The sequence below is a fragment of the Carcharodon carcharias genome, chromosome 4 (genome assembly GCF_017639515.1).
Source record: "Carcharodon carcharias isolate sCarCar2 chromosome 4, sCarCar2.pri, whole genome shotgun sequence".
NCBI classification, from domain to species: Eukaryota; Metazoa; Chordata; class Chondrichthyes; order Lamniformes; family Lamnidae; genus Carcharodon; species Carcharodon carcharias.
Genome location: NC_054470.1, coordinates 202,298,158 through 202,442,336, shown reverse-complemented (window position 1 = coordinate 202,442,336; position 144,179 = coordinate 202,298,158).

Sequence of the window (144,179 nt, the reverse complement as noted above, 5' to 3'; positions counted from 1 at the left end):
TTTTTAGTCCTTCCTCTCCTTCAGGAGCCCAGCGAGAAACGTTTGGACCCTCCGCCGCGCGTTCCTATCCAACTCAGGAGACTTGAGAGCCTCGCGAGTGGACCAGAACACCAGCGGAAACGAATGCCACCGGTCCAAGGCCAACTGAACCCTGTCTCGGCGACCGCGGTGCCCCGACAAAAAGTCCCAGAGTTCCCTTGGGGGGATGAGCGGGGAGTCAGTGGAGGGCACCAGGGGATCCACCGCCTCGCTTGAGAGCGACTCGGCATAATCCCCAACGCTCACCATCAACACCCCGTCCTCCTCCAGGTCATCGCCTCCAGCTTCCGAGCCCTCCCCCGCATTGAGTACGGGGGCTGAGTCGGAGCTGCCAGCTGGCCCCACCTGTACCTCGATCCCACCCCCAGGATCAAGGCCAGAGGAGTCCTCTCTGGTCTCCTCTAAAGGTTTTGGGTCAGAGGGCAGCGGCAGTTCTGATGCCCGCTCTCCTCCCGGCACCGGGTCGTCCGGGGAGCTCAGGACAAGCTCCTGACCTAAACATGGGACGCCCGGTGTCAAGGTTTGGGAGGGAGTGGGAAGGCCCTCCTTTTCACCGCCACCCAATGACCCATTAACATCTGTAAAAATTTCAAAGCTGCAGTCCCCCCAACGAGCCAGAAGGTACCTCGGGGGTGTTAAGTGCGCTGGAGACGGACACCACCACAAGGGAGGTGCCCTCAGTGACCCCCGAGGGGCCCTGTTCAGGGGACTGCAGCAGACTGGGAGGGGGAACAGTGGTAGGGGTAGGGGATTCAGGTTCCCCCCGAGGGCAGGGTGAGGTTTTACTGGGTGGAGACGCCACCACCTCTTCATCAGGGGAAGGGACACACCCAACTTCTTCAGTTTGGGCATCACCCACCTCCTCCTCCGAAGCGTGACGTCTCTTCCGGGTCAGGCTGGGGGCTAGGGAGACCTCCATTTCCGAGGCCCCCTCCTCCTTGTCCAGCCCTCCCGGACACTCCACCCTCTGGGTTTTTGATGTTTGTTTCCCCGGCTCGGGGTCCCGCGTCTTTTCCCCGCCGGACCCCGGGAGCACGCGCAGGGACGACGCCGTGCCCAGCACTCGGCGCCTTAGCGCCCACGGACCCGGGAGCACACGCGGACACGACGCCGGGGCCGGATGATGTCTTCTCCCCCGAGCCGGTTTTTCCAGGTGTTTGGGGGGTTTTGGGGCATTTCAGGGGCCGCCTCCAAATTTCGGGTCTTCCTCCGTGCCTTCTTATGGCGCCGGGGCTCTCCCCCCCGCCTCACCGGCAGCCGAGATGGCAGTGGCCGCCGGCGTCGCTTCCCCTTGCGGGGAGGGAGATGGAGTGGTGGCGGGGGGAGGAGGGGCGGTGCCAGCCGCGGCCGCTTGTGTGGGGCTCGTGGCCTTGGAGGTGGGGCAGTTCTTTCTCATGTGCCCCACCTCCTTACAGGCATGGCACTGCACTCCCTCCGCGGTCCAGAAGACCCGATAGGCAGTCCCCTCAAAATTAACCGAGAAGGCCCCCTCCAGGCACTCATCCCGGGCCAAGCGGATGAAAACTTGGCGCCGGAAGGAGCACACGTGGCGGAGGACCAAGTCTCTGAGGCCGAGCGGGACTGGCGCAACCCCTGACCTGACCTCCCCCAGCTTATTAAGGTGGGGGAGGAGGAGCCCACATGGTATAAAGGGCGGGACATTTGAAATAACAATCCTCTGGGCGGTGGCCTCAAGGGGATCCACCGCCAGAAAAGTCCCGCCCACAGTGAGCCCCTTCTGCAGGGCGAGGTGCAACGCCCGCTCGGACCTCAAGAAGAATATGGCCCTCCCATACATCTTTGAGGCCGCGACAATGGCCGAGGGGTCAACGACCCCAGCCATAGCCTTTACGCAGGCCTCAATCGTCATCTCAGGGTGAGCATAGCATTTTACCCTGAGGGCCCTGGTGAGGAGACGGAATGGCGACAGGGCAGCGGGAGCAGCAGGAGCTGCAGAAGCAACCACCCCCGCATAGGTCTTTTTTGTAGGCCCTGCCACCGGTGACAAAGCCGCCTCCACATTAGCCCCCGAGGGCCCGGCCACAGGAGATGTTGAACTGGCCTTAGGGCCAGAGCCACGCCCACCCTGGGAAGGATTGGCCATTTTGTTTTTTTTTTAAATTATATATATTTTTTTAATATATATTTCTTGTTTTTTTAAATATACAATGTTCCTCCCTAGGGAGAGTAGTAATAACCTCCCCCTTTTACACAGGAGAGGAGAGGAGGGAGAGGAGTGAAGGACAGGGAGGCACAGGAGGGAAAAGGGAAGAGTCCAGGTGGGTGTCTCCAGTGAAAGGTGGACGTTCAGTGGGGGCCTGATGATCTTCCTGCAGGGGGAGGCGATGTCTTCACCAGCGACCGCTGGCCTTACTGGGAAAGGGTGGGGTGGGGCAGGGGGGAGTAGCAGAAAGGTGGTTTTAACCACACAACCCCCTCTCTTCCTTCCCCAAACCTTCCTGCAGTCTTCTTTCCTCCCCCTACAAAACACAGTCCTTTATTGCCCCCAACTTACACAAACAATAACGTTGGACACCCACCTACGATGTTGTTTTTAGACACAGTCCTGGCCTCCTGGCCTTCCTGTCCTGAAGCAGCAACAGAAGCTGTTCTTCTTCTCTCCCTCTCTCTCCTTTCGCTCCACACGGGCAGGTCCAGCAGCAGCAGCAGCAAACACCCTCGACTGCAGGAGTAGCAGCAGCAGCAGCAGCAAACACCCTCGACTGCAGGAGTAGCAGCAGCAGCAGCAGCAAACACCCTCGACTGCAGGAGTAGCAGCAGCAGCAGCAGCAAACACCCTCGACTGCAGGAGTAGCAGCAGCAGCAGCAAACACCCTCGACTGCAGGAGTAGCAGCAGCAGCAGCAGCAAACACCCTCGACTGCAGGAGTAGCAGCAGCAGCAGCAGCAAACACCCTCGAGTCCAGGTGTAGCAGCAGCAGCAGCAGCAGCAGCAAACACCCTCGACTGCAGGAGTAGCAGCAGCAGCAGCAGCAAACACCCTTGAGTGCCGGAGTAGCAGCAGCAGCAGCAAACACCCTCGAGTCCAGGAGTAGCAGCAGCAGCAGCAGCAAACACCCTCGAGTCCAGGAGTAGCAGCAGCAGCAGCAGCAAACACCCTCGAGTCAGGAGTAGCAGCAGCAGCAGCAGCAAACACCCTCGAGTCCAGGAGTAGCAGCAGCAGCAGCAGCAAACACCCTCGAGTCCAGGAGTAGCAGCAGCAGCAGCAGCAAACACCCTCGAGTCCAGGAGTAGCAGCAGCAGCAGCAGCAAACACCCTCGAGTCCAGGAGTAGCAGCAGCAGCAAACACCCTTGAGTCCAGGAGTAGCAGCAGCAGCAGCAGCAAACACCCTCGAGTCCAGGAGTAGCAGCAGCAGCAGCAGCAAACACCCTCGAGTCCAGGAGTAGCAGCAGCAGCAAACACCCTCGAGTCCAGGAGTAGCAGCAGCAGCAGCAGCAAACACCCTCGAGTCCAGGAGTAGCAGCAGCAGCAGCAGCAAACACCCTCGAGTCCAGGAGTAGCAGCAGCAGCAGCAGCAAACACCCTTGATTGCCGGAGTAGCAGCAGCAGCAGCAAACACCCTCGAGTCCAGGAGTAGCAGCAGCAGCAGCAGCAAACACCCTCGAGTGCAGGAGTAGCAGCAGCAGCAGCAGCAAACACCCTCGAGTGCAGGAGTAGCAGCAGCAGCAGCAAACACCCTCGAGTGCAGGAGTAGCAGCAGCAGCAGCAGCAAACACCCTCGAGTGCAGGAGTAGCAGCAGCAGCAGCAGCAAACACCCTCGAGTGCAGGAATAGCAGCAGCAGCAGCAGCAAACACCCTCGAATCCAGGAGTAGCAGCAGCAGCAGCAAACACCCTCGAGTTCAGGAGTAGCAGCAGCAGCAGCAAAAACCGTCGAGTCCAGGAGTAGCAGCAGCAGCAGCAGCAAATACCCTCAAGTCCAGGAGTAGCAGCAGCAGCAGCAAACACCCTCTAGTCCAGGAGTAGCAGCAGCAGCAGCAAACACCCTCCAGTCCAGGAGTAGCAGCAGCAGCAGCAAACACCCTCGACTGCAGGAGTAGCAGCAGCAGCAGCAAACACCCTCGACTGCAGGAGTAGCAGCAGCAGCAGCAAACACCCTCGACTGCAGGAGTAGCAGCAGCAGCAGCAAACACCCTCGACTGCAGGAGTAGCAGCAGCAGCAGCAAACACCCTCGACTGCAGGAGTAGCAGCAGCAGCAGCAGCAAACACCCTCGACTGCAGGAGTAGCAGCAGCAGCAGCAGCAAACACCCTCGACTGCAGGAGTAGCAGCAGCAGCAGCAGCAAACACCCTCGACTGCAGGAGTAGCAGCAGCAGCAGCAAACACCCTCGACTGCAGGAGTAGCAGCAGCAGCAAACACCCTCGACTGCAGGAGTAGCAGCAGCAGCAAACACCCTCGACTGCAGGAGTAGCAGCAGCAGCAAACACCCTCGACTGCAGGAGTAGCAGCAGCAGCAAACACCCTCGACTGCAGGAGTAGCAGCAGCAGCAGCAAACACCCTCGAGTGCTGCTGCTGCACCTGCAAACACCCTCGAGTGCAGGTCCAGCAGCAGCAGCAGCAGCAAACACCCTCGAGTGCAGGAGCAGCAGCAGCAGCAAACACCCTCGAGTGCAGGAGCAGCAGCAGCAGCAAACACCCTCGAGTGCAGGTCCAGCAGCAGCAGCAAACACCCTCGTTTGCAGGTCCAGCAACAGCAGCAAACACCCTCGAGTGCAGGTCCAGCAACAGCAGCAGCAAACACCCTCGAGTGCATGTCCAGCAGCAGCAAAAACCCTCGAGTGCATGTCCAGCAGCAGCAGCAGCAAACACCCTCGACTGCATGTCCAGCAGCAGCAGCAAACACCCTCGACTGCATGTCCAGCAGCAGCAGCAAACACCCTCGACTGCATGTCCAGCAGCAGCAGCAGCAAACACCCTCGACTGCATGTCCAGCAGCAGCAGCAGCAAACACCCTCGACTGCATGTCCAGCAGCAGCAGCAGCAAACACCCTCGACTGCATGTCCAGCAGCAGCAGCAGCAAACACCCTCGACTGCATGTCCAGCAGCAGCAGCAGCAAACACCCTCGACTGCATGTCCAGCAGCAGCAGCAGCAAACACCCTCGACTGCATGTCCAGCAGCAGCAGCAGCAAACACCCTCGACTGCATGTCCAGCAGCAGCAGCAGCAAACACCCTCGACTGCATGTCCAGCAGCAGCAGCAGCAAACACCCTCGAGTGCAGGTCCAGCAGCAGCAGCAGCAGCAGCAAACACCCTCGAGTGCAGGTCCAGCAGCAGCAGCAGCAGCAGCAAACACCCTCGAGTGCAGGTCCAGCAGCAGCAGCAGCAGCAAACACCCTCGAGTGCAGGTCCAGCAACAGCAGTAAACACCCTCGAGTGCAGGTCCAGCAGCAGCAGCAGCAAACACCCTCGAGTGCAGGTCCAGCAACAGCAGTAAACACCCTCGAGTGCAGGTCCAGCAGCAGCAGCAAACAGCAGAAGCAACAACCCCAAAAGCAGCAGCAGAAACAGTTGAAACACTGAGGAGCAGCAACAGCAACACCACACACCTTCTCTCCTCAGTATCAGGGAACAAACTGAATCCACAATTGCCTCCACGAGATCGTTAAGAAGATGAACTCTTAATAATCTTTTAAATGAAAACCAAATCAACAAAATTGGGATAAATCAGGCACAGCCCCTAATTCAGGTCAGCTGTAAAACCACGGACAAAAATTTAAAGGAACCTTACAAACTTTAAAACAAAATGTGATTAAAGGGGTCAACAAAACACCCCAGTCCCCGCGGTGCCCACCGAGCACGGAAGGCCTCGAGAGTGTCAGCAGACACCGCGTGCTCCCTCTCCAGGGACATCCGGCAGTGAACGTAGCCACGGAAGAGGGACAAACAATCGGGCGGGACTCCCCCGTCGATCGCCCGCTGCCTGGACCTGTTAATGGCCAACTTGGCCAGGCCCAGGAGCAGGTTCACGAGGAGGTCCTCCTCCTTCCCGACCCCCTTCTGCACCGGGTGCCCATAGATCAGGAGCGTGGGGCTGAAGTGCAAACAAAACATCAATAAAAGGTTTTTCAAATAACTAAAAAGGTAGTGCAGCCTACAACACCCTATGTATACATGGTCCACGGACTCCACAAGACCGCGAAAAGGGCACGTGTCCTGAGAGTCCGTGAACCTATGCATCCTCTTATTATAGGGGACTGCTGCATGCAACACCCTCCAACCCAGGTCCCCGATAGAAAGGGGGAGGACACCTCCGTAGAGGGCCTCCCATCGGGGGCCTCCGCCGCCGGACGGCAACAAGGCACGTCAGGGCGTGTCCGGTCGACGGACAAGGGCGAGAAAATGGAAGGTGTGCAGCAGCAGTCCGTACAAAAAGCCCCTCTTTGACGTGCCAAAAGGCACGGAGGGCATGTCCCCGAGGCAGCTCATATTGTGGGGCACCAGCACCCGAGGGAGGGTTCGGGGCTTGGGGCCAATGTGGAATTCCGTCCGAACAGGGGAACGCTCAGACGGAAGACCACCGCGCACTGGGGCCACCTCAAGACACAAAATAACGTCGGGTCCGAGCACGACCGTTCTCAGGTCTTGGATGGCATCGGCTGCGACCTGGACACTCACAGACGCGCGTCGTGCCAACTCCTGTGGGAACATCCAGCCCAGTCCTCCGCCACCCAGCACGTCCCCGATCCTGGTCACCCCTGCGGCCACAGACCTCCTCTCCGCCAACCACTGAAAAGGACGGAGGGGCAAAAATACATTTCCATCTGTTCCTATTCAGATGAAGTTATATAGTTTGCCATTGTGAGATTTGAACTCTTGATAATCTTTTAAATGAAAACCAAATCAACAAAATTGGGATAAATCAGGCACAGCCCCTAATTCAGGTCAGCTGTAAAACCAAGAACAAAGTTTTAAAGGAAACTTACAAACTTTAAATCAAAATGTGATTAAAGGGGTCAACAAAACACCCCAGTCCCCGCGGTGCCCACCGAGCACGGAAGGCCTCGAGAGTGTCAGCAGACACCGCGTGCTCCCTCTCCAGGGACATCCGGCAGTGAACGTAGCCACGGAAGAGGGACAAACAATCGGGCGGGACTCCCCCGTCGATCGCCCGCTGCCTGGACCTGTTAATGGCCAACTTGGCCAGGCCCAGGAGCAGGTTCACGAGGAGGTCCTCCTCCTTCCCGACCCCCTTCTGCACCGGGTGCCCATAGATCAGGAGCGTGGGGCTGAAGTGCAAACAAAACATCAATAAAAGGTTTTTCAAATAACTAAAAAGGTAGTGCAGCCTACAACACCCTATGTATACATGGTCCACGGACTCCACAAGACCGCGAAAAGGGCACGTGTCCTGAGAGTCCGTGAACCTATGCATCCTCTTATTATAGGGGACTGCTGCATGCAACACCCTCCAACCCAGGTCCCCGATAGAAAGGGGGAGGACACCTCCGTAGAGGGCCTCCCATCGGGGGCCTCCGCCGCCGGACGGCAACAAGGCACGTCAGGGCGTGTCCGGTCGACGGACAAGGGCGAGAAAATGGAAGGTGTGCAGCAGCAGTCCGTACAAAAAGCCCCTCTTTGACGTGCCAAAAGGCACGGAGGGCATGTCCCCGAGGCAGCTCATATTGTGGGGCACCAGCACCCGAGGGAGGGTTCGGGGCTTGGGGCCAATGTGGAATTCCGTCCGAACAGGGGAACGCTCAGACGGAAGACCACCGCGCACTGGGGCCACCTCAAGACACAAAATAACGTCGGGTCCGAGCACGACCGTTCTCAGGTCTTGGATGGCATCGGCTGCGACCTGGACACTCACAGACGCGCGTCGTGCCAACTCCTGTGGGAACATCCAGCCCAGTCCTCCGCCACCCAGCACGTCCCCGATCCTGGTCACCCCTGCGGCCACAGACCTCCTCTCCGCCAACCACTGAAAAGGACGGAGGGGCAAAAATACATTTCCATCTGTTCCTATTCAGATGAAGTTATATAGTTTGCCATTGTGAGATTTGAACTCTTGATAATCTTTTAAATGAAAACCAAATCAACAAAATTGGGATAAATCAGGCACAGCCCCTAATTCAGGTCAGCTGTAAAACCAAGAACAAAGTTTTAAAGGAAACTTACAAACTTTAAATCAAAATGTGATTAAAGGGGTCAACAAAACACCCCAGTCCCCGCGGTGCCCACCGAGCACGGAAGGCCTCGAGAGTGCCAGCAGACACCGCGTGCTCCTTCTCCAGGGACATCCGGCAGCGAACGTAGCCGCGGAAGAGGGACAAACAATCAGGCGGGACTCCCCCGTCGATCGCCCGCTGCCTGGACCTGTTAATGGCCAACTTGGCCAGGCCCAGGAGCAGGTTCACGAGGAGGTCCTCCTCCTTCCCGACCCCCTTCCGCACCGGGTGCCCATAGATCAGGAGCGTGGGGCTGAAGTGCAAACAAAACATCAATAAAAGGTTTTTCAAATAACTAAAAAGGGAGTGCAGCCTACAACACCCTATGTATACATGGTCCACGGACTCCACAAGACCGCAAAAAGGGCACGTGTCCTGAGAGTCCGCGAACCAATGCATCCTCTTATTATAAGGGACTGCTGCATGCAACACCCTCCAACCCAGGTCTCCGATAGAAAGGGGGAGGACACCTCCGTAGAGGGCCTCCCATCGAGGGCCTCCGCCGCCGGACGGCAACAAGGCACGCCAGGGCGTGTCCGGTCGACGGACAAGGGCGAGAAAATGGAAGGTGTGCAGCAGCAGTCCATACAAAAAGCCCCTCTTTGCCGTGCCAAAAGGCACAGAGGGCATGTCCCTGAGGCGGCTCATATTGCGGGGCACCAGCACCCGAGGGAGGGTTCGGGGCTTGGGGCCAATGTGGAATTCCGTCCGAACAGGGGAACGCTCAGACGGAAGACCACCGCGCACTGGGGCCACCTCAAGACACAAAATAACGTCGGGTCCGAGCACGACCGTTCTCAGGTCTTGGATGGCATCGGCTGCGACCTGGACACTCACAGACGCGCGTCGTGCCAACTCCTGTGGGAACATCCAGCCCAGTCCTCCGCCACCCAGCACGTCCCCGATCCTGGTCACCCCTGCGGCCACAGACCTCCTCTCCGCCAACCACTGAAAAGGACGGAGGGGCAAAAATACATTTCCATCTGTTCCTATTCAGATGAAGTTATATAGTTTGCCATTGTGAGATTTGAACTCTTGATCTTGTGGTTACAAACCCAGTACCATAACCACTTGGCTATTTAGGCCAAGCATGTTAGGTAATAGCAGTTGCACAACCTGGGCATGGGTGTTGATCACTTGTACATAATGTTCACTATTGTCAATAAACTCCCAAGAATGTCTCCCTGCCTATGACTCCTTGTTCTGATGAGCAGTGTTTGTGTCACTCGGATGTGAAACCTTTCTGCACAAGATAAAGGCAGGTGTCTCAGTCCAGTGCCTCTTCCCTGTGCTCTGTGCGGCCTTCAGACCACAGTGATGGTCTAGCCTCACACTCCCTGGAAACATTACTGATGCCTGCACCTCGACGGTGCTGGTCATTGCGGCCAGAATGTAGTGGGCAGGTATCACAGAGTTCCCTCATTCTCTCTGTGTGCTTTCAGCACCTTAAAGGTGGGGCTGGCCCCATCACACCAGCATCTGTGACCAGTGATGCTGTGCACCAGCTCCTGAAGAGCTGAGGTGCTGAAGGTGGACACAGCATCAGATGTGTCTAAAATTTCATGGTTGCATCTCTGAGATGGCCTTGATCAGGGACCAAAAGTGAGCTGCCCTCGGCCAGACAGGAGTCAGACGTTCTCAGAGGCTATGTGAAGATCTATGGAGTGTCCTCACTGCCTGTTGTTATCATCCTCCACAAATCTGGCAGCTACGAGGGCCTCCCAAGTGTGCCTGCCTTGTCTGGCCAGTACGAGGGCCTCATCCCCATCATCATCACCTCCGAGGACCCCCTCACCCTCATCACTGTTGACGTCCTCCTCATCAGAGGAGATGTGCATTTCCTCCATCTCCCCCTCAGCCAGCTCCTCTCTCTGTTGCAGCGCCAGGTTGTAAAGGGCGCAGCAGACGACGATGATGTGTGACACCCTCTGTGGACTGTATTGCAGGGCTCCACCAGACCGGTCCAGGCACCGGAACCTCATCTTCAACATCCCGATGGTCTGCTCCACCAAGCTGTGAGATGCTGCATGAGCCTCATTAACCCATCGCTCTGCTGCAGTCTGAGGCCCCCACACGGGTGTCATCAGCCACAGTCTCTGTGGGTAGCCCTTGTCCCCAAGGAGCCAACCCTGCAGCCTCTGTGGACCCTGGAAGACTGCAGGGATCTGTGAGTGACTCAGGATGTAGGCATCGTGCACACTTCCTGGAAACCATGCAGAGACCTGCAGGATGTGTTTCTGGTGGTCACAAACCAGCAGCACATTCAGTGAATTGAAGCCCTTGCAGTTGATGAAGTTAACTGAGTGTAGCGATGGAGACCTGAGCACCACATGAGTGCAGTCAATCGCACCCTGCACCTGTGGGAATCCTGAGATCAGAGCGAATCCAATGGCCCTTGTATCCTGGCTGTCCCGGTCCTGGGCAAAATGCAAAAAGTTGTTGCCATGGAGAAGGTGGTATCTATGACCTCATGGGTACATTTGTGGGTGGTGGATTGTGGGATCCCACAGAGGTCACCGGTGGAGCTCTGAAAGGACCCACTGGTGTGGAAATTGATCACCGTGGTCACTTTCACAGCCTCTGGCAGTGGATGCCCTCCATGTCCCCTTGGGGCCAAGTCCTGCAGATGTGACTGACCAGTTCCCTAGACACGCGCAGTTTTCGGTGATACTGGTTCTCGGTCATCTGCAGAATGAAAGACGACATCTATAGACCCTGGGTGTGGCGAGGCGCCGACCAGCGAGGGCTCACTGTGGCTCTTAGACAGTGTGTGCAGGAACCCCAGTCACCACTTCTTCCTGAGGGTGATGTTCCTCCCTCTGCACAGCCAGACACCTCCATCACTCTCTCTCCATCGTCTGCTCCCTGTAAACCATGAGACATACAGCTGGCTCACCAGATTCCATGATCCTGATGTACTCCTCCTGCAGGATGAAAGAGAGAGGTGTGTGGGTTAACATGGGTGTACTAAGAACCTCTCTTGTGTAAGTCTGAAGGCCCCTGAATGCATCCCGGAGAGTGCTGGGCACCACTTGGATGGTCAGTGTTTACTGTGCTGCACGGCTCCCTGAAACCCCACCCACCTCCGCCCCACTCCACCTGACCGATTGGCAGCAGCTTTACCCATTGGACTGCAGGCTGTGCCCTCAGCTCAGACACAGACATTCTCCTAACCCACACTGCAAGGCTGCACTGTTAGCTTGAACCATGGGGGAGACTGGTCCAAACTGGGATGGTGACATTGCAAAGGAGCTGTGAGCACCTCCAGCAGTGACTGCACCATGGCCAGATTTTAGCGAGGAGATTGTACAACGTGTCCAGTCGTGCAACTGTTGTGCAGTCGATTAAAATGCTCATGAGTCTGCAGTCTGTGCTGGGAGGTGTTGGAGGTGAAAAGCTCTGGAACATTTGGTGACACTTTGATGCCTCTGCGCTGCTTGAGTGGACAGAGAAGCTGGAGGCCCAACTCCAATCTTATCAATGTGGCTGTGCCTGAACTGTCTCAGCTACAGAGGAACTGTCACTTTATACAAGGTGTCCCTGATGCATGGTCACTTCTCTCACCCTGAACCCACACCCCGAATGCTTGTGCGTTATATTCACTGGCAGGTCCTTGGCACCTTCTGCCACGAGTTGTCTCAACGACCAGGCTGCCCTTAAACCTGACCCCCCAGCGCCCCTGAGGCTTGAAGTCCCTGTGGTGACCCTGGCGAGTGCTGTACAATGTTACTGTGATCTCACCTCTGAGCTCCCCTCAAAGTGTATCTGCAAAGTTCAGGCCTTTTATGTGCTGTTGTGAAACTCGGCGAGCTCTCTCGCTGATGTGGATCGATTATCCAGTCACGGCAGACAATTCTGCTGGGCTGGCCTGATAATGATTTGCTGATGTATTACAATGAGGTTCCCAACGTCCAATGGTGTCCCAACACCCAGGCGGGCAGGCTGACACCCGCAGGCGCAGAGGCAGGCGGGCAGGCTGGGACCCGCAGGCGCAGAGGCAGGCGGGCAGGCTGGGACCCGCAGGCGCAGAGGCAGGCAGGCAGGCTGGGACCCGCAGGCGCAGAGGCAGGCAGGCAGGCTGGGACCCGCAGGCGCAGAGGCAGGCAGGCAGGCTGGGACCCGCAGGCGCAGAGGCAGGCAGGCAGACTGGGACCCGCAGGCGCAGAGGCAGGCGGGCAGACTGGGACCCGCAGGCGCAGAGGCAGGCGGGCAGACTGGGACCCGCAGGCGCAGAGGCAGGCGGGCAGACTGGGACCCGCAGGCGCAGAGGCAGGCGGGCAGGCTGACACCCGCAGGCGCAGAGGCAGGCGGGCAGGCTGGGACCCGCAGGCGCAGAGGCAGGCGGGCAGGCTGGGACCCGCAGGCGCAGAGGCAGGCGGGCAGGCTGGGACCCGCAGGCGCAGAGGCAGGCGGGCAGGCTGGGACCCGCAGGCGCAGAGGCAGGCGGGCCGGCTGGGACCCGCAGGCGCAGAGGCAGGCGGGCAGGCTGGGACCCGCAGGCGCAGAGGCAGGCGGGCAGGCTGGGACCCGCAGGCGCAGAGGCAGGCGGCAGGCTGGGACCCGCAGGCGCAGAGGCAGGCGGGCAGGCTGGGACCCGCAGGCGCAGAGGCAGGCGGGCAGGCTGGGACCCGCAGGCGCAGAGGCAGGCGGCAGGCTGGGACCCGCAGGCGCAGAGGCAGGCGGGCAGGCTGGGACCCGCAGGCGCAGAGGCAGGCGGGCAGGCTGGGACCCGCAGGCGCAGAGGCAGGCGGCAGGCTGGGACCCGCAGGCGCAGAGGCAGGCGGGCAGGCTGGGACCCGCAGGCGCAGAGGCAGGCGGGCAGGCTGGGACCCGCAGGCGCAGAGGCAGGCGGGCAGACTGGGACCCGCAGGCGCAGAGGCAGGCGGGCAGACTGGGACCCGCAGGCGCAGAGGCAGGCGGGCAGACTGGGACCCGCAGGCGCAGAGGCAGGCGGGCAGACTGGGACCCGCAGGCGCAGAGGCAGGCGGGCAGACTGGGACCCGCAGGCGCAGAGGCAGGCGGGCAGACTGGGACCCGCAGGCGCAGAGGCAGGCGGGCAGACTGGGACCCGCAGGCGCAGAGGCAGGCGGGCAGACTGGGACCCGCAGGCGCAGAGGCAGGCGGCAGACTGGGACCCGCAGGCGCAGAGGCAGGCGGGCAGACTGGGACCCGCAGGCGCAGAGGCAGGCGGGCAGACTGGGACCCGCAGGCGCAGAGGCAGGCGGGCAGACTGGGACCCGCAGGCGCAGAGGCAGGCGGCAGACTGGGACCCGCAGGCGCAGAGGCAGGCAGGCAGACTGGGACCCGCAGGCGCAGAGGCAGGCGGCAGACTGGGACCCGCAGGCGCAGAGGCAGGCGGGCAGACTGGGACCCGCAGGCGCAGAGGCAGGCGGGCAGACTGGGACCCGCAGGCGCAGAGGCAGGCGGGCAGACTGGGACCCGCAGGCGCAGAGGCAGGCGGGCAGACTGGGACCCGCAGGCGCAGAGGCAGGCGGGCAGACTGGGACCCGCAGGCGCAGAGGCAGGCGGGCAGACTGGGACCCGCAGGCGCAGAGGCAGGCGGGCAGACTGGGACCCGCAGGCGCAGAGGCAGGCGGGCAGACTGGGACCCGCAGGCGCAGAGGCAGGCGGGCAGACTGGGACCCGCAGGCGCAGAGGCAGGCGGCAGACTGGGACCCGCAGGCGCAGAGGCAGGCGGGCAGACTGGGACCCGCAGGCGCAGAGGCAGGCGGGCAGACTGGGACCCGCAGGCGCAGAGGCAGGCGGGCAGACTGGGACCCGCAGGCGCAGAGGCAGGCGGGCAGACTGGGACCCGCAGGCGCAGAGGCAGGCGGGCAGACTGGGACCCGCAGGCGCAGAGGCAGGCGGGCAGACTGGGACCCGCAGGCGCAGAGGCAGGCGGGCAGACTGGGACCCGCAGGCGCAGAGGCAGGCGGGCAGACTGGGACCCGCAGGCGCAGAGGCAGGCGGGCAGACTGGGACCCGCAGGCGCAGAGGCAGGCGGGCAGACTGGGACCCGCAGGCGCAGAGGCAGGCGGGCAGACTGGGACCCGCAGGCGCAGAGGCAGGCGGGCAGACTGGGACCCGCAGGCGCAGAGGCAGGCGGCAGACTGGGACCCGCAGGCGCAGAGGCAGGCGGGCAGACTGGGACCCGCAGGCGCAGAGGCAGGCGGGCAGACTGGGACCCGCAGGCGCAGAGGCAGGCGGGCAGACTGGGACCCGCAGGCGCAGAGGCAGGCGGCAGACTGGGACCCGCAGGCGCAGAGGCAGGCAGGCAGACTGGGACCCGCAGGCGCAGAGGCAGGCGGGCAGACTGGGACCCGCAGGCGCAGAGGCAGGCAGGGCAGACTGGGACCCGCAGGCGCAGAGGCAGGCAGGCAGACTGGGACCCGCAGGCGCAGAGGCAGGCAGGCAGACTGGGACCCGCAGGCGCAGAGGCAGGCAGGCAGACTGGGACCCGCAGGCGCAGAGGCAGGCAGGCAGACTGGGACCCGCAGGCGCAGAGGCAGGCAGGCAGACTGGGACCCGCAGGCGCAGAGGCAGGCAGGCAGACTGGGACCCGCAGGCGCAGAGGCAGGCAGGCAGACTGGGACCCGCAGGCGCAGAGGCAGGCAGGCAGACTGGGACCCGCAGGCGCAGAGGCAGGCAGGCAGACTGGGACCCGCAGGCGCAGAGGCAGGCAGGCAGACTGGGACCCGCAGGCGCAGAGGCAGGCAGGCAGACTGGGACCCGCAGGCGCAGAGGCAGGCAGGCAGACTGGGACCCGCAGGCGCAGAGGCAGGCAGGCAGACTGGGACCCGCAGGCGCAGAGGCAGGCAGGCAGACTGGGACCCGCAGGCGCAGAGGCAGGCAGGCAGACTGGGACCCGCAGGCGCAGAGGCAGGCAGGCAGACTGGGACCCGCAGGCGCAGAGGCAGGCAGGCAGACTGGGACCCGCAGGCGCAGAGGCAGGCAGGCAGACTGGGACCCGCAGGCGCAGAGGCAGGCAGGCAGACTGGGACCCGCAGGCGCAGAGGCAGGCAGGCAGACTGGGACCCGCAGGCGCAGAGGCAGGCAGGCAGACTGGGACCCGCAGGCGCAGAGGCAGGCAGGCAGACTGGGACCCGCAGGCGCAGAGGCAGGCAGGCAGACTGGGACCCGCAGGCGCAGAGGCAGGCAGGCAGACTGGGACCCGCAGGCGCAGAGGCAGGCAGGCAGACTGGGACCCGCAGGCGCAGAGGCAGGCAGGCAGACTGGGACCCGCAGGCGCAGAGGCAGGCAGGCAGACTGGGACCCGCAGGCGCAGAGGCAGGCAGGCAGACTGGGACCCGCAGGCGCAGAGGCAGGCAGGCAGACTGGGACCCGCAGGCGCAGAGGCAGGCAGGCAGACTGGGACCCGCAGGCGCAGAGGCAGGCAGGCAGACTGGGACCCGCAGGCGCAGAGGCAGGCAGGCAGACTGGGACCCGCAGGCGCAGAGGCAGGCAGGCAGACTGGGACCCGCAGGCGCAGAGGCAGGCAGGCAGACTGGGACCCGCAGGCGCAGAGGCAGGCAGGCAGACTGGGACCCGCAGGCGCAGAGGCAGGCAGGCAGACTGGGACCCGCAGGCGCAGAGGCAGGCAGGCAGACTGGGACCCGCAGGCGCAGAGGCAGGCAGGCAGACTGGGACCCGCAGGCGCAGAGGCAGGCAGGCAGACTGGGACCCGCAGGCGCAGAGGCAGGCAGGCAGACTGGGACCCGCAGGCGCAGAGGCAGGCAGGCAGACTGGGACCCGCAGGCGCAGAGGCAGGCAGGCAGACTGGGACCCGCAGGCGCAGAGGCAGGCAGGCAGACTGGGACCCGCAGGCGCAGAGGCAGGCAGGCAGACTGGGACCCGCAGGCGCAGAGGCAGGCAGGCAGACTGGGACCCGCAGGCGCAGAGGCAGGCAGGCAGACTGGGACCCGCAGGCGCAGAGGCAGGCAGGCAGACTGGGACCCGCAGGCGCAGAGGCAGGCAGGCAGACTGGGACCCGCAGGCGCAGAGGCAGGCAGGCAGACTGGGACCCGCAGGCGCAGAGGCAGGCAGGCAGACTGGGACCCGCAGGCGCAGAGGCAGGCAGGCAGACTGGGACCCGCAGGCGCAGAGGCAGGCAGGCAGACTGGGACCCGCAGGCGCAGAGGCAGGCAGGCAGACTGGGACCCGCAGGCGCAGAGGCAGGCAGGCAGACTGGGACCCGCAGGCGCAGAGGCAGGCAGGCAGACTGGGACCCGCAGGCGCAGAGGCAGGCAGGCAGACTGGGACCCGCAGGCGCAGAGGCAGGCAGGCAGACTGGGACCCGCAGGCGCAGAGGCAGGCAGGCAGACTGGGACCCGCAGGCGCAGAGGCAGGCAGGCAGACTGGGACCCGCAGGCGCAGAGGCAGGCAGGCAGACTGGGACCCGCAGGCGCAGAGGCAGGCAGGCAGACTGGACCCGCAGGCGCAGAGGCAGGCAGGCAGACTGGGACCCGCAGGCGCAGAGGCAGGCAGGCAGACTGGGACCCGCAGGCGCAGAGGCAGGCAGGCAGACTGGGACCCGCAGGCGCAGAGGCAGGCAGGCAGACTGGGACCCGCAGGCGCAGAGGCAGCAGGCAGACTGGGACCCGCAGGCGCAGAGGCAGGCAGGCAGACTGGGACCCGCAGGCGCAGAGGCAGGCAGCAGACTGGGACCCCGCAGGCGCAGAGGCAGGCAGGCAGACTGGGAACCCGCAGGCGCAGAGGCAGGCAGGCAGACTGGACCCCGCAGGCGCAGAGGCAGGCAGGCAGACTGGGACCCGCAGGCGCAGAGGCAGGCAGGCAGACTGGGACCCGCAGGCGCAGAGGCAGGCAGGCAGACTGGGACCCGCAGGCGCAGAGGCAGGCAGGCAGACTGGGACCCGCAGGCGCAGAGGCAGGCAGGCAGACTGGGACCCGCAGGCGCAGAGGCAGGCAGGCAGACTGGGACCCGCAGGCGCAGAGGCAGGCAGGCAGACTGGGACCCCGCAGGCGCAGAGGCAGGCAGGCAGACTGGGACCCGCAGGCGCAGAGGCAGGCAGGCAGACTGGGACCCGCAGGCGCAGAGGCAGGCAGGCAGACTGGGACCCGCAGGCGCAGAGGCAGGCAGGCAGACTGGGACCCGCAGGCGCAGAGGCAGGCAGGCAGACTGGGACCCGCAGGCGCAGAGGCAGGCAGGCAGACTGGGACCCGCAGGCGCAGAGGCAGGCAGGCAGACTGGGACCCGCAGGCGCAGAGGCAGGCAGGCAGACTGGGACCCGCAGGCGCAGAGGCAGGCAGGCAGACTGGGACCCGCAGGCGCAGAGGCAGGCAGGCAGACTGGGACCCGCAGGCGCAGAGGCAGGCAGGCAGACTGGGACCCGCAGGCGCAGAGGCAGGCAGGCAGACTGGGACCCGCAGGCGCAGAGGCAGGCAGGCAGACTGGGACCCGCAGGCGCAGAGGCAGGCAGGCAGACTGGGACCCGCAGGCGCAGAGGCAGGCAGGCAGACTGGGACCCGCAGGCGCAGAGGCAGGCAGGCAGACTGGGACCCGCAGGCGCAGAGGCAGGCAGGCAGACTGGGACCCGCAGGCGCAGAGGCAGGCAGGCAGACTGGGACCCGCAGGCGCAGAGGCAGGCAGGCAGACTGGGACCCGCAGGCGCAGAGGCAGGCAGGCAGACTGGGACCCGCAGGCGCAGAGGCAGGCAGGCAGACTGGGACCCGCAGGCGCAGAGGCAGGCAGGCAGACTGGGACCCGCAGGCGCAGAGGCAGGCAGGCAGACTGGGACCCGCAGGCGCAGAGGCAGGCAGGCAGACTGGGACCCGCAGGCGCAGAGGCAGGCAGGCAGACTGGGACCCGCAGGCGCAGAGGCAGGCAGGCAGACTGGGACCCGCAGGCGCAGAGGCAGGCAGGCAGACTGGGACCCGCAGGCGCAGAGGCAGGCAGGCAGACTGGGACCCGCAGGCGCAGAGGCAGGCAGGCAGACTGGGACCCGCAGGCGCAGAGGCAGGCAGGCAGACTGGGACCCGCAGGCGCAGAGGCAGGCAGGCAGACTGGGACCCGCAGGCGCAGAGGGCAGGCAGGCAGACTGGGACCCGCAGGCGCAGAGGCAGGCAGGCAGACTGGGACCCGCAGGCGCAGAGGCAGGCAGGCAGACTGGGACCCGCAGGCGCAGAGGCAGGCAGGCAGACTGGGACCCGCAGGCGCAGAGGCAGGCAGGCAGACTGGGACCCGCAGGCGCAGAGGCAGGCAGGCAGACTGGGACCCGCAGGCGCAGAGGCAGGCAGGCAGACTGGGACCCGCAGGCGCAGAGGCAGGCAGGCAGACTGGGACCCGCAGGCGCAGAGGCAGGCAGGCAGACTGGGACCCGCAGGCGCAGAGGCAGGCAGGCAGACTGGGACCCGCAGGCGCAGAGGCAGGCAGGCAGACTGGGACCCGCAGGCGCAGAGGCAGGGCAGGCAGACTGGGACCCGCAGGCGCAGAGGCAGGCAGGCAGACTGGGACCCGCAGGCGCAGAGGCAGGCAGGCAGACTGGGACCCGCAGGCGCAGAGGCAGGCAGGCAGACTGGGACCCGCAGGCGCAGAGGCAGGCAGGCAGACTGGGACCCGCAGGCGCAGAGGCAGGCAGGCAGACTGGGACCCGCAGGCGCAGAGGCAGGCAGGCAGACTGGGACCCGCAGGCGCAGAGGCAGGCAGGCAGACTGGGACCCGCAGGCGCAGAGGCAGGCAGGCAGACTGGGACCCGCAGGCGCAGAGGCAGGCAGGCAGACTGGGACCCGCAGGCGCAGAGGCAGGCAGGCAGACTGGGACCCGCAGGCGCAGAGGCAGGCAGGCAGACTGGGACCCGCAGGCGCAGAGGCAGGCAGGCAGACTGGGACCCGCAGGCGCAGAGGCAGGCAGGCAGACTGGGACCCGCAGGCGCAGAGGCAGGCAGGCAGACTGGGACCCGCAGGCGCAGAGGCAGGCAGGCAGACTGGGACCCGCAGGCGCAGAGGCAGGCAGGCAGACTGGGACCCGCAGGCGCAGAGGCAGGCAGGCAGACTGGGACCCGCAGGCGCAGAGGCAGGCAGGCAGACTGGGACCCCGCAGGCGCAGAGGCAGGCAGGCAGACTGGGACCCGCAGGCGCAGAGGCAGGCAGGCAGACTGGGACCCGCAGGCGCAGAGGCAGGCAGGCAGACTGGGACCCGCAGGCGCAGAGGCAGGCAGGCAGACTGGGACCCGCAGGCGCAGAGGCAGGCAGGCAGACTGGGACCCGCAGGCGCAGAGGCAGGCAGGCAGACTGGGACCCGCAGGCGCAGAGGCAGGCAGGCAGGACTGGGACCCGCAGGCGCAGAGGCAGGCAGGCAGACTGGGACCCGCAGGCGCAGAGGCAGGCAGGCAGACTGGGACCCGCAGGCGCAGAGGCAGGCAGGCAGGACTGGGACCCGCAGGCGCAGAGGCAGGCAGGCAGACTGGGACCCGCAGGCGCAGAGGCAGGCAGGCAGACTGGGACCCGCAGGCGCAGAGGCAGGCAGGCAGACTGGGACCCGCAGGCGCAGAGGCAGGCAGGCAGACTGGGACCCGCAGGCGCAGAGGCAGGCAGGCAGACTGGGACCCGCAGGCGCAGAGGCAGGCAGGGCAGACTGGGACCCGCAGGCGCAGAGGCAGGCAGGCAGACTGGGACCCGCAGGCGCAGAGGCAGGCAGGCAGACTGGGACCCGCAGGCGCAGAGGCAGGCAGGCAGACTGGGACCCGCAGGCGCAGAGGCAGGCAGGCAGACTGGGACCCGCAGGCGCAGAGGCAGGCAGGCAGACTGGGACCCGCAGGCGCAGAGGCAGGCAGGCAGACTGGGACCCGCAGGCGCAGAGGCAGGCAGGCAGACTGGGACCCGCAGGCGCAGAGGCAGGCAGGCAGACTGGGACCCGCAGGCGCAGAGGCAGGCAGGCAGACTGGGACCCGCAGGCGCAGAGGCAGGCAGGCAGACTGGGACCCGCAGGCGCAGAGGCAGGCAGGCAGACTGGGACCCGCAGGCGCAGAGGCAGGCAGGCAGACTGGGACCCGCAGGCGCAGAGGCAGGCAGGCAGACTGGGACCCGCAGGCGCAGAGGCAGGCAGGGCAGACTGGGACCCGCAGGCGCAGAGGCAGGCGGCAGACTGGGACCCGCAGGCGCAGAGGCAGGCAGGCAGACTGGGACCCGCAGGCGCAGAGGCAGGCAGGCAGACTGGGACCCGCAGGCGCAGAGGCAGGCAGGCAGACTGGGACCCGCAGGCGCAGAGGCAGGCAGGCAGACTGGGACCCGCAGGCGCAGAGGCAGGCAGGCAGACTGGGACCCGCAGGCGCAGAGGCAGGCAGGCAGACTGGGACCCGCAGGCGCACCCGCAGGCGCAGAGGCAGGCAGGCAGACTGGGACCCGCCAGGGCGCAGAGGCAGGCAGGCAGACTGGGACCCGCAGGCGCAGAGGCAGGCAGGCAGACTGGGACCCGCAGGCCGCAGAGGCAGGCAGGCAGACTGGGACCCCGCAGGCGCAGAGTGCAGGCAGGGCAGACTGGGACCCGCAGGCGCAGAGGCAGGCAGGCAGACTGGGACCCGCAGGCGCAGAGGCAGGCAGGCAGACTGGGACCCGCAGGCGCAGAGGCAGGCAGGCAGACTGGGACCCGCAGGCGCAGAGGCAGGCAGGCAGACTGGGACCCGCAGGGCAGAGGCAGGCAGGCAGACTGGGACCCGCAGGCGCAGAGGCAGGCAGGCAGATGGGACCCGCAGGCGCAGAGGCAGGCAGGCAGACTGGGACCCCGCAGGCGCAGAGGCAGCAGGCAGACTGGGACCCGCAGGCGCAGAGGCAGGCCGGCAGACTGGGACCCGCAGGCGCAGAGGCAGGCAGGCAGACTGGGACCCGCAGGCGCAGAGGCAGGCAGGCAGACTGGGAACCCGCAGGCGCAGAGGCAGGCAGGCAGACTGGTGACCCGCAGGCGCAGAGGCAGGCAGGCAGACTGGGACCCGCAGGCGCAGAGGCAGGCAGGCAGACTGGGACCCGCAGGCGCAGAGGCAGGCAGGCAGACTGGGACCCGCAGGCGCAGAGGCAGGCAGGCAGACTGGGACCCGCAGGCGCAGAGGCAGGCAGGCAGACTGGGACCCGCAGGCGCAGAGGCAGGCAGGCAGACTGGGACCCGCAGGCGCAGAGGCAGGCAGGCAGACTGGGACCCGCAGGCGCAGAGGCAGGCAGGCAGACTGGGACCCGCAGGCGCAGAGGCAGGCAGGCAGACTGGGACCCGCAGGCGCAGAGGCAGGCAGGCAGACTGGGACCCGCAGGCGCAGAGGCAGGCAGGCAGACTGGGACCCGCAGGCGCAGAGGCAGGCAGGCAGACTGGGACCCGCAGGCGCAGAGGCAGGCAGGCAGACTGGGACCCGCAGGCGCAGAGGCAGGCAGGCAGACTGGGACCCGCAGGCGCAGAGGCAGGCAGGCAGACTGGGACCCGCAGGCGCAGAGGCAGGCAGGCAGACTGGGACCCGCAGGCGCAGAGGCAGGCAGGCAGACTGGGACCCGCAGGCGCAGAGGCAGGCAGGCAGACTGGGACCCGCAGGCGCAGAGGCAGGCAGGCAGACTGGGACCCGCAGGCGCAGAGGCAGGCAGGCAGACTGGGACCCGCAGGCGCAGAGGCAGGCAGGCAGACTGGGACCCGCAGGCGCAGAGGCAGGCAGGCAGACTGGGACCCGCAGGCGCAGAGGCAGGCAGGCAGACTGGGACCCGCAGGCGCAGAGGCAGGCAGGCAGACTGGGACCCGCAGGCGCAGAGGCAGGCAGGCAGACTGGGACCCGCAGGCGCAGAGGCAGGCAGGCAGACTGGGACCCGCAGGCGCAGAGGCAGGCAGGCAGACTGGGACCCGCAGGCGCAGAGGCAGGCAGGCAGACTGGGACCCGCAGGCGCAGAGGCAGGCAGGCAGACTGGGACCCGCAGGCGCAGAGGCAGGCAGGCAGACTGGGACCCGCAGGCGCAGAGGCAGGCAGGCAGACTGGGACCCGCAGGCGCAGAGGCAGGCAGGCAGACTGGGACCCGCAGGCGCAGAGGCAGGCAGGCAGACTGGGACCCGCAGGCGCAGAGGCAGGCAGGCAGACTGGGACCCGCAGGCGCAGAGGCAGGCAGGCAGACTGGGACCCGCAGGCGCAGAGGCAGGCAGGCAGACTGGGACCCGCAGGCGCAGAGGCAGGCAGGCAGACTGGGACCCGCAGGCGCAGAGGCAGGCAGGCAGACTGGGACCCGCAGGCGCAGAGGCAGGCAGGCAGACTGGGACCCGCAGGCGCAGAGGCAGGCAGGCAGACTGGGACCCGCAGGCGCAGAGGCAGGCAGGCAGACTGGGACCCGCAGGCGCAGAGGCAGGCAGGCAGACTGGGACCCGCAGGCGCAGAGGCAGGCAGGCAGACTGGGACCCGCAGGCGCAGAGGCAGGCAGGCAGACTGGGACCCGCAGGCGCAGAGGCAGGCAGGCAGACTGGGACCCGCAGGCGCAGAGGCAGGCATGCAGACTGGAGTACCCGCAGTGCGCAGAGGCACAGGCAGGCAGCCGGGACCCGCAGGCGCAGAGGCCGTGCGGCAGACTGTGTACCCGCAGGCGCAGAGGCCAGGCAGGCCAGACTGGGACTCCGCAGCGGCAGAGGCAGGCAGTCAGACTGGGACCCGCAGGCGCAAGGCAGTGCAGGCAGACAGGGACCCGCAGGCGCAGAGGCGAGGGCAGGCAGACTGGGACCCGCAGTGCGCAGAGGCAGGCAGGCAGACTGGGGGACCCGCAGGCGCAGAGGCAGGCAGGCAGACTGGGACCCGCAGGCGCAGAGGCAGGCAGGCAGACAGGGACCCGCAGGCGCAGAGGCAGGCAGGCAGACTGGGACCCCAGCGCAAGGCAGGCAGGCAGACTTTGACCCCCGCAAGCCAGAGGGCAGGCAAGACATGGACCCGACAACACAGGCAGGCGACTGTCCCACAGACACAGGCAGGCAGACTGGGACCCACAGACGCAGGCAGGCAGACTGGGACCCACAGACACAGGCAGGCAGACTGGGACCCACAGACACAGGCAGGCAGACTGGGACCCACAGACACAGGCAGACAGACTGGGACCCACAGACACAGGCAGACAGACTGGGACCCACAGACACAGGCAGACAGACTGGGACCCACAGACACAGGCAGACAGACTGGGACCCACAGACACAGGCAGACAGACTGGGACCCACAGACACAGGCAGACAGACTGGGACCCACAGACACAGGCAGACAGACTGGGACCCACAGACACAGGCAGACAGACTGGGACCCACAGACACAGGCAGACAGACTGGGACCCACAGACACAGGCAGACAGACTGAGACCCACAGACACAGGCAGACAGACTGAGACACACAGACACAGGCAGACAGGCAGACAAACAGAGACAGTCAGACACAGAGAGGTGAACAACTGAACACACTGTGCAAGGTTGAGGAAGGGATGGGGAATGACTGAGGATTAAAAGGATGGTGGAGGGAGAGGGAGGGATGTTATGAGAGAGGGGATTGGGAGGGGGTTTTAGAAGGGGATTGCTGGGGTGGTGGTGATGTTGGGGGTGTGGGAGAGTCAGTACTGTGGGAGATTATTGAGCCTGATTTGTGCTCTGTCTGCAGGGTCTCTCTTACGATGCAACACTGAGGATCCGGAGACAGAACCTCTCGCACTTGCCCATAACTTACTACAACGACCCGCTCCTCATCCATCAGGGTCACATGCAGTGGGTGTGGGACATGGATGGTCGCAGGTACCTGGACTTCTTTGGGGGAATAGTTACCATCAGCATTGGCCACTGTCACCCGTGAGTAACCAGGCTTTACTGTTTTTCTCTTTAATTATCATTCACTATTGCTTTGTTGTCCAGGGAATGGATTGATATGAAATCTGGATTTCTTTTCTCTACCTTTGCCCTTTGTGAAGATTAACTTGCCTGCGCAACAAACTATCTCCGGTTTAAGTGCAGCCCATTATCTAGTCACTGTTTTGCCAGGCTAATCTTTGATCCCAAGCTATCTGACCCAGATCCATTCTTAGTCCATTAAAGTTGACTTTCCCCCAGTTAATTATTCTTACTCTGTATTGTCCTTTGTCCTTTTCCATAGACAGCCTGAACCGAATGATACAATGATCCCGGTCCCCTAAATGTTCCTCCACTGACACATGGTCTACTTGGCCCACCTCATTCCCAAGCACCAGGTCTAGCAGTGCCTTCGTTCTCATCGGACTGGAAGCATACTGCTGAACACACTCTCGGAACTCTAGCCCCTCTCTGCCCTTTCCACTAATACTATCCCAGTCTATATTCAGATAATAAAGGTCCCCCATTACAAGTGCTCTATAATGTTTGCATCTTTCTGTAATTTGCCTGTAGATTTGCTCCTCTACATCTTTCCCACCAGTTGGTGGTCTATAGACTACACCAAGCTCTGTAATGGCTTTTTGATCCTTTGGGTAGATGATGTGGGGGAGGAGTGAGGATGGGGATAGGGGGAGGTGGTGACGGCCACATGCGGTGTTGGGGGAGTGGGGGATGGTCAGATGGGAGGTTGGGGGATGGGGTGGCTCAGTAATTGGGATTGGGATGGGCACATGGGATGCAGGGGGGGTGGGGGGGTGTTGTAGCTGTACTGGAACAGCTTGGCTAGGGGCACGGCACGTTCTGGAGGACAAGTCTTCAGTACTATTGCCGGAATATTGTCAGGGCCCATAGCCTTTGCAGTATCCAGTGCCTTCAGCTGTTTCTTGATATCATGTGGAGTGAATCGAATTGGCTGAAGACTGGCATCTGTGATGCTGGGGACCTCCAGAGGAGACCGAGATGGGTCATCCACTCGACACTTCTGACTGAAGATTGTAGCAAATGCTTCAGCCTTATCTTTTGCACTGATGTGCTGGGCTCCTCCATCATTGAGGATGGGGATATTTGTGGAGCCTCCTCCTCCAGTGAGTTGTTTAATTGTCCACCACCATTCACAACTGGATGTAGCAGGACTGCAGAGCTTAGATCTGATCTGTTGGTTGTGTGATCGCTTAGCTCTGTCTATCACTTGCTGTTTCTGCTGTTTGGCACACAAGTATTCCTGTGTTATAGCTTCACCAGGTTGACACCTCATTTTTAGGTAAGCCTGGTGCTGCTCCTGTCATGCCCTCCTGCACTCTTCATTGAACCAGGGTTGATCCCCTGGCTTGATGGTAATGGTAGAGTGGGGGATATGCTGGGCCATGAGGTTACAGATTGTGTTCGAGTTCAATTCTGCTGCTGCTGATGGACCACAGCACCTCATGGATGTCGAGTCTGGAGTTGCTAGATCTGTTCAAAATCTATCCCCTTTAGCACAGTGGTAATGCCACATAACATGATGGAGGGTATCCTCAATGTGAAGGTGGGACTTCATCTCCACAATGACTGTGTGGTGGTCACTCCTACTGATACTGTCATGGACAGATGCATCTGCGACAGGCAGGTTGGTGAGGATGAGGTCAAGTATGTTTTTCCTCTTGTTGGTTCCCTCACCATCTGCTGCAGACCCAGTCTAGTAGCTATGTCCTTTAGGACTCGGCCAACTCAGTCTGTAGTGGTGCTACCGAGCCAATCTTGGTGATGGACCTTGAAGTCCCCCACCCAGAGTACATTCTGCACCCTCGCCACCCTCAGTGCTTTCTCCAAGTGGTGTTTAACATGGAGGAAGCACTGATTCATCAGCTGAGGGAGGGCGGTACGTGGTAATCAGCAGGAGGTTTCCTTGTCCATGTTTGACCTGATGCCATGAGACGTCATGGGGTCCGGAGTCGATGTTGAGGACTCCCAGGGTAACTCCCTCCCGACTGTATACCACTGTGTCACCACCTCTGCTGGGCCTGTCCTGCTGATGGGACAGGTCATACCCAGGGATGGTGATGGTGGTGTCTGGGACACTATCTGTAAGGGATATACCCAGGGACATACCCGGGGATGGTGATGATGGTGTCTGGGACATTGTCTGTAAGGTATGATTCCGTGAGGATGACTATGTCAGGCTGTTGCTTGACTAGTCTGTTAGACAGCTCTCCCAGTTTTGGCACTAGCCCCCAGATGTTAGTAAGGAGGGCTTTGCAGGGTTGACAGGGCTGAGATTGTTGTTGTTGTTTCCGGTGCCTGGGTTAATGCCGGGTGGTCCGTCCGGTTTCATTCCCTTTTTGTGACTTTGTTGTGGTTTGATACAACTGAGTGTCTGGCTCGGCCATTTCAGAGTCAATCACATTGCTGTGGGTCTGGAGTCACATGTAGGCCAGACCCCCAGGTAAGGACAGCAGATTTCCTTCCCTAAAGGACATTAGTGACCCGGACGGGTTTTTATAACAATCGACAATGGCTTCATGATCATTATTAGATGCTTAATTCCAGGTTTTTAGACCATAAGACATAGGAGCAGAAATTAGGCCATTCGGCCCATCGAGTCCGCTCCGCCATTCAATCATGGCTGATAGGTTTCTCAACCCCATTCTCTCCCTTTCTCCCCGTAACCTTTGATCCCCTTACCAATCAAGAACCTATCTATCTCGGTCTTAAATACACTCAATGACCTGGCTTCCACAGCCTTCTGTGGCAATGAATTCCATAGATTCACCGCTCTCTGGCTAAAGAAGTTTCTCCTCATCTCTGTTCTAAAAGGTCTTTACTCTGAGGCTGTGGCCTCGGGTTCTCGTCTCTCATACCAATCGAAACATCTTCCCCATGTCCACTCTATCCAGGCCTTTCAGTATTCTGTAAGTTTCAATCAGATCCCCCCTCATCCTTCTAAACTCCATCCAGTATAGACCCAGAGTCCTTTTTTATTGAATTCAAATTCCACCATTCGAACTGGGTCCCCAGAGCATTACCCAGGGTGTCTGGAGCGCTGGTCCAGCGACAATACTACTGCCCCATCACCTACACCTCGGTGGGATGGTGGAGTTGTGGTTGGGGGGAGGCCAGGAAATGAGGTGACGGGCGGAATGGGGTTTGGGGTCGAGAATGGGAAGATAAGGGAGGTGGTGAGGGATGGAATGATGAGGGTCAGGGATGGGATAATGGGGGTGGAGGGGGGGGGGGGGCGTGTGGGGGGAGGGGGGGGGGGGCGTGTGGGGGGAGGGGGGGGGCGTGTGGGGGGAGGGGGGGAGCGTGTGGGGGGAGGGGGGGAGGGGGGAGGGCGGGGGGCGGGGGGGGGGACGGGGGGTGCGCGTTGGGGGACGGGGGGTGCGCGTTGGGGGACGGGGGGTGCGCGTTGGGGGACGGGGGGGGGGGGTGTTGGGGGAGGGGGGGTGTGTTGGGGGAGGGGGGGGTGTGTTGGGGGAGGGGAGGGTGTGTTGGGGGAGGGGAGGGTGTGTTGGGGGAGGGGAGGGTGTGTTGGGGGAGGGGAGGGTGTGTTGGGGGAGGGGAGGGTGTGTTGGGGGAGGGGGGGGTGTGTTGGGGGAGGGGAGGGTGTGTTGGGGGAGGGGAGGTGTGTTCGGGGAGGGGGGGTGTGTTCGGGGAGGGGGGGTGTGTTGGGGGAGGGGGTGTGTGTTGGGGGAGGGGGGGTGTGTTGGGGGAGGGGGGGGTGTTGGGGGAGGGGGGGTGTGTTGGGGGAGGGGGGGGTGTTGGGGGAGGGGGGGGTGTGTTGGGGGAGGGGAGGGTGTGTTGGGGGAGGGGGTGTGTGTTGGGGGAGGGGGGGGGTGTTGGGGGAGGGGAGGGTGTTGGGGGAGGGGAGGGTGTGTTGGGGGAGGGGGGGGGGTGTTGGGGGAGGGGGGGTGTTGGGGGAGGGGGTGTGTTGGGGGAGGGGGGGTGTGTTGGGGGAGGGGAGGGTGTGTTGGGGGAGGGGGGGGGTGTTGGGGGAGGGGGGGGGGTGTTGGGGGAGGGGGGGTGTTGGGGGAGGGGGGGGGTGTTGGGGGAGGGGGGGTGTGTTGGGGGAGGGGGGGGTGTGTTGGGGGAGGGGGGGGGGTGTTGGGGGAGGGGGGGGGTGTTGGGGGAGGGGGGGTGTGTTGGGGGAGGGGGGGGTGTGTTGGGGGAGGGGGGGGTGTGTTGGGGGAGGGGGGGGGGTGTTGGGGGAGGGGGGGGGTGTTGGGGGAGGGGGGGGGGTGTTGGGGGAGGGGGGGGGTGTTGGGGGAGGGGGGGGTGTTGGGGGAGGGGGGGGGTGTTGGGGGAGGGGGGGGTGTTGGGGGAGGGGGGGGGTGTTGGGGGAGGGGGGGGGTGTTGGGGGAGGGGGGGGTGTTGGGGGAGGGGGGGGTGTTGGGGGGGGGGGGGGGGTGTTGGGGGGGGGGGGGGGTGTTGGGGGGGGGGGGGTGTGTTGGGGGGGGGGGGGTGTGTTGGGGGAGGGGTGGGTGTGTTGGGGGAGGGGTGGTGTGTTGGGGGAGGGGGGGTGTGTTGGGGGAGGGGAGGGTGTGTTGGGGGAGGGGGGGTGTGTTGGGGGAGGGGAGGGTGTGTTGGGGGAGGGGAGGGTGTGTTGGGGGAGGGGAGGGTGTGTTGGGGGAGGGGGAGGGTGTGTTGGGGGAGGGGAGGGTGTGTTGGGGAGGGGAGGGTGTGTTGGGGGAGGGGAGGGTGTGTTGGGGGAGGGGAGGGTGTGTTGGGGGAGGGGAGGGTGTGTTGGGGGAGGGGAGGGTGTGTTGGGGGAGGGGAGGGTGTGTTGGGGGAGGGGGGGTGTGTTGGGGGAGGGGAGGGTGTGTTGGGGGAGGGGAGGGTGTGTTGGGGGAGGGGAGGGTGTGTTGGGGGAGGGGAGGGTGTGTTGGGGGAGGGGAGGGTGTGTTGGGGGAGGGGGGGGGTGTTGGGGGAGGGGGTGTGTGTTGGGGGAGGGGGTGTGTGTTGGGGGAGGGGTGTGTGTTGGGGGAGGGGAGGGTGTTGAGCTGACGGAAGTTACTCTTCTTTCTGACAGGAGGGTGACGGCGGTGTCTCGGGAGCAGGTTGGGCGTCTGTGTCACACGACCAATATCTACCTGCAGCCTCCAATCCACCTGTACGTCCAGAAACTCACCTCCCTCCTCCCACCCCCATTACAGGTAGGAACAGGGGCAGGTGCCTCAACCCCACCCCCACACCCACACTCAACCTCACCCCCATCCCCACACTCAACCTCACCCCCATCCCCACACTCAACCTCACCCCCATCCCCACACTCAACCTCACCACCCCACCCACCCTCAACCCCCACCCACCCTCAACCCCCACCCACCCTCAACCCCCACCCTCAACCCCCACCCTCCCTCACACCCAGATCGCCTCATTCCTGTGGATAACCCCTCACTCTCTGACTCCTTTGGCCTATCAGTTACTCCCTCCCTTGTCAACTACAGGACTTAACACAACAGAAACTCACTCCGTGACAGTCTTGCTCTTGTCACAGTTCAGCAGGTTCTCATCATCTCCCTACAAGATTAACACAACACAAACCTGTCCTATTTCAAGACTAACTATGTCTGCTTCTGCTGATTGTTATTCTATGTGGGCAGTGGGATCACACTGTGTGAACTGCCCACTCTCGTGGGTTGTTGAGGATGGAAGTGCCTTATCACAGGCCCCCTCTGTCTTTGCCTCTGTCTTACTCCCCCTGTGTCTTGACATCCATCATTATAATCCCAGATGATTGGTTCATCCCGACATTACCTATGTACCGGGCTCAGGATGGTGTCCAGAACGTTCCCTTATGTAAAGTGTGGGCTCCTGCTCGAAACCCTTCCACTGATTAATGTGGAATCACTGTACTTGATTCAGTAGCTCTACAGCATACGCTCTAGGCTGGCCTTACCCACCATAGTATCCTACCCAGACCTAGTTTTGACCAGTTTAAAACAGCGAGAGGAGAGCAGTATTTTCACAGTTCAAAACAGTGAGAGGAGAGCCGGGATTTTCACAGATTAAAACAGCGAGAGGAGAGCCAGGATTTTCACAGTTTAAAACAGCGAGAGGAGAGCCGGGATTTTCACAGATTAAAACAGCGAGAGGAGAGCCAGGATTTTCACAGTTTAAAACAGCGAGAGGAGAGCAGGATCTTCACAGTGTAAAACAGCGAGAGGAGAGCAGGATCTTCACAGTTTAAAACAGCGAGAGGAGAGCAGGATCTTCACAGTGTAAAACAGCGAGAGGAGAGCAGGATCTTCACAGTGTAAAACAGCGAGAGGAGAGCAGGATCTTCACAGTTTAAAACAGTGAGAGGAGAGCCGGGATTTTCACAGTTTAAAACAGCGAGAGGAGAGCCAGGATTTTCACAGTTTAAAACAGCGAGAGGAGAGCCAGGATTTTCACAGTTTAAAACAGCGAGAGGAGAGCCAGGATTTTCACAGTTTAAAACAGCGAGAGGAGAGCCAGGATTTTCACAGTTTAAAACAGCGAGAGGAGAGCCAGGATTTTCACAGTTTAAAACAGCGAGAGGAGAGCCAGGATTTTCACAGTGTAAAACAGCGAGAGGAGAGCCAGGATTTTCACAGTGTAAAACAGCGAGAGGAGAGCAGGATCTTCACAGTGTAAAACAGCGAGAGGAGAGCAGGATTTTCATAGTTTAAAACAGTGAGAGGAGAGCCGGGATTTTCACAATTTAAAGCAGCGAGAGGAGAGCCAGGATTTTCACAGTTTAAAACAGCGAGAGGAGAGCCAGGAGTTTCACAGTTTAAAACAGCGAGAGGGGAGCCGGGAATTTCACAGTTTAAAACAGCGAGAGGAGAGCCGGGATTTTCACAGTTTAAAACAGTGAGAGGAGAGCAGGATTTTCACAGTGTAAAACAGCGAGAGGAGAGCAGGATCTTCACAGTGTAAAACAGCGAGAGGAGAGCCGGGATTTTCACAGTTTAAAGCAGCGAGAGGAGAGCCGGGAGCTCGGATACAGAGAGCTGACTTGTGTGAGAGGGCTGCAGTTGTAGAGGGCCTCTTCAACCTGTTTCTATCTGTCAGGGCTGATGTGTGATTTCAAAGGAAAACAGGTAGGTGATTTGTGGGTATCTCTTCTGTGTCACTTTTGATTGGCCAAGTGGTTTTAATCAGGAGACATTATTTACAGCTGAAGAGCCCGTTAATCAATTCACTTTTAAAATATTTAACATCCAAATGAATTAGTTAAATAGAATAGATGGCTGGGGAGGTGATGTGTTGCAGCTGTGGTACGTGGGTCTGGAGGATACTGGTGCGATCCAGTGGCCACATCTGTAGGAAGTGTTGACTGCTCAAGGAACTTCAGCTCAGAGTTGATGAGCAGAAGTCCAAGCTGTGGATGCTGTGACATATCGGGGAGGGTGAGAGTTACCTGGACACTGTGTTTCAGGAGATAGTCACACCCCTTAGATTAATTACATCAAATTTGGTCTGTGGTCAGGGACAGGAGGATGTGACTGTGAGTAAGGCAGATATGGGGATCCAGAATTTACCTTTGGAAGAGTCTCAGCCATGCCCTTGCCCAGTAGGTACGAGGTTCTTGCTCCCAGTGTGGGTGGGGGCACAGACTCCACAGGAGGATGAGTGAACTGACCACAGCAACATGGTACAGAGCGCCATTCAAGTGGGGGGAGAAAAGAGAAATGTAGCAATAGGGGATAGTATAGTTAGGGGGATAGATATTGTTCTCTGTAGCAAATACAGAGAGTCCCAAAGGCTGTGTTGCCCACTTGGTGCCAAGGTTAAGGACATCTCTTCTGGGTTGGAGAGAAACTTGGAGTGGGAGGGGGAGGATCCCGTTGTCGTGGTCCATGTAGGTACCAAAGACATAGGTAGGACTATGAAAGAGGTTCTGCTGAGGGACTACGAGCAGCTCCGGGCTAAATTAAAAAGCAGAACCAGAAAGGTAATAATCTCCAGATTACTACCTGAGCCACGTGCAAATTGGTGTAGGTCAATAAGATTAGAGAGGTAAATGTGTAACTCAAAGATTGATGTGGGAGAAATTGGTTCTGATTCATGGGGCACTGGCACCAGCACCGGGGAAGGAGAGAGCTGTTCCACAGGGACAGGCTTCATTTGAACCTTGCTGGGACCAGTGAACAGGGCAAATTGTATAACTAGGACTTTCAACTAATTAGTGGGGGCGATGGTTCAATTGAAGGGAAGTTTAAAACATCAAAAAGAAGTGAGAGAGCAAAGGTGCAGGATAGTGAAGAGGCGAACGATGATCAAAGTGTAACAGGAAGGGGCAGAAAATATAAGCAGAAGAGTACAGCAGAAATTAGAAACAGAATGAGCAACAATGGTAAAAGGCTTAAAGCTCTTATCTGAATGTAGGCAGCATTTGTAACAAGGTAGATGAGAAATAAATGGATATGAGTTGATATTACAGAGACATGGTTGCAGGGTGACCAAGGCTGGGAACTCAGTATTCAAGGGTGTTCAATGTTCTAGAAAAATAGGCGAAAAGGAAAAGGAGGGGCATGTTAGTGGGGTGGTGAAAAAGGCATATGGGACACTTGCCTTTATCAATTGAGGCATAGATTACAAAAGTAGGGAGGTCATGTTGGAGTTGTATAGAACCTTGGTGAGGCCACAGCTGGAGTACTGTGTGCAGTTCTGGTCACCACATTATAGGAAGGATGTGATTGCACTGGAGGGGGTACAGAGGAGATTCACCAGGATGTTGCCTGGATTCTCTGGACTAGCTTCCTCCCTTAACCACGCTTTAACTACCTTTAACTTCTCACAATTATAACCTGACTTCCATTGTCACGAGATGATCACATTTCCTCCCCCTTTTGACAGCAGTGCCGTCTCTTCAGCCATATCAGCTCCTGGGCTCCTGCTGTGCAATCAGCAGACCCCCTTTCTCCTTTAGAGACCCTCCTCACACTCAAACTCCTGACTGCAGATCCACGAGGGTATGGCCTCTGGAGAATGAGCAGCGAGGCAAGTCGCTTCTGTTAATCCACAATCACTTTATTGAATCACCTCGGCCCTCAGGGGGTCTGTATTCAGCAATCACAAAATCCAATTCCATTACCGGGGCTCTGTCCTGTCAGAGACTAACCCCCCTGTTCCTAATGTAATACTTACACTCACCCCTCGGTTGTTCTTCCGATAGCGTTATAGGTCCCTCGGTGGAGTTGACCACACCTTACCGACGTCCTTGACTTGCTCACTGGGGTCCCGACCATAAGACCTAGGAGCAGAAATTAGGCCATTCGGCCCATCGAGTCTGCTCCGCCATTCAATCATGGCTGATAAGTTTCTCAACCCCACTCTCCTGTCTTCTCCCTGTAACCTTTGACCCCTTTACCAATCAAGAACCTACCTATCTCGCTCTTAAATACACCGAAGATTTCTCTTCCCAAGTAAAAGGTTCCTGCTGCTAGCCTGGCCAAATCGTTTCCCAATTCTGGCAACACACCAAACCTTTGGTTCCAATTGGCAGCTCATGAACTAATCCATGATATTCCCTTTCTTTAAAAGGAAGGGGTTTCCTGTGGAAGGCACTGGTCAGCTTCCTGCTGGAATGCCAGTCTTTACAGCCGGGATTCTACGCCATGTGGGAGCTGAGATCCGTCCACTCTCTGCTTCTTGAGGTCAGGCACTTAACCCTCCCCATTCTGAGGGTGGGACACATTTGTTTAGTGTGCCTCACTTCACAATAAAGCGATCTGATTGGCTGCTTCCAGCCAGATGGTCCAACTCCAGCAGACGTCACACAAGGAGTTGACCCACTGCTGTCCTCAGGGGGCTCACGGCCCTGGGGTGGGGGTGGGGGGGTCCCTGCCCGGGGGTGGGTGTTGGGGGTGGGTGGGTGTTGGGGGTGGGTGGTGGGTTCCTGCCCGGGGGTGGGTGTTGGGGGTGGGGGGTGGGTTCCTGCCCGGGGGTGGGTGTTGTGGGGGTGGGTGTTGGGGGTGGGTGTTGGGGGTGGGTGGGTTCCTGCCCGGGGGTGGGTGTTGTGGGGGTGGGTGTTGGGGGTGGGTGTTGGGGGTGGGTGGGTTCCTGCCCGGGGGTGGGTGTTGGGGGTGGGTGTTGGGGGTGGGTGGGTTCCTGCCCGGGGGTGGGTGTTGGGGGTGGGTGGGTTCCTGCCCGGGGGTGGGTGTTTTGGGGGTGGGTGTTGGGGGTGGGTGGGTCCCTGCCCGGGGGTGGGTTCCTGCCCGGGGGTGGGTGTTGTGGGGGTGGGTGTTGTGGGGGTGGGTGTTGTGGGGGTGGGTGTTGGGGGTGGGTGGGTTCCTGCCCGGGGGTGGGTGTTTTGGGGGTGGGTGTTGGGGGTGGGTGGGTTCCTGCCCGGGGGTGGGTGTTTTGGGGGTGGGTGTTGGGGGTGGGTGGTGGGTTCCTGCCCGGGGGTGGGTGTTTTGGGGGTGGGTGTTGGGGGTGGGTGGTGGGTTCCTGCCCGGGGGTGGGTGTTTTGGGGGTGGGTGTTGGGGGTGGGTGGTGGGTTCCTGCCCGGGGGTGGGTGTTTTGGGGGTGGGTGTTGGGGGTGGGTGGTGGGTTCCTGCCCGGGGGTGGGTGTTTTGGGGGTGGGTGTTGGGGGTGGGTGGTGGGTTCCTGCCCGGGGGTGGGTGTTTTGGGGGTGGGTGTTGGGGGTGGGTGGTGGGTTCCTGCCCGGGGGTGGGTGTTTTGGGGGTGGGGTGTTGGGGGTGGGTGGTGGGTTCCTGCCCGGGGGTGGGTGTTTTGGGGGTGGGTGTTGGGGGTGGGTGGTGGGTTCCTGCCCGGGGGTGGGTGTTTTGGGGGTGGGTGTTGGGGGTGGGTGGTGGGTTCCTGCCCGGGGGTGGGTGTTTTTGGGGGTGGGTGTTGGGGGTGGGTGGTGGGTTCCTGCCGGGGGTGGGTGTTTTGGGGGTGGGTGTTGGGGGTGGGTGGTGGGTTCCTGCCCGGGGGTGGGTGTTTTGGGGGTGGGTGTTGGGGGTGGGTGGTGGGTTCCTGCCCGGGGGTGGGTGTTTTGGGGGTGGGTGTTGGGGGTGGGTGGTGGGTTCCTGCCCGGGGGTGGGTGTTTTGGGGGTGGGTGTTGGGGGTGGGTGGTGGGTTCCTGCCCGGGGGTGGGTGTTTTGGGGGTGGGTGTTGGGGGTGGGTGGTGGGTTCCTGCCCGGGGGTGGGTGTTTTGGGGGTGGGTGTTGGGGGTGGGTGGTGGGTTCCTGCCCGGGGGTGGGTGTTTTGGGGGTGGGTGTTGGGGGTGGGTGGTGGGTTCCTGCCCGGGGGTGGGTGTTTTGGGGGTGGGTGTTGGGGGTGGGTGGTGGGTTCCTGCCCGGGGGTGGGTGTTTTGGGGGTGGGTGTTGGGGGTGGGTGGTGGGTTCCTGCCCGGGGGTGGGTGTTTTGGGGGTGGGTGTTGGGGGTGGGTGGTGGGTTCCTGCCCGGGGGTGGGTGTTTTGGGGGTGGGTGTTGGGGGTGGGTGGTGGGTTCCTGCCCGGGGGTGGGTGTTTTGGGGGTGGGTGTTGGGGGTGGGTGGTGGGTTCCTGCCCGGGGGTGGGTGTTTTGGGGGTGGGTGTTGGGGGTGGGTGGTGGGTTCCTGCCCGGGGGTGGGTGTTTTGGGGGTGGGTGTTGGGGGTGGGTGGTGGGTTCCTGCCCGGGGGTGGGTGTTTTGGGGGTGGGTGTTGGGGGTGGGTGGTGGGTTCCTGCCCGGGGGTGGGTGTTTTGGGGGTGGGTGTTGGGGGTGGGTGGTGGGTTCCTGCCCGGGGGTGGGTGTTTTGGGGGTGGGTGTTGGGGGTGGGTGGTGGGTTCCTGCCCGGGGGTGGGTGTTTTGGGGGTGGGTGTTGGGGGTGGGTGGTGGGTTCCTGCCCGGGGGTGGGTGTTTTGGGGGTGGGTGTTGGGGGTGGGTGGTGGGTTCCTGCCCGGGGGTGGGTGTTTTGGGGGTGGGTGTTGGGGGTGGGTGGTGGGTTCCTGCCCGGGGGTGGGTGTTTTGGGGGTGGGTGTTGGGGGTGGGTGGTGGGTTCCTGCCCGGGGGTGGGTGTTTTGGGGGTGGGTGTTGGGGGTGGGTGGTGGGTTCCTGCCCGGGGGTGGGTGTTTTGGGGGTGGGTGTTGGGGGTGGGTGGTGGGTTCCTGCCCGGGGGTGGGTGTTTTGGGGGTGGGTGTTGGGGGTGGGTGGTGGGTTCCTGCCCGGGGGTGGGTGTTTTGGGGGTGGGTGTTGGGGGTGGGTGGTGGGTTCCTGCCCGGGGGTGGGTGTTTTGGGGGTGGGTGTTGGGGGTGGGTGGTGGGTTCCTGCCCGGGGGTGGGTGTTTTGGGGGTGGGTGTTGGGGGTGGGGTGGTGGGTTCCTGCCCGGGGGTGGGTGTTTTGGGGGTGGGTGTTGGGGGTGGGGGGTGGGTTCCTGCCCGGGGGTGGGTGTTTTGGGGGTGGGTGTTGGGGGTGGGGGGTGGGTTCCTGCCCGGGGGTGGGTGTTTTGGGGGTGGGTGTTGGGGGTGGGGGGTGGGTTCCTGCCCGGGGGTGGGTGTTTTGGGGGTGGGTGTTGGGGGTGGGGGGTGGGTTCCTGCCCGGGGGTGGGTGTTTTGGGGGTGGGTGTTGGGGGTGGGGGGTGGGTTCCTGCCCGGGGGTGGGTGTTTTGGGGGTGGGTGTTGGGGGTGGGGGGTGGGTTCCTGCCCGGGGGTGGGTGTTTTGGGGGTGGGTGTTGGGGGTGGGGGGTGGGTTCCTGCCCGGGGGTGGGTGTTTTGGGGGTGGGTGTTGGGGGTGGGGGGTGGGTTCCTGCCCGGGGGTGGGTGTTTTGGGGGTGGGTGTTGGGGGTGGGGGGTGGGTTCCTGCCCGGGGGTGGGTGTTTTGGGGTGGGTGTTGGGGGTGGGGGGTGGGTTCCTGCCCGGGGGTGGGTGTTTTGGGGGTGGGGGGTGGGTCCCTGCCGGGGGTGGGTGTTGGGGGTGGGGGGGGGTCCCTGCCCGGGGGTGGGTGTTGGGGGTGGGGGGTGGGTCCCTGCCCGGGGGTGGGTGTTGGGGGGGTGGGGGGTGGGTCCCTGCCCGGGGGTGGGTGTTGGGGGGGTGGGGGGTGGGTCCCTGCCCGGGGGTGGGTGTTGGGGGGGTGGGGGGTGGGTCCCTGCCCGGGGGTGGGTGTTGGGGGGGTGGGGGGTGGGTCCCTGCCCGGGGGTGGGTGTTGGGGGGGTGGGGGGTGGGTCCCTGCCCCGGGGGTGGGTGTTGGGGGGGTGGGGGGTGGGTCCCTGCCCGGGGGTGGGTGTTGGGGGGGTGGGGGGTGGGTCCCTGCCCGGGGGTGGGTGTTGGGGGGGTGGGGGGTGGGTCCCTGCCCGGGGGTGGGTGTTGGGGGGGTGGGGGGTGGGTCCCTGCCCGGGGGTGGGTGTTGGGGGGGTGGGGGGTGGGTCCCTGCCCGGGGGTGGGTGTTGGGGGGGTGGGGGGTGGGTCCCTGCCGGGGGTGGGTGTTGGGGGGGTGGGGGGTGGGTCCCTGCCCGGGGGTGGGTGTTGGGGGGGTGGGGGGTGGGTCCCTGCCGGGGGTGGGTGTTGGGGGGGTGGGGGGTGGGTCCCTGCCCGGGGGTGGGTGTTGGGGGGGTGGGGGGTGGGTCCCTGCCCGGGGGTGGGTGTTGGGGGGGTGGGGGGTGGGTCCCTGCCGGGGGTGGGTGTTGGGGGGGTGGGGGGTGGGTCCCTGCCCGGGGGTGGGTGTTGGGGGGGTGGGGGGTGGGTCCCTGCCCGGGGGTGGGTGTTGGGGGGGTGGGGGGTGGGTCCCTGCCCGGGGTGGGTGTTGGGGGGGTGGGTGTTGGGGGTGGGTGTTGGGGGGGTGGGTGTTGGGGGGGTGGGTGTTGGGGGGGTGGGTGTTGGGGGGTGGGTGTTGGGGGTGGGTGTTGGGGGGGGTCCCTGCCCGGGGGTGGGTGTTGGGGGTGGGTGTTGGGGGGGGTCCCCTGCCCGGGGGTGGGTGTTGGGGGTGGGTGTTGGGGGGGGTCCCTGCCCGGGGGTGGGTGTTGGGGGTGGGTGTTGGGGGGGTCCCTGCCCGGGGGTGGGTGTTGGGGGTGGGTGTTGGGGGGGGTCCCTGCCCGGGGGTGGGTGTTGGGGGTGGGTGTTGTGGGGGTCCCTGCCCGGGGGTGGGTGTTGGGGGTGGGGGGGGTGGGTCCCTGCCCGGGGGCGGGTGTTGGGGGTGGGGGGGGTGGGTCCCTGCCCGGGGGCGGGTGTTGGGGGGGTGGGGGGTGGGTCCCTGCCCGGGGGGCGGGTGTTGGGGGGGGTGGGGGGTGGGTCCCTGCCCGGGGGCGGGTGTTGGGGGGGGTGGGTCCCTGCCCGGGGGTGGGTGTTGGGGATGGGTGGGGTCCCTGCCCGGGGGTGGGTGTTGGGGATGGGTGTTGGGGGTGGGTGTTGGGGGGGGTCCCTGCCCGGGGGTGGGTGTTGTGGGGGTGGGTGTTGGGGGTGGGTGTTGGGGGGGGTCCCTGCCGGGGGTGGGTGTTGGGGGTGGGGGGGGGTGGGTCCCTGCCCGGGGGCGGGTGTTGGGGGGGTGGGGGGTGGGTCCCTGCCCGGGGGCGGGGTGTTGGGGGGGTGGGGGGTGGGTCCCTGCCCGGGGGCGGGTGTTGGGGGGGGTGGGGGGTGGGTCCCTGCCCGGGGGCGGGTGTTGGGGGGGGTGGGTCCCTGCCCGGGGGTGGGTGTTGGGGGGGGTCCCTGCCCGGGGGGTGGGTGTTGGGGGTGGGTGTTGTGGGGGTCCCTGCCCGGGGGTGGGTGTTGGTGGGTGGGTGTTGTGGGGGTCCCTGCCCGGGGGTGGGTGTTGGTGGGTGGGTGTTGTGGGGGTCCCTGCCCGGGGGTGGGTGTTGGGGGTGGGTGTTGTGGGGGTCCCTGCCGGGGGTGGGTGTGGGGGGGTGGGGGTGGGTCCCTGCCCGGGGGGGGGGTGGGGTGGGTGGGGGGTGTCCCTGCCCGGGGGTGGGTGTTGGGGGTGGGTGGGGGGTTGTCCCTGCCGGGGGTGGGTGTTGGGGGTGGGTGGGGGGTTGTCCCTGCCCGGGGGTGGGTGTTGGGGGTGGGTGGGGGGTGTCCCTGCCCGGGGGTGGGTGTTGGGGGTGGGTGGGGGGTGTCCCTGCCCGGGGGTGGGTGTTGGGGGTGGGTGGGGGGTGTCCCTGCCCGGGGGTGGGTGTTGGGGGTGGGTGGGGGGTGTCCCCTGCCCGGGGGTGGGTGTTGGGGGTGGGTGGGGGGTGTCCCTGCCCGGGGGTGGGTGTTGGGGGTGGGTGGGGGGTGTCCCTGCCCGGGGGTGGGTGTTGGGGGTGGGTGGGGGGTTGTCCCTGCCCGGGGGTGGGTGTTGGGGGTGGGTGGGGGGTGTCCCTGCCCGGGGGTGGGTGTTGGGGGTGGGTGGGGGGTGTCCCTGCCCGGGGGTGGGTGTTGGGGGTGGGTGGGGGGTGTCCCTGCCCGGGGGTGGGTGTTGGGGGTGGGTGGGGGGTGTCCCTGCCCGGGGGTGGGTTGTTGGGGGTGGGTGGGGGGTGTCCCTGCCCGGGGGTGGGTGTTGGGGGTGGGTGGGGGGTGTCCCTGCCCGGGGGTGGGTGTTGGGGGTGGGTGGGGGGTGTCCCTGCCCGGGGGTGGGTGTTGGGGGTGGGTGGGGGGTGTCCCTGCCCGGGGGTGGGTGTTGGGGGTGGGTGGGGGGTGTCCCTGCCCGGGGGTGGGTGTTGGGGGTGGGTGGGGGGTTGTCCTGCCCGGGGGTGGGTGTTGGGGGTGGGTGGGGGGTTGTCCCCTGCCCGGGGGTGGGTGTTGGGGGTGGGTGGGGGGTGTCCCTGCCCGGGGGTGGGTGTTGGGGGTGGGTGGGGGGTGTCCCTGCCCGGGGGTGGGTGTTGGGGGTGGGTGGGGGGTGTCCCTGCCCGGGGGTGGGTGTTGGGGGTGGGTGGGGGGTGTCCCTGCCCGGGGGTGGGTGTTGGGGGTGGGTGGGGGGTGTCCCTGCCCGGGGGTGGGTGTTGGGGGTGGGTGGGGGGTGTCCCTGCCCGGGGGTGGGTGTTGGGGGTGGGTGGGGGGTGTCCCTGCCCGGGGGTGGGTGTTGGGGGTGGGTGGGGGGTGTCCCTGCCCGGGGGTGGGTGTTGGGGGTGGGTGGGGGGTGTCCCTGCCCGGGGGTGGGTGTTGGGGGTGGGTGGGGGGTGTCCCTGCCCGGGGGTGGGTGTTGGGGGTGGGTGGGGGGTGTCCCTGCCCGGGGGTGGGTGTTGGGGGTGGGTGGGGGGTGTCCCTGCCCGGGGGTGGGTGTTGGGGGTGGGTGGGGGGTGTCCCTGCCCGGGGGTGGGTGTTGGGGGTGGGTGGGGGGTGTCCCTGCCCGGGGGTGGGTGTTGGGGGTGGGTGGGGGGTGTCCCTGCCCGGGGGTGGGTGTTGGGGGTGGGTGGGGGGTGTCCCTGCCCGGGGGTGGGTGTTGGGGTGGGTGGGGGGTGTCCCTGCCCGGGGGTGGGTGTTGGGGGTGGGTGGGGGGTGTCCCTGCCCGGGGGTGGGTGTTGGGGGTGGGTGGGGGGTGTCCCTGCCCGGGGGTGGGTGTTGGGGGTGGGTGGGGGGTGTCCCTGCCCGGGGGTGGGTGTTGGGGGTGGGTGGGGGGTGTCCCTGCCCGGGGGTGGGTGTTGGGGGTGGGTGGGGGGTGTCCCTGCCCGGGGGTGGGTGTTGGGGGTGGGTGGGGGGTGTCCCTGCCCGGGGGTGGGTGTTGGGGGTGGGTGGGGGGTGTCCCTGCCCGGGGGTGGGTGTTGGGGGTGGGTGGGGGGTGTCCCCTGCCCGGGGGTGGGTGTTTGGGGTGGGTGGGGGGTGTCCCTGCCCGGGGGTGGGTGTTGGGGGTGGGTGGGGGGTGTCCCTGCCCGGGGGTGGGTGTTGGGGGTGGGTGGGGGGTGTCCCTGCCCGGGGGTGGGTGTTGGGGGTGGGTGGGGGGTGTCCCTGCCCGGGGGTGGGTGTTGGGGGTGGGTGGGGGGTGTCCCTGCCCGGGGGTGGGTGTTGGGGGTGGGTGGGGGGTGTCCCTGCCCGGGGGTGGGTGTTGGGGGTGGGTGGGGGGTGTCCCTGCCCGGGGGTGGGTGTTGGGGGTGGGTGGGGGGTGTCCCTGCCCGGGGGTGGGTGTTGGGGGTGGGTGGGGGGTGTCCCTGCCCGGGGGTGGGTGTTGGGGGTGGGTGGGGGGTGTCCCTGCCCGGGGGTGGGTGTTGGGGGTGGGTGGGGGGTGTCCCTGCCCGGGGGTGGGTGTTGGGGGTGGGTGGGGGGTTGTCCCTGCCCGGGGGGTGGGTGTTGGGGGTTGGGTGGGGGGTTTGTCCCTGCCCGGGGGTGGGTGTTGGGGGTGGGTGGGGGGTTGTCCCTGCCCGGGGGTGGGTGTTGGGGGTGGGTGGGGGGTGTCCTGCCCGGGGGTGGGTGTTGGGGGTGGGTGGGGGGTTGTCCCTGCCCGGGGGTGGGTGTTTGGGGGTGGGTGGGGGGTGTCCCTGCCCGGGGGTGGGTGTTGGGGGTGGGTGGGGGGTTGTCCCTGCCCGGGGGTGGGTGTTGGGGGTGGGTGGGGGGTGTCCCTGCCCGGGGGTGGGTGTTGGGGGTGGGTGGGGGGTGTCCCTGCCCGGGGGTGGGTGTTGGGGGTGGGTGGGGGGTGTCCCTGCCCGGGGGTGGGTGTTGGGGGTGGGTGGGGGGTGTCCCTGCCCGGGGGTGGGTGTTGGGGGTGGGTGGGGGGTGTCCCTGCCCGGGGGTGGGTGTTGGGGGTGGGTGGGGGGTTGTCCCTGCCGGGGGTGGGTGTTGGGGGTGGGTGGGGGGTGTCCCTGCCCGGGGGTGGGTGTTGGGGGTGGGTGGGGGGTGTCCCTGCCCGGGGGTGGGTGTTGGGGGTGGGTGTTGGGGGTGGGTGTGTCCCTGCCCGGGGATGGGTGTTGGGGATGGGTGTTGGGGATGGGTGTTGGGGATGGGTGTTGGGGATGGGTGTTGGGGATGGGTGTTGGGGATGGGTGGGGTCCCTGCCCGGGGGTGGGTGTTGGGGGTGGGGGTGGGTGTGTCCCTGCCCGGGGGTGGGTGTTGGGGGTGGGTGTTGGGGGTGGGGGTGGGTGTGTCCCTGCCCGGGGGTGGGTGTTGGGGGTGGGTGTTGGGGGTGGGTGTGTCCCTGCCCGGGGATGGGTGTTGGGGATGGGTGTTGGGGATGGGTGTTGGGGATGGGTGGGGTCCCTGCCCGGGGGTGGGTGTTGGGGGTGGGGGTGGGTGTGTCCCTGCCCGGGGGTGGGTGTTGGGGGTGGGTGTTGGGGGTGGGTGGGGTCCCTGCCCGGGGGTGGGTGTTGGGGGTGGGTGGGTCCCTGCCCGGGGGTGGGTGTTGGGGGTGGGGGGTGGGGATGGGTGTTGGGGGTGGGTGGGGTCCCTGCCCGGGGGTGGGTGTTGGGGGTGGGGGGTGGGGATGGGTGTTGGGGGTGGGTGGGGTCCCTGCCCGGGGGTGGGTGTTGGGGGTGGGGGGTGGGGATGGGTGTTGGGGGTGGGTGGGTCCCTGCCCGGGGGTGGGTGTTGGGGGCGGGTGGGTCCCTGCCCGGGGGTGGGTGTTGGGGGTGGGTGTTGGGGGTGGGTGGGTCCCTGCCCGGGGGTGGGTGTTGGGGGTGGGTGGGGTCCCTGCCCGGGGGTGGGTGTTGGGGGTGGGTGGGTCTCTGCCCGGGGGTGGGTGTTGGGGGTGGGGGGTGGGGATGGGTGTTGGGGGTGGGTGGGGTCCCTGCCCGGGGGTGGGTGTTGGGGGTGGGGGGTGGGGATGGGTGTTGGGGGTGGGTGGGGTCCCTGCCCGGGGGTGGGTGTTGGGGGTGGGGGGTGGGGATGGGTGTTGGGGGTGGGTGGGTCCCTGCCCGGGGGTGGGTGTTGGGGGCGGGTGGGTCCCTGCCCGGGGGTGGGTGTTGGGGGCGGGTGGGTCCCAGCCCGGGGGTGGGTGTTGGGGGCGGGTGTTGGGGGGGGGTGGGTCCCTGCCCGGGGGTGGGTGTTGGGGGTGGGTGGGTCCCTTCCCGGGGGTGGGTGTTGGGGGTGGGTGGGTCCCTGCCCGGGGGTGGGTGTTGGGGGTGGGTGTTGGGGGTGGGTGGGTCCCTGCCCGGGGGTGGGTGTTGGGGGTGGGTGGGTCCCTGCCCGGGGGTGGGTGTTGGGGGTGGGTGGGTCCCTGCCCGGGGGTGGGTGTTGGGGGTGGGTGGGTCCCTGCCCGGGGGTGGGTGTTGGGGGTGGGTGGGTCCCTGCCCGGGGGTGGGTGTTGGGGGTGGGTGGGTCCCTGCCCGGGGGTGGGTGTTGGGGGTGGGTGGGTCCCTGCCCTGGGGTGGGTGTTGGGGGTGGGTGGGTCCCTGCCCGGGGGTGGGTGTTGGGGGTGGGGGTGTCCCTGCCCGGGGGTGGGTGTTGGGGGTGGGTGGGTCCCTGCCCGGGGGTGGGTGTTGGGGGTGGGTGGGTCCCTGCCCGGGGGTGGGTGTTGGGGGTGGGTGGGTCCCTGCCCGGGGGTGGGTGTGGTCCCTGTCCTGGGGGTGGGTGTTGGGGGTGGGTGTTGGGGGTGGGTGGGTCCCTGCCCGGGGATGGGTGTGGTCCCTGTCCTGGGGGTGGGTGTTGGGGGTGGGGGTGTCCCTGCCCGGGGGTGGGTGTTGGGGGTGGGTGGGTCCCTGCCCGGGGGTGGGTGTTGGGGGTGGGTGTTGGGGGTGGGTGGGTCCCTGCCCGGGGGTGGGTGTTGGGGGTGGGTGTTGGGGGTGGGTGGGTCCCTGCCCGGGGGTGGGTGTTGGGGGTGGGTGGGTCCCTGCCCGGGGATGGGTGTTGGGGGTGGGTGGGTCCCTGCCCGGGGGTGGGTGTTGGGGGTGGGTGTTGGGGGTGGGTGTTGGGGGTGGGTGGGTCCCTGCCCGGGGGTGGGTGTTGGGGGTGGGTGGGTCCCTGCCCGGGGGTGGGTGTTGGGGGTGGGGGACGAGGGGTTTCATGGCCCGGGGGCTGTTGTTCATGGTTCTGTTTCCTGTTTTGCAGGTTGTAATGCTGGTGAACAGTGGCTCTGAGGCCAATGATCTGGCCATGCTCCTGGCCCGGGTTCACACTCACAACCACGACATCATCACTCTCAGGTGACCGCTCGCTTCACCCAACCAGAGTTGCAGCAAGTGTGGGGTAGGGGTGAAGCTGGAGAAGGAGCTCCGGCGGACAGGGGGAAGGGAGACCCTCGGTGCCCCACCCGGTGCCTGGCCCTGCAGTTCCAATCTTTTGTCCATGTTTGGACCAAGTCAGAAAGTGAATTATTTGCCACAGAATTCCCAAACCTTGACCTCTAACCTCTGGTTTGATCCAATGAAGAGTGCAGGAGGGCATGACAGGAGCAGCACCAGACACACCTAAAAATGAGGTGTCAACCTGGTGAAGCTATAACACAGGAATACTTGCCAAACAGCATAAGCAGCAAGTGATAGACAGAGCTAAGCGATCCCAATACCAACAGATCAGATCTAAGCTCTGCAGTCCTGCTACATCCAGTCGTGAATGGTGGCGGACAATTAAACAACTCACTGGAGGAGGAGGCTCCACAAATATCCCCATCCTCAATGATGAAGGAGCCCAGCACATCAGTGCACAAGATAAGGCTGAATCATTAGCTACAATCTTCAGCCAGAAGTGCTGAGTGGATGATCCATCTCGGTCTCCTCCAGAGGTTCCCAGCATCACAGATGTCAGTCTTCAGCCAATTCGATTCACTCCACTTTAGGGAAGGAAATCTTCTGTCCTTACCTGGTCTGGCCTACATGTGACTCCAGACCCACAGCAATGTGGTTGACTCTGAAATGCCCTCTGAAATGACCTAGCAAGCCACTCAGTTGTAACAAACCACCACAAAGTCACAAAAAAAAAAAAGGAATGAAACCGGACTGACCACCGGCATTGACCTAGGCTCCAGAAATGACACTGGCAATCTCAGCCCTGTCAACCCTACAAAGTCTTCCTTAGTAACATCTGGGGGCTAGTGCCAAAATTGGGAGAGCTGTCTCACAGACTAGTCAAGCAATAGCCTGACATGGTTCTTGCTCTACTACAGGGAAATGAGATAGCTGTTTGGTGAGTATCTGGTAAGTGGTAAGGTCTATTCTGTCCCTAAGGTTTAAAATAGTACAATTTGGTGGTAAAGTTAATTGAATATAAAAGAAAGCAACATTAATTAAGTGGTTAATATAATTAAGTAATTATTTAAAACACATTGAGGATGGCAGGACAGGTGATGTGTCAAGGCTGCAGCATGTGGGAGCTCCTGGATAACATTGTGATCCAGGGAAAACACATCAGCAGTAAGTGTTTGTGACTCGAGGAGCTTTGGCTCAGAGTCATTGAGCTGGAGGCTGAGCTGCAGACACTGCGACACATCAGGGTGGGGGAAAATTCCTAGGATACTTTGTACCAGGAGGCAGTCACACCATTTAGGAGATAGGGTCTACTGATTTGGACAGTGGCCAGGGACAGGAGGGTGTGACTGTGAGTGAGGCAGGGAAGGGGACTGTCATGATGTCACAGATGGTGTGTGCCAGGTAGACCAAATCCACAAGGGAAACTTGATTGTGTTACCACAATGGTTTTGCAGCTTGTATTTATTTCGAGATGTGTGCACTGAATTCAGAAGGAACAAGTCCACCAAGATTGTGAAATTTAAAAAAACTAAATCAAAATATTTATTAACAAAAGAAAAGATTTCAAGCACATGCATAAGCCTACAAATTACTACAAGAATAACTCCGAAAATTCCTAATTAACCTGACTCCCAGTTACACCCCCTTTAAAACAACAGTCCAAAAATAGATTTTAGATTTTAAACAGATCCAGCAAATGAACACAATACCCTGGACAGTGGAATTCCAAATGATTTTTCTCCAGCTTCAGTTTTAGTAGACAGCAGACTTAGGCAGGAGTACTGGAGGCTTCATTCAGGCTACTTCACATACTTCTGTTAGATCTCAATGTCTTCTCCTAACACAGCCTCATTCCCCTTTATACCTGTTTCTCTCTTTTGTGATGTTTAAATTCTATTGTCCCATGTGTCTATGAAACTGTATCTTCCTCACAATATAAAAACCTTGTTGCTATTTATTGTCAGTAGCTTTTGGGGAAAATCAACACATTCCTTAGCCTTGCTTATCTGGCTATTTTTAAACAGACTGAGATCCCTTTGAAATCCAAATCTCCCTTTGTCTATCTAAAAAATGCAAATTCCCATCAAGCCTCACATCCTAAGTCAGCATGTCAAGCACCGAGCTTCTTTTGATAGTTAAACTTGTCTACTTGACTCCAAATATAATTAAATCACACACAGACAGACCCAACTACTTACCCCCATAAACCACTACAATAAACCAGAAAAATATTGTGAAAATTATTATACTTTCATGACAGTGACCCGGAGGGCAGGAGTGGAGGAGTGTGAGCATAGAGCTGCCTCAGGGAGATTGAAGCAGTTTTCAGATAAATAAATAAATGGCTCGAAAATGTATTTAAACATGTTCCCTCATGGGACATGTTTTTATATTTAGGAAGAAAAGTAATTAATAAAAGCTTTAGGAAATCTCATCCCGCTCGTGGATGAAGTTTCCGAAAAACCGTCAAGGCCTCCTGGCCTTTTCGCCTGCCCGTCAACATTAGGGTTGGATGGGCAGCGTTCATAAGGACTTTAATTAATTTCTTAATAGGCCCTTAACTTTTGGGAGGGTGCGCAGCCAACTCCGGCACGCGCCCACTGAACAAAATACCGTGATGGTGCACGATGGTGTCAGGACACACGCCCGTTATTGGGCATCATTTTATGCGTTGGTGTGTTAGGCCACTCATGCTGACCAAAAGATTCTGCCCTAAGGGTAAATCAGCAGACAAACTACGAAACAAATAAAAAGACAAAACTAAAGGCTCTGTGTCTTAAATCATGTAGCATTCGAAACAAAACAGATGAACTGATAACGCAAATCGAAATAAATAAATCCAATCTGACAGGCATTACAGAGACATGGTTACAGGATGACATAGATTGGGATCTGAATATTGAAGGGTAGGTGACATTTAGGAAAGACAGGAAGTTAGGAAAAGGTGGAGGGATGGCTCTGTTTATTAATGATGGTATTAGCACAGACAAGAGGGATGACCGAAATTCAGGAAACCAGGAAGTAGAAGCGGTTTGGGTTGAGATGAGGATGATAAAGGGCAGAAGTCACTTGTGGGAGTGGTGTACAGGCTCCTAATTGTAACTACACAGTAGGACAGAGTATAAAAGAAGAGATAATGAGAGCTTGCCAGAAAGATATAGCAATAATCACGGGGGATTTTAATCTACATATAGACTGGAAAAATCAGATGGGCAAAGGTAGCATAGATGAGGAGTTCATAGAATGTTTTTGGGATAGTTTCTTAGAACCACACGTTCTGGAGCCAACCAGAGAGCAGGCTATACTAGACCTGGTATTGAGCAATGAGATAGGATTAATTGATAACCTCCTCATGAAGGTTCCCCTAGGTAGCAGCGATCACAATATGATTGAATTTTACATTCATTTTGAGAGAGAAACGAGTGCGTCCAGGACTAGTATTTTAAACTTAAATAAGGGCAATTATGAGGGCATGAAAGCAGAGCTAGCTAAAGCGAACTGGCAAATGAGGTTAAGGGATAGGTCAACAGAAGTTCAGTGACAGACATTTAAAGGGTATTTCAGAATACACAGAATATACACATTCCAGTGAGAGAAAAATTCCAAGGGGGAGGGTCCACCATCTGTGGTTAACTGAAAAAGTTAAAGACAGTATCAAATTAAAGAAAAAGCATATCATTACACAAAGGTGGGTGGCAGATCAGAAGATTGAAATGAATATAAGTAACAGCAAAGAATGACAAAAAGATTAATAAGGAGGGAAAAATTAGAGTATGAGAGAAAGCCAGCTAGTAATATAAAGAGGGATAGTAAGAGTTTCCATAGATATTTAAGTAAGAAAAGAGTTAACAAAGTGAGCGTTGGTCCTATAGAGAGTGTGTCTGGGTAATTGATAATGGAACGTAGGGAGATGGCGGACAAATTAAACAGGTATTGTGTTTCAATCTTCACTACAGAGAGCACAAGTAACATCCAGAAATAGCTGTAAATCAGGAAATGGGAGGGAGGAACTCGGGAAAATTACAATCACCAAGCAAATTGTTGGGCCATTTTGTCTGGCGAACGCTAACTACGCTTTTGATATTAACACATTAGTTGGTGCTTGAAACAAAACAGGCAGAGAGACCGATTAACTGAACAAACACTGGTGGTTTATTGGAACTAAGAACAGAGCACTAACACCACGTGTCCTTCTTCAATCACCTCCAGTTCTCCACTTAGTAACCAAGAAGCCCACACTGTGTAGCGATTGGGCAATACAGTCACATGGTCAACTAACTACATTCTCTTAAAGGTACAGAGTACTCCACTTTACCACGTCCCTCCCCTTTACATGAAAGTACAGTGAACAAGCTTCACAACATCCCAATTATTTACAGAAATAACTATTTACAGGTCAACTCTCTCAGGAGGCTTCCCCAGACGTGTCGAGTGTCGTAGCTCAATGGCCTCGGCTGGTTTTTCCGAGACTCCCTTCTCAGGAGTCAGCTGTCCACCAGGCTCTTCAGTGGAAGTGGCCAGGCTTGTGTCTTTGACCCTCTCGGGTCGAACAAGCCCCACCGGTATTTCCAACTCGTGTGACATTTCTTCCACCTGCGGCGTAGACTCAAACACAAATGATGAGGGTATTCCTTCTTGTGGGACTGTCTTTCTCCAGAGATGATCCATGTGTCGAATTATTCGGCTGTTTATTGACACATTATAGGAGAGAGGTCCTGTCACTTCACCCAGTTGCCAATTGAGCCGACTTCCAAAGTTCTTTGCGAGAACTGTGTCTCCCACCATGAAATTCCTTTCATGATTATGGCCATCATAGAACCAAAGAAAAGTTACAGCACAGAAGGAGGCCATTCTGCCCATCTTGTCCATGCCAGCTCGAGGATACCCAGGTGCCCTTTCTAATCGCACCTTCCTGCACCCAGCCCATAGCCCTGCAGTTTACAGCACTTTAGGTGCAGATCCAGGTACTTTTTAAAAGAGTTTAAAGTTTCTGCCTCTACCACCAACTTGGGCAGTGAATTCCAGACACCCACTACCCTCTGTGTAAAAAAGTTTTTCTTCATGTTCCCCTTACATCTTCTGCCACTTATCTTGAATCTATGTCCCCTGGTTCTAGAATTCTCCACCAAGGGAAACAATTTTATCCTGTCCACTCTATCTATTCCCCTCATAATTTTGTACACCTCAATCAAGTCACCTCTCAGCCTTCTTTGTTCTAAGGAAAATAACCTCAACCTATCCAATCTCTCCTCATAGCTACACTTTTCTAACCCTGGCAACATTCTTGTAAACCTCCTCTGCACTCTCTCCAGAGTTATTACATCCTTCCTGTAATGTGGTGACCAGAACTGCACACAATACTCCAGTTGTGGCCTCACCAGTGTTTTATACAATTCCAACTTTATATCCTTAGTTTTATATTCTATACCTCTGCCGATGAAGGAGAGCATTCCATATGCCTTCTTTACGAACTTGTCTACTTGAACTGCTGCTTTCAGGGACCTATGTACTTGTACGCCAAGATCTCTCACTTCATCTACCCCTCTTAGTATATTCCCATTTATTGTGTAATCCCTGTAACTGTTTGACCTTCCTAAATGTATGACCTCACACTTCTCTATGTTAAAATCCATCTGCCACTTTACCGCCCACTCCACCAACCCATCTATATCGTTTTGGAGATTATGGCTATCGTCTACACTATCCACTACTCAGCCAATCTTTGTCTCATCTGCAAATTTCCCAATCGTGCCCCCAACGTTCACGTCCAAATCATTAATATATAACACAAACAGCAAGGGTCCCAACACTGAGCCCTGTGAAACACCACTTGAGACAACTTTCCATTCGCAAGGCCATCCATCGACCATTACCCTTTGTTTCCTGTTACAAAGCCAACCTTTTATCCAGTTTGCTGCATTACCCTGAATCCCATGGGCTTTTACTTTGCTGACCAATCTGCCATGTGGGACCTTGTCAAATGTCTTGCTAAAATCCATGTACACAACATCCACTGCACTACCTTCATCAACCCTTCTTGTCACTTCCTCAAAGAATTCAATCAAATTTGTGAGGCAAGACCTTCCTTTAACAAATCGATGCTGACCATCCCTGACTAGTCCATGTCTTTCCACATGACAGTTAATCCTATCTCTCAGGATTGATTCTACTAATTTGCTCACCATCGATGTAAGAATAACTGGCCTATAATTGTCTGGCATTTCCTTTGATCCCTTTTTAAACAATGGAACTACGTTTGCATTTCTCTAGTCCTCCGGCACCTCCCCTGTATCTAGTGAAGATTGGAAAATCATCCTCAGAGCATCTGCTATCTCCTCCCTGAATTCCTTCAGCAGCCTCGGAAACAATCCATCTGGCCCTGGTGACTTATCAACTTTCAAGGATTTCAACCCTTCGAGTACTTCCTCTCTCTTTATGACTATCCCGTCCAATATCTCGCAGTGTTCCTCCTGGACTACTATATCTACATCCTCCCTTTCCTTTGTAAACACGGAGACAAAATATTCATTCAAAACCCTTCCCACAGCCTCTGCATCTACACACGAGTATCCATCTTCATCTCTGATAGGTCCCACTTTTTCCTTAACTAACCTTTTAGCATTAATGTATTGGTAAAACATCTTTGAGTTATCTTTAATTTTACTTGCTAATCTTTCTTCATGACCTCTCTGATTTCCTTATTTTCTTTTTTACTTGGTCCCTGCACTTCCTATATTCATCTAGGCTGTCTGCAGTGCTTAGTTCTTTGTGCCTATTGTATGCTTTCTTTTTCTGTTTGATCTTCCCCTGTATACCTCTAGACAACCAGGGGTGTCTAGATTTGGCAGTACCACTCTTATTTTTGTAGGGGACATGTCCACCTTGTACAATAAGGATCTCGGTTTTTAGTGCTTCCCAGTGGTTTTCTAGTGTTTTATCCTCCAGCAGTGCTGTCCAGTCCACCTCAGCCAAGTCCCTTCTCATTTCTGCAAAATTTGCCTTCCCCCAGTTCAAGACTTTTACTCCTGCCTTATCTCTGTCCTTTTCCACGGTAATGCTAAATCTAACTGAATTGTGATCACTGTCCCCAATATGGTCGCCAACTGTCACTTCACCCACTTGCCCTTCTTCATTCCCCAAGACTGGGTCTAGAATTGCATCTCATCTCATTGGGTTTGTCACTAATTGGTTGAAAAAATTTTCCTGGACACACTGCATGAATTTTTCTCCCTCAGTGCCCTTTGTATTGTTTGAATCTCGTTTGATATTAGGATAGTTGAAGTCTCCTACTATTATTGCCCTCTTGTTCTTACAAGCAGAAAATTGCCTGTGTATTTGTTCTTCTATCTCCCTTTCACTATTTGGGGGTCTGTAGTATACTCCAAGTAGTGTGGCTGCCCCTTTTTTATTTCTAAGCTCAATCCATAAAGCCTCGTTTGTTGACTCATTTAGTATATCATCCCTTCTCATAACTAGAATTGATTCTTTAACCATTAGTGCTAACCCCCCTCCTTTTTTATCTCCTACTCTATTGTGTCTGAAAACTCTATAACCAGAATCACAGAATCACAGTGCAGAAGAGGCCCTTCGGCCCACCGAGTCTGCACCAACACGTGAGAAACACCTGACCTATCTACCTAATCCCATTTACCAGCACTTGGCCCATAGCCTTGAATGTTATGAGGTGCCAAGTGCTCATCCAGGTACATTTTAAAGGATGTGAGGCAACCCGCCTCCACCACCCTCCCAGGCAGTGCATTCCAGACTGTCATCGCCCTCTGGGTAAAAAAGTTTTTCCTCACATCCCCCTAAACCTCCTGCCCCTCACCTTGAACTTATGTCCCCTTGTGACTGACCCTTCAACTAAGGGGAACAGCTACTCCCTATCCACCCTGTCCATGCCCCTCATAATCTTCTACACCTCGATCAGGTCGCCCCTCAGTCTTCTCTGCTCCAACAAAAACAACCCAAGTCTATCCGACCTGTCTTCATAACTTAAATGTTTCATCCCAGGCAACATCCTGGTGAATCTCCTTCTGCACTCCCTCCAGTGCAATCACATCCTTCCCATAATGTGGCGACCAGAACAGGGGTATTTAGCTGCCAGTTTTGTCCCTCCTTTAGCCAGGTCTCCATTATAACAATGACATCCTGCTGCCATGTGTCTACCTGTGCCCTTAACTCATCTACCTTGTTTGTAATACTCCTTGCATTGAAGCTTAACCCCGTCAATTTCCCTTGCTGGGCACTTTGTAAACTTTGCTTCTCCTGTAACTCCATGCTTATCACAACATCCCTAGCTAATGTTCTACCCCCATTTTTCTGATCTGAATCTGACCTATCTGATCCTACTCCTGGGATCCCAACCCCCTGCCACACTGGTTTAAATACTCCCCAACAGAACTAGCAAAAGGCCCCACAAGGACACTGGTCCCAGCTCTGCCTGGGTGCATACTGTCCGGTTTGTACAGGTCCCACCTTCCCCAGAACCGGTCCCAGTGCCTCAAGAATCTGAATCTCTCCCGGCTACACCATCTCTCCAGACACGTGTTCATTTGGTCTATCCTCTTATTCCTGCTCTCGCTAGCACGTGGAACTGGGAGTAATCCTGAGATTACCACATTTGAGTTCCTGCATTTTAATTTATCTCCTAACTCCCTGTACGGAGCTTGCAGGTCCGCATCCCTTAGTTTATCTATGTAGTTGGTATGAATGTGTACCACAACCACTGGCTGTTTACCTTCCCTCCCCAGAATGTCCTGCAGCTGTTCCGTGACATCCTGGACCCTGGCACCAGGGAGTCAACATACCATCCTTGATTCACGTTTGTGGCCACAGAAGTGTCTGTCTGTGCCCCTAACTATTGAATCCCCTATCACTACAGCCCTGCCCCTTGTTTTCCTCCTGTCCCTGTGAGCAGCAGAGCCACCCACGGTGCCATGAACTTGGCTGTTGCTGCTTTCCCCTGAGAGGCCATCTCCCCACCAAGAGTATCCAAAGCGGTATATCTGTTAGAGAGGGGGATGACCACAGGGGACTCCTGCACTACCTTCCTGAGTCTTTTACTGTTCCTGATGGTCACCCTTTCCCTTTCTGCCTGTGTAATCTTCACTAAAAAAGAAATAAGGAGGGAGAAGGTTAAATATGAGGGTAAACTAGCCAGTAATATTAAAGAAGATTGCAAGAGTTTTTAGATATATAAAGGGTAAGAAAGAGGCAAAAGTGGACATTGGGCCGCTGGAAAATGACGCTGGAGAAGTAGTAGTGGGGAACAAAGAAATAGCGGAGGAACTGAATAGGTATTTTGCATCAGTCTTCACGGTGGAAGACACGAATAACATCCCCAACGTTCAAGAGAATCGGGGGGGCAGAGGTGAGTATGGTGGCCATTATCAAGGAGAAGGTGCCAGGAAAACTGAAAGGTCTGAAGGTGGATAAAACACCTGGACCAGATGGATTACACTCCAGAGTTCTGAAGGAGATAGCTGAAGAGATAGTGGAGGCGTTAGTGGTGATCTTTCAGGAATCACTGGAGTCAGGGAGGTTCCCAGAGGGCTGGAAAATCGCTAATGTAACCCCCCTGTTTAAGAAGGGAGTGAGGCAAAAGACAGGAAATTACAGGCCGATTAGCCTGACCTCAGTCGTTGGTAAGATCTTAGAATCCATTATTAAGGATGAGATTTTAGAATACTTGGAAGTGCATGGTAAAATAGGGCAAAGTCAGCATGGTTTCATCAAGGGGAGGTCATGCCTGACAAATCTGTTAGAATTCTTTGAGGAGGTAACGAGTAGGTTAGACAAAGGAGAGCCAATGGATGTTATCTACTTGGACTTCCAGAAGGCCTTTGCCAAGGTGCTGCACAGGAGGCTGCTCAGTAAGATAAGAGCCCATGGTGTTAGAGGCAAGGTACTAGCATGGATAGAAGATTGGCTGTCTGGCAGGAGGCAGAGAGTGGGGATAAGGGGGTCCTTCTCAGGATGGTGGCCGGTGACTAGTGGAGTTCTGCAGGGGTCAGTGTTGGGACCACAACTTTTCACTTTATGCATTAATGATCTAGGTGAAGGAACTGAGAGCATCCTGGCTAAGTTTGCAGATGATACAAAGATAGGTGGAGGGACAGATAGTATTGAGGAGGCAGGGAGGCTGTAGAAGGATTTGGACAGGTTAGGAGAATGGGCAAAGAAGTGGCAGATGGAATACAACGTGGGGAAGTGTGAGGTCATGCACTTTGGTAGGAAGAATAGAGGCATAGACTATTTTCTAAATGGGGAGAGAATTCAGAAATCTGGAGTGCAAAGGGACTTGGGAGTCCTAGTCTAGGATTCTCTTAAGGTTAACTTGCAGGTTGAGTCGGTAGTTAGGAAGGCAAATGCAATGTTGGCATTTATTTCGAGAAGACTAGAATATAAAAGCAGGGATGTGCTGCTGAGGCTTTATAAGGCTCTGGTCAGACCAGACCAATATTTAGAATATTGTGAGCAATTTTGGGCCCTGTATCTCAGGAAGGATGTTCTGGCCCTGGAGAAGGTCCAGAGGAGGTTCACAAGAACGATCCCAGGAATGAAAGGCTTAACATATGAGGAACATTTGAGGACTCTGGGTCTATACTCGATGGAGTTTAGAAGGATGAGGGGGGATCTGATTGAAACTTACAGAATACTGAAAGGCCTGGATAGAGTGGACGTGGGCAAGATGTTTCCATTAGTAGGAGAGACTAGAACCCGAGGGCACAGCCTCAGAGTAAAGGGAAGACCTTTTAGAACAGAGATGAGGAGAAACTTCTCTAGCCAGAGAGCGGTGAATGTATGGAATTCATTGCCACAGAAGACTGTGAAGGCCAGGTCATTGAGTGTATTTAAGACCGAGATGGATAGGTTCTTGATTGGTAAGGGGATCAAAGGTTACGGGGAAAAGGCGGGAAAATGTGGTTGAGAAACTTATCAGCCATGAGTTAATGGTGGAGCAGACTTGACGGGCTGAATGGCCTAATTTCTGCTCCTATGTTTTATGGTCTTACCTGCGGTGTGACCACTTTGCTAAACTTGCTATCCAGAACTTGCTCAACATCGCGAATGCTCCACAATGAGTCCACTCGCAGCTCCAGCTCTGAAGACCGGTTAGCTAGAAGCTGCTTTTGGACACACCATCCATACACATGGTCAGCAGGGACGCTGGAAGCTTCCCTCATTTCCCACATCCTTCAGGAGGAGCATATCACGGGTCTGAGTTCTCCTGCCATGATGTCCCTCTTGATTTAGCTAGTTACTCCTTTAAAAAATAGGCTAGTTTGGAACCTTATTTATGTTAGCTAGGAACCTTGTTTCTTGACTAATTATACTCATTCAGAACTACTCTATACCTTTCTTTTAGCTCCTACCTCAGTATTAAGCAATGAATTACTTTAATAGATTGAAAAAAAAACTCAACAGGATTTACTCACCAATCAGCTGCTTTTTAAAAATCCACTTCAGAAGAGTGTCCCTCGCAGGTCTGATGCACACCTGAAGACACTGCCTCTTCCTCTCTCTCTTTTTTTGGTTTAAGGAGGAGGGAGGGATTGAAACACGACAGCAAAGTAACGTTTGGGGCTATTCCATTCTTTGACAGTGGGTTCTCCTCAATTCCCTCCTGAGTCGCGGTGTCTGTGGTGACTTCTCCCAGAATGCTTCTCAGTCACTTCTCACTACCGCCCTCTGTTGGATGCTCTTCCTCCTGTTGAGAGCAAGGGTCCTCCTCGACACACTACACATACTTAGCAGAAAGGAAGATGGTTGTGGTTGTTGGAGGTCATAGGAGCAGGAATCGGCCATTCAGCCTCTCTAGTCTGCTCCGCCATTCAATATGATCATGGCCGATCTGGATGTGGTCTCAAGTCCACTTTGCTGTCTCCCCTCAATAACCCCAGACTCCCTTCTCGATCAAAAATATGTTTAACTCTGCGCTGAATAAATTCAAGGACCTTCCACTTCCTTCTGGGGAAGAGAATTCCACAGACAAACGACACTTTGGGAGAAAAAGTTTCTCCTCATCTGTTTTAAAAGGGAGCCCTCTTATTTTAAAATGTGTTGCTGAGTTCTAGTCCCCCTGACAAGAGGAAACATCCTCCTGATATCCACCCACAGTAATTGCCCTCAGGATCTCCTATAATCCATCTGCCAATTTTTTGCCCTCTCACTTAACCTGTCTATATCTCTTGACAACTTACTTCTCTCCCTATCTTGGTGTTATCTGCAAATTTAGCCACCATACATTCACTCCCTTCATCCAAATCATTGAGGTCGATTGTAAATAGTTGAGGCCCTTGCACTGGTCCTTGTGATACTCCACTGGTTATAGCTTGCCAACTTAATAAAGACCCATTCATCCCGACTCTCTGCTTGCTGACTAATCCTTTATCTATGCAAATATATTACCTCTACACCATGTGCTCTTCTCTTGTGTAGTAACCTTTGGTTACTACACTTTATCAAATGCCTTTTCGAAATCTAGGTCCACCTACATCTATAGATTCCCCTTTATCCACTTTCAATGTTACTTTGTCAAAAAAACTCTTACGGAATCACAGAATCACAGTGCAGAAGAGGCCCTTCGGCCCATCGAGTCTGCACAAACACGTGAGAAACACCTGACCTACCTACCTAATCCCATTTACCAGCACTTGGCCCATAGCCTTGAATGTTATGAGGTGCCAAGTGCTCATCCAGGTACTTTTTAAAGGATGTGAGGCAACCCACCTCCACCACCCTCCCAGGCAGCGCATTCCAGACCCTCACCACCCTCTGGGTAAAAAAGGTTTTCCTCACATCCCCCCTAAACCTCCTGCCCCTCACCTTGAACTTATGCCCCTTGTGACTGACCCTTCAACTAAGGGGAACAGCTACTCCCTATCCAACCTGTCCATGCCCCTCATAATCTTGTACACCTCCATCAGGTCGCCCCTCAGTCTTCTCTGCTCCAACAAAAACAACCCAAGTCTATCCAACCTCTCTTCATAACTTAAATGTTTCATCCCAGGCAACATCCTGGTGAATCTCCTCTGCACCCCCTCCAGTGCAATCACATCCTTCCTATAATGTGGCGACCAGAACTGCACACAGTACTCCAGCTGTGGCCTCACCAAGGTTCTATACAACTCCAACATAACCTCCCTACTTTTGTAATCTATGCCTCAATTGATAAAGGCAAGTGGTCCATATGCCTTTTTCACCACCCCACTAACATGCCCCTCCGCCTTCAGAGATCTATGGACACACACGCCAAGGTCCCTTTGTTTCTCAGAACTTCCTATTATCATGCTGTTCATTGAATACTTCCTTGTCAAATTACTCCTTCCAAAGTGTATCACCTCACACTTTTCAGGGTTAAATTCCATCTGCCACTTATCTGCCCATTTGACCATCCCGTCTATATCTTCCTGTAGCCCAAGACACTCAACCTCACTGTTAACTACCCGGCCAATCTTGTGTCATCCGCAAACTTACTAATCCTACCCCCACATAGTCATCTATGTCATATATATAAATAGTTAAACACAATTTCTCTTTCACAAAGCCATGTTGGCTCTGCCTGATCACATTGTGATTTTCTAAGTATCCTCCTTAATAATGGATTCTAGCATTTTCCCTATGACAGATGTTAGGCTAACTGGCCTATAGTTTCCTGCTTTCTGTCTCCCTCCTTTCTTGAATAAAGGTGTTACGTTCACTATTTTCTAATCCACTGGAACTTTCTAGAATCTAAGGAATTTTGGAAGGTTATAACCAATGCCTCTACTATCTCTGTAGCCACTTCTTTTAAAACCCTACGATACAAGCCACCTGATGCTGGGGACTTATCGGCCTTTCTCTGGTAATGGTGATTGTAATAAGTTCATACCTCCCTGTCACCTCTTGATTTTCAAGAATCTTTGGGAAGTTTTCTAAGTTCTCTACCATGAAGACAGACACAAAATACTGGGACACCCTGGTCCACTCCTCCATCACCCCCTACTCCTCAACCCCCTCCTATGGCACCACCCCATGCCCACGCAAAAGATGCAACACCTGCCCCTTCACTTCCTCTCTCCTCACCGTCCAAGGGCCTAAACACTCCTTTCAAGTGAAGCAGCATTTCACTTGCATTTCCCCCAACTTAGTCTACTGCATTCGTTGCTCCCAATGTGGTCTCCTCTACATTGGAGAGACCAAACGTAAACTGGGCGACCGCTTTGTAGAACACCTGCGGTCTGTCCGCAAGAATGACCCAAACCTCCCTGTCGCTTGCCATTTTAACACTCCACCCTGCTCTCTTGCCCACATGTCTGTCCTTGGCTTGCTGCATTGTTCCAGTGAAGCCCAACGCAAACTGGAGGAACAGCACCTAATCTTCCAACTAGGCACTTTACAGCCTTCCGGACTGAATATTGAATTCAACAACTTTAGGTCTTGAGCTCCCTCCCCCATTCCCACCCCCTTTCTGTTTCCCCCTTCCTTTTTTTTTTCCAATAAATTATAAAGATTTTCCTTTTCCACCTATTTCCATTATTTAAAAAAAAAAACCCCACTAGAGCTATACCTTGAGTGCCCTACCATCCATTCTTAATTAGCACTTTCGTTTAAATATCAGCAACTTTAACACCTATGTGTTCTATTGTACTATTGTCGTTGACATCTTTTGATGATCTGCTTCTATCACTGCTTGTTTGTCCCTACAACCACAACCCCCCCCTCCACCTCTCTGTCTCTCTATCTCTCCGCCCCCCACACACACACCTTAAACCAACTTATATTTCAACTCTTTCTTGGACTTGAACTCAAGTTCTGTCGAAGGGTCATGAGGACTCGAAACGTCAACTCTTTTCTTCTCCGCCGACGCTGCCAGACCTGTTGAGTTTTTCCAGGTAATTCTGTTTTTGTTTTTTGACACAAAATACTTGTTCAATGCCTCCACCATTTCCTTATCAATTCCCTAGAGTCACTCTCTCCAGAGGACCAACACGAGCTTTAGTTACTCTTTACCTGTTCAAATACTTCGAGAAACTCTTAATCTTTTTATATTATTAGCTAGCTTTCTCTCATACTCTGCTTTCTGCCTCTTCATTATCATTTTAGTCATTCTTTGCTGGTTCTTAGTCTTTCCAATCCTGTCCTACCACTAATCATTGCAGATTTGTACATTGTTTCTTTCAACTTAATACCATCATTAACTTCCTTATTTATCCACAGGTGAGGCATCCTTCTCAAAGAGACTTTCTTTCTCACAGGGATCAATTTTTTCCTGAGTGTTATGAAATATCTCCTTAAAAGTTTGCCACTGCAACTCCACCGTGTGCTACCTTTTTTTAATCTAGTTTCCCAGTTCATCTTAGTTAGCTCTGTCTTCATGCCCTCACAGTTACCTTTTATTTATGTTTAAAACAGCAGTCATGGATCTACACTTCATTTCAAACTGAACATGAGCTACTGTTATGTTATGATCGCTGTCACCTAAAGGCTCCTTTAACATGATGTTATTGACTAATCCTGTCTCTCTACACATTACCAGGTCTCGGATAGCCTGCTCCCTGGTTGGCTCTTGAATGTACTGCTCTAAGAAATTGTCCTGAAAACACACTATGAACTCATTTTTGGGGCTACCATTGCCAATATGATTTTCCCAATCTACATGTAGATTAAAGTCACCCATGATTATTGAGGTACATTTCTTACACACCCCATTTATTTCTTCCTGTATGCTCTGTCCTACAGTGTAGCTACTGTTAAGGGGCCTATAATCTACTCCTGCAAGACCTCATACCATTACTATTTCTTATCCCCACCCAATCTCTTCATCTTGCTTTTTCAAGCTAAGGTCTTCTCTTAGTACTGAACTAATGCCATCCTTAATTAACAAAGCTACTCTGTCATTCTGCTATGTCAAAAACCTTTCAACATTCAGGTCTCAGCCTTGGTTATACATACTTATCCCTGTCTGTGCTAACAGTTTATCCTTTTTGTTAGAAATGCTCCATGCATTCAGATTCAGAGCCTTAAACTCTGTTTTTTTACTATTTCTGGCTTTATCTGCTGGTGCGCTACAATTGTATGTCCTCTCCCTCCCTGTCACACTCTGGAACTCATGACCCAAACTGCTGCCCTGCTCTATTACTTTGTTGTTTCTCTTAACTTTACCATATCTCCTCTCACATGATCCCTCCCCCGCTACCCCACACTATTTAATTTAAAGCTCTCACTATAGCCCTAGTTGTACGATTTGCCAGAACACTGGTCCCGGCACAGTTCACGTATAGACCATCCCAATGGAAGAGCTCCCGCTTTCCCCAGTACTTGTGCCAGTGCCCATGAACCAAAACCCATTTCTTCCACACCAGTCTTTGAGCCACACATTATCTACCTCAGGCCAATTTGCTCACAGTTCAGGTAATAAGCCAGAGATTATTACCCTTCAGGTTCTGCTTTTTATTTTTTTTATTCATTCATGGGATGTGAGCTTCACTGGCTGGGCCAGCATTTATTGCCCATCCCTAGTTGCCCTTGAGAAGGTGGTGGTGAGCTGCCTTCTTGAACCGCTGCAGTCCATGTGGTGTAGGTACACCCACAGTGCTGTTAGGGAGGGAGTTCCAGGATCTTGACCCAGCGACAGTGAAGGAACAGTGATATATTTCCAAGTCAGGATGGTGAGTGACTTGGAGGGGAACTTCCAGGTGGTGGTGTTTCCGTCTATCTGCTGCCCTTGTCCTTCTAGATGATAGTGGTCGTGGGTTTGGAAGGTGCCCCTAGCTGCTCATACTCCCTATACTGAACCTCTTTCCTAGTCCTATCTTTAACATTGTTGCGTACATGGACCACGACAACTGGATCCTTCCCCTCCCACTGCAAGTTCCTCTCCAGCCCTGAGCAGATGTCCTGAACCCTGCACCAGGCAGGCAACACAGCTGTCTGGACTCATGCTCTCAACTACAGAGAACAGTATCTATCCCCCTGACTATACTGTCTCCTATCGATACCACATTCCTCTTTTCTCTCCCCACTTCACCATGGTGCCATCGTCAGTCCGCTCATCCACCTGGCAATCCTTCTCCTTATTGACACAGGTTGCAAGCACCTTGTACGTTTTGGACAAAGTCAGGGGCTGAGGCTCCTCCATTACCACAGGTTGGTTCCCCTGAGCTACCTGACTCTCAGTCACACCCTCCTGTTCCGGATCATTGACCAATTCTAAGGTTTTGCCTAACCTAAAGGGAGTGACTGCCTCCTGGAACAAAGTGTCCAGGTAACTCTCCCCCTCCCTGATGCTTCAGAATATCCACAAGTCAGACTCCAGCTCAGCTACTTAGAGCTGAAGTTAACTAAACTGCAGAAACCTTCTGCAGATATGGTTGTCCAGGACTGCAGTGCATTCCAGATTCCTATTTGCTGTAGTCACGGCACACCACCAGTCCTGTCATTTCCGTCCAGCCTTATTTACATAATTAGTCAATTCATTAATAATTTACACAAATAAAGTAAAAGAAAGTTGCACTCACCTAGCTTGGAGACAAGGAAGGAAACTCACCAACTCTGGAGGCTGAAAAAAAGTTGAAAACATTTCCCCTCTGCCCAGAATTCCCACCTGAACCAAATGCCCAACTCCTCACTCAATCTACATATTGTTCAGGTGTAGTCTGGTGTCCACATGCCCCTTTCTTCGGGCAGGTTTAAAATCTCTCTTTTATAGAGTCTCTGACTCACTAACTAGCTCAGCTTTCTACTATAGTAATTAACACCTAACAAGGGCAACTACTTTCAGCTGATTGAGAGATAACTGCCACTTCAGGCAGTTCCTTGTTTAATTAGGCTGTTGAACTAACAATGTTTGAAAGTAAGAACCTAACTCTTATTCTAAATTTAAAGTTAAGGAAATCTTACCAGCAATTCCCACCGAACTAAATTCCCAACTTCTCACTTAATCTACGTCACACTCAGGCATGGTCTCATGTCCATGTGCCCCTTTCCCCTGGATCCCATGGGTTCTTTTTTTTTTACCCAGTCTGCCATGTGGGACCTTGTCAAAAGCCTTGTTAAAATCCATGTAGACCACATCAACTACACTGCCCTCATCAACTCTCCTTGTTACTTCCTCAAAAAATTCAATCAAATTAGTCAGACATGATACTCCCCTAACCAAATCCACACGGACTGTCCTTGATTACTCTGCCTGTCTCAGTGACAGTTTATCCCATCTCTCAGAATTGATTCCAATAATTTTCCCACTACTGAGGTCGGACTGACTGGCCTGTAATATTTGGTCATAAGGACAGAAGTGGGGATGTTCGCTGATGATTGCACAATGCGCAGCACCATTCACAACTCCTCAGATACTTTATTTTATTGGTATATGGGATGTGGGCTTCACTGGCTGAGCCAGCATTTATTGCCATGGGTAAAAGCAAAATACTGCGGATGCTGGAAATCTGAAACAAAAGCGAAAAATGCTAGAAAAACTCAGCAGGTCTGACAGCATCTGTGGAGAGAAAATTACAGAGTTAACGTTTTGAGTCTGTATGACTCTTCTTCAGAGCTGCCCATCCTTTGTTGCCCTTGAGAAGGTGGTGGTGAGCTGCCTTCTTGAACCGCTGCGGTTCATGTGGTGTAGGTACACCCACTGTGCTGTTAGGGAGGGAGTTCCAGGATTCTGACCCAGTGACAGTGAAGGAATGGTGATATATTTCCAAATCAGGATGGTGAGTGACTTGGAGGGGAACTTCCAGGTGGTGGTGTTCCCATCTATCTGCTGCCCTTATCCTTCTAGATGGTAGTGGTCGTGGGTTTGGAAGGTGCTGTCTAAGGAGCCTTGGTGAATTCCTGCAGTGCATCTTGTAGCTGGTACACACTGCTGTTACTGTGTATCGGTGGTGGAGAGAGTGAATGTTTGTGGATGTGGTGCCAATCAAGCAGCTGCGTGGTCCTGGGTGGTATCGAGTTTCTTGAGTGTTGTGGGAGCTGCACTCATCCAGGCAAGTGGGGAGTATTCCATCACACTCCTGACTTGTTCCTTGTAGATGGTGCACAGACTTTGGGGAGTCAGGAGGTGAGTTACTCACCACAGGATTCCTAGCCTCTGACCTGCTTTTGTAGCCACAGTATTTATATGGCTGGTCCAGTTCAGTTTCTGGTCAATGGTCACCCCCAGGATGTTGATAGTGGGGGATTCAGTGATGGTAATGCCATTGAATGTCAAGGGGTGATGGCTGGATTCTTTCTTGTTGGAGATGGTCATTGCCTGACACTTGTCTGTTGTGAATATTACTTGCCACTTGTCAGTCCAAGCCTGGATATTGTCCAGATCTTGCTGCATTTGGACATGGACTGCTTCACTGTCTGAGGAGTCGTGAATGGTGCTGAACATTGTGCAATCATCAGTGAACATCCCCACTTCTGACCTTACGCTAGAAGGAAGGTCATTGATGAAGCAGCTGAAGATGGTTGGGCCGAGGACACTACCCTGAGGAACTCCTGCAGTGATGTCCTGGAACTGAGATAATTGACCTCCAACAACCACAACCATCTTCCTTTGTGCTAGGTATGACTCCAACCAGCAGAGAGTTTTCCCCCTGATTCCCATTGACTCCAGTGTTGCTAGGGCTCCTTGATGCCACACTCGGTCAAATGCTGCCTTGATGTCAAGGGCAGTCACTCTCACCTCACCTCGGGAGTTCAGTTCTCTTGTCCATGTTTGAACCAAGGCTGTAATGAGGTCAGGAGCTGAGTGCCCCTGGCGGAACCCAAACTGGGTGTCAGTGAGCAGGTTATTGCTAAGCAAGTGCTGCTTGATAGCACTGTTGATGACACCTTCAATTACTTTACTGATGATCGAGAGTAGACTGATGGGGCAGTAATTGGCCGGGTTGGATTTGTCCTGTTTTTTGTGTACAGGACATACTTGGGCAATTTTCCACATAGCCGGGTAGATGCCAGTGTTGTAGCTGTACTGGAACAGCTTGGCTAGGGGAGTGGCAAGTTCTGGAGCACAAGTCTTCAGTACTATTGCTGGAATATTGTCAGGGCCCATAGCCTTTGCAGTATCCAATGCCTTCAGCCGTTTCTTGATATCACGTGGAGTGAATCTAATTGGCTGAAGACTGGCATCAGTGGTACTGGGAACCTCCAGAGGAGGCCAAGATGGATCATCCACTCGGCATTCAGCTCTGGCTGAAGATTATAGCAAATGCTTCAGCCTTATCTTTTGCACTGATGTTCTGGGCTCCTCCATCATTGAGGATGGGGATATTTGTGGAGCCTCCTCCTCCAGTGAGTTGTTTAATTATCCACCACCATTCACGACTGGATGTGGCAGGACTGCAGAGCTTAGATCTGATCTGTTAGTTGTGGGATCACTTAGCTCTGTCTATCACTTGTTGCTTATGCTGTTTGACAAGTATTCCTGTGTTATAGCTTCACCAGGTTGACACCACATTTTTAGGTAAGCCTGGTGCTGCTCCTGTCATGCCCTCCTGCACTCTTCAATAAACAAGGGTTGATCCACTGGCTTGATGGTAATGTTAGAGTGGGGGATATGTCAGGCCATGAGGTTACAGATTGTGTCCGAGTACAATTCTGCTGCTGCTGATGGCCCACAGCACCTCATGGATGCCCAATCTTGAGTTGCTAGATCTGTTTGAAATCTATCCCATTTAGCACGGTGGTAATGCCACATAACACGATGGAGGGTATCCTCAATGTGAAGGTGGGACTTCATCTCCACCATGACTGTGCGGTGGTCACTCCTGCCCATACTGTCATGGACAGATTCATCTGCGACAGGCAGGTTAGTGAGGATGAGGTCAAGTATGTTTATCCCTGCTTCAACATGTGAAAGTTTTCATTTCCAGCTCCAACATCCAAACAGCTCCTGTCTGGTTTAGCCACCTCCAGCCAGCTCCAAGGTGGAGGAATCTGTGATGCTGATCCCACAGGAGTGCAGAAACAGACATCTGTGCACCACATTAATAAACTGAAACGATTGCTCAGACATTTCTGAGGACAGCGAAGAGTTAAAAAGGAGCAGAGACTGGGCAGCGATGGGAAATGTCTTGGTTAAAGCTGATGACTGAATCTTTTTCTGACAATGTGTGACTGGTTTCTCTCCAGTGGAGGGTATCACGGAGCCAGCAATGCGACCATGGGATTGACCTCGATATCCAGCTGGAAATACAACCAAGGAGCAAACTCTGGCTGTCACCCAGTGAGTAGCTATTACCCAAAAGCCAGCCAGTGATTCCAAAAACTTCACCATCAGAATGGGAAAGGGAGACAGGGTTTCAATCCAACCCCTTAAAAAATAAATGCTCACTGCAGAGTGGGTCCCACACACTGACACTCACTGGGGTACGGGTCCCACACACACTGACTCTCACGTGGGTACGGGTCCCACACACACTGACTCTCACGGGGGTACGGGTCCAACACACACTGATTCTCAATGGGGTACGGGTCCTACGCGCATTGATTCTCAATGGGGTACGGGTCCAACACACACTGACTCTCGCTGGGGTAAAGTCCCCTACACACTGAGTCACACTGGGGTACGGGTCCCACACACACTGACTCTCACTGGGGTACGGGTCCCACACACACTGACTCTCACTGGGGTATGGGTCCCACACATGCTGACTCTCACTGGGATACGGGTCCCAGATACACTGACTCTCACTGGGGTACAGGTCCCAGATACACTGACTCTCACTGGGGTACAGGTCCCACACACACTGACTCTCACTGGGATACGGGTCCCAGATACACTGACTCTCACTGGGGTACAGGTCCCAGATACACTGACTCTCACTGGGGTACAGGTCCCACACATTGACCCTCACTGCAGAGTGGATCACAAACACTGACTCTCACTGGGGTACGGGTCCCACACACGCTGACTCTCACTGGGGTACGGGTCCCACACACACTGACTCTCACTGGGGTACGGGTCACACACACACTGACTCTCACTGGGGTACGGGTCCCAGATACACTGACTCTCACTGGTGTACGGGTCCCACACAAACTGACTCTCACTGGGGTACGGATCCCACACACACTGACACTCACTGGGGTACGGGTCTCAGACACACTGACTCTCACTGGGGTACGGGTCCCACACACACTGACTCTCGCTGGGGTACGGGTCCCACACACACTGACTGTCACTGGGTACTCGTCACACACACACTGTCTCTCACTGGGGTACGGGTCCCACACACACTGACTCTCACTGGGGTACGGGTCCCACACACACTGACTCTCACTTGGGTATGGGTCCCACACACAATGATTCTCACTGGGTTACGGGTTCCACACACACTGACTTTCACTGGAGTACGGGTGCCACACTCATTGAGTCTCACTGGGGTACGGGTCCCACACACACTGATTACAACTGGTGTCCAGGACTGACACGCACTGTCTCTCACTGGGGTACGGGTCCCACACACTCTGACTCTCACAGGGGTACGGACGCACACAACTGACCCTCACTGGGGTACAGGTCCCACACACACTGACTCTCACTGGGGTACGGGTCCCACACACATTGACGCTCGTAGGGATACGGGTCCCACACTCACTGACCCTCACTACAGAGTGGGTCCCACACACACTGACTCTCACTTGGGTACAGGTCCCAAACACTGACTCTCACTGGGGTACGGGTACCACACACACTGACTCTCACTGGGGGAAGGGTCCCACACACACTGACTTTCACTGGGGTACGGGTCCCACACACACTGACTCTCACTGCGGTACGGGTCCCACAAAAACTGACTCTCAGTGGGGGACGGGTCCCACACACACTGACTCTCACTGGGGTATGGGTCCCACACACACTGACTCTCACTGGGGTATGGGTCACACACACACTGACTCTAACTGGGGTACGGGTCCCATACACACTGAATCTCACTGGGGTATGGATCCCACATACAGTGACTCTAACTGGGGTATGGGTCCCACACACACTGACTCTCACTGGGGTAAGGGTCACACACACTGACTCTCACTGGGGTACGGGTCACACACACACTGACTCTCACTGGGGTACGGGTACCATAAACACGACACTCTCACTGGGGTACGGGTCCCACACACACTGACTCTCACTGGGGTACGGGTCCAATACACTGACTCTCACTGGGGTAGGGGTCACACAAATACTGACACTCACTGGGGTAAGAGTCACACACACTGACTCTCACTGGGGTACGGGTACCACAAACACTGACTCTCACTGGGGTACGGGTCTCAGACACACTGACTCTCCCTGGGGTACGGGTCCCACACACACTGATTCTCACTGGGGTACGGGTCCCACACTCACTGACTCTCATTGGCGTACGTGTCCCACACAAACCTACTCTCACTGGGTTACGGGTCCCACACACACTGACTTTCACTGGGGTACGGGTGCCACACACACTGATTACAACTGGTGTCCAGGTCTGACATGCACTGACTCTCACTGGGGTACGGGGCCCACACACTCTGACTCTCACTGGGGTACGGGTCCCACACACACTGACTCTCACTGGGGTACGGACGCACACAACTGACCCTCACTGGGGTACAGGTCCCACACACACTGACTCTCACTGGGGTACAGGTCCGACACACAGTGACTCTCACTGGGGTACGGACGCACACAACTGACCCTCACTGGGGTACAGGTCCCACACACACTGACTCTCACTGGGGTACGGGTCCCACACACACTGACTCTCATTGGGGTACGGGTCCCACACACACTGACTCTCACTGGGGTACGGGTCCCAAACACACACGGACTCTCACTGGTGTACGGGTCCCACATACACTGACTCTCACTGCAGAGTGGGTCCTGCACACTGACTGTCAGTGGCGTACGGGTCCCACACACATTGACGCTCGTAGGGATACGGGTCCCACACACACTGACCCTCACTACAGAGTGGGTCCCCCACACTGACCCTCATTGCAGAGTGGGTCCCACACACGCTGACTCTCACTTGGGTACAGGTCCCACACACACTGACACTCACTGGGGTACGGGTCCCACACTCACTGACTTTCACTGGGGTACGGGTCCCACACACACTGACTCTCACTGGGGTAGGGGTCCCACAAAAACTGACTCTCAGTGGGGTATGGGTCCCACACACACTGACTCTCAATGGGGTATGGGTCACACACACACCGACCCTCACTGGGGTACGGGTCCCATGCAAACTGACTCTCACTGGGGTACGGATCCCACATACAGTGACTCTCACTGGGGTACGGATCCCACATACAGTGACTCTCACTGGGGTACGGGTCCCACACACACTGACTCTCACTGGGGTACGGTTCCCACACAAACTGACTCTCATTGGCGTATGTGTCCCACACACACTGACTCTCACTGGGGTACGGGTCCCAGACACACTGACTCTCACTGGGGTACGGGTCCCACACCCACTTACGCTCAATGAGGTACGGGTCCCACACACACTGACTCTCACTGTGGTACGGGTCCCACACACACTGACTCTCACTGTGGTACGGGTCCCACACACACTGACTCTCACTGGGGTACGGGTCTCACACACACTTACTCTCCGTGAGGTACGGGTCCAACACACACACTGTCTATCAACGGGGTACAAGTTCCACAAAAACTGACTCTCACTGGGTTACGGGTGCCACACACACGGACTCTCAGTGGGGAATGGGTCCCAGACAAACAGACGCTCCCTGGGGTACAGGTCCCACACATTGACCCTCACTGCAGAGTGGATCACACACACTGACTCTCACTGGGGTACGGTTCCACAAACACTGACTCTCACTAGGGTACGGGTCACACAAAATCTCACTGGGGTAAGGGTCAGACATACAATGACTCTCATTGGGATACGGGTCCCACACACACTGACTCTCAATGGGGTACGGGTCCCACACACACCGACTCTCACTGGGGGACGGGTCCCACAAACACTGACTCTCAATGGGGTACGGGTCCCACACACACTGACTCTGACTGGGGTACGGGTCCCACAAACACTGACTCTCAATGGGGTACGGGTTCCTCACACAGACGGACTCTCACTGGGGTACGCGTCCCAAACACACACACTGACACTCACTGGGGTACATGTCCCAAACACACACACTGACTCTCACTGGGGTACAGGTGCCACACACACGGACTATCACTGGGGTACAGGTCCCACAAACACACTGACCCTCACTGGGGTACGGGTCCCACAAACACTGACTCTCAATGGGGTACTGGTCCCAGACACAATGAATCTCATTGGGGTACGGGTCCAATACACTAACTCTCAATGGGGTTTGGGTCCCACAAACAATGACTCTCACTGGGGTACAGTCCCACACACACTGACTCTCACTGGGGTACGGGTCCCACACACACTGACTCTCACTGGGGTACGGGTCCCACACACACTGACTCTCACTGGGGTATGGGTCCCACACATGCTGACTCTCACTGGGATACGGGTCCCAGATACACTGACTCTCACTGGGGTACAGGTCCCAGATACACTGACTCTCACTGGGGTACAGGTCCCACACACACTGACTCTCACTGGGATACGGGTCCCAGATACACTGACTCTCACTGGGGTACAGGTCCCAGATACACTGACTCTCACTGGGGTACAGGTCCCACACATTGACCCTCACTGCAGAGTGGATCACAAACACTGACTCTCACTGGGGTACGGGTCCCACACACGCTGACTCTCACTGGGGTACGGGTCCCACACACACTGACTCTCACTGGGGTACGGGTCACACACACACTGACTCTCACTGGGGTACGGGTCCCAGATACACTGACTCTCACTGGTGTACGGGTCCCACACAAACTGACTCTCACTGGGGTACGGATCCCACACACACTGACACTCACTGGGGTACGGGTCTCAGACACACTGACTCTCACTGGGGTACGGGTCCCACACACACTGACTCTCGCTGGGGTACGGGTCCCACACACACTGACTGTCACTGGGTACTCGTCACACACACACTGTCTCTCACTGGGGTACGGGTCCCACACACACTGACTCTCACTGGGGTACGGGTCCCACACACACTGACTCTCACTTGGGTATGGGTCCCACACACAATGATTCTCACTGGGTTACGGGTTCCACACACACTGACTTTCACTGGAGTACGGGTGCCACACTCATTGAGTCTCACTGGGGTACGGGTCCCACACACACTGATTACAACTGGTGTCCAGGACTGACACGCACTGTCTCTCACTGGGGTACGGGTCCCACACACTCTGACTCTCACAGGGGTACGGACGCACACAACTGACCCTCACTGGGGTACAGGTCCCACACACACTGACTCTCACTGGGGTACGGGTCCCACACACATTGACGCTCGTAGGGATACGGGTCCCACACTCACTGACCCTCACTACAGAGTGGGTCCCACACACACTGACTCTCACTTGGGTACAGGTCCCAAACACTGACTCTCACTGGGGTACGGGTACCACACACACTGACTCTCACTGGGGGAAGGGTCCCACACACACTGACTTTCACTGGGGTACGGGTCCCACACACACTGACTCTCACTGCGGTACGGGTCCCACAAAAACTGACTCTCAGTGGGGGACGGGTCCCACACACACTGACTCTCACTGGGGTATGGGTCCCACACACACTGACTCTCACTGGGGTATGGGTCACACACACACTGACTCTAACTGGGGTACGGGTCCCATACACACTGAATCTCACTGGGGTATGGATCCCACATACAGTGACTCTAACTGGGGTATGGGTCCCACACACACTGACTCTCACTGGGGTAAGGGTCACACACACTGACTCTCACTGGGGTACGGGTCACACACACACTGACTCTCACTGGGGTACGGGTACCATAAACACGACACTCTCACTGGGGTACGGGTCCCACACACACTGACTCTCACTGGGGTACGGGTCCAATACACTGACTCTCACTGGGGTAGGGGTCACACAAATACTGACACTCACTGGGGTAAGAGTCACACACACTGACTCTCACTGGGGTACGGGTACCACAAACACTGACTCTCACTGGGGTACGGGTCTCAGACACACTGACTCTCCCTGGGGTACGGGTCCCACACACACTGATTCTCACTGGGGTACGGGTCCCACACTCACTGACTCTCATTGGCGTACGTGTCCCACACAAACCTACTCTCACTGGGTTACGGGTCCCACACACACTGACTTTCACTGGGGTACGGGTGCCACACACACTGATTACAACTGGTGTCCAGGTCTGACATGCACTGACTCTCACTGGGGTACGGGGCCCACACACTCTGACTCTCACTGGGGTACGGGTCCCACACACACTGACTCTCACTGGGGTACGGACGCACACAACTGACCCTCACTGGGGTACAGGTCCCACACACACTGACTCTCACTGGGGTACAGGTCCGACACACAGTGACTCTCACTGGGGTACGGACGCACACAACTGACCCTCACTGGGGTACAGGTCCCACACACACTGACTCTCACTGGGGTACGGGTCCCACACACACTGACTCTCATTGGGGTACGGGTCCCACACACACTGACTCTCACTGGGGTACGGGTCCCAAACACACACGGACTCTCACTGGTGTACGGGTCCCACATACACTGACTCTCACTGCAGAGTGGGTCCTGCACACTGACTGTCAGTGGCGTACGGGTCCCACACACATTGACGCTCGTAGGGATACGGGTCCCACACACACTGACCCTCACTACAGAGTGGGTCCCCCACACTGACCCTCATTGCAGAGTGGGTCCCACACACGCTGACTCTCACTTGGGTACAGGTCCCACACACACTGACACTCACTGGGGTACGGGTCCCACACTCACTGACTTTCACTGGGGTACGGGTCCCACACACACTGACTCTCACTGGGGTAGGGGTCCCACAAAAACTGACTCTCAGTGGGGTATGGGTCCCACACACACTGACTCTCAATGGGGTATGGGTCACACACACACCGACCCTCACTGGGGTACGGGTCCCATGCAAACTGACTCTCACTGGGGTACGGATCCCACATACAGTGACTCTCACTGGGGTACGGATCCCACATACAGTGACTCTCACTGGGGTACGGGTCCCACACACACTGACTCTCACTGGGGTACGGTTCCCACACAAACTGACTCTCATTGGCGTATGTGTCCCACACACACTGACTCTCACTGGGGTACGGGTCCCAGACACACTGACTCTCACTGGGGTACGGGTCCCACACCCACTTACGCTCAATGAGGTACGGGTCCCACACACACTGACTCTCACTGTGGTACGGGTCCCACACACACTGACTCTCACTGTGGTACGGGTCCCACACACACTGACTCTCACTGGGGTACGGGTCTCACACACACTTACTCTCCGTGAGGTACGGGTCCAACACACACACTGTCTATCAACGGGGTACAAGTTCCACAAAAACTGACTCTCACTGGGTTACGGGTGCCACACACACGGACTCTCAGTGGGGAATGGGTCCCAGACAAACAGACGCTCCCTGGGGTACAGGTCCCACACATTGACCCTCACTGCAGAGTGGATCACACACACTGACTCTCACTGGGGTACGGTTCCACAAACACTGACTCTCACTAGGGTACGGGTCACACAAAATCTCACTGGGGTAAGGGTCAGACATACAATGACTCTCATTGGGATACGGGTCCCACACACACTGACTCTCAATGGGGTACGGGTCCCACACACACCGACTCTCACTGGGGGACGGGTCCCACAAACACTGACTCTCAATGGGGTACGGGTCCCACACACACTGACTCTGACTGGGGTACGGGTCCCACAAACACTGACTCTCAATGGGGTACGGGTTCCTCACACAGACGGACTCTCACTGGGGTACGCGTCCCAAACACACACACTGACACTCACTGGGGTACATGTCCCAAACACACACACTGACTCTCACTGGGGTACAGGTGCCACACACACGGACTATCACTGGGGTACAGGTCCCACAAACACACTGACCCTCACTGGGGTACGGGTCCCACAAACACTGACTCTCAATGGGGTACTGGTCCCAGACACAATGAATCTCATTGGGGTACGGGTCCAATACACTAACTCTCAATGGGGTTTGGGTCCCACAAACAAAGACTCTCACTGGGGTACAGGTCCCACACACACTGACTCTTACTGGGGTATGGGTCCCACACACACTGATTCTCACTGCAGAGCGGGTCCCACAGACTGACTGTCAGTGGGGTACTGGTCCCACACACACTGACTCTCACTGGGGTTTGGGTCCCACACACACTGACTCTCACTGGGGTCCGGGACACACACACACTGACTCTCACTGGGGTACGGGTCCCACACGCACTGACTCTCACTGGGGTACAGGTCCCACAAACACTGACTCTCACTGGTGTACGGGTCCCAGACACACTGACTCTCACTGGGGTATGGGTCCCACGCACACTGACTCTCACTGGGGTTTGGGTCCCACACACAAAGACTCTCACTGGGGTACGGACGCACACAACTGACCATCACTGGGGTCCGGGACCCACATACACTGACTCTAACTGGGGTACGGGTCCCACACACACTGACTCTCACTGGGGTATGGGTCCCACACACACTGACTCTCACTGGGGTATGTGCTCCACACACGGTGACTCTCACTGGGGTACAGGTCCCACACTAACTGACTCTCACTGGGGTACGGGTCCCACACACACTGAATCTCACTGGGGTACGGGTCCCAGACACACTGACTCTCACTGGGGTACGGGTCCCACACACACTGACTCTCACTATGGTACGGGTCCCACACATACTGACTCTCACTGGCGTACTGTCTTACACATACTGACTCTCACTAGGGTACTTGCTCCACATACACTGACTCTCACTGGGGTACGGGTCCCACAAACACTGACTCTCAGTGGGGTACGGGTCCCATACACACTGACTCTCACTGGGGTACGGGTCCCACACACACTGACTCTCACTGGGATACGGGTACCATAATCACTGACTCTCACTGAGGTATGGCTTCCACAAACATTGACTCGCACTGGCGTACACGTTCAACAGTCACTGACTCTCACTGGGGTACGTGCTCTGCACACACTGACTCTCACTGGGGTACAGGTCCCACACACACTGACTCTCACTGGGGTACGGGTCCTACACGCACTGACTCTCACAGGGGTAAGGATCCCACACAAACTGACACTCACTGGGGTACAGGTCCCACACACACACTGAATCTCACTGGGTTACGGGTACCACAAACACTGACTCTCACTGTGGTACGGGTCCCATACATATTGACTCTCACTGGGGTACGGGTCCCACACACACTGACACTCACTGAGGTACGGGTCCCACACACACTGACACTCACTGGGGTACGGGTCCCACATACACTTACTCTCACTGGGGTAAAGGTCTCACACACACTGACGCTAACTGGGGTACGGGTCCCAGACACACTTACTCTCACTGGGTTACGGGTCCCACAGTCACTGACTCTCATTGGCGTACGTGTTCCACACAAACTTACTCTCACTGGGGTAAGGGTCTCAAACACAATGACGCTCACTGGGGTACGGGTCCCACGCACAGTTACTCTCCGTGAGGTACGGGTCCCACACACACTGTCTATCAACGGGGTACAGGTTCCACAAAAACTGACTCTCACTGGGTTACGGGTGCCACACACACGGACTCTCACTGGGGTAGGGGTCACACACACACTGACTCTCACTGGGGTACGGGTCCCATACACATTGACTCTCACTGGGGTACGGTCTTACACATACTGACTCTCACTGGGGTACGGACGCACACAACTGACCCTCACTGGATTACGTGTCCCACGCACACTGACTCTCACTGAGCTAGGGGTCCCACAAACAATGACTCTAAGTGGGGTACGGGTCCCACACACAATGACTCTTACTGGGGTACCGGTCCCACACACACAGACTCTCACTGGGGTATGGATCACACACACAATGACTCTCACTGGGGTATGGTCTTACACACACTGAATCTCACTGGGGTACGGGTCCCACACACACTCACTCTCAGTGGGGTTCGGGTCCCACACACATTGACTCTCACTGGTGTACGGGTCCCAGACACACTGACACTTACTGGGGTATGGGTCCCACACACACTGACTCTCACAGGGGTACGGATCCCACACACACTGACTCTCACTGGGGTACGGGTCCCACACTCACTGACTCTCCCTGGGATAGGGTCCCACACATACTGACTGTAACTGGGGTACGGGTCCCACACAGACTGACTCTCACTGGGGTTCGGGTCCCACACACATTGACTCTCACTGGGGTTATGGTCCCACACACACTGACTCTCACTGGGGTACGGACGCACACAACTGACCATCACTGGGGTCCGGGACCCACACACACTGACTCTAACTGGGGTACGGGTCCCACACACACTGACTCGAACTGGGGTATGGGTCCCACACACACTGACTCTCACAGGGGTTGGGGTCACATACACACTGACTCTCACTGGGTTACGGGTCCCACACACATTGACTCTCACAGGGGTACGGACGCAGACAACTGACCCTCACTGGGGTACGGGTCCCACACACACTGACTCTCAGTGGGGTACGGTTCCCACACACACTGACTCTCACAGGGGAATGGGTCCCACACACACTGACCCACACTGGGGTACAGGTCCGACACACTGACCCTCACTGCAGAGTGGGTCCCATACACTGACTGTCACTTGGGTACGGGTCCGAAAAACACTGACTCTCACTGGGGTACAGGTCCGACACACTGACCCTCACTGCACAGTGGGTCCCACACACTGACAATTACTGGGGTACAGGACCCACAAACACTGACTCTCATTGGGGTACGGGTCCCACACACACTGACTCTCACTGGGGAATGGGTCCCACACACAATGACCCTCACTGGGGTACGGGTCCCACAAACACTGAATCTCACTGGGGTACGGGTCCCACACACTCTGACTCTCACTGGGGTACGGATCCCACACACACTGACTCTCACTGGGGTACGGATCCCACACAGACTGACTCTCACTGGGGTACGGGTCCCACACACACTGACTCTCACTGGGGTACGGATCCCACACTCATTGACTCTCACTGGGGTACGGTCCCACAAACACTGACTCTCTTTGGGGTACGGGTCCCACACACAATCACTCTCACTGAGGTAGGGGTCCCACAAACAATGACTCTCAGTGGGGTACGGGTCCCACACACACTGACTCTCACAGGGGTACGGACGCACACGACTGACCCTCACTGGGGTACGGGTCCCACACACACTGACTCTCACTGGGGTATGGGTCCCAGACACAATTACTCTCACTGGGGTTCGGGTCCCACACACACTGACTCTCACTGGGGTTCGGGTCCAACACACACTCACTCTCACTGGGGTATGGGACCCACACACACTGACTCTCACAGGGGTACGGATCCCACACACACTGACTCTCACTGGGGTATGGGTCCCACACTCACTGACGCTCACTGGGGTACAGGTCCCACACACACTGACTCTCACTTGGGTACGGGTCCCACACACACTGACTCTCACTGGGGTATTAGTCCCACACACACTGACTCTCACTGGGGTTTGGGTCCCACACACACTGACTCTCACTGGGGTACGGACGCACACATCTGACCATCACTGGGGTTCGGGACCCACACAAACTGACTCTTACTGGGGTACGGGTCCCACACACACTGACTCTCACTGGGGTATGGGTCCCACACACACTGACTCTCACTGGGGTATGGGTCCCACCCACACTGACTCTCGCTGGGGTTTGGGTCAAACACAATGACTCTCACTGGGTACAGTCCCACACACACTGACTCTCACTGGGGTACGGACGCACACAACTGACCCTCCCTGGATTACGTGTCCCACACACACTGACTCTCACTGAGATGTGGGTCCCACAAACAATGACTCTCACTGGGGTATGGGTCACACACACACTTACTCTCACTGGGGTACGGATCACACACACACTGACTCTCACAGGTGTTCGGGTCCCACAAACACTCACTCTCAGTGGGGTATGGGTCCCACATACATTGACTCTCACTGGGGTACGGGTCCCACACACACTGACTCTCACTGGGATATGGGTCCCACACAAACTGACTCTCACTGGGATACGGGTCCCATACACATTGACTCTCACTGGGGTACGGTCTTACACATACTGCCTCTCACTGGGGTACTTGCTCCACATACACTTACTCTCACTGGGGTACGGGTCCCACACACACTGACACTCACTGGGGTAAGGGTCCCACCCACACTGACTCTCACTGGGGTACATGTCCCACACACACTGACTCTCACTGGGGTACGGGTCCCACACACACTGACTCTCACTGGGGTACGGGTACCATAAGCACTGACTCTCACTGGGGTACGGGTCCCACACGCATTGACTCGCACTGGCGTACGCGTTCAACAGTCACTGACTCTCATTGGGGTACGTGCTCTAGACACGCTGACTCTCACTGGGGTACATGTCCCACACACACTGACTCTCACTGGGTTACGTGTCCCACACACACTGACTTTCACAGGGGTACGGATCCCACACACACTGACTCTCACTGGGGTACGGGTCCCACACACACTGACTCTCACTTGGGTACGGGTCCCACACACAATGATTCTCACTGGGGTTTGGGTCCCACACACACTGACTCTCACTGGGGTACGGACGCACACAACTGACCATCACTGGGGTCCGGGACCCACACAAACTGACTCTAACTGGGGTACGGGTCCCACACACACTGACTCTCACTGGGGTATGGGTCAAACACACACTGAATCTCAATTGGGTATGGGTACCACACACACTGACTCTCACAGGGGTTTGGGTCCCATACACATTGACTCTCACTGGGGTACGGTCTTACACATACTGACTCTCACTGGGCTACGGGTCCCAGACACACTGAATCTCATTGGGGTAGGGGTCCCGCACACAATGACTCTCACTGGGGTACGGGTCCCAAAAACACTGACTCTCACTGGGGTACAGGTCCGACACACTGACCCTCACTGCACAGTGGGTCTCACACACTGACAGTTACTGGGGTACACGTCCCACAAACACTGAATCTAATTGTGGTACGCGTCCCACACACACTGACTCTCACTGGGGAATGGGTCCCACACACAATGACCCTCACTGGGGTACGGGTCCCACACACACTGACTCTCACTGGGGTACGGGTCCCACACACACTGACTCTCACTGGGGTATGGGTCCCACACACTCTGACTCTCACTGGGGTACGGATCCCACACACACTGAATCTCACTGGGGTACGGATCCCACACAGACTGACTCTCACTGGGGTACGGGTCCCACACACACTGACTCTCACTGGGGTACGGATCCCACACTCATTGACTCTCACTGGGGTACGGTCCCACAAACACTGACTCTCACTGGGGTACGGGTCCCACACACACTGACTCTCACTGAGGTAGGGGTCCCACAAACAATGACTCTCAGTGGGGTACGGGTCCCACACACACTGACTCTCACAGGGGTACGGACGCACACAACTGACCCTCACTGGGGTACGGGTCCCACACACACTGACTCTCACTGGGGTATTGGTCCCAGACACAATGACTCTCACTGGGGTTCGGGTCCCACACACACTCACTCTCACTGGGGTATGGGTCCCACACACACTGACTCTCACTGGGGTACGGGTCCCACCCACACTGACTCTCACTGGGGTTTGGGTCCCACACACACTGACTCTCACTGGGGTACGGACGCCCACAACTGACCATCACTGGGGTGTGGGACCCACACAAACTGACTCTAACTGGGGTACAGGGCCCACACACACTGACTTTCACAGGGGTTTGGGTCCCATACACATTGACTCTCACTGGGGTACGGTCTTACACAGACTGACTCTCACTGGGGTACTTGCTCCACACACACTGACTCTCACTGGGGTTTGGGTCCCACACATACTGACTCTCACTGGGGTTTGGGTCACACACACACTGACTCTCACTGGGTACAGTCCCACACACACTGACTCTCACTGGGGTACGGACGCACACAACTGACCCTCACTGGATTACATGTCCCACACACACTGACTCTCACTGAGGTAGGGGTCCCACAAACAATGACTCTCACTGGGGTATGGGTCACACACACACTTACTCTCACTGGGGTACGGATCACACACACACTGACTCTCACAGGTGTTCGGGTCCCACAAACACTCACTCTCAGTGGGGTATGGGTCCCACATACATTGACTCTCACTGGGGTACGGGACCCACACACACTGACTCTCACTGGGATATGGGTCCCACACACACTGACTCTCACTGGGATACGGGTCCCATACACATTGACTCTCACTGGGGTACGGTCTTACACACACTGACTCTCACTGGGGTACATGTCCCACACACACTGACTCTCACTGGGGTACGGGTCCCACACACACTGACTCTCACTGGGGTACGGGTCCCACACACATTGACTCGCACTGGCGTACGCATTCAACAGTCACTGACTCTCATTGGGGTACGTGCTCTAGACACGCTGACTCTCACTGGGGTACATGTCCCACACACACTGACTCTCACAGGGGTATGGGTCCCACACACACTGACCCAAACTGGGGTACAGGTCCGACACTCTGACCCTCACTGCAGAGTGGGTCCCATACACTGACGGTCACTGGGTTACGGGTCCCAAAAACACTGACTCTCACTGGGGTACAGGTCCGACACACTGACCCTCACTGCACAGTGGGTCCCACACACTGACAGTAACTGGGGTACAGGTCCCACAAACACTGACTCTCACTGGTGTACGGGTCCCAAACACAATGACTCACTGGGCTACGGGTCCCAGACACACTGACTCTCATTGGGATATGGGTCCCAAACACAATGACTCTCACTGGGGTACATGTCCCACACACAATGACTCTCACTGGGGTACGGGTCCCACACATACTGACTCTCGCTGGGGTACGGGTGCCACACACAATGACTCTCACTGGGGTACGGGTCCCACACACACTGACTCGCACTGGGGTACGTGTTCCACACACACTGACTCTCACTGTGGTATGGGTCCCACACACACTGACTCTCATTGGGGTAGGGGTCGCACACACACTGACTCTCACTGAGGTAGGGGTCCCACAAACAATGTCTCTCAGTGGGGTACGGGTCCCACACACACTGACTCTCAAAGGGGCAATGACGCACACAACTGACCCTCACTGGGGTACGGGTCCCACACACACTGACTCTCACTGGGGTACGGGACCCACTCACACTGACTCTCACTGGGGTACAGGTCCCCAACACACTGACTCTCAATGGGGTACGGGTCCCACACACACTGACTCTCACTGGGGTACGGGTCCCACACACACTGACTCTCACTGGGGTACGGATCCCACACACACTGACTCTCACTGTGGTACAGGTCCCCAACACACTGACTCTCAGTGGGGTACGGATCCCACATACAGTGACTCTCACTGGGGTACGGGTCCCACACACACTGACTCTCACTGGGGTACGGGTACCACAAACACTGACTCTCACTGGGGTACGTGCTCCACACACGGTGACTCTAACTGGGGTACCAGTCCCACACACACTGACTCTCACTGGGGTACGGGTCCCACACACACTGTCTCTCACTTGGGTACGGGTCCCACTCTCACTGACTCTCACTGGGGTACGTGTCCCACACACACTGACTTTCACTGGGGTACGGGTCCCAAAAACACTGACTCTCACTGGGGTACGGTCTTACACATACTGACTCTCACTGGGGTACGGTCTTACACATACTGACTCTCACTGGGGTACTTGCTCCACATACACTGACTCTCACTGGGGTACGGGTCCCACACACACTGACTCTCACTGGGGTACGGGTCCCACACACACTGACTCTCACTGGGGTACGGTCCCACACACACTGACTCTCACTGGGGTACGGTCCCACACACACTGACTCTCAGTGGGGTACGGTCCCACACACACTGACTCTCAGTGGGGTACGGGTACCATAAACACTGACTCTCACTGAGGTATGGCTTCCACACACATTGACTCGCACTGGCGTACGCGTTCAACAGTCACTGACTCTCATTGGGGTACGTGCTCTAGACACGCTGACTCTCACTGGGGTACGGTTCCCACACACACTGACTCTCATTGGCGTACGTGTCCCAGACACACTGACTCTCACTGGTGTACGGGTCCCACACCCACTTACGCTCAATGAGTTACGGGTCCCACACACACTGACTCTCACTGGGATACGGGTCCCACACACACTGACTCTCACTGGTGTACGGGTCCCACACCCACTTACGCTCAATGAGGTACGGGTCCCACACACACTGACTCTCACTGGGATACGGGTCCCACACACACTGACTCTCACTGGTGTACGGGTCCCACACCCACTTACGCTCAATGAGGTACGGGTCCCACACACACTGACTCTCACTGTGGTACGGGTCCCACACACACTGACTCTCACTGGGGTACGGGTCTCACACACACTTACTCTCCGTGAGGTACGGGTCCTACACACACTGTCTATCAACGGGGTACAGGTTCCACAACAACTGACTCTCACTGGGTTACGGGTGCCACACACACGGAGTCTCAGTGGGGAATGGGTCCCAGACAAACAGACTCTCCCTGGGGTACAGGTCCCACACATTGACCCTCACTGCAGAGTGGATCACACACACTGACTCTCACTGGGGTACGTTCCCACAAACACTGACTCTCACTAGGGTACGGGTCACACAAAATCTCACTGGGGTAAGGGTCAGACATACAATGACTCTCATTGGGATACGGGTCCCACACACACTGACTCTCACTGGGGTACGGGTCCCACAAACACTGACTCTCAATGGGGTACGGGTTCCTCACACAGACGGACTCTCACTGGGGTACGCGTCCCAAACACACACACTGACACTCACTGGGGTACATGTCCCAAACACACACACTGACTCTCACTGGGGTACAGGTGCCACACACACTGACTATCACTGGGGTACAGGTCCCACACACACACTGACCCTCACTGGGGTACGGGTCCCACAAACACTGACTCTCAATGGGGTACTGGTCCCAGACACAATGAATCTCATTGGGGTACGGGTCCAATACACTAACTCTCAATGGGGTTTGGGTCCCACAAACAATGACTCTCACTGGGGTACAGGTCCCACACACACTGACTCTTACTGGGGTATGGGTACCACACACACTGATTCTCACTGAAGAGCGGGTCCCACAGACTGACTGTCAGTGGGGTACTGGTCCCACACACACTGACTCTCACTGGGGTTTGGGTCCCACACACACTGACTCTCACTGGGGTCCGCGACACACACACACTGACTCTCACTGGGGTACGGGTACCATAATCACTGACTCTCACTAAGGTATGGCTTACACAAACATTGACTCGCACTGGCGTACGAGTTCAACAGTCACTGACTCTCATTGGGGTACGTGCTCTACACACACTGACTCTCACTGGGGTACAGGTCCCACACACACTGACTCTCACTGGGGTACGGGTCCCACACCCACTTACGCTCAATGAGGTACGGGTCCCACACACACTGACGCTCACTGGGGTACGGGTCCCAGACACACTGACTCTCACTGGGGTACAGGTCCCACACACACTGACTCTCACAGGGGTACGGATCCCACACACACTGACACTCACTGGGGTACAGGTCCCACACACACACTGAATCTCACTGGGTTACGGGTACCACAAACACTGACTCTCACTGGGGTACGTGCTCCACACACACTGACTCTCACTGGGGTACGGGTCCCACACACACTGACTCTCACTGTGGTATGGGTCCCATACACATTGACTCTCACTGGGGTACGGGTCCCACACACACTGACTCTCACTGAGGTACGGGTCCCACACACACTGACACTCACTGGGGTACGGGTCCCACACACACTTACTCTCACTGGGGTAAGGGTCTCACACACACTGACGCTCACTGGGGTACGGGTCCCAGACACACTTACTCTCACTGGGGTACGGGTCCCAGACTCACTGACTCTCATTGGCGTACGTGTCCCACACAAACTTACTCTCACTGGGGTAAGGGTCTCACACACAATGACGTTCACTGGGGTACGGGTTCCACACACACTGACACTCACTGGGTTACGGGTCCCACACACACTGACACTCACTGGGGTACAGGTCCCAAACACACTGACTCTCACTGTGGTATGGGTCTCACACACACTTACTCTCCGTGAGGTACGGGTCCCACACACACTGTCTATCAACGGGGTACAGGTTCCACAAAAACTGACTCTCACTGGGTTACGGGTGCCACACACACGGACTCTCAATGGTGTAGGGGTCACACACACACTGACTCTCACTGGGGTACGGTCCCACACACACTGACTCTCAGTGGGGTACGGGTACCATAAACACTGACTCTCACTGGGGTATGGCTTCCACACACATTGACTCGCACTGGCGTACGCGTTCAACAGTCACTGACTCTCATTGGGACACGTGCTCTAGACACGCTGACTCTCACTGGGGTACGGTTCCCACACACACTGACTCTCATTGGCGTACGTGTCCCAGACACACTGACTCTCACTGGTGCACGGGTCCCACACCCACTTACGCTCAATGAGGTACTGGTCCCACACACACTGACTCTCACTGGGGTACGGGTCCCAGACACACTGACTCTCACTGGTGTACGGGTCCCACACCCACTTACGCTCAATGAGGTACGGGTCCCACACACACTGACTCTCACTGTGGTACGGGTCCCACACACACTGACCCTCACTGGGGTACAGGTCCCACACACACTGACTCTCACTGGGGTACGGGTCCCACACCCACTTACGCTCAATGAGGTACGGGTCCCACACACACTGACTCTCACTGGTGTACGCGTCCCTCACACACTTACGCTCAATGAGGTACGGGTCCCACACACTCTGACTCTCACTGTGGTACGGGTCCCACACACACTGACTCTCACTGGGGTACGGGTCTCACACACACTTACTCTCCGTGAGGTACGGGTCCCACACACACTGTCTATCAAAGGGGTACAGGTTCAACAAAAACTGGCTCTCACTGGGTTACGGGTGCCACACACACGGACTCTCATTGGGGAATGGTTCCCAGACAAACAGACTCTCCCTGGGGTAAAGGTCCCAAATATTGACCCTCACTGCAGAGTGGATCACACACACTGACTCTCACTGGGGTACGGTCCCACAAACACTGACTCTCACTAGGGTACGGGTCACACAAAATCTCACTGGGGTAAGGGTCAGACATACAATGACTCTCATTGGGGTACGGGTCCCACACACACTGACTCTCACTGGGGTACGGGTCCCACACACACTGACTCTCAATGGGGTACGGGTCCCACACACACCGAATCTCACTGGGGGACGGGTCCCACAAACACTGACTCTCAATGGGGTACGGGTCCCACACACACTGACACTGACTGGGGTACGGGTTCCTCACACAGACGGACTCTCACTGGGGTACGCGTCCCAAACACACACACTGACACTCACTGGGGTACATGTCCCAAACACACACACTGACTCTCACTGGGGTACAGGTGCCACACACACTGACTATCACTGGGGTACAGGTCCCACACACATTGACTCTCACTGGGGTACGGGTCCCACAAACACTGACTCTCAATGGGGTACTGGTCCCAGACACAATGAATCTCATTGGGGTACGGGTCCAATACACTAACTCTCAATGGGGTTTGGGTCCCACAAACAATGACTCTCACTGGGGTACAGTCCCACACACACTGACTCTCACTGGGGTACGGGTCCCACACACACTGACTCTCACTGGGGTACAGGTCCCACACACACTGACTCTCACTGGGGTACGGGTCCCAGACACACTGACTCTCACTGGGGTATGGGTCCCACACACACTGACTCTCACTGGGGTATGGGTCCCACACACACTGACTCTCACTGGGGTACGGACGCACACAACTGACCATCACTGGAGTCCGGGACCCACATACACTGACTCTAACTGGGGTACGGGTCCCACACACACTGACTCTCACTGGGGTATGGGTCCCACACACACTGACTCTCACTGGGGTATGTGCTCCACACACGGTGACTCCCACTGGGGTACAGGTCCCACACTCACTGACTCTCAGTGGGGTACGGGTCCCACACACACTGACTCTCACTGGGGTACGGGTCCCAGACACACTGACTCTCACTGGGGTACGGGTCCCACACACACTGACTCTCACTGGGGTACGGGTCCCACACATACTGACTCTCACTGGGGTACGGTCTTACACATACTGACTCTCACTGGGGTACTTGCTCCACATACACTGACTCTCACTGGGGTACGGGTCCCACGCACACTGACTCTCACTGGGGTATGGGTCCCACACACACTGACTCTCACTGGGGTACGGGTACCATAATCACTGACTCTCACTGATGTATGGCTTCCACAAACATTGACTCGCACTGGCGTACACGTTCAACAGTCACTGACTCTCATTGGGGTACGTGCTCTACACACACTGACTCTCACTGGGGTACAGGTCCCACACACACTGACTCTCACTGGGGTACGGGTCCCACACCCACTTACGCTCAATGAGGTACGGGTCCCACACACACTGACGCTCACTGAGGTACGGGTCCCAGACACACTGACTCTCACTGGGGTACGGGTCCAACACACACTGACTCTCACAGGGGTACGGATCCCACACACACTGACACTCACTGGGGTACAGGTCCCACACACACACTGAATCTCACTGGGTTACGGGTACCACAAACACTGACCCTCACTGGGCTACTTGCTCCACACACACTGACTCTCACTGGGGTACGGGTCCCACACACACTGACTCTCACTGTGGTACGGGTCCCATACACATTGACTCTCACTGGGGTACGGGTCCCACACACACTGACTCTCACTGAGGTACGGGTCCCACACACACTGACACTCACTGGGGTACGGGTCCCACACACACTGACTCTCACTGGGGTATGGGTCTCACACACACTGACGCTGACTGGGGTACGGGTCCCACACACACTGACTCTCATTGGCGTACGTGTCCCACACAAACTTACTCTCACTGGGGTAAGGGTCTCACACACAATGACGCTAACTGGGGTACGGGTTCCACACACACTGACGCTCACTGGGATACGGGTCCCACACACACTGACACTCACTGGGATACAGGTCCCACACACACTGACTCTCACTGTGGTACGGGTCTCACACACACTTACTCTCCGTGAGGTACGGGTCCCACACACACTGTCTATTAGCGGGGTACAGGTTCCACAAAAACTGACTCTCACTGGGTTACGGGTGCCACACACACGGACTCTCACTGGGTTAGGGGTCCCAGACAAACAGACTCTCACTGGGGTACGGTTCCCACACACACCGACTCTCACTGTGGTACGGGTCCCATAAACATTGACTCTCACTGGGGTACGGTCTTAAACATACTCACTCTCACTGGGGTACGGACGCACACAACTGACCCTCACTGGATTACGTGTCCCACGCACACTGACTCTCACTGAGGTAGGGGTCCCACAAACAATGACTCTCAGTGGGGTACGGGTCCCACACACACAGACTCTCACTGGGGTACGGATCACACACACACTGACTCTCACTGGGGTACGGGTCTCACACATACTGACTCTCACTGGGGTACGGGTCCCACAAACACTCACTCTCAGTGGGGTACGGGTCCCACACACATTGACTCTCACTGGGATACGGGTCCCAGACACACTGACTCTCACTGGGGTATGGGTCCCACACACACTGACTCTCACTGGGTTACGGGTCCCACACTCACTGACTCTCACTGGGATAGGGTCCCACACATACTGACTCTAACTGGGGTACGGGTCCGACACAGACTGACTCTCACTGGGGTACGGGTCCCACACACACTGACTCTCACTGGGGTTTGGGTCCCACACACAATGACTCTCACTGGGGTACGGACGCACATAACTGACCATCACTGGGGTCCGGGACCCACACACAAAGACTCTAACAGGGGTACGGGTCCCACACACACTGACTCTAATTGGGGTACGGGTCCCACACACACTGACTCTCACAGGGGTTTGGGTCACATACACACTGACTCTAACTGGGGTACGGGTCCCACACACACTGACTCTCACAGGGGTACGGACGCAGACAACTGACCCTCACTGGGGTACGGGTCCCACTCTTACTGACTCTCACTGGGGTATGGGTCCCACACACACTGACTCTCACTGGGGTACGGGTACCATAAACACTGACTCTCACTGGGGTATGGGTACCATAAACACTGACTCTCACTGGGGTATGGGTCCCACGCACTTTGACTCGCACTGGCGTACGCGTTCAACAGTCACTGATTCTCATTGGGGTACGTGCTCTAGACACGCTGACTCTCACTGGGGTACGTTTCCCACACACACTGACTCTCACAGGGGTACGTTTCCCACACACAATAACTCTCACTGGGGTACGGATCCCACACACACTGACTCTCACTGGGGTACGGGTCCCACACACACTGACTCTCACTGGGGTACGGGTCTCACACACACTGACTCTCATTGGGATAGGGTCCCACACATACTGACTCTAACTGGGGTACGGGTCCCACACAGACTGACTCTCACTGGGGTATGGTCTTACACACACTGACTCTCACTGGGGTACGGGTCCCACACACTCTCACTCTCAGTGGGGTACGGGTCCCACTCACATTGAATCTCACTGGGGTACGGGTCCCAGACACACTGACTCTCACTGTGGTACGGGTCTCACACACACTTACTCTCCGTGAGGTACGGGTCCCACACACACTGTCTATTAGCGGGGTACAGGTTCCACAAAAACTGACTCTCACTGGGTTACGGGTGCCACACACACGGACTCTCACTGGGTTAGGGGTCCCAGACAAACAGACTCTCACTGGGGTACGGTTCCCACACACACCGACTCTCACTGTGGTACGGGTCCCATAAACATTGACTCTCACTGGGGTACGGTCTTAAACATACTCACTCTCACTGGGGTACGGACGCACACAACTGACCCTCACTGGATTACGTGTCCCACGCACACTGACTCTCACTGAGGTAGGGGTCCCACAAACAATGACTCTCAGTGGGGTACGGGTCCCACACACACAGACTCTCACTGGGGTACGGATCACACACACACTGACTCTCACTGGGGTACGGGTCTCACACATACTGACTCTCACTGGGGTACGGGTCCCACAAACACTCACTCTCAGTGGGGTACGGGTCCCACACACATTGACTCTCACTGGGGTACGGGTCCCAGACACACTGACTCTCACTGGGGAATGGGTCCCACACACACTGACTCTCACTGGGTTACGGGTCCCACACTCACTGACTCTCACTGGGATAGGGTCCCACACATACTGACTCTAACTGGGGTACGGGTCCGACACAGACTGACTCTCACTGGGGTACGGGTCCCACACACACTGACTCTCACTGGGGTTTGGGTCCCACACACACTGACTCTCACTGGGGTACGGACGCACATAACTGACCATCACTGGGGTCCGGGACCCACACACAAAGACTCTAACAGGGGTACGGGTCCCACACACACTGACTCTAATTGGGGTACGGGTCCCACACACACTGACTCTCACAGGGGTTTGGGTCACATACACACTGACTCTAACTGGGGTACGGGTCCCACACACACTGACTCTCACAGGGGTACGGACGCAGACAACTGACCCTCACTGGGGTACGGGTCCCACTCTTACTGACTCTCACTGGGGTATGGGTCCCACACACACTGACTCTCACTGGGGTACGGGTACCATAAACACTGACTCTCACTGGGGTATGGGTACCATAAACACTGACTTTCACTGGGGTATGGGTCCCACGCACATTGACTCGCACTGGCGTACGCGTTCAACAGTCACTGATTCTCATTGGGGTACGTGCTCTAGACACGCTGACTCTCACTGGGGTACGTTTCCCACACACACTGACTCTCACAGGGGTACGTTTCCCACACACAATAACTCTCACTGGGGTACAGGTCCCACACACACTGACTCCCACAGGGGTATGGATCCCACACACACTGACTCTCACTGGGGTACGGGTCCCACACACACTGACTCTCACTGGGGTACGGGTCTCACACACACTGACTCTCATTGGGGTATGGGTCCCACACACACTGACCCACACTGGGGTACAGGTCCTGACACACTGACCCTCACTGCAGAGTGGGTCACATACACTGACTGTCACTGGGGTACGGGTCCCAAAAACACTGAATCTCACTGGGGTACAGGTCCGACACACTGACCCTCACTGCACAGTGGGTCCCACACAATGACAGTTACTGGGGTACAGGTCCCACACACACTGACTCTCACTGGGGAATGGGTCCCACACACACTGACTCTCACTGGGGTACGGGTCCCACACACAATGACCCTCACTGGGGTACGGGTCCCACACACACTGACTCTCACTGGGGTACGGATGCCACACACACTGACTCTCACTGGGGTACGGGTCCCACACTCACTGACTCTCACTGGGATAGGGTCCCACACATACTGACTCTAACTGGGGTACGGGTCCCACACAGACTGACTCTCACTGGGGTATGGTCTTACACACACTGACTCTCACTGGGGTACGGGTCCCACACACTCTCACTCTCAGTGGGGTACGGGTCCCACTCACATTGACTCTCACTGGGGTACGGGTCCCAGACACACTGACTCTCACTGTGGTACGGGTCTCACACACACTTACTCTCCGTGAGGTACGGGTCCCACACACACTGTCTATTAGCGGGGTACAGGTTCCACAAAAACTGACTCTCACTGGGTTACGGGTGCCACACACACGGACTCTCACTGGGTTAGGGGTCCCAGACAAACAGACTCTCACTGGGGTACGGTTCCCACACACACCGACTCTCACTGTGGTACGGGTCCCATAAACATTGACTCTCACTGGGGTACGGTCTTAAACATACTCACTCTCACTGGGGTACGGACGCACACAACTGACCCTCACTGGATTACGTGTCCCACGCACACTGACTCTCACTGAGGTAGGGGTCCCACAAACAATGACTCTCAGTGGGGTACGGGTCCCACACACACAGACTCTCACTGGGGTACGGATCACACACACACTGACTCTCACTGGGGTACGGGTCTCACACATACTGACTCTCACTGGGGTACGGGTCCCACAAACACTCACTCTCAGTGGGGTACGGGTCCCACACACATTGACTCTCACTGGGGTACGGGTCCCAGACACACTGACTCTCACTGGGGTATGGGTCCCACACACACTGACTCTCACTGGGTTACGGGTCCCACACTCACTGACTCTCACTGGGATAGGGTCCCACACATACTGACTCTAACTGGGGTACGGGTCCGACACAGACTGACTCTCACTGGGGTACGGGTCCCACACACACTGACTCTCACTGGGGTTTGGGTCCCACACACACTGACTCTCACTGGGGTACGGACGCACATAACTGACCATCACTGGGGTCCGGGACCCACACACAAAGACTCTAACAGGGGTACGGGTCCCACACACACTGACTCTAATTGGGGTACGGGTCCCACACACACTGACTCTCACAGGGGTTTGGGTCACATACACACTGACTCTAACTGGGGTACGGGTCCCACACACACTGACTCTCACAGGGGTACGGACGCAGACAACTGACCCTCACTGGGGTACGGGTCCCACTCTTACTGACTCTCACTGGGGTATGGGTCCCACACACACTGACTCTCACTGGGGTACGGGTACCATAAACACTGACTCTCACTGGGGTATGGGTACCATAAACACTGACTCTCACTGGGGTATGGGTCCCACGCACATTGACTCGCACTGGCGTACGCGTTCAACAGTCACTGATTCTCATTGGGGTACGTGCTCTAGACACGCTGACTCTCACTGGGGTACGTTTCCCACACACACTGACTCTCACAGGGGTACGTTTCCCACACACAATAACTCTCACTGGGGTACAGGACCCACACACACTGACTCCCACAGGGGTATGGATCCCACACACACTGACTCTCACTGGGGTACGGGTCCCACACACACTGACTCTCACTGGGGTACGGGTCTCACACACACTGACTCTCATTGGGGTATGGGTCCCACACACACTGACCCACACTGGGGTACAGGTCCGACACACTGACCCTCACTGCACAGTGGGTCCCACACAATGACAGTTACTGGGGTACAGGTCCCACACACACTGACTCTCACTGGGGAATGGGTCCCACACACACTGACTCTCACTGGGGTACGGGTCCCACACACAATGACCCTCACTGGGGTACGGGTCCCACACACACTGACTCTCACTGGGGTACGGGTCCCACACACACTGACTCTCACTGGGGCACGGATCCCACACACACTGACTCTCACTGGGGTACGGGTCCCACACACAATGACTCTCACTGGGGTACGGGTCCCACACACAATGACCCTCACTTGGGTACGGCTCCCACACACACTGACTCTCACTGGGGTATGGGTCCCACACACACTGACTCTCACTGGGGTATGGGTCCCACACACTCTGACTCTCACTGGGGTACGGATCCCACACACACTGACTCTCACTGGGGTACGGGTCCCTCACACACTGACTCTCATTGGGGTAGGGGTCCCACACACACTGACTCTCACTGGATTACGTGTCCCACACACACTGACTCTCACTGAGGTATGGGTCCCACAAACAATGACTCTCAGTGGGGTACGGGTCCCACACACACTGACTCTCACTGGGGTACGGACGCACACAACTGACCCTCACTGGGGTACGGGTCCCACACACACAGACTCTCACTGGGGTACGGGTCCCAAACACACTGACTCTCACTGGGGTTCGGGTCCCACACACACTGACTCTCACAGGAGTACGGATCCCACACACACTGACTCTCACTGGGGTATGGGTCCCACACTCACTGACTCTCATTGGGGTACGGATCCCACACACACTGACTCTCACAGGGGTTTGGGTCACATACACACTGACTCTAACTGGGGTACGGGTCCCACACACACTGACTCTCACAGGGGTACGGACGCAGACAACTGACCCTCACTGGGGTACGGGTCCCACTCTTACTGACTCTCACTGGGGTATGGGTCCCACACACACTGACTCTCACTGGGGTACGGGTACCATAAACACTGACTCTCACTGGGGTATGGGTACCATAAACACTGACTCTCACTGGGGTATGGGTCCCACGCACTTTGACTCGCACTGGCGTACGCGTTCAACAGTCACTGATTCTCATTGGGGTACGTGCTCTAGACACGCTGACTCTCACTGGGGTACGTTTCCCACACACACTGACTCTCACAGGGGTACGTTTCCCACACACAATAACTCTCACTGGGGTACGGATCCCACACACACTGACTCTCACTGGGGTACGGGTCCCACACACACTGACTCTCACTGGGGTACGGGTCTCACACACACTGACTCTCATTGGGGTATGGGTCCCACACACACTGACCCACACTGGGGTACAGGTCCGACACACTGACCCTCACTGCAGAGTGGGTCACATACACTGACTGTCACTGGGGTACGGGTCCCAAAAACACTGAATCTCACTGGGGTACAGGTCCGACACACTGACCCTCACTGCACAGTGGGTCCCACACAATGACAGTTACTGGGGTACAGGTCCCACACACACTGACTCTCACTGGGGAATGGGTCCCACACACACTGACTCTCACTGGGGTACGGGTCCCACACACAATGACCCTCACTGGGGTACGGGTCCCACACACACTGACTCTCACTGGGGAATGGGTCCCACACACACTGACTCTCACTGGGGTACGGGTCCCACACACAATGACCCTCACTGGGGTACGGGTCCCACACACACTGACTCTCACTGGGGTACGGATGCCACACACACTGACTCTCACTGGGGTACGGGTCCCACACTCACTGACTCTCACTGGGATAGGGTCCCACACATACTGACTCTAACTGGGGTACGGGTCCCACACAGACTGACTCTCACTGGGGTATGGTCTTACACACACTGACTCTCACTGGGGTACGGGTCCCACACACTCTCACTCTCAGTGGGGTACGGGTCCCACTCACATTGACTCTCACTGGGGTACGGGTCCCAGACACACTGACTCTCACTGTGGTACGGGTCTCACACACACTTACTCTCCGTGAGGTACGGGTCCCACACACACTGTCTATTAGCGGGGTACAGGTTCCACAAAAACTGACTCTCACTGGGTTACGGGTGCCACACACACGGACTCTCACTGGGTTAGGGGTCCCAGACAAACAGACTCTCACTGGGGTACGGTTCCCACACACACCGACTCTCACTGTGGTACGGGTCCCATAAACATTGACTCTCACTGGGGTACGGTCTTAAACATACTCACTCTCACTGGGGTACGGACGCACACAACTGACCCTCACTGGATTACGTGTCCCACGCACACTGACTCTCACTGAGGTAGGGGTCCCACAAACAATGACTCTCAGTGGGGTACGGGTCCCACACACACAGACTCTCACTGGGGTACGGATCACACACACACTGACTCTCACTGGGGTACGGGTCTCACACATACTGACTCTCACTGGGGTACGGGTCCCACAAACACTCACTCTCAGTGGGGTACGGGTCCCACACACATTGACTCTCACTGGGGTACGGGTCCCAGACACACTGACTCTCACTGGGGAATGGGTCCCACACACACTGACTCTCACTGGGTTACGGGTCCCACACTCACTGACTCTCACTGGGATAGGGTCCCACACATACTGACTCTAACTGGGGTACGGGTCCGACACAGACTGACTCTCACTGGGGTACGGGTCCCACACACACTGACTCTCACTGGGGTTTGGGTCCCACACACACTGACTCTCACTGGGGTACGGACGCACATAACTGACCATCACTGGGGTCCGGGACCCACACACAAAGACTCTAACAGGGGTACGGGTCCCACACACACTGACTCTAATTGGGGTACGGGTCCCACACACACTGACTCTCACAGGGGTTTGGGTCACATACACACTGACTCTAACTGGGGTACGGGTCCCACACACACTGACTCTCACAGGGGTACGGACGCAGACAACTGACCCTCACTGGGGTACGGGTCCCACTCTTACTGACTCTCACTGGGGTATGGGTCCCACACACACTGACTCTCACTGGGGTACGGGTACCATAAACACTGACTCTCACTGGGGTATGGGTACCATAAACACTGACTCTCACTGGGGTATGGGTCCCACGCACATTGACTCGCACTGGCGTACGCGTTCAACAGTCACTGATTCTCATTGGGGTACGTGCTCTAGACACGCTGACTCTCACTGGGGTACGTTTCCCACACACACTGACTCTCACAGGGGTACGTTTCCCACACACAATAACTCTCACTGGGGTACAGGTCCCACACACACTGACTCCCACAGGGGTATGGATCCCACACACACTGACTCTCACTGGGGTACGGGTCCCACACACACTGACTCTCACTGGGGTACGGGTCTCACACACACTGACTCTCATTGGGGTATGGGTCCCACACACACTGACCCACACTGGGGTACAGGTCTGACACACTGACCCTCACTGCAGAGTGGGTCACATACACTGACTGTCACTGGGGTACGGGTCCCAAAAACACTGAATCTCACTGGGGTACAGGTCCGACACACTGACCCTCACTGCACAGTGGGTCCCACACAATGACAGTTACTGGGGTACAGGTCCCACACACACTGACTCTCACTGGGGAATGGGTCCCACACACACTGACTCTCACTGGGGTACGGGTCCCACACACAATGACCCTCACTGGGGTACGGGTCCCACACACACTGACTCTCACTGGGGTACGGATGCCACACACACTGACTCTCACTGGGGTACGGGTCCCACACTCACTGACTCTCACTGGGATAGGGTCCCACACATACTGACTCTAACTGGGGTACGGGTCCCACACAGACTGACTCTCACTGGGGTATGGTCTTACACACACTGACTCTCACTGGGGTACGGGTCCCACACACTCTCACTCTCAGTGGGGTACGGGTCCCACTCACATTGACTCTCACTGGGGTACGGGTCCCAGACACACTGACTCTCACTGTGGTACGGGTCTCACACACACTTACTCTCCGTGAGGTACGGGTCCCACACACACTGTCTATTAGCGGGGTACAGGTTCCACAAAAACTGACTCTCACTGGGTTACGGGTGCCACACACACGGACTCTCACTGGGTTAGGGGTCCCAGACAAACAGACTCTCACTGGGGTACGGTTCCCACACACACCGACTCTCACTGTGGTACGGGTCCCATAAACATTGACTCTCACTGGGGTACGGTCTTAAACATACTCACTCTCACTGGGGTACGGACGCACACAACTGACCCTCACTGGATTACGTGTCCCACGCACACTGACTCTCACTGAGGTAGGGGTCCCACAAACAATGACTCTCAGTGGGGTACGGGTCCCACACACACAGACTCTCACTGGGGTACGGATCACACACACACTGACTCTCACTGGGGTACGGGTCTCACACATACTGACTCTCACTGGGGTACGGGTCCCACAAACACTCACTCTCAGTGGGGTACGGGTCCCACACACATTGACTCTCACTGGGGTACGGGTCCCAGACACACTGACTCTCACTGGGGTATGGGTCCCACACACACTGACTCTCACTGGGTTACGGGTCCCACACTCACTGACTCTCACTGGGATAGGGTCCCACACATACTGACTCTAACTGGGGTACGGGTCCGACACAGACTGACTCTCACTGGGGTACGGGTCCCACACACACTGACTCTCACTGGGGTTTGGGTCCCACACACACTGACTCTCACTGGGGTACGGACGCACATAACTGACCATCACTGGGGTCCGGGACCCACACACAAAGACTCTAACAGGGGTACGGGTCCCACACACACTGACTCTAATTGGGGTACGGGTCCCACACACACTGACTCTCACAGGGGTTTGGGTCACATACACACTGACTCTAACTGGGGTACGGGTCCCACACACACTGACTCTCACAGGGGTACGGACGCAGACAACTGACCCTCACTGGGGTACGGGTCCCACTCTTACTGACTCTCACTGGGGTATGGGTCCCACACACACTGACTCTCACTGGGGTACGGGTACCATAAACACTGACTCTCACTGGGGTATGGGTACCATAAACACTGACTCTCACTGGGGTATGGGTCCCACGCACATTGACTCGCACTGGCGTACGCGTTCAACAGTCACTGATTCTCATTGGGGTACGTGCTCTAGACACGCTGACTCTCACTGGGGTACGTTTCCCACACACACTGACTCTCACAGGGGTACGTTTCCCACACACAATAACTCTCACTGGGGTACAGGTCCCACACACACTGACTCCCACAGGGGTATGGATCCCACACACACTGACTCTCACTGGGGTACGGGTCCCACACACACTGACTCTCACTGGGGTACGGGTCTCACACACACTGACTCTCATTGGGGTATGGGTCCCACACACACTGACCCACACTGGGGTACAGGTCCGACACACTGACCCTCACTGCACAGTGGGTCCCACACAATGACAGTTACTGGGGTACAGGTCCCACACACACTGACTCTCACTGGGGAATGGGTCCCACACACACTGACTCTCACTGGGGTACGGGTCCCACACACAATGACCCTCACTGGGGTACGGGTCCCACACACACTGACTCTCACTGGGGTACGGATGCCACACACACTGACTCTCACTGGGGTACGGGTCCCACACTCACTGACTCTCACTGGGGTACGGGTCCCACACATACTGACTCTAACTGGGGTACGGGTCCCACACAGACTGACTCTCACTGGGGTATGGTCTTACACACACTGACTCTCACTGGGGTACGGGTCCCACACACTCTCACTCTCAGTGGGGTACGGGTCCCACTCACATTGACTCTCACTGGGGTACGGGTCCCAGACACACTGACTCTCACTGGGGTATGGGTCCCACACACACTGACTCTCACAGGGGTACGGATCCCACACACACTGACTCTCACTGGCGTACGGGTCCCACACTCACTGACTCTCACTGGGATAGGGTCCCACACTTAGTGACTCTAACTGGGGTACGGGTCCCACACACACTGACTCTCACTGGGGTACGGGTCCCACACACACTGACTCTCACTGGGGTACGGGTCCCACACACACTGACTCTCACTGGGGTACGGACGCACACAACTGAACATCACTGGGGTCCGGGACCCACACACACTGACTCTAACTGGGGTACGGGTCCCACACACACTGACTCTAACTGGGGTACGGGTCCCACACACACTGACTCTCACAGGGGTTTGGGTCACATACACACTGACTCTTACTGGGGTACGGGTCCCACACACACTGACTCTCACAGGGGTACGGACGCACACAACTGACTCTCACTGGGGTATGGGTCCCACACACACTGACTCTCACTGGGGTACGGGTACCATAAACACTGACTCTCACTGGGGTATGGGTACCATAAACACTGACTCTCACTGGGGTATGGGTCCCACACACATTGACTCGCACTGGCGTACGCGTTCAACAGTCACTTACTCTCATTGGGGTACGTGCTCTAGATACGCTGACTCTCACTGGGGTACGGTTCCCACACACACTGACTCTCACTGGGGTACGGTTCCCACACACACTTACTCTTACTGGGGTACAGGTCCCACACAAAATGACTCTCACTGGGGCATGGGTCCCAGACACACTGACTCTCACTGGGGTTCGGGTCCCACACACACTTAGTCTCACTGGGGTATAGGTCCCACACACTCTGACTCTCACAGGGGTACAGGTCCGACACACTGACCCTCACTGCAGAGTGGGTCCCATACACTGACTGTCACTGGGGTACGGGTCCCAAAAACACTGACTCTCACTGGGGTACAGGTCCGACACACTGACCCTCACTGCACAGTGGGTCCCACACACTGACAGTTACTGGGGTACAGGTCCCACACACACTGACTCTCACTGGGGAATGGGTCCCACACACACTGACTCTCACTGGGCTACGGGTCCCACACACACTGACTGTCACTGGGGTACGGGTCCCACACACACTGACTCTCACTGGGGTACGGGTCCCACACACAATGACCCTCACTTGGGTACGGCTCCCACACACACTGACTCTCACTGGGGTATGGGTCCCACACACACTGACTCTCACTGGGGTATGGGTCCCACACAATCTGACTCTCACTGGGGTACGGATCCCACACACACTGACTCTCACTGGGGCACGGATCCCACACACACTGACTCTCACTGGGGTACGGGTCCCACACACAATGACTCTCACTGGGGTACGGGTCCCACACACAATGACCCTCACTTGGGTACGGCTCCCACACACACTGACTCTCACTGGGGTATGGGTCCCACACACACTGACTCTCACTGGGGTATGGGTCCCACACACTCTGACTCTCACTGGGGTACGGATCCCACACACACTGACTCTCACTGGGGTACGGGTCCCTCACACACTGACTCTCATTGGGGTAGGGGTCCCACACACACTGACTCTCACTGGATTACGTGTCCCACACACACTGACTCTCACTGAGGTAGGGGTCCCACAAACAATGACTCTCAGTGGGGTACGGGTCCCACACACACTGACTCTCACTGGGGTACGGACGCACACAACTGACCCTCACTGGGGTACGGGTCCCACACACACAGACTCTCACTGGGGTACGGGTCCCAAACACACTGACTCTCACTGGGGTTCGGGTCCCACACACACTGACTCTCACAGGAGTACGGATCCCACACACACTGACTCTCACTGGGGTATGGGTCCCACACTCACTGACTCTCATTGGGGTACGGATCCCACACACACTGACTCTCACAGGGGTTTGGGTCACATACACACTGACTCTAACTGGGGTACGGGTCCCACACACACTGACTCTCACAGGGGTACGGACGCAGACAACTGACCCTCACTGGGGTACGGGTCCCACTCTTACTGACTCTCACTGGGGTATGGGTCCCACACACACTGACTCTCACTGGGGTACGGGTACCATAAACACTGACTCTCACTGGGGTATGGGTACCATAAACACTGACTCTCACTGGGGTATGGGTCCCACGCACTTTGACTCGCACTGGCGTACGCGTTCAACAGTCACTGATTCTCATTGGGGTACGTGCTCTAGACACGCTGACTCTCACTGGGGTACGTTTCCCACACACACTGACTCTCACAGGGGTACGTTTCCCACACACAATAACTCTCACTGGGGTACGGATCCCACACACACTGACTCTCACTGGGGTACGGGTCCCACACACACTGACTCTCACTGGGGTACGGGTCTCACACACACTGACTCTCATTGGGGTATGGGTCCCACACACACTGACCCACACTGGGGTACAGGTCCGACACACTGACCCTCACTGCAGAGTGGGTCACATACACTGACTGTCACTGGGGTACGGGTCCCAAAAACACTGAATCTCACTGGGGTACAGGTCCGACACACTGACCCTCACTGCACAGTGGGTCCCACACAATGACAGTTACTGGGGTACAGGTCCCACACACACTGACTCTCACTGGGGAATGGGTCCCACACACACTGACTCTCACTGGGGTACGGGTCCCACACACAATGACCCTCACTGGGGTACGGGTCCCACACACACTGACTCTCACTGGGGTACGGATGCCACACACACTGACTCTCACTGGGGTACGGGTCCCACACTCACTGACTCTCACTGGGATAGGGTCCCACACATACTGACTCTAACTGGGGTACGGGTCCCACACAGACTGACTCTCACTGGGGTATGGTCTTACACACACTGACTCTCACTGGGGTACGGGTCCCACACACTCTCACTCTCAGTGGGGTACGGGTCCCACTCACATTGACTCTCACTGGGGTACGGGTCCCAGACACACTGACTCTCACTGTGGTACGGGTCTCACACACACTTACTCTCCGTGAGGTACGGGTCCCACACACACTGTCTATTAGCGGGGTACAGGTTCCACAAAAACTGACTCTCACTGGGTTACGGGTGCCACACACACGGACTCTCACTGGGTTAGGGGTCCCAGACAAACAGACTCTCACTGGGGTACGGTTCCCACACACACCGACTCTCACTGTGGTACGGGTCCCATAAACATTGACTCTCACTGGGGTACGGTCTTAAACATACTCACTCTCACTGGGGTACGGACGCACACAACTGACCCTCACTGGATTACGTGTCCCACGCACACTGACTCTCACTGAGGTAGGGGTCCCACAAACAATGACTCTCAGTGGGGTACGGGTCCCACACACACAGACTCTCACTGGGGTACGGATCACACACACACTGACTCTCACTGGGGTACGGGTCTCACACATACTGACTCTCACTGGGGTACGGGTCCCACAAACACTCACTCTCAGTGGGGTACGGGTCCCACACACATTGACTCTCACTGGGGTACGGGTCCCAGACACACTGACTCTCACTGGGGAATGGGTCCCACACACACTGACTCTCACTGGGATAGGGTCCCACACATACTGACTCTAACTGGGGTACGGGTCCGACACAGACTGACTCTCACTGGGGTACGGGTCCCACACACACTGACTCTCACTGGGGTTTGGGTCCCACACACACTGACTCTCACTGGGGTACGGACGCACATAACTGACCATCACTGGGGTCCGGGACCCACACACAAAGACTCTAACAGGGGTACGGGTCCCACACACACTGACTCTAATTGGGGTACGGGTCCCACACACACTGACTCTCACAGGGGTTTGGGTCACATACACACTGACTCTAACTGGGGTACGGGTCCCACACACACTGACTCTCACAGGGGTACGGACGCAGACAACTGACCCTCACTGGGGTACGGGTCCCACTCTTACTGACTCTCACTGGGGTATGGGTCCCACACACACTGACTCTCACTGGGGTACGGGTACCATAAACACTGACTCTCACTGGGGTATGGGTACCATAAACACTGACTCTCACTGGGGTATGGGTCCCACGCACATTGACTCGCACTGGCGTACGCGTTCAACAGTCACTGATTCTCATTGGGGTACGTGCTCTAGACACGCTGACTCTCACTGGGGTACGTTTCCCACACACACTGACTCTCACAGGGGTACGTTTCCCACACACAATAACTCTCACTGGGGTACAGGTCCCACACACACTGACTCCCACAGGGGTATGGATCCCACACACACTGACTCTCACTGGGGTACGGGTCCCACACACACTGACTCTCACTGGGGTACGGGTCTCACACACACTGACTCTCATTGGGGTATGGGTCCCACACACACTGACCCACACTGGGGTACAGGTCTGACACACTGACCCTCACTGCAGAGTGGGTCACATACACTGACTGTCACTGGGGTACGGGTCCCAAAAACACTGAATCTCACTGGGGTACAGGTCCGACACACTGACCCTCACTGCACAGTGGGTCCCACACAATGACAGTTACTGGGGTACAGGTCCCACACACACTGACTCTCACTGGGGAATGGGTCCCACACACACTGACTCTCACTGGGGTACGGGTCCCACACACAATGACCCTCACTGGGGTACGGGTCCCACACACACTGACTCTCACTGGGGTACGGATGCCACACACACTGACTCTCACTGGGGTACGGGTCCCACACTCACTGACTCTCACTGGGATAGGGTCCCACACATACTGACTCTAACTGGGGTACGGGTCCCACACAGACTGACTCTCACTGGGGTATGGTCTTACACACACTGACTCTCACTGGGGTACGGGTCCCACACACTCTCACTCTCAGTGGGGTACGGGTCCCACTCACATTGACTCTCACTGGGGTACGGGTCCCAGACACACTGACTCTCACTGTGGTACGGGTCTCACACACACTTACTCTCCGTGAGGTACGGGTCCCACACACACTGTCTATTAGCGGGGTACAGGTTCCACAAAAACTGACTCTCACTGGGTTACGGGTGCCACACACACGGACTCTCACTGGGTTAGGGGTCCCAGACAAACAGACTCTCACTGGGGTACGGTTCCCACACACACCGACTCTCACTGTGGTACGGGTCCCATAAACATTGACTCTCACTGGGGTACGGTCTTAAACATACTCACTCTCACTGGGGTACGGACGCACACAACTGACCCTCACTGGATTACGTGTCCCACGCACACTGACTCTCACTGAGGTAGGGGTCCCACAAACAATGACTCTCAGTGGGGTACGGGTCCCACACACACAGACTCTCACTGGGGTACGGATCACACACACACTGACTCTCACTGGGGTACGGGTCTCACACATACTGACTCTCACTGGGGTACGGGTCCCACAAACACTCACTCTCAGTGGGGTACGGGTCCCACACACATTGACTCTCACTGGGGTACGGGTCCCAGACACACTGACTCTCACTGGGGTATGGGTCCCACACACACTGACTCTCACTGGGTTACGGGTCCCACACTCACTGACTCTCACTGGGATAGGGTCCCACACATACTGACTCTAACTGGGGTACGGGTCCGACACAGACTGACTCTCACTGGGGTACGGGTCCCACACACACTGACTCTCACTGGGGTTTGGGTCCCACACACACTGACTCTCACTGGGGTACGGACGCACATAACTGACCATCACTGGGGTCCGGGACCCACACACAAAGACTCTAACAGGGGTACGGGTCCCACACACACTGACTCTAATTGGGGTACGGGTCCCACACACACTGACTCTCACAGGGGTTTGGGTCACATACACACTGACTCTAACTGGGGTACGGGTCCCACACACACTGACTCTCACAGGGGTACGGACGCAGACAACTGACCCTCACTGGGGTACGGGTCCCACTCTTACTGACTCTCACTGGGGTATGGGTCCCACACACACTGACTCTCACTGGGGTACGGGTACCATAAACACTGACTCTCACTGGGGTATGGGTACCATAAACACTGACTCTCACTGGGGTATGGGTCCCACGCACATTGACTCGCACTGGCGTACGCGTTCAACAGTCACTGATTCTCATTGGGGTACGTGCTCTAGACACGCTGACTCTCACTGGGGTACGTTTCCCACACACACTGACTCTCACAGGGGTACGTTTCCCACACACAATAACTCTCACTGGGGTACAGGTCCCACACACACTGACTCCCACAGGGGTATGGATCCCACACACACTGACTCTCACTGGGGTACGGGTCCCACACACACTGACTCTCACTGGGGTACGGGTCTCACACACACTGACTCTCATTGGGGTATGGGTCCCACACACACTGACCCACACTGGGGTACAGGTCCGACACACTGACCCTCACTGCACAGTGGGTCCCACACAATGACAGTTACTGGGGTACAGGTCCCACACACACTGACTCTCACTGGGGAATGGGTCCCACACACACTGACTCTCACTGGGGTACGGGTCCCACACACAATGACCCTCACTGGGGTACGGGTCCCACACACACTGACTCTCACTGGGGTACGGATGCCACACACACTGACTCTCACTGGGGTACGGGTCCCACACTCACTGACTCTCACTGGGGTACGGGTCCCACACATACTGACTCTAACTGGGGTACGGGTCCCACACAGACTGACTCTCACTGGGGTATGGTCTTACACACACTGACTCTCACTGGGGTACGGGTCCCACACACTCTCACTCTCAGTGGGGTACGGGTCCCACTCACATTGACTCTCACTGGGGTACGGGTCCCAGACACACTGACTCTCACTGGGGTATGGGTCCCACACACACTGACTCTCACAGGGGTACGGATCCCACACACACTGACTCTCACTGGCGTACGGGTCCCACACTCACTGACTCTCACTGGGATAGGGTCCCACACTTAGTGACTCTAACTGGGGTACGGGTCCCACACACACTGACTCTCACTGGGGTACGGGTCCCATACACATTGACTCTCACTGGGGTATGGGTCCCACACTCACTGACTCTCATTGGGGTACGGATCACACACACACTGACTCTAACTGGGGTACGGGTCCCACACACACTGACTCTAACTGCGGTATGGGTCCCACACACACCTACTCTCACTGGGGTACAGGATCCACACACACTGACTCTCACTGGGGTATGGGTCCCACACACACTGACTCTCACTGGGGTACGGGTCCCAACCACACTGACTCTCACTTGGGTATGGGTCCCACCCACACTGACTCTCACTGGGGTTTGGGTCCCACACACACTGACTCTCACAGGGGTTTGGGTCCCATACACATTGACTCTCACTGGGGTACGGTCTTACACATACTGACTCTCACTGGGGTACTTGCTCCACATACACTGACTCTCACTGGGGTACAGGTCCCACACACACTGACTCTCACTGGGGTACAGGTCCCACACACACTGACTCTCACTGGGCTACGGGTCCCACACAGACTGACTCTCACTGGGATATGGGTCCCACACACATTGACTCGCACTGGCGTACGCGTTCAACAGTCACTGTCTCTCATTGGGGTACGTGCTCTAGACACGCTGACTCTCACTGGGGTACATGTCCCACACACACTGACTCTCACTGGGGTACGGTTCCAACACACACTGACTCTCACTGGGGTACGGGTCCCACACACAATGACTCTCACTGGGGTACGGGTCCCACACACAATGACTCTCACTGGGGTACGGGTCCCACACACACTGACTCTCACTGGGGTACGGGTCCCACACACACTGACTCTCAATGGGGTACGGGTCCTACACACACTGACTCTCACTGGGGTATGGGTCCCACCCACACTGACTCTCACTGGGGTTTGGGTCCCACACACACTGACTCTCACAGGGGTTTGGGTACAATACACATTGACTCTCACTGGGGTACGGTCTTACACATACTGACTCTCACTGGGGTACTTGCTCCACATACACTGACTCTCACTGGGGTACAGGTCCCACACACACTGACTCTCACTGGGGTATGGGTCCCACACAGACTGACTCTCACTGGGATATGGGTCCCACACACACTGACTCTCACTGGGGTACGGGTCCCATATACATTGACTCTCACTGGGGTACGGGTACCATAAACACTGACTCTCACTTGGATATGGGTCCCACACACATTGACTCGCACTGGCGTACGCGTTCAACAGTCACTGTCTCTCATTGGGGTACGTGCTCTAGACACGCTGACTCTCACTGGGGTACATGTCCCACACACACTGACTCTCACTGGGGTACGGTTCCAACACACACTGACTCTCACTGGGGTACGGGTCCCACACACAATGACTCTCACTGGGCTACGGGTCCCACACACAATGACTCTCACTGGGGTACGGTTCCCACACACACTGACTCTCACTGGGGTACGGGTCCCACACACACTGACTCTCACTAGGGTACGGGTCCTACACAAACTGACTCTCACTGGGGTACGGGTCCCACACACACTGACTCTCACTGGGGTACGGGTCCCACACACACTGACTCTCACTGGGGTAGGGGTCCCACACACACTGACTCTCACTGGGGTAGGGGTCCCACAAACAATGACTCTCAGTGGGGTACGGGTCCCACACACACTGACTCTCAAAGGGGCAATGACGCACACAACTGACCCTCACTGGGGTACGGACGCACACAACTGACCCTCACTGGGGTACGGGTCCCACACACACTGACTCTCACTGGGGTACGGGTCCCAGACACACTGACTCTCACTGCGGTTTGGGTCACACACACACTGACTCTCACTGGGGTACGGGTCCCACACACTGACTCTCACTGGGGTACGGACGCACACAACTGACCCTCACTGGATTACGTGTCCCACACACGCTGACTTTCAATGGGGTACGGGTCCCACACAGACTGACTCTCACCGTAGAGTTGGTGCCACACATTGACTCTCACTGGAGTACGGGTCCCACACACACTGTCTCTCACTGCGGTACGGTCTTACACATACTGACTCTCACTGGGGTACAGGTCCCACACACACTGACTCTCACTGGGGTACGGGTCCCACACACACTGACTCTCACTGGGGTACGGGTCGCACACACACAGACTCTAACTGGGGTACAGGTCCCACACACACTGACTCTCACTTGGGTACGGGTCCCACACACACTGACTCTCACTGGGGTACGGGAACCATAAACACTGACTCTCACTGAGGTAGGGGTCCCACACACAATGACTTTCAGTGGTGTACGGGCCGCAGACACACTGACTCTCACTGGGTTACGAGTCCCACACACACTGACTCTCACTGGGGTTTGGGTCCCAGACACACTGACTCTCACTGAGCTTTGGGTCACACACACACTGACTCTCACTGGGTACAGTCCCACACACACTGACTCTCACTGGGGTACGGGTCCCACACACACTGACTCTCACTGGGGTACGGGTCCCACACAACTGACTCTCACTGGGGTAGGGGTCCCACACACACTGACTCTCATTGGGGTAGGGGTCCCACAAACAATGACTCTCAGTGGGGTACGGGTCCCACACACACTGACTCTCAAAGGGGCAATGACGCACACAACTGACCCTCACTGGGGTACGGACGCACACAACTGACCCTCACTGGGGTACGGATCCCACACACACTGACTCTCACTGGGATATGGGTCCCACACACACTGACTCTCACTGGGATATGGGTCCCACACACACTGACTCTCACTGGGATACGGGTCCCATACACATTGACTCTCACTGGGGTACGGTCTTACACATACTGACTCTCACTGGGGTACTTGCTCCACATACACTTACTCTCACTGGGGTACATGTCCCACACACACTGACTCTCACTGGGGTACGGGTCCCACACACACTGACTCTCACTGGGGTACGGGTACCATAAGCACTGACTCTCACTGGGGTACGGGTCCCACACACATTGACTCGCACTGGCGTACGCGTTCAACAGTCACTGACTTTCATTGGGGTACGTGCTCTAGACACGCTGACTCTCACTGGGGTACATGTCCCACACACACTGACTCTCACTGGGGTACGTGTCCCACACACACTGACTCTCACAGGGGTATGGGTCCCACACACACTGACCTACACTGGGGTACAGGTCCGACACACTGACCCTCACTGCAGAGTGGGTCCCATACACTGACTGTCACTGGGGTACGGGTCCCAAAAACACTGACTCTCACTGGGGTACAGGTCCGACACACTGACCCTCACTGCACAGTGGGTCCCACACAGACAGTAACTGGGGTACAGGTCCCACAACTCTGACTCTCACTGGGGTACGGGTCCCAAACACAATGACTCTCACTGGGCTACGGGTCCCAGACACACTGACTCTCATTGGGGTAGGGGTCCCAAACACAATGACTCTCACTGGGGTACGGGTCCCACACACAATGACTCTCACAGGGGTACGGGTCCCACACACACTGACTCTCGCTGGGGTACGGGTCCCACACACAATGACTCTCACTGGGGTACGGGTCCCACACACACTGACTCTCACTGGGGTACGTGTTCCACACACACTGACTCTCACTGGGGTATGGGTCCCACACACACTGACTCTCATTGGGGTAGGGGTCCCACACACACTGACTCTCACTGAGGTAGTGGTCCCACAAACAATGACTCTCAGTGGGGTACGGGTCCCACACACACTGACTCTCAAAGGGGCAATGACGCACACAACTGACCCTCACTGGGGTACGGACGCCCACAACTGATCCTCACTGGGGTACGGGTCCCAAACACACTGACTCTCACTGGGGTACGGGTCCCACACACACTGACTCTCACTGGGGTTTGGGTCCCAGACACACTGACTCTCACTGGGGTACGGGACCCACTCACACTGACTCTCACTGGGGTTTGGGTCACACACACACTGACTCTCACTGGGGTACGGACGCACACAACTGACCCTCACTGGGGTACGGATCCCACACACACTGACTCTCACTGTAGTACGGGTCCCACACACACTGACTCTCACTGCAGAGTTGGTCCCACACACTGACTCTCACTGTGGTACGGGTCCCATCCACATTGACTCTCACTGGGGTACGGTCTTACACATACTGACCTTCACTGTGGTACTTGCTCCACATACACTGACTCTCACTGGGGTATGGGTCCCACACACACTGAGTCTCAGTGGGGTATGGGTCCCACACACAAAGACTCTCACTGGGGTACAGGTCCCACACACACTGACTCTCACTGGGTTACGGGTCCCACACACACTGACTCTCACTGGGGTACGGGTCCCACACACACTGATTCTCACTGGGGTACGGGTACCATAAACACTGACTCTCACTGGGGTATGAATCCCACACCCATTGACTCGCACTGGCGTACGCGTTCAACAGTCACTTTCTCTCATTGGGGTACGTGCTCTAGACACGCTGACTCTCACTGGGGTACAGTTCCCACACACACTGACTCTCACAGGGGTATGGGTCCCACACACACTGACCCACACTGGGGCACAGGTCCGACACACTGACCCTCACTGCACAGTGGGTCCCACACACTGACAGTAACTGGGGTACAGGTCCCACAAACACTGACTCTCACTGGGGTAAGGGTCCCAAACACACTGTCTCTCACTGGGGTACGTGTCCCACACACACTGACTGTCACTGGGGTATAGGTCCCACAAACACACACTCTCACTGGGGTACGGGTCCCAAACACAATGACTCTCACTGGGCTACGGGTCCCAGACTCACTGACCCTCATTGGGGTAGGGGTCCCACACACAATGACTCTCACTGTTGTACGGGCCCCACACACACTGACTCTCAAAGGGGCAATGACGCACACAACTGTCCCTCACTGGGGTACGGACGCACACAACTGACCCTCACTGGGGTACGGGTCCCACACACACTGACTCTCACTGGGGTACGGGTCCCACACACACTGACTCTCACTGCGATTTGGGTCCCAGACACACTGACTCTCACTGGGGTACGGGTCCCAACACACAATGACTCTCACTGGGGTTTGGGTCACACACACACTGACTCTCACTGGGGTACGGGTCCCACACACTGACTCTCACTGGGGTACGGGTCCCACACACTGACTCTCACTGGGGTTTGGGTCCCAGACACACTGACTCTCACTGGGGTTTGGGTCACACACACACTGACTCTCACTGGGGTACGGACGCACACAACTGACTCTCACTGGGGTACAGGTCCCAGACACACACTGACTCTCACTGGGGTACGGGTCCCACACACACAGACTCTCACTGGGATATGGGTCCCACACACACTGACTCTCACTGGGGTACGGGTCCCATACACATTGACTCTCACTGGGGTAGGGGTCCCACAAACAATGACTCTCAGTGGGGTACGGGTCCCACACACACTGACTCTCACTGGGGTACGGACGCACACAACTGACCCTCACTGGGGTACGGGTCCCACACACACTGACTCTCACTGGGGTACGGGTCCCAGACACACTGAATCTCACTGGGGTTCGGGTCCCACACACACTGACTCTCACTGGGGTACGGATCCCACACACACTGACTCTCACTGGGGTATGGGTCCCACACTCACTGACTCTCATTGGGGTACGGATCCCACACACAATGACTCTCACTGCGGTATGGGTCCCACACACACCTACTCTCACTGGGGTACAGGATCCACACACACTGACTCTCACTGGGGTATGGGTCCCACACACACTGACTCTCACTGGGGTACGGGTCCCACCCACACTGACTCTCACTGGGGTATGGGTCCCACCCACACTGACTCTCACTGGGGTTTGGGTCCCACACACACTGACTCTCACAGGGATACGGGTCCCATACACATTGACTCTCACTGGGGTACGGTCTTACACATACTGACTCTCACTGGGGTACTTGCTCCACATACACTGACTCTCACTGGGGTACAGGTCCCACACACACTGACTCTCACTGGGGTACAGGTCCCACACACACTGACTGTCACTGGGCTACGGGTCCCACACAGACTGACTCTCACTGGGATATGGGTCCCACACACACTGACTCTCACTGGGGTACGGGTCCCATACACATTGACTCTCACTGGGGTACGGGTCCCACACACACTGACTCTCACTGGGGTACGGGTACCATAAACACTGACTCTCACTGGGATATGGGTCCCACACACATTGACTCGCACTGGCGTACGCGTTCAACAGTCACTGACTCTCATTGGGGTACGTGCTCTAGACACGCTGACTCTCACTGGGGTACATGTCCCACACACACGGACTCTCACTGGGGTACGGGTCCCACAATCTCTGACTCTCACTGGGGTACGGTTCCCACACACAATGACTCTCACTGGGGTACGGGTCCCACACACAATGACTCTCACTGGGGTACGGGTCCCACACACACTGACTCTCACTGGGGTACGGGTCCAACACACACTGACTCTCACTGGGGTACAGGTCCCACACACACTGACTCTCACTGGGGTACGGGTCCCAGACACACTGACTCTCACTGCGGTTTGGGTCACACACACACTGACACTCACTGGGGTACGGGTCCCACACACTGACTCTCATTGGGGTACGGACGCACACAACTGACCCTCACTGGATTACGTGTCCCACACACACTGACTCTCACTGGGGTACGGGTCCCACACACACTGACTCTCACTGGGGTACGGGTCCCACACACACTGACTCTCACTGGGGTACGGGTCGCACACACACAGACTCTCACTGGGGTACAGGTCCCACACACACTGACTCTCACTTGGGTACGGGTCCCACACACACTGACTCTCACTGGGGTACGGGAACCATAAACACTGACTCTCACTGAGGTAGGGGTCCCACACACAATGACTTTCAGTGGGGTACGGGCCCCAGACACACTGACTCTCACTGGGTTACGGGTCCCACACACACTGACTCTCACTGGGGTTTGGGTCCCAGACACACTGACTCTCACTGAGCTTTGGGTCACACACACACTGACTCTCACACTGGGTACAGTCCCACACACACTGACTCTCACTGGGGTACGGGTCCCACACAACTGACTCTCACTGGGGTAGGGGTCCCACAAACACTGACTCTCATTGGGGTAGGGGTCCCACAAACAATGACTCTCAGTGGGGTGCGGGTCCCACACACACTGACTCTCAAAGGGGCAATGACGCACACAACTGACCCTCACTGGGGTACGGACGCACACAACTGACCCTCACTGTGGTACGGATCCCACACACACTGACTCTCACTGGGATATGGGTCCCACACACACTGACTCTCACTGGGATATGGGTCCCACACACACTGACTCTCACTGGGATACGGGTCCCGTACACATTGACTCTCACTGGGGTACGGTCTTACACATACTGACTCTCACTGGGGTACTTGCTCCACATACACTTACTCTCACTGGGGTACATGTCCCACACACACTGACTCTCACTGGGGCACGGGTCCCACACACAGTGACTCTCACTGGGGTACGGGTCCCACACACACTGACTCTCACTGGGGTACGGGTACCATAAGCACTGACTCTCACTGGGGTACGGATCCCACACACATTGACTCGCACTGGCGTACGCGTTCAACAGTCACTGACTCTCATTGGGGTACGTGCTCTAGACACGCTGACTCTCACTGGGGTACATGTCCCACACACACTGACTCTCACAGGGGTATGGGTCCCACACACACTGACCCACACTGGGGTACAGGTCCGACACACTGACCCTCACTGCAGAGTGGGTCCCATAAACTGACTGTCACTGGGGTACGGGTCCCAAAAACACTGACTCTCACTGGGGTACATGTCCGACACACTGACCCTCACTGCACAGTGGGTCCCACACACTGACAGTAACTGGGGTACAGGTCCCACAAACTCTGACTCTCACTGGGGTACGGGTCCCAAACACAATGACTCTCACTGGGCTACGGGTCCCAGACACACTGACTCTCATTGGGGTAGGGGTCCCAAACACAATGACTCTCACTGGGGTACGGGTCCCACACACAATGACTCTCACTGGGGTACGGGTCCCACACACACTGACTCTCGCTGGGGTACGGGTCCCACACACAATGACTCTCACTGGGGTACGGGTCCCACACACACTGACTCTCACTGGGGTACGTGTTCCACACACACTGACTCTCACTGGGGTATGGGTCCCACACACACTGACTCTCATTGGGGTAGGGGTCCCACACACACTGACTCTCACTGAGGTAGTGGTCCCACAAACAATGACTCTCAGTGGGGTACGGGTCCCACACACACTGACTCTCAAAGGGGCAATGACGCACACAACTGACCCTCACTGGGGTACGGACGCCCACAACTGATCCTCACTGGGGTACGGGTCCCAAACACACTGACTCTCACTGGGGTACGGGTCCCACACACACTGACTCTCACTGGGGTTTGGGTCCCAGACACACTGACTCTCACTGGGGTACGGGACCCACTCACACTGACTCTCACTGGGGTTTGGGTCACACACACACTGACTCTCACTGGGGTACGGACGCACACAACTGACCCTCACTGGGGTACGGATCCCACACACACTGACTCTCACTGTAGTACGGGTCCCACACACACTGACTCTCACTGCAGAGTTGGTCCCACACACTTACTCTCACTGTGGTACGGGTCCCATACACATTGACTCTCACTGGGGTACGGTCTTACACATACTGACTCTCACTGTGGTACTTGCTCCACATACACTGACTCTCACTGGGGTACAGGTCCCACACACACTGAGTCTCAGTGGGGTATGGGTCCCACACACACTGATTCTCACTGGGGTACGGGTACCATAAACACTGACTCTCACTGGGGTATGAATCCCACACCCATTGACTCGCACTGGCGTACGCGTTCAACAGTCACTTTCTCTCATTGGGGTACGTGCTCTAGACACGCTGACTCTCACTGGGGTACAGTTCCCACACACACTGACTCTCACAGGGGTATGGGTCCCACACACACTGACCCACACTGGGGCACAGGTCCGACACACTGACCCTCACTGCACAGTGGGTCCCACACACTGACAATAACTGGGGTACAGGTCCCACAAACACTGACTCTCACTGGGGTAAGGGTCCCAAACACACTGTCTCTCACTGGGGTACGTGTCCCACACACACTGACTGTCACTGGGGTATAGGTCCCACAAACACACACTCTCACTGGGGTACGGGTCCCAGACTCAGTGACTCTCATTGGGGTAGGGGTCCCACACACAATGACTCTCACTGTTGTACGGGCCCCACACACATTGACTCTCAAAGGGGCAATGACGCACACAACTGTCCCTCACTGGGGTACGGACGCACACAACTGACCCTCACTGGGGTACGGGTCCCACACACACTGACTCTCACTGGGGTACGGGTCCCACACACACTGACTCTCACTGCGATTTGGGTCCCAGACACACTGACTCTCACTGGGGTACGGGTCCCAACACACAATGACTCTCACTGGGGTTTGGGTCACACACACACTGACTCTCACTGGGGTACGGGTCCCACACACTGACTCTCACTGGGGTACGGGTCCCACACACTGACTCTCACTGGGGTTTGGGTCCCAGACACACTGACTCTCACTGGGGTTTGGGTCACACACACACTGACTCTCACTGGGGTACGGACGCACACAACTGACTCTCACTGGGGTACAGGTCCCAGACACACACTGACTCTCACTGGGGTACGGGTCCCACACACACAGACTCTCACTGGGATATGGTTCCCACACACACTGACTCTCAGTGGGGTACGGGTCCCATACACATTGACTCTCACTGGGGTACGGTCTTACACATACTGACTCTCACTGGGGTACTTGCTCCACATTCACTCACTCTCACTGGGGTACAGGTCCCACACCCACAGACTCTCACTGGGGTACAGGTCCCACACACACTGACTCTCACTGGGGTACGGGTCCCACACACACTGACTCTCACTGGGGTACGGGTCCCACACACACTGACTCTCACTGGGGTACAGGTACCATAAACACTGACTCTCACTGGGGTATGGGTCCCACACACATTGACTCGCACTGGCGTACGCGTTCAACAGTCACTGACTCTCATTGGGGTACGTCCTCTAGACACGCTGACTCTCACTGGGGTACGGTTCCCACACACACTGACTCTCACTGGGGTACGGTTCCCACACACACTGACTCTCACTGGGGTACAGGTCCCACACACACTGACCCACACTGGGGTACAGGTCCGACACACTGACCCTCACTGCAGAGTGGGTCCCATACACTGACTGTCACTGGGGTACGGGTCCCAAAAACACTGACTCTCACTGGGGTACAGGTCCGACACACTGACCCTCACTGCACGGTGGGTCCCACACCATGACAGTAACTGGGGTACAGGTCCCACAAACACTGACTCTCACTGGGGTACAGGTCCGACACACTGACCCTCACTGCACAGAGGGTCCCACACACTGACAGTAACTGGGGTACAGCTCCCACAATCTCTGACTCTCACTGGGGTACGGGTCCCAAACACAATGACTCTCACTGGGCTACGGGTCCCACACACAATGACTCTCACTGGGGTACGGGTCCCACACACAATGACTCTCACTGGGGTACGGGTCCCACACACACTGAGTCTCACTGGGGTACGGGTCCCACACACACTGACTCTCACTGGGGTACGGGTCCCACACACACTGAGTCTCACTGGGGTACGGGTCCCACACACACTGACTCTCACTGGGGTACATGTCCCACACACTGACTCTCACATGGGTACGGGTCCCACACACACTGACTCTCACTGGGGTACGGGTACCATAAGCACTGACTCTCACTGGGGTACGGGTCCCACACACATTGACTCGCACTGGCGTACGCGTTCAACAGTCACTGACTCTCATTGGGGTACGTGCTCTAGACACGCTGACTCTCACTGGGGTACATGTCCCACACACACTGACCCAAACTGGCGTACAGGTCCGACACACTGACCCTCACTGCAGAGTGGGTCCCATACACTGACGGTCACTGGGTTACGGGTCCCAAAAACACTGACTCTCACTGGGGTACAGGACCGACACACTGACCCTCACTGCACAGTGGGTTCCACACACTGACAGTAACTGGGGTACAGGTCCCTCAAACACTGACTCTCACTGGGGTACGGGTCCCAAACACAATGACTCTCACTGGGGTACGGGTCCCACACACACTGACTCTCACTGGGGTACGTGTTCCACACACACTGACTCTCACTGTGGTAGGGGTCCCACACTCACTGACTCTCACTGAGGTAGGGGTCCCACAAACAATGACTCTCAGTGGGGTAGGGGTCCCACACACACTGACCCAAACTGGCGTACAGGTCCGACACACTGACCCTCACTGCAGAGTGGGTCCCATACACTGATGGTCACTGGGTTACGGGTCCCAAAAACACTGACTCTCACTGGGGTACAGGACCGACACACTGACCCTCACTGCACAGTGGGTCCCACACACTGACAGTAACTGGGGTACAGGTCCCTCAAACACTGACTCTCGCTGGGGTACGGGTGCCACACACAATGACTCTCACTGGGGTACGGGTCCCACACACACTGACTCTCACTGTGGTATGGGTCCCACACACACTGACTCTCATTGGGGTAGGGGTCCCACACACACTGACTCTCACTGAGGTAGGGGTCCCACAAACAACGACTCTCAGTGGGGTACGGGTCCCACACACACTGACTCTCAAAGGGGCAATGACGCACAGAACTGACCCTCACTGGGGTACGGATCCCACATACAGTGACTCTCACTGGGGTACGGATCCCACATACAGTGACTCTCACTGGGGTACGGATCCCACATACAGTGACTCTCAATGGGGTACGGGTCCCACACACACTGACTCTCACTGGGGTACAGGTCCCAAACACACTGACTTTCAGTGGGGTACGGATCCCACACACACTGACTCTCACTGGGGTACGGGTCCCACACACACTGACTCTCACTGGGGTACGGGAACCCAAAACACTGACTCTCACTGGAGTATGGGTCCCACACACATTGACTCGCACTGGCGTAGGCGTTCAACAGTCACTGACTCTCACTGGGGTACGTGCTCCACACACGGTGACTCTCACTGGGGTACGTGCTTCACACACGGCGACTCTAACTGGAGTACCGGTCCCACACACACTGACTTTCACTGGGGTACGGGTCCCAGACATACTGACTCTCACTGGGGTACGGGTCCCACACACACTGACTCTCACTGGGGTACGGGTCCCACACACACTGACTCTCACTGAGGTACGGTCCCACACACACTGACTCTCAGTGGGGTACGGTCCCACACACACTGACTCTCAGTGGGGTACGGGTACCATAAACACTGACTCTCACTGGGGTATGGCTTCCACACACATTGACTCGCACTGGCGTACGCGTTCAACAGTCACTGACTCTCATTGGGGTACGTGCTCTAGACACGCTGACTCTCACTGGGGTACGGTTCCCACACACACTGACTCTCATTGGCGTACGTGTCCCAGACACACTGACTCTCACTGGTGTACGGGTCCCACACCCACTGACTCTCACTGGGGTCCGAGACACACACACACTGACTCTCACTGGGGTACGGGTACCATAATCACTGACTCTCACTGAGGTATGGCTTCCACAAACATTGGCTCGCACTGGCGTACGAGTTCAACAGTCACTGACTCTCATTGGGGTACGTGCTCTACACACACTGACTCTCACTGGGGTACAGGTCCCACACACACTGACTCTCACTGGGGTACGGGTCCCACACCCACTTACGCTCAATGAGGTACGGGTCCCACACACACTGACGCTCAGTGGGGTACGGGTCCCAGACACACTGACTCTCACTGGGGTACGGGTCCCACACACACAGACTCTCACTGGGATATGGGTCCCACACACACTGACTCTCACTGGGGTACGGGTCCCATACACATTGACTCTCACTGGGGTACGGTCTTACACATACTGACTCTCACTGGGGTACTTGCTCCACATTCACTCACTCTCACTGGGGTACAGGTCCCACACCCACAGACTCTCACTGGGGTACGGTTCCAACACACACTGACTCTCACTGGGGTACGGGTCCCACAATCTCTGACTCTCACTGGGGTACGGATCCCACACACAATGACTCTCACTGGGGTACGGGTCCCACACACACTGACTCTCACTGGGGTACGGGTCCAACACACACTGACTCTCACTGGGGTACAGGTCCCACACACACTGACTCTCACTGGGGTAGGGGTCCCACACACACTGACTCTCACTCGGGTAGGGGTCCCACAAACAATGACTCTCAGTGGGGTACGGGTCCCACACACACTGACTCTCAAAGGGGCAATGACGCACACAACTGACCCTCACTGGGGTACGGACGCACACAACTGACCCTCACTGGGGTACGGGTCCCACACACACTGACTCTCACTGGGGTACGGGTCCCAGACACACTGACTCTCACTGCGGTTTGGGTCACACACACACTGACTCTCACTGGGGTACGGGTCCCACACACACTGACTCTCCCTGGGGTACGGGTCGCACACACACAGACTCTCACTGGGGTACAGGTCCCACACACACTGACTCTCACTTGGGTACGGGTCCCACACACACTGACTCTCACTGGGGTACGGGAACCATAAACACTGACTCTCACTGAGGTAGGGGTCCCACACACAATGACTTTCAGTGGGGTACGGGCCCCAGACACACTGACTCTCACTGGGTTACGGGTCCCACACACACTGACTCTCACTGGGGTTTGGGTCCCAGACACACTGACTCTCACTGAGCTTTGGGTCACACACACACTGACTCTCACTGGGTACAGTCCCACACACACTGACTCTCACTGGGGTACGGGTCCCACACAACTGACTCTCACTGGGGTAGGGGTCCCACACACACTGACTCTCATTGGGGTAGGGGTCCCACAAACAATGACTCTCAGTGGGGTACGGGTCCCACACACACTGACTCTCAAAGGGGCAATGACGCACACAACTGACCCTCACTGGGGTACGGACGCACACAACTGACCCTCACTGTGGTACGGATCCCACACACACTGACTCTCACTGGGATATGGGTCCCACACACACTGACTCTCACTGGGATATGGGTCCCACACACACTGACTCTCACTGGGATACGGGTCCCATACACATTGACTCTCACTGGGGTACGGTCTTACACATACTGACTCTCACTGGGGTACTTGCTCCACATACACTTACTCTCACTGGGGTACATGTCCCACACACACTGACTCTCACTGGGGTACGGGTCCCACACACACTGACTCTCACTGGGGTACGGGTACCATAAGCACTGACTCTCACTGGGGTACGGGTCCCACACACATTGACTCGCACTGGCGTACGCGTTCAACAGTCACTGACTCTCATTGGGGTACGTGCTCTAGACACGCTGACTCTCACTGGGGTACATGTCCCACACACACTGACTCTCACTGGGGTACGTGTCCCACACACACTGACTCTCACAGGGGTATGGGTCCCACACACACTGACCCACACTGGGGTACAGGTCCGACACACTGACCCTCACTGCAGAGTGGGTCCCATAAACTGACTGTCACTGGGGTACGGGTCCCAAAAACACTGACTCTCACTGGGGTACATGTCCGACACACTGACCCTCACTGCACAGTGGGTCCCACACACTGACAGTAACTGGGGTACAGGTCCCACAAACTCTGACTCTCACTGGGGTACGGGTCCCAAACACAATGACTCTCACTGGGCTACGGGTCCCAGACACACTGACTCTCATTGGGGTAGGGGTCCCAAACACAATGACTCTCACTGGGGTACGGGTCCCACACACAATGACTCTCACTGGGGTACGGGTCCCACACACACTGACTCTCGCTGGGGTACGGGTCCCACACACAATGACTCTCACTGGGGTACGGGTCCCACACACACTGACTCTCACTGGGGTACGTGTTCCACACACACTGACTCTCACTGGGGTATGGGTCCCACACACACTGACTCTCATTGGGGTAGGGGTCCCACACACACTGACTCTCACTGAGGTAGTGGTCCCACAAACAATGACTCTCAGTGGGGTACGGGTCCCACACACACTGACTCTCAAAGGGGCAATGACGCACACAACTGACCCTCACTGGGGTACGGACGCCCACAACTGATCCTCACTGGGGTACGGGTCCCAAACACACTGACTCTCACTGGGGTACGGGTCCCACACACACTGACTCTCACTGGGGTTTGGGTCCCAGACACACTGACTCTCACTGGGGTACGGGACCCACTCACACTGACTCTCACTGGGGTTTGGGTCACACACACACTGACTCTCACTGGGGTACGGACGCACACAACTGACCCTCACTGGGGTACGGATCCCACACACACTGACTCTCACTGTAGTACAGGTCCCACACACACTGACTCTCACTGCAGAGTTGGTCCCACACACTGACTCTCACTGTGGTACGGGTCCCATACACATTGACTCTCACTGGGGTACGGTCTTACACATACTGACTCTCACTGTGGTACTTGCTCCACATACACTGACTCTCACTGGGGTACAGGTCCCACACACACTGAGTCTCAGTGGGGTATGGGTCCCACACACACTGATTCTCACTGGGGTACGGGTACCATAAACACTGACTCTCACTGGGGTATGAATCCCACACCCATTGACTCGCACTGGCGTACGCGTTCAACAGTCACTTTCTCTCATTGGGGTACGTGCTCTAGACACGCTGACTCTCACTGGGGTACAGTTCCCACACACACTGACTCTCACAGGGGTATGGGTCCCACACACACTGACCCACACTGGGGCACAGGTCCGACACACTGACCCTCACTGCACAGTGGGTCCCACACACTGACAATAACTGGGGTACAGGTCCCACAAACACTGACTCTCACTGGGGTAAGGGTCCCAAACACACTGTCTCTCACTGGGGTACGTGTCCCACACACACTGACTGTCACTGGGGTATAGGTCCCACAAACACACACTCTCACTGGGGTACGGGTCCCAAACACAATGACTCTCACTGGGCTACGGGTCCCAGACTCACTGACTCTCATTGGGGTAGGGGTCCCACACACAATGACTCTCACTGTTGTACGGGCCCCACACACATTGATTCTCAAAGGGGCAATGACGCACACAACTGTCCCTCACTGGGGTACGGACGCACACAACTGACCCTCACTGGGGTACGGGTCCCACACACACTGACTCTCACTGGGGTACGGGTCCCACACACACTGACTCTCACTGCGATTTGGGTCCCAGACACACTGACTCTCACTGGGGTACGGGTCCCAACACACAATGACTCTCACTGGGGTTTGGGTCACACACACACTGACTCTCACTGGGGTACGGGTCCCACACACTGACTCTCACTGGGGTACGGGTCCCACACACTGACTCTCACTGGGGTTTGGGTCCCAGACACACTGACTCTCACTGGGGTTTGGGTCACACACACACTGACTCTCACTGGGGTACGGACGCACACAACTGACTCTCACTGGGGTACGGGTCCCACACACACAGACTCTCACTGGGATATGGGTCCCACACACACTGACTCTCACTGGGGTACGGGTCCCATACACATTGACTCTCACTGGGGTACGGTCTTACACATACTGACTCTCACTGGGGTACTTGCTCCACATTCACTCACTCTCACTGGGGTACAGGTCCCACACCCACAGACTCTCACTGGGGTACAGGTCCCACACACACTGACTCTCACTGGGGTACGGGTCCCACACACACTGACTCTCACTGGGGTACGGGTCCCACACACACTGACTCTCACTGGGGTACAGGTACCATAAACACTGACTCTCACTGGGGTATGGGTCCCACACACATTGACTCGCACTGGCGTACGCGTTCAACAGTCACTGACTCTCATTGGGGTACGTCCTCTAGACACGCTGACTCTCACTGGGGTACGGTTCCCACACACACTGACTCTCACTGGGGTACGGTTTCCACACACACTGACTCTCACAGGGGTATGGGTCCCACACACACTGACCCACACTGGGGTACAGGTCCGACACACTGACCCTCACTGCAGAGTGGGTCCCATACACTGACTGTCACTGGGGTACGGGTCCCAAAAACACTGACTCTCACTGGGGTACAGGTCCGACACACTGACCCTCACTGCACGGTGGGTCCCACATCATGACAGTAACTGGGGTACAGGTCCCACAAACACTGACTCTCACTGGGGTACAGGTCCGACACACTGACCCTCACTGCACAGAGGGTCCCACACACTGACAGTAACTGGGGTACAGCTCCCACAATCTCTGACTCTCACTGGGGTACAGGTCCCAAACACAATGACTCTCACTGGGCTACGGGTCCCACACACAATGACTCTCACTGGGGTACGGGTCCCACACACAATGACTCTCACTGGGGTACGGGTCCCACACACACTGAGTCTCACTGGGGTACGGGTCCCACACACACTGACTCTCACTGGGGTACGGGTCCCACACACACTGACTCTCACTGGGGTACGGGTCCCACACACACTGACTCTCACTGGGGTACATGTCCCACACACTGACTCTCACATGGGTACGGGTCCCACACACACTGACTCTCACTGGGGTACGGGTACCATAAGCACTGACTCTCACTGGGGTACGGTTCCCACACACATTGACTCGCACTGGCGTACGCGTTCAACAGTGACTGACTCTCATTGGGGTACGTGCTCTAGACACGCTGACTCTCACTGGGGTACATGTCCCACACACACTGACCCAAACTGGCGTACAGGTCCGACACACTGACCCTCACTGCAGAGTGGGTCCCATACACTGACGGTCACTGGGTTACGGGTCCCAAAAACACTGACTCTCACTGGGGTACAGGACCGACACACTGACCCTCACTGCACAGTGGGTTCCACACACTGACAGTAACTGGGGTACAGGTCCCTCAAACACTGACTCTCACTGGGGTACGGGTCCCAAACACAATGACTCTCACTGGGGTACGGGTCCCACACACACTGACTCTCACTGGGGTACGTGTTCCACACACACTGACTCTCACTGTGGTATGGGTCCCACACACACTGACCCAAACTGGCGTACAGGTCCGACACACTGACCCTCACTGCAGAGTGGGTCCCATACACTGATGGTCACTGGGTTACGGGTCCCAAAAACACTGACTCTCACTGGGGTACAGGACCGACACACTGACCCTCACTGCACAGTGGGTCCCACACACTGACAGTAACTTGGGTACAGGTCCCTCAAACACTGACTCTCGCTGGGGTACGGGTCCCACACACACTGACTCTCACTGTGGTATGGGTCCCACACACACTGACTCTCATTGGGGTAGGGGTCCCACACACACTGACTCTCACTGAGGTAGGGGTCCCACAAACAACGACTCTCAGTGGGGTACGGGTCCCACACACACTGACTCTCAAAGGGGCAATGACGCACAGAACTGACCCTCACTGGGGTACGGGTCCCACACACACTGACTCTCACTGGGGTACGGATCCCACATACAGTGACTCTCACTGGGGTACGGATCCCACATACAGTGACTCTCACTGGGGTACGGATCCCACATACAGTGACTCTCAATGGGGTACGGGTCCCACACACACTGACTCTCACTGGGGTACAGGTCCCAAACACACTGACTTTCAGTGGGGTACGGATCCCACACACACTGACTCTCACTGGGGTACGGGTCCCACACACACTGACTCTCACTGGGGTACGGGAACCCAAAACACTGACTCTCACTGGAGTATGGGTCCCACACACATTGACTCGCACTGGCGTAGGCGTTCAACAGTCACTGACTCTCACTGGGGTACGTGCTCCACACACGGTGACTCTCACTGGGGTACGTGCTTCACACACGGTGACTCTAACTGGAGTACCGGTCCCACACACACTGACTCTCACTGGGGTACGGTCTTACACATACTGACTCTCACTGGGGTACTTGCTCCACATACACTGACTCTCACTGGGGTACGGGTCCCACACACACTGACTCTCACTGGGGTACGGGTCCCACACACACTGACTCTCACTGAGGTACGGTCCCACACACACTGACTCTCAGTGGGGTACGGTCCCACACACACTGACTCTCAGTGGGGTACGGGTACCATAAACACTGACTCTCACTGGGGTATGGCTTCCACACACATTGACTCGCACTGGCGTACGCGTTCAACAGTCACTGACTCTCATTGGGGTACGTGCTCTAGACACGCTGACTCTCACTGGGGTACGGTTCCCACACACACTGACTCTCATTGGCGTACGTGTCCCAGACACACTGACTCTCACTGGTGTACGGGTCCCACACCCACTGACTCTCACTGGGGTCCGAGACACACACACACTGACTCTCACTGGGGTACGGGGACCATAATCACTGACTCTCACTGAGGTATGGCTTCCACAAACATTGGCTCGCACTGGCGTACGAGTTCAACAGTCACTGACTCTCATTGGGGTACGTGCTCTACACACACTGACTCTCACTGGGGTACAGGTCCCACACACACTGACTCTCACTGGGGTACGGGTCCCACACCCACTTACGCTCAATGAGGTACGGGTCCCACACACACTGACGCTCAGTGGGGTACGGGTCCCAGACACACTGACTCTCACTGGGGTACGGGTCCCACACACACTGACTCTCACAGGGGTACGGATCCCACACACACTGACACTCACTGGGGTACAGGTCCCACACACACACGGAATCTCACTGGGTTACGGGTACCACAAACACTGACTCTCACTGGGGTACGTGCTCCACACACACTGACTCTCACTGGGGTACGGGTCCCACACACACTGACTCTCACTGTGGTACGGGTCCCATACACATTGACTCTCACTGGGGTACGGGTCCCACACACACTGACTCTCACTGAGGTACGGGTCCCACACACACTGACACTCACTGGGGTACGGGTCCCACACACACTTACTCTCACTGGGGTACGGGTCCCACACACACTTACTCTCACTGGGGTAAGGGTCTCACACACGCTGACGCTCACTGGGGTACGGGTCCCAGACACACTTACTCTCACTGGGGTACGGGTCCCAGACTCACTGACTCTCATTGGCGTACGTGTCCCACACAAACTTACTCTCACTGGGGTAAGGGTCTCACACACAATGACGCTCACTGGGGTACGGGTTCCACACACACTGACGCTCACTGGGGTACGGGTCCCACACACACTGACACTCACTGGGGTACAGGTCCCAAACACACTGACTCTCACTGTGGTATGGGTCTCACACACACTTACTCTCCATGAGGTACGGGTCCCACACACACTGTCTATCAACGGGGTACAGGTTCCACAAAAACTGACTCTCACTGGGTTACGGGTGCCACACACACGGACTCTCACTGGGGTAGGGGTCACACACACACTGACTCTCAGTGGGGTACGGTCCCACACACACTGACTCTCAGTGGGGTACGGGTACCATAAACACTGACTCTCACTGGGGTATGGCTTCCACACACATTGACTCGCACTGGCGTACGCGTTCAACAGTCACTGACTCTCATTGGGGTACGTGCTCGAGACACGCTGACTCTCACTGGGGTACGGTTCCCACACACACTGACTCTCATTGGCGTACGTGTCCCAGACACACTGACTCTCACTGGTGTACGGGTCCCACACCCACTTACGCTCAATGAGGTACGGGTCCCACACACACTGACTCTCACTGGGGTACGGGTCCCAGACACACTGACTCTCACTGGTGTACGGGTCCCACACCCACTTACGCTCAATGAGGTACGGGTCCCACACACACTGACTCTCACTGTGGTACGGGTCCCACACACACTGACTCTCACTGTGGTACGGGTCCCACACACACTGACTCTCACTGGGGTACGGGTCTCACACACACTTACTCTCCGTGAGGTATGGGTCCCACACACACTGTCTATCAAAGGGGTACAGGTTCCACAAAAACTGACTCTCACTGGGTTACGGGTGCCACACACACGGACTCTCAGTGGGGAATGGGTCCCAGACAAACAGACTCTCCCTGGGGTACAGGTCCCACACATTGACGCTCACTGCAGAGTGGATCACACACACTGACTCTCACTGGGGTACGGTCCCACAAACACTGACTCTCACTAGGGTACGGGTCACACAAAATCTCACTGGGGTAAGGGTCAGACATACAATGACTCTCATTGGGGTACGCGTCCCACACACACTGACTCTCACTGGGGTACGGGTCCCACACACACTGACTCTCAATGGGGTACGGGTCCCACACACACCGACTCTCACTGGGGGACGGGTCCCACAAACACTGACTCTCAATGGGGTACGGGTCCCACACACACTGACACTGACTGGGGTACGGGTCCCACAAACACTGACTGCCAATGGGGTACGGGTTCCACACACAGACGGACTCTCACTGGGGTACGCGTCCCAAACACACACACTGACACTCACTGGGGTACATGTCCCAAACACACACACTGACTCTCACTGGGGTACAGGTGCCACACACACTGACTATCACTGGGGTACAGGTCCCACACACGCACTGACCCTCACTGGGGTACGGGTCGCACAAACACTGACTCTCAATGGGGTACTGGTCCCAGACACAATGAATCTCATTGGGGTACGGGTCCAATACACTAACTCTCAATGGGGTATGGGTCCCACAAACAAAGACTCTCACTGGGGTACAGGTCCCACACACACTGACTCTCACTGGGGTACGCGTCCCAGACACTCTGACTCTCACTGGGGTATGGGTCCCACACACACTGACTCTCACTGGGGTTTGGGTCCCACACACACTGACTCTCACTGGGGTACGGACGCACACAACTGACCATCACTGGGGTCCGGGACCCACATACACTGACTCTAACTGGGGTACGGGTCCCACACAGACTGACTCTCACTGGGGTATGGGTCCCACACACACTGACTCTCACTGGGGAATGTGCTCCACACACGGTGACTCCCACTGGGGTACAGGTCCCACACTCACTGACTCTCACTGGGGTACGGGTCCCACACACACTGACTCTCACTGGGGTACGGGTCCCAGACACACTGACTCTCACTGGGTTACGGGTCCCACACACACTGACTCTCACTGGGGTACGGGTCCCACACATACTGACTCTCACTGGGGTACAGGTGCCACACACACTGACTCTCACTGGGGTACGGGTACCATAAACACTGACTCTCAGTGGGGTACGGGTACCACACACACTGACTCTCACTGGGGTACGGTCTTACACATACTGACTCTCACTGGGGTACTTGCTCCACATACACTGACTCTCACTGGGGTACGGGTCCCACACACACTGACTCTCAGTGGGGTACGGGTACCACACACACTGACTCTCACTGGGGTACGGGTACCATAATCAGTGACTCTCACTGAAGTATGGCTTCCACAAACATTGACTCGCACTGGCGTACACGTTCAACAGTCACTGACTCTCATTGGGGTACGTGCTCTAGACACGCTGACTCTCACTGGGGTACAGGTCCCACACACACTGACGCTCACTGGGGTACGGGTCCCAGACACACTGACTCTCACTGGGGTACGGGTCCAACACACACTGACTCTCACAGGGGTACGGATCCCACACACACTGACACTCACTGGGGTACAGGTCCCACACACACACTGAATCTCACTGGGTTACGGGTACCACAAACACTGACTCTCACTGGGGCACGTGCTCCACGCACACTGACTCTCACTGGGGTACGGGTCCCACACACACACTGACTCTCACTGTGGTACGGGTCCCATACACATTGACTCTCACTGGGGTACGGGTCCCACAAACACTGACTCTCAAAGGGGTACTGGTCCCAGACACAATGAATCTCATTGGGTTATGGGTCCAATACACTAACTCTCAATGGGGTTTGGGTCCCACAAACACTGACTCTCACTGGGGTACAGGTCCCACACACACTGACTCTTTCTGGGGTACGGGTCCCACACACACTGATTCTCACTGCAGAGCGGGTCCCACAGACTGACTGTCAGTGGGGTACTGGTCCCACACACACTGACTCTCACTGGGGTTTGGGTCCCACACACACTGACTCTCACTGGGGTCCGGGACACACACACACTGACTCTCACTAGGGTACGGGTCCCACACACACTGACTCTCACTGGGGTACAGGTCCCACACACACTGACTCTCACTGGGGTATGGGTCCCACACACACTGACTCTCACTGGGGTACGGACGCACACAACTGACCATCACTGGGGTCCGGGACCCACATACACTGACTCTAACTGGGGTACGGGTCCCACACACACTGACTCTCACTGGGGTATGGGTCCCACACACACTGACTCTCACTGGGGTATGTGCTCCACACACGGTGACTCCCACTGGGGTACAGGTCCCACACTCACTGACTCTCAGTGGGGTACAGGTCCCACACACACTGACTCTCACTGGGGTACGGGTCCCACACACACTGACTCTCACTGGGGTACGGGTCCCACACATACTGACTCTCAATGGGGTACGGTCTTACACATACTGACTCTCACTGGGGTACTTGCTCCACATACACTGACTCTCACTGGGGTACGGGTCCCACACACACTGACTCTCAGTGGGGTATGGGTCCCACACACACTGACTCTCACTGGGGTACGGGTACCATAATCACTGACTCTCACTGAGGTATGGCTTCCACAAACATTGACTCGCACTGGCGTACACGTTCAACAGTCACTGACTCTCATTGGGGTACGTGCTCTACACACACTGACTCTCACTGGGGTACAGGTCCCACACACACTGACTCTCACTGGGGTACGGGTCCCACACCCACTTACGCTCAATGAGGTACGGGTCCCACACACACTGACGCTCACTGGGGTACGGGTCCCAGACACACTGACTCTCACTGGGGTACGGGTCCAACACACACTGACTCTCACAGGTGTACGGATCTCACACACACTGACACTCACTGGGGTACAGGTCCCACACACACACTGAATCTCACTGGGTTACGGGTACCACAAACATTGACTCTCACTGGGGTACGTGCTCCACACACACTGACTCTCACTGGGGTACAGGTCCCACACACACTGACTCTCACTGCAGAGTGGGTCCCACAGACTGACTGTCAGTGGGGTACTGGTCCCACACACACTGACTCTCACTGCGGTACAGGTCCCACACACACTGACTCTCACTGGGGTATGGGTCCCACACACACTGACTCTCACTGGGGTACGGGTCCCAGACACACTGACTCTCACTGGGGTACGGGTCCCACACACACTGACTCTCACTGGGGTACGGGTCCCACACACACTGACTCTCACTGGAGTACGGGTCCCACACACACTGACTCTCACTGGGGTACGGGTCCCACACACACTGACTCTCACTGGGGTACGGGTCCCAGACACACTGACTCTCACTGGGGTGCGGGTCCCACACACACTGATTCTCACTGGGGTACGGGTCCCACACACACTGACTCTCACTGGGGTACGGGTACCATAATCACTGACTCTCACTGAGGTATGGCTTCCACAAACATTGACTCGCACTGGCGTACACGTTCAACAGTCACTGACTCTCATTGGGGTACGTGCTCTACACACACTGACTCTCACTGGGGTACAGGTCCCACACACACTGACTCTCACTGGGGTACGGGTCCCACACCCACTTACGCTCAATGAGGTACGGGTCCCACACACACTGACTCTCACTGGGGTACGGGTCCCACACACATTGACTCGCACTGGCGTACGCGTTCAACAGTCACTGACTCTCATTGGGGTACGTGCTCTAGACACGCTGACTCTCACTGGGGTACATGTCCCACACACACTGACTCTCACTGGGGTATGGGTCCCACACACACTGACCCAAACTGGCGTACAGGTCCGACACACTGACCCTCACTGCAGAGTGGGTCCCATACACTGACGGTCACTGGGTTACGGGTCCCAAAAACACTGACTCTCACTGGGGTACAGGACCGACACACTGACCCTCACTGCACAGTGGGTTCCACACACTGACAGTAACTGGGGTACAGGTCCCTCAAACACTGACTCTCACTGGGGTACGGGTCCCAAACACAATGACTCTCACTGGGGTACGGGTCCCACACACACTGACTCTCACTGGGGTACGTGTTCCACACACACTGACTCTCACTGTGGTATGGGTCCCACACACACTGACTCTCATTGGGGTAGGGGTCCCACACACACTGACTCTCACTGAGGTAGGGGTCCCACAAACAATGACTCTCAGTGGGGTACGGGTCCCACACACACTGACTCTCACTGTGGTATGGGTCCCACACACACTGACTCTCACTGGGGTACGGGTCCCACACATACTGACTCTCACTGGGGTACGGTCTTACACATACTGACTCTCACTGGGGTACTTGCTCCACATACACTGACTCTCACTGGGGTACGGGTCCCACACACACTGACTCTCACTGGGGTACGGGTCCAACACACACTGACTCTCACAGGGGTACGGATCCCACACACACTGACACTCACTGGGGTACAGGTCCCACACACACACTGAATCTCACTGGGTTACGGGTACCACAAACACTGACTCTCACTGGGGCACGTGCTCCACGCACACTGACTCTCACTGGGGTAGGGGTCCCACACACACTGACTCTCACTGGGGTACGGGTCCCACACACACACTGACTCTCACTGTGGTACGGGTCCCATACACATTGACTCTCACTGGGGTACGGGTCCCACAAACACTGACTCTCAAAGGGGTACTGGTCCCAGACACAATGAATCTCATTGGGTTATGGGTCCAATACACTAACTCTCAATGGGGTTTGGGTCCCACAAACACTGACTCTCACTGGGGTACAGGTCCCACACACACTGACTCTTTCTGGGGTACGGGTCCCACACACACTGATTCTCACTGCAGAGCGGGTCCCACAGACTGACTGTCAGTGGGGTACTGGTCCCACACACACTGACTCTCACTGGGGTTTGGGTCCCACACACACTGACTCTCACTGGGGTCCGGGACACACACACACTGACTCTCACTAGGGTACGGGTCCCACACACACTGACTCTCACTGGGGTACAGGTCCCACACACACTGACTCTCACTGGGGTATGGGTCCCACACACACTGACTCTCACTGGGGTACGGACGCACACAACTGACCATCACTGGGGTCCGGGACCCACATACACTGACTCTAACTGGGGTACGGGTCCCACACACACTGACTCTCACTGGGGTACGGGTCCCACACACAATGACTCTCACTGGGGTACGGGTCCCACACACACTGACACTCACTGGGGTATGTGCTCCACACACGGTGACTCCCACTGGGGTACAGGTCCCACACTCACTGACTCTCAGTGGGGTACAGGTCCCACACACACTGACTCTCACTGGGGTACGGGTCCCACACACACTGACTCTCACTGGGGTACGGGTCTTACACATACTGACTCTCACTGGGGTACTTGCTCCACATACACTGACTCTCACTGGGGTACCGGTCCCACACACACTGACTCTCAGTGGGGTATGGGTCCCACACACACTGACTCTCACTGGGGTACGGGTACCATAATCACTGACTCTCACTGAGGTATGGCTTCCACAAACATTGACTCGCACTGGCGTACACGTTCAACAGTCACTGACTCTCATTGGGGTACGTGCTCTACACACACTGACTCTCACTGGGGTACAGGTCCCACACACACTGACTCTCACTGGGGTACGGGTCCCACACCCACTTACGCTCAATGAGGTACGGGTCCCACACACACTGACGCTCACTGGGGTACGGGTCCCAGACACACTGACTCTCACTGGGGTACGGGTCCAACACACACTGACTCTCACAGGTGTACGGATCTCACACACACTGACACTCACTGGGGTACAGGTCCCACACACACACTGAATCTCACTGGGTTACGGGTACCACAAACATTGACTCTCACTGGGGTACGTGCTCCACACACACTGACTCTCACTGGGGTACAGGTCCCACACACACTGACTCTCACTGCAGAGTGGGTCCCACAGACTGACTGTCAGTGGGGTACTGGTCCCACACACACTGACTCTCACTGCGGTACAGGTCCCACACACACTGACTCTCACTGGGGTATGGGTCCCACACACACTGACTCTCACTGGGGTACGGGTCCCAGACACACTGACTCTCACTGGGGTACGGGTCCCACACACACTGACTCTCACTGGGGTACGGGTCCCACACACACTGACTCTCACTGGAGTACGGGTCCCACACACACTGACTCTCACTGGGGTACGGGTCCCACACACACTGACTCTCACTGGGGTACGGGTCCCAGACACACTGACTCTCACTGGGGTGCGGGTCCCACACACACTGATTCTCACTGGGGTACGGGTCCCACACACACTGACTCTCACTGGGGTACGGGTACCATAATCACTGACTCTCACTGACGTATGGCTTCCACAAACATTGACTCGCACTGGCGTACACGTTCAACAGTCACTGACTCTCATTGGGGTACGTGCTCTACACACACTGACTCTCACTGGGGTACAGGTCCCACACACACTGACTCTCACTGGGGTACGGGTCCCACACCCACTTACGCTCAATGAGGTACGGGTCCCACACACACTGACTCTCACTGGGGTACGGGTCCCACACACATTGACTCGCACTGGCGTACGCGTTCAACAGTCACTGACTCTCATTGGGGTACGTGCTCTAGACACGCTGACTCTCACTGGGGTACATGTCCCACACACACTGACTCTCACTGGGGTATGGGTCCCACACACACTGACCCAAACTGGCGTACAGGTCCGACACACTGACCCTCACTGCAGAGTGGGTCCCATACACTGACGGTCACTGGGTTACGGGTCCCAAAAACACTGACTCTCACTGGGGTACAGGACCGACACACTGACCCTCACTGCACAGTGGGTTCCACACACTGACAGTAACTGGGGTACAGGTCCCTCAAACACTGACTCTCACTGGGGTACGGGTCCCAAACACAATGACTCTCACTGGGGTACGGGTCCCACACACACTGACTCTCACTGGGGTACGGGTCCCACACACACTGACTCTCACTGGGGTACGTGTTCCACACACACTGACTCTCACTGGGGTACGGGTCCCACACACACTGACTCTCATTGGGGTAGGGGTCCCACACACACTGACTCTCACTGAGGTAGGGGTCCCACAAACAATGACTCTCAGTGGGGTACGGGTCCCACACACACTGACTCTCACTGTGGTATGGGTCCCACACACACTGACTCTCATTGGGGTAGGGGTCCCACACACACTGACCCAAAGTGGCGTACAGGTCCGACACACTGACCCTCACTGCAGAGTGGGTCCCATACACTGACGGTCACTGGGTTACGGGTCCCAAAAACACTGACTCTCACTGGGGTACAGGACCGACACACTGACCCTCACTGCACAGTGGGTCCCACACACTGACAGTAACTGGGGTACAGGTCCCTCAAACACTGACTCTCGCTGGGGTACGGGTCCCAAACACACTGACTCTCACTGGGGTACGGGTCCCACACACACTGACTCTCACTTTGGTACGGGTCCCACACACACTGACTCTCACTGGGGTACGGGTCCCACACACCCTGACTCTCACTGGGGTACGGGTCCCACACACACTGACTCTCACTGAGGTAGGGGTCCCACAAACAACGACTCTCAGTGGGGTACGGGTCCCACACACACTGACTCTCAAAGGGGCAATGACGCACAGAACTGACCCTCACTGGGGTACGGGTCCCACACACACTGACTCTCACTGGGGTACGGATCCCACATACAGTGACTCTCACTGGGGTACGGATCCCACATACAGTGACTCTCAATGGGGTACGGGTCCCACACACACTGACTCTCACTGGGGTACAGGTCCCAAACACACTGACTTTCAGTGGGGTACGGATCCCACACACACTGACTCTCACTGGGGTACGGGTCCCACACACACTGACTCTCACTGGGGTACGGGAACCCAAAACACTGACTCTCACTGGAGTATGGGTCCCACACACATTGACTCGCACTGGCGTAGGCGTTCAACAGTCACTGACTCTCACTGGGGTACGTGCTCTAGACACGGTGACTCTCACTGGGGTACGTGCTTCACACACGGTGACTCTAACTGGGGTACCGGTCCCACACACACTGACTTTCACTGGGGTACGGGTTCCACACACACTGACTCTCACTGGGGTACGGGTCCCAGACATACTGACTCTCACTGGGGTACGGTCTTACACATACTGACTCTCACTGGGGTACTTGCTCCACATACACTGACTCTCACTGGGGTACGGGTCCCACACACACTGACTCTCACTGGGGTACGGGTCCCACACACACTGACTCTCACTGAGGTACGGTCCCACACACACTGACTCTCAGTGGGGTACGGTCCCACACACACTGACTCTCAGTGGGGTACCGGTACCATAAACACTGACTCTCACTGGGGTATGGCTTCCACACACATTGACTCGCACTGGCGTACGCGTTCAACAGTCACTGACTCTCATTGGGGTACGTGCTCTAGACACGCTGACTCTCACTGGGGTACGGTTCCCACACACACTGACTCTCATTGGCGTACGTGTCCCAGACACACTGACTCTCACTGGTGTACGGGTCCCACACCCACTGACTCTCACTGGGGTCCGAGACACACACACATTGACTCTCACTGGGGTACGGGTACCATAATCACTGACTCTCACTGAGGTATGGCTTCCACAAACATTGGCTCGCACTGGCGTACGAGTTCAACAGTCACTGACTCTCATTGGGGTACGTGCTCTACACACACTGACTCTCACTGGGGTACAGGTCCCACACACACTGACTCTCACTGGGGTACGGGTCCCACACCCACTTACGCTCAATGAGGTACGGGTCCCACACACACTGACGCTCAGTGGGGTACGGGTCCCAGACACACTGACTCTCACTGGGGTACGGGTCCCACACACACTGACTCTCACAGGGGTACGGATCCCACACACACTGACACTCACTGGGGTACAGGTCCCACACACACACGGAATCTCACTGGGTTACGGGTACCACAAACACTGACTCTCACTGGGGTACGTGCTCCACACACACTGACTCTCACTGGGGTACGGGTCCCACACACACTGACTCTCACTGTGGTACGGGTCCCATACACATTGACTCTCACTGGGGTACGGGTCCCACACACACTGACTCTCACTGAGGTACGGGTCCCACACACACTGACACTCACTGGGGTACGGGTCCCACACACACTTACTCTCACTGGGGTACGGGTCCCACACACACTTACTCTCACTGGGGTAAGGGTCTCACACACGCTGACGCTCACTGGGGTACGGGTCCCAGACACACTTACTCTCACTGGGGTACGGGTCCCAGACTCACTGACTCTCATTGGCGTACGTGTCCCACACAAACTTACTCTCACTGGGGTAAGGGTCTCACACACAATGACGCTCACTGGGGTACGGGTCCCACACACACTGACACTCACTGGGGTACAGGTCCCAAACACACTGACTCTCACTGTGGTATGGGTCTCACACACACTTACTCTCCATGAGGTACGGGTCCCACACACACTGTCTATCAACGGGGTACAGGTTCCACAAAAACTGACTCTCACTGGGTTACGGGTGCCACACACACGGACTCTCACTGGGGTAGGGGTCACACACACACTGACTCTCAGTGGGGTACGGTCCCACACACACTGACTCTCAGTGGGGTACGGGTACCATAAACACTGACTCTCACTGGGGTATGGCTTCCACACACATTGACTCGCACTGGCGTACGCGTTCAACAGTCACTGACTCTCACTGGGGTAAGGTTCCCACACACACTGACTCTCATTGGCGTACGTGTCCCAGACACACTGACTCTCACTGGTGTACGGGTCCCACACCCACTTACGCTCAATGAGGTACGGGTCCCACACACACTGACTCTCACTGGGGTACGGGTCCCAGACACACTGACTCTCACTGGTGTACGGGTCCCACACCCACTTACGCTCAATGAGGTACGGGTCCCACACACACTGACTCTCACTGTGGTACGGGTCCCACACACACTGACTCTCACTGTGGTACGGGTCCCACACACACTGACTCTCACTGGGGTACGGGTCTCACACACACTTACTCTCCGTGAGGTATGGGTCCCACACACACTGTCTATCAAAGGGGTACAGGTTCCACAAAAACTGACTCTCACTGGGTTACGGGTGCCACACACACGGACTCTCAGTGGGGAATGGGTCCCAGACAAACAGACTCTCCCTGGGGTACAGGTCCCACACATTGACGCTCACTGCAGAGTGGATCACACACACTGACTCTCACTGGGGTACGGTCCCACAAACACTGACTCTCACTAGGGTACGGGTCACACAAAATCTCACTGGGGTAAGGGTCAGACATACAATGACTCTCACTGGGGTACGGGTCCCACACACACTGACTCTCACTGGGGTACGGGTCCCACACACACTGACTCTCAATGGGGTACGGGTCCCACACACACCGACTCTCACTGGGGGACGGGTCCCACAAACACTGACTCTCAATGGGGTACGGGTCCCACACACACTGACACTGACTGGGGTACGGGTCCCACACACACTGACTCCCAATGGGGTACGGGTTCCACACACAGACGGACTCTCACTGGGGTACGCGTCCCAAACACACACACTGACACTCACTGGGGTACATGTCCCAAACACACACACTGACTCTCACTGGGGTACAGGTGCCACACACACTGACTGTCACTGGGGTACGGGTCCCACAAACACTGACTCTCAATGGGGTACTGGTCCCAGACACAATGAATCTCATTGGGGTACGGGTCCAATACACTAACTCTCAATGGGGTTTGGGTCCCACAAACAAAGACTCTCACTGGGGTACAGGTCCCACACACACTGACTCTCACTGGGGTACGCGTCCCAGACACTCTGACTCTCACTGGGGTTTGGGTCCCACACACACTGACTCTCACTGGGGTACGGACGCACACAACTGACCATCACTGGGGTCCGGGACCCACATACACTGACTCTAACTGGGGTACGGGTCCCACACACACTGACTCTCACTGGGGTATGGGTCCCACACACACTGACTCTCACTGGGGTACGGGTCCCAGACACACTGACTCTCACTGGGGTACGGGTCCCAGACACACTGACTCTCACTGGGGTACGGGTCCCACACACACTGACTCTCACTGGGGTACGGGTCCCACACACACTGACTCTCACTGGGGTACGGGTCCCAGACACACTGACTCTCACTGGGGTACGGGTCCCACACACACTGACTCTCACTGGGGTACGGGTCCCACACATACTGACTCTCACTGGGGTACGGACTTACACATACTGACTCTCACTGGGGTACTTGCTCCACATACACTGACTCTCACTGGGGTACGGGTCCCACACACACTGACTCTCAGTGGGGTACGGGTCCCACACACACTGACTCTCACTGGGGTACGGGTACCATAATCAGTGACTCTCACTGAGGTATGGCTTCCACAAACATTGACTCGCACTGGCGTACACGTTCAACAGTCACTGACTCTCATTGGGGTACGTGCTCTAGACACGCTGACTCTCACTGGGGTACAGGTCCCACACACACTGACGCTCACTGGGGTACGGGTCCCACACACACACTGACTCTCACTGTGGTACGGGTCCCATGCACATTGACTCTCACTGGGGTACGGGTCCCACAAACACTGACTCTCAAAGGGGTACTGGTCCCAGACACAATGAATCTCATTGGGTTATGGGTCCAATACACTAACTCTCAATGGGGTTTGGGTCCCACAAACACTGACTCTCACTGGGGTACAGGTCCCACACACACTGACTCTCACTGCGGTCCGGGAAACACACACACTGACTCTCACTGGGGTACAGGTCCCACACACACTGACTCTCACTGGGGTATGGGTCCCACAAACACTGACTCTCACTGGGGTACGGGTCCCACACACACTGACTCTCACTGGGGTACAGGTCCCACACACACTGACTCTCACTGGGGTATGGGTCCCAGACACACTGACTCTCACTGGGGTACGGGTCCAACACACACTGACTCTCACAGGGGTACGGATCCCACACACACTGACACTCACTGGGGTACAGGTCCCACACACACACTGAATCTCACTGGGTTACGGGTACCACAAACACTGACTCTCACTGGGGTACGTGCTCCACACACACTGACTCTCACTGGGGTACGGGTCCCACACACACACTGACTCTCACTGTGGTACGGGTCCCATACACATTGACTCTCACTGGGGTACGGGTCCCACAAACACTGACTCTCAAAGGGGTACTGGTCCCAGACACAATGAATCTCATTGGGTTATGGGTCCAATACACTAACTCTCAATGGGGTTTGGGTCCCACAAACACTGACTCTCACTGGGGTACAGGTCCCACACACACTGACTCTTACTGGGGTACGGGTCCCACACACACTGATTCTCACTGCAGAGCGGGTCCCACAGACTGACTGTCAGTGGGGTACTGGTCCCACACACACTGACTCTCACTGGGGTTTGGGTCCCACACACACTGACTCTCACTAGGGTACGGGTCCCACACACACTGACTCTCACTGGGGTACAGGTCCCACACACACTGACTCTCACTGGGGTATTGGTCCCACACACACTGACTCTCACTGGGGTATGTGCTCCACACACGGTGACTCCCACTGGGGTACAGGTCCCACACTCACTGACTCTCAGTGGGGTACAGGTCCCACACACACTGACTCTCACTGGGGCACGGGTCCCACACACACTGACTCTCACTGGGGTACGGGTCCCACACATACTGACTCTCACTGGGGTACTTGCTCCACATACACTGACTCTCACTGGGGTACGGGTCCCACACACACTGACTCTCAGTGGGGTATGGGTCCCACACACACTGACTCTCACTGGGGTACGGGTACCATAATCACTGACTCTCACTGAGGTATGGCTTCCACAAACATTGACTCGCACTGGCGTACACGTTCAACAGTCACTGACTCTCATTGGGGTACGTGCTCTACACACACTGACTCTCACTGGGGTACAGGTCCCACACACACTGACTCTCACTGGGGTACGGGTCCCACACCCACTTACGCTCAATGAGGTACGGGTCCCACACACACTGACGCTCACTGGGGTACGGGTCCCAGACACACTGACTCTCACTGGGGTACGGGTCCAACACACACTGACTCTCACAGGGGTACGGATCCCACACACACTGACACTCACTGGGGTACAGGTCCCACACACACACTGAATCTCACTGGGTTACGGGTACCACAAACACTGACTCTCACTGGGGTACGTGCTCCACACACACTGACTCTCACTGGGGTACAGGTCCCACACACACTGACTCTCACTGGGGTATGGGTCCCACACACACTGACTCTCACTGGGGTATGGGTCCCACACACACTGACTCTCACTGGGGTACGGGTCCCACACACACTGACTCTCACTGGGGTACGGGTCCCACACACACTGACTCTCACTGGGGTACGGGTCCCACACACACTGACTCTCACTGGGGTACGGGTCCCAGACACACTGACTCTCACTGGGGTGCGGGTCCCACACACACTGATTCTCACTGGGGTACGGGTCCCACACACACTGACTCTCACTGGGGTACGGGTACCATAATCACTGACTCTCACTGAGGTATGGCTTCCACAAACATTGACTCGCACTGGCGTACACGTTCAACAGTCACTGACTCTCATTGGGGTACGTGCTCTACACACACTGACTCTCACTGGGGTACAGGTCCCACACACACTGACTCTCACTGGGGTACGGGTCCCACACCCACTTACGCTCAATGAGGTACGGGTCCCACACACACTGACTCTCACTGTATTACGGGTCCCACACACACTGACCCTCACTGGGGTACGTGCTCCACACACACTGACTCTCACTGGGGTACGGATCCCACACTCATTGACTCTCACTGAGGTACGGTCCCACAAACACTGACTCTCACTGGGGTACGAGTCCCACACACACTGACTCTCACTGGGGTACGGGTCCCTCACACACTGACTCTCATTGGGGTAGGGGTCCCACACACACTGACACTCACTGGATTACGTGTCCCACACACACTGACTCTCACTGAGGTAGGGGTCCCACAAACAATGACTCTCAGTGGGGTAGGGGTCCCACACACACTGACACTCACTGGGGTACGGACGCACACAACTGACCCTCACTGGGGTTCGGGTCCCACACACACTCACTCACACTGGTGTATGGGTCCCACACTCACTGACTCTCACAGGGGTACGGATCCCACACACACTGACTCTCACTGGGGTATGGGTCCCACACTCACTGACTCTCATTGGGGTACGGATCCCACACACACTGACTCTCACTGGGGTACGGGTCCCACACACACTGACACTAACTGGGGTACGGGTCCCACACACACTGACACTCACAGGGGTTTGGGTCCCATACACATTGACTCTCACTGGGGTACGGTCTTACACATACTGACTCTCACTGGGGTACTTGCTCCACATACACTCTTTCTCACTGGGGTACAGGTCCCACACACACTGACTCTCACTGGGGTACGTTTCCGACACACACTGACTCTCACTGGGATATGGGTCCCACACACACTGACTCTCACTGGGGTACGGGTCCCATACACATTGACTCTCACTGGGGTACGGGTACCATAAACACTGACTCTCACTGGGGTATGCTTCCCACACACATTGACTCGCACTGGCGTACGCGTTCAAAAGTCACTGACTCTCATTGGGGTACGTGCTCTAGACACGCTTACTCTCACTGGGGTACGGTTCCAACACACACACTGACTCTCACTGGGGTACGGGTCCCACACACACTGACTCTCACTGGGGTACATGTCTCACACACCCTGACTCTCACAGGGGTATGGGTCCCTCACACACTGACCCACACTGGGGTACAGGTCCGACACACTGACCCTCACTTCAGAGTGGGTCCCATACACTGACTGTTACTGGGGTACGGGTCCCACACACAATGACTCTCACTGGGGTACGGGTCCCACACACGCTGACTTTCAATGGGGTACGGGTCCCACACACACTGACTCTCACTGGGGTACGGGTCCCACACACACTGTCTCTCACAGGGGTAGGGGTCCCACACACACTGACTCTCACTGGGGTACGGGTCCCACACACACTGACTCTCACAGGGGTAGGGGTCCCACACACACTGACTCTCATTGGGGTAGGGGTCCCACAAACAATGACTCTCAGTCGGGTACGGGTCCCACACACACTGACTCTCAAAGGGGCAATGACGCACACATCTGACCCTCACTGGGGTACGGACGCACACAACTGACCCTCACTGGGGTACGGATCCCACACACACTGACTCTCACTGTAGTACTGGTCCCACACACACTGACTCTCACTGCAGCGTTGGTCCCACACATTGACTCTCACTGGGGTACGGATCCCACACACACTGACTCTCACTGGGGTACGGTCTTACACATACTGACTCTCACTGGGGTACTTGCTCCACATACACTGACTCTCACTGGGGTACAGGTCCCACACACACTGACTCTCACTGGGGTACGGGTCCCACACACACTGACTCTCAGTGGGGTACGGGTCGCACACACACAGACTCTCACTGGGGTACTGGTCCCACACACACTGACTCTCACTGGGGTATGGGTCCCACACACACTGACTCTCACTGGGGTACGGGAACCATAAACACTGACTCTCACTGAGGTATGGGTCCCACAAACAATGTCTCTCAGTGGGGTACGGGTCCCACACACACTGACTCTCACTGGGTTACGGGTCCCACACACACTGCCTCTCCCTGGGGTTTGTGTCCCAGGCACACTGACTCTCACTGGGGTTTGGGTCACACACACACTGACTCTCACTGGGTACAGTCCCACACACACTGACTCTCACTGGGGTACGGACGCACACAACTGACCCTACTGGATTACGTGTCCCACACACACTGACTCTCACTGAGGTAGGGGTCCCACAAACAATGACTCTCACTGGGGTATGGGTCACACACACACTTACTCTCACTTGGGTACGGATCACAAACACACTGACTCTCACAGGTGTTCGGGTCCCACAAACAATCACTCTCAGTGGGGCATGGGTCCCACATACATTGACTCTCACTGGGGTACGGGTCCCACACACACTGACTCTCACTGGGGTACGGGTCTCACACACACTGACTCTCACTGGGGTACGGGTCCCACACACACTGACTCTCACTGGGATACGGGTCCCATACACATTGACTCTCACTGGGGTACGATCTTACACGTACTGACTCTCACTGGGGTACTTGCTCCACATACACTTACTCTCACTGGGGTACGGGTCCCACACACACTGACACTCACTGGGGTACGGGTCCCACACACACTGACTCTCACTGGGGTACATGTCCCACACACACTGACTCACACTGGGGTACGGGTCCCACACACACTGACTCTCACTGGGGTACGGGTACCATAAGCACTGACTCTCACTGGGGTACGGGTCCCACACACATTGACCCGCACTGGCGTACGCGTTCAACAGTCACTGACTCTCATTGGGGTACGTGCTCTAGACACGCTGACTCTCACTGGGGTACATGTCCCACACACACTGACTCTCACTGGGGTACGTGTCCCACACACACTGACTCTCACAGGGGTATGGGTCCCACACAGACTGACACACACTGGGGCACAGGTCCGACACACTGACCCTCACTGCAGAGTGGGTCCCATACACTGACTGTCACTGGGGTACAGGTCCGACACACTGACCCTCACTGCACGGTGGGTCCCACACACTGACAGTAACTGGGGTACAGGTCCCACAAACACTGACTCTCACTGGGGTACGGGTCCCAAACACAATTACTCTCACTGGGCTACGGGTCCCAGACACACTGACTCTCATTGGGGTTGTGGTCCCACACACAATGACTCTCACTGGGGTACGGGTCCCACACACAATGACTCTCACTGGGGTACGGGTCCCACACACACTGACTCTCGCTGGGGTACGGGTCCCACACACAATGACTCTCACTGGGGTACGTGTTCCACACACACTGACTCTCACTGGGGTATGGGTCCCACACACACTGACTCTCATTGGGGTAGGGGTCCCACACACAATGACTCTCACTGAGGTAGTGGTCCCACAAACAATGACTCTCACTGGGGTACGGGTCCCACACACACTGACTCTCACTGCAGAGTTGGTCCCACACACTGACTCTCACTGTGGTACGGGTCCCATACACATTGACTCTCACTGGAGTACGGTCTTGCACATACTAACTCTCACTGTGGTACTTGCTCCACATACACTGACTCTCACTGGGGTATGGGTCCCACACACACTGACTCTCATTGGGGTACGGGTCCCACACACACAGACTCTCACTGGGGTACAGGTCCCACACACACTGACTCTCACTGGGGTACGGGTCCCACACCCATTGACTCGCACTGGCGTACGCGTTCAACAGTCACTTACTCTCATTGGGGTACGTGCTCTAGACACGCTGACTCTCACTGGCGTACGTTTCCCACACACACTGACTCTCACAGGGGTATGGGTCCCACACACACTGACCCACACTGGGGCACAGGTCCGACACACTGACCCTCACTGCACAGTGGGTCCCACACACTGACAGTAACTGGGGTACAGGTCCCACAAACACTGACTCTCACTGGGGTACGGGTCCCACACACACTGTCTCTCACTGGGGTACGTGTCCCACACACACTGACTCTCACTGGGGTACAGGTCCCACACACACTGACTCTAACTGGGGTATAGGTCCCACAAACACACACTCTCACTGGGGTACAGGTCCCACACACACTGACTCTCACTGGGGTACAGGTCCCACACACACTGACTCTAACTGGGGTATAGGTCCCACAAACACACACTCTCACTGGGGTACGGGTCCCAAACACAATGACTCTCACTGGGCTACGGGTCCCAGACACACTGACTCTCATTGGGGTAGGGGTCCCACACACAATGAAACTCGCTGTTGTACGGGCCCCACACACACTGACTCTCACTGAGGTAGGGGTCCCACAAACAATGACTCTCAGTGGGGTACGGGTCCCACACACACTGACTCT